Source organism: Nicotiana tabacum, chromosome 23 (assembly GCF_000715075.1).
Source record: "Nicotiana tabacum cultivar K326 chromosome 23, ASM71507v2, whole genome shotgun sequence".
NCBI classification, from domain to species: domain Eukaryota; kingdom Viridiplantae; phylum Streptophyta; class Magnoliopsida; order Solanales; family Solanaceae; genus Nicotiana; species Nicotiana tabacum.
This window is the reverse complement of record NC_134102.1, coordinates 50415234-50559412: the sequence shown is the minus strand read 5'-3', so window position 1 is coordinate 50559412 and position 144179 is coordinate 50415234. Positions and strand designations below refer to the sequence as shown.

The 144179-nt window shown below is 40.6% G+C and overlaps 4 protein-coding genes and 1 long non-coding RNA gene across 6 annotated transcripts; 4 read left to right on the top strand and 1 right to left on the bottom strand.

Moving 5' to 3' along the window:
• Nucleotides 1-8754: 8754 nt before the first annotated feature.
• LOC107803932 (uncharacterized) lies at nt 8755-12300 on the bottom strand. Its single transcript, XR_001652128.2, has 3 exons — nt 11869-12300; nt 10090-10157; nt 8755-9026 (listed from the first exon to the last, which is right to left on the bottom strand). It is a non-coding gene; the product is annotated as an uncharacterized LOC107803932 (long non-coding RNA).
• A 43774-nt stretch (nt 12301-56074) lies between these two features.
• On the top strand, nt 56075-56440 carry LOC142177162 (uncharacterized). The gene has a single exon (XM_075245630.1). The coding sequence runs from the start codon at nt 56075-56077 to the stop codon at nt 56438-56440; it is 366 nt and encodes a 121-aa protein (XP_075101731.1).
• Nucleotides 56441-59035: 2595 nt separating this feature from the next.
• LOC142177161 (uncharacterized) lies at nt 59036-59746 on the top strand. Its single transcript, XM_075245629.1, has one exon. The coding sequence runs from the start codon at nt 59036-59038 to the stop codon at nt 59744-59746; it is 711 nt and encodes a 236-aa protein (XP_075101730.1).
• A 19049-nt stretch (nt 59747-78795) lies between these two features.
• LOC107803921 (uncharacterized) lies at nt 78796-98553 on the top strand. Of its 2 annotated transcripts, none has more exons than XM_016627713.2 (7): nt 78796-79407; nt 80290-80553; nt 85292-85808; nt 85878-86077; nt 86161-86273; nt 86356-86496; nt 86628-87065. In XM_016627713.2, exons 1-7 carry the CDS (start codon nt 78901-78903, stop codon nt 86770-86772), a joined length of 1887 nt encoding a protein of 628 aa, XP_016483199.2. In that variant the 5' UTR covers nt 78796-78900; the 3' UTR covers nt 86773-87065. The 2 variants fall into 2 exon arrangements, with proteins under 2 accessions (XP_016483199.2, XP_016483208.2); XM_016627722.2 differs by lacking the exon at nt 86628-87065 and adding an exon at nt 98213-98553 and having other exon boundaries at nt 78798-79407.
• Nucleotides 98554-113095: 14542 nt separating this feature from the next.
• Nucleotides 113096-114291, top strand: LOC142177160 (uncharacterized). Its single transcript, XM_075245628.1, has 3 exons — nt 113096-113299; nt 113401-113505; nt 113779-114291. Exons 1-3 carry the CDS (start codon nt 113096-113098, stop codon nt 114289-114291), a joined length of 822 nt encoding a protein of 273 aa, XP_075101729.1.
• The last annotated feature ends 29888 nt before the right edge of the window (nt 114292-144179 follow it).

Here is a 144179-nt window from a genome sequence, read left to right as displayed (position 1 = left end):
TATTTTTCACTCGTGGGGTAGTTTCTAAAGCCTATTTTGAATTATTTGAACTATATTTGGCTAGATTTGATTGGTTTGGAGGATAATTCTAAAGAAAAAGTCATGGTTGAGCATTGATTTGATTGCAGAGTGAGGTAAGTGTTGTGTCTAACCTTCATTTGAGGGAATTAGGACTTGTTGAATTATTTTTTATGTGTATTAAGTGGGGAAGCAGCGTATATGTGAGGTGACGATTGTATATGTGCCGTCACGGGATTTAGCATGCGAGGTTGGAGTATTTACTTTCATGTTTTCATTTGTTCCATGTTATTTCGTGTTATATCCTTTAACTGTTACATGTTTTTGTTGTACCCTATTTTGACAAGTCAAAACAAAATACAGCTTATACTACTCTACATGGTTATTTAAAGCTTAGAGTCGCCACCTAGTATTTAAGGTATACTAGGACACCTACACTATACTACTCAATGTACGCTAAATTATGGTCTGTGAAACTATTGAGATTCTAGGTAAGGGTTCAAGTTATCTCGAGGGGAAGGTGTTAGGCATCCCTCAAGATCCACAAAATATGGTTCCGATGGACTCAATCAAATAGAAGAGGGATTAAGTGAAAATGATTAATTTTGATATGTACAAAGAACGGTAAAGTAGTTTGAATGAAAAATGATTGAACATGAATGCCAAGATAATAGTTTATATACAAAGGGTGTGAAATACGTATGTGAAAAAATATATATTTTGATGACTTGGTAAAAGGTAAAGAAAATGTGTAGTAACAAGTAGAGTATTAATAAATTAACTAAACAAATTGTAGTTAAAGAATGTACTTGAAAGAATGTAATTTATGTCCAAAGTAACTATTTTGAGTGAGAGGCTAATGTAAAAGAAAAGGAAAACATATTTTAACATGGTTGGCCAAAAGCGGGAAAGAATTACATTTTTGAAAATCGGTGCACAAGACATAAAGAGAATGTCACGACCCAAATTTTCCACCTTAGGATGTCATGATGGCACCTAGTCTCTAAGACTAGGTAAGCCTAACATGCATAGAGAAATAGCGGAAATAATACTAAACCTCAAATTAAACCATTACACTATTATAATAAAACTCAACAGTACAGTAGCCAACACTTCCCCAAAACCTGGTGGAACAGAGTCATAAGCTTTACAAGAAAGTACTAATAATATGATACTATTTTGGGACAAGAAATAAACAGTAGAAAGTCTAAAAAATAGAAGATGACTCCAAGGCCTGCGGGCACCGGGCAGGTATACCTTGAATTCTCCGGAAGACAGCTAACAAGTCAATCATTAACGTCCAACACCGGCAGATGGACCTGGATCTGTACAAAAGATGTGTAGAAGCGTAGTATGAGTACACCATAACGGTACCCAGTAAGTATCAATCCTAACCTAGGTAGAGTAGTGACGAGGATAAGTCAAGACACCTACTAGGACATAATAAATAGAACAAAAATATAATAACGAGAAGTAATGAAAACGGAGAAATGAATGATAACAAAGCAATCTGGTAACGTAAACTAATGACAGAATTGTAAGCAGAAAGACAACAAGAAGGGCACAATTAATGAGAACCTCAAATAATCAAATGCGGACAAACTATTATGACAAGGAAACATAAAAACAACAAGAACGCTTCAACCAATAACTCTTTTCGATGTGAAGTGCAAAACAAGAATCACATCCGAGGTACTGTCTCGTGTTCATGTTTCACAATTTTAATCACTATCTTTCCTTATATCATTGCGGGAGCCTCACATTTAGTTTTGAAAATCATTATTCCCGAAATAGCTACCCGCATTTTAGCCCACCTAATCACACTGCGTGGCTTCAAGTAGTTCCCCTACTAGCAACACGCGTATCAAGCCCACCTTATCTCAGTGCATGCGTATCAACCCCTAGCCTTATACCACCGCATGCGTATCAATATCACAACTCGCACCACAAGTGCCCATATGCCACAAACTTGCCAAAAGAATCAACAATATCAATGTTTTCACAAGAAATAGCCCATGGCTCAACCACAATGTGCACAAGAATCTCAATAATAACAAAATGAAAGTGAATTTCTCAACAAGAAAGATATCTCAACAATTAACAACCTCACCTTAATATGATAACGACTTTCTCAACTTTAACACCAATAAATCAACAATAAGATATTTCACGAAATAACAACTTCAATTACAAGTAATTCAATAATTTAAAGAAGTAACAAGGCAATAACTTCAACTAAGCATATGAGAGAAAAATGACAAGTAAGAGGTAGAACAAGTGTTAACAATGTCATATAAAGCATGTAAGGGTAGATTAATACATGTAAGAGTTAATTAACAATGAGGGATGTAACATGTTATGGCAATTCAATTAAAGGCATGAAAAGAGTCTAAATAACCTAAACCGGTCAAATACCACATATAATCCGTGTACGCACTCATCACCTTGCATACACGGCTTTCACATAACATAAATATAATAATAAATCCCAAATCCTAAGGGGTAGTTCCCCCACACAAAGTTAGGTAAGATACTTACCTCAACTAGGCCAACTCAACCCTCGAAAATAGCTTTTCCCCTAAAATTCGCTTCCACATGGCTCAAATCCAACCAAAATTGACTTAATATCATCAACCAATGCAAGGGAAACAATTAAAATAGATAAAGCTATGATCTTTACACTTTTTTCAAAAAGTCAACAAAAGTCAACCCTAGGCTCGTACGATCAAAACCTGGGTCCAATGGTAGATTCCGATCACCCATAACCCACGAGTCCATATATGTGATTAGTTTCAATATCCGAGTCCAAATAGACTCTCAAATTCTCATTTTTCAAAAACTTGGCAAACTTTCCCAATTTTTTCTCTTTGATTCACATAAATTTGATGTTAAATATAAGACATATTCATGAAATATATTTGGAAATTGATTAGAATCACTTACCCAATATTTGTAGATTAACCCCCCCTCTCCAGATCGCCTCCTACCGAGTCTAGGGTTCTAAAATATGAGAAATGAGACTAAATCCTGACTTTCCAGCCCTTATGTTCAGCTGCAGATGTCACATTTGCGACAATGTGAACCCTCACAATTGTTGACCAGGGATCACATATGCTAACCCTGATAGCCTCAACAAACATCACAATTGCGACAAAGGCTTCGCAATTGCGAAGCTGGATAGCTTTGCAAAAGCGACCAAGTGGTCCAGAATGCGACTCATGCCCCAGGCCTACTAACTTCACAAATGCGAAGGGGTAAGTCACAATTGCGACATCAAACCACCCCCGATCACCTTCGCAATTGCGACAACAAAGCACTAGCACACCAGCACACCAACAATTCTTTTTTCCATTCAAACCATTCTGAATCACGTCCGAAACTCATCCAAGCCCTCGGGGCTCCAAACTAAACATCCACACAAGTCTAATAACATCATACGAACTCGCTCGCATGATCAAAATACAAGATCACATCTAGTAAACTTCAAGAACATCTAGAATTGCAACCAAGCGTCTGAATCCTACCAAATCAACTCCAATTGATACCAAATTTTGCAGACAAGTTCTAAATAGCATAACAGACCTATTCCACGTCCAAAAATCCAATTCTAAACCTGATAGCCAAAAGTCAACCTACATTCAAACTTCTAAACCCGAGGGCCACTGATTAGCATCGCCAGATAACTCATCAATAATTGTAACTATCTCCTTTGGAGTCTTCTTCATCAATGGGCCTCCAGATGCATTGCTCAATGTTCTACATGAGGCCGATGTCAATCCATCTCAAAAGTCCTGTAGTTGCATCCAAAGTTCAATTCCATTATGTTGACACTTTCTAACTATCTCCTTAAACCTCTACCATGCTTTGATAATAGTCTCGGTCTCTTTCTGGCAGAAGTTATGGATTTCTCTTCTAAACTTGCCCATTTTAGCTCAGGAGAAATATTTATCAAGAAATTTTCTGGTCATCTCCTCCCATGTTCTAATTGACACCGTGGGTAAGCTTCGAAGCCACTGCTTTGCATCATCTTTGAGTGTGAAGGGGAATGCCCTTAAGTATACTGCGTCTTGTGACACACCATTGTATTGAAAGGTGTTCATAATCTCCTTGAAGTCTATTAGATATGTATTTGGATCTTTTTTCATCTTCCCTTTGAAAACATAGCAATTCTGAAGGGTTTGAAGCAACCCTTGCTTCAATTCGAAATTGTTAGCTGCACTTGGAGGTGCTCTCACACTTGATAAGCCTTGATTGTAGATCGGTCTAGAATGATGCCCAGTGATCTCCCAGGCATGGGAGCTATATTTCCGAACTGGTCTGCAGCCAAGGGTTGATTTTGAGCAATTCTCTCACCCCTCTCTCCTTCATAGATAATTTATGCTTCTCTGATAGCTGCTTCCTCAGCATCCCGTGCAGCTTTTTCTCATTGTTAGGCTGCCTCTCTTGCAGCCAAATCTACATTATCATCACCGTTTCCCGTCATAATTTCCTTGGTTGAGGATTGCCCAACCCTTTCTAATGTCTCGGTGAGATTTATTGCCTTCCTCAGCTATAACGATTATTTTTCTATCTCTGGCTTGTATGGTATCACTTCTTTCGCATAAGCTCGAGTCATGCACCAACCTTAACCTATAACCTGCGCACAACCAAAGAACACTAAATGTAAAAAGAGAAAATAGAAATAAAAAGAAAAAAAGTCGTGAATTTGCACTACAATCTATTTCAAACAATATTGATTGCCAATCCCCGGCAACGGTGCCAAAATTTGACGAGTGCAAAACACACCCTTAAATTCTTCTCGCTAATCAAATATAGTATAGTATAATATTGTATCTACAGGGATTGGATTTAAATAGTATTCTCGTAGTTTCTAGCTTGGTTGCTATCCAAGATGATCAAAAATTGAGATTTATAAGATGTCTAACTAAAATTAACTAAGAATCTAAACCTATTGACTAATGACAATCGAAACAAGGAATAAGCAAATAAAGTTATCAATGGGAGAAGATAGGGTTTTGATAGAATAGATGCAAGATAATTGTTTGGGATCTAACTCTAGATAATTCATTTCTAATGTTCAAGTGACTCTCTCGAATTCACTCAATTAGTAGATCAAACGTTAGGAAAAACTCCTCTCTCGATTAAGTCTTAACCTCAAAAGATGAACCAATTTAAGCACGCGAAGATATGCAAGAATACGTAATGGATTGGTCTTTAGGAGAACCTCTTTCGATTATTCGCCTAACTAGGTTTAATAAATGATTCAACTAGCCTCTTTCAATTACTTAGAAGAATCTATGAACTCAACCAATAATATAATGCAAAGATATCACAAATTATGCCTCTCTCGATTACATGAATAAGTGATTATAGATGCAATAATTAATTCATCCAAAAAATGATTCAATACATAAACTAGAGTTATAATCCACAAACAATCATCAATATACCAAATCCATCAAACCCTAAAAAGAACTACTCCATAGATATGGAGGAATTCATCACAGATAAAATTAAATTATAGAAAACATAAATTCAATCCATACACGGGTCTTGAGTGAGGAAGGAATGATGAAATCCTTATGCTTGTGTTCTTCCAACTCCGACTTAGCCTTCTCAGGTCCAAAGTATGTCGAAAGTCCCAAACATAACATTTTTTCCATGTATTTATACTAAGTAGGGTTGGGCCCAAATGAAACCACCTTCTCCTAGCCGAAATAGGATATTGGCTCTGTAAAAAATACACAGGTGTGTCGCATGGGGCGACGCGCCATGCGGGGCATTAGTGGGGAAATCTAGAGAGCTCAACAATTGACAGGCAGTAGGAAATAGGCAGTTGCAGCGCCCCACATGCCACGACAGTGGGGTTTTCTCAGAGTACGACTTAAACTTCGATTTTTGATGTCTAGACTTGGTTCTCGACCCCCGAACACAATCCCAGCTTAATCCCTTGGGCTTTTACTCTGACTTCAAAGCTCCAAATTGCTCGAATTCATTCTATAATATCTACATAGCTCGGGATCACTCCTATAAGGAATAGAAAACACAGTTTGTGCAAAACACTATTAATTAAAGCTCAAACACAAGTAAAGTGCAGTGAATTAGAGTGCAATAAACAACTAAACACGAGATTATAGTCTACCATCAACATCCGCATGGTACCATCCTTCTTCTTGACAAACAAAACTGGTGCACCCCAAGGAGACACACTAGGCTTAATGAACCCCTTATCAAGAAGTTCCTGAAGATGCACATTCAATTCCTTCAAGTCTGGTGATGTCATACGATAATGAGGAATAGAAATGGGCTGAGTACCCGACACCAAGTCAACAACAAAATCAAAGTCCCTATAGGGAGGCATGCCCGACAGGTCTATAGGAAACACATTCGAAAAGTCTCGCACTACCGGAACAAAATCAATGGTAGGAGTATCAACACAACATCCCTAACAAAAGCTAAATATGACAAACACCCCTTCCCAACCATCCATTGGGCCTTCAGATATGAAATCACCCTACTGGAAACATAATATAAAGAACCTCTCCACTCGATCCTAGGTAACCCCAACATCGTTAATGTCACGGTCTTAGTGTGACAATCCAGAATATAATGACAAGGGGACAACCAATCCATGCCCAAAATCACGTCAAAATCAACCATACTAAGAAATAAGAGATCAACTCTAGTATCCAATCCCTCAACGGTAACCACACATGACCGATACACTCGGTCCAAAATAATAGAATCGCCCGCCGACGTAGATACATGAACATGCGAAACTAAGGACTCACGGGGCATATCCAAATATTAGCAAAATACAATGATCATATGAATAAGTGGCACCAGGGTCAAATAATATCGAAGCATCCCTGTAGCATACTGAGACAATATCTATGATCATTGCGTCTGAAGCAATAGTCTCTGGCCTAGTAGGGAAAGCATAGCATCGAGCCTGACCGCCACCAGACCAGCCTTCCCCTTTAGGGCAACCAGTAGCTGCCTGAGCCCCACCTCGAGCTAGCTGAGCGAGTGGTGAAGTAACTAGTGCGAAAGTCATAACCTGACCCCTCTGCTGAACTGGACCTCCAAAATGATAGGGACACTAACTCCACACATGTCCAAACTCCCTGCACTCGAAGTAGCTCTGATCCGCCAATGGTGGTGGAGACTGAATCGAACCATGAGAACCAGTATAGCTACCAGAAGAATCCGGTACAGATGACCCTTGAACTGATGGAGCACGGGATGAACTCAGAGCTGGGAGGGAACTAAGAGATGACTGACCCGGACGAGCACTCTATGAACCATGGCTAGCCGATGCACCACGATGAACCGGACGAGCCATTTGAGCGGGCCTATAAGGATGACCCCTATTGTGGTGGAACTTCCCCCCAGAAGAAACACCGCTGAAACCACCCGAACCACGAGGCCTCTTGGCCTCCCTCTCCTCATGCTCCTGACTATGGACCTACTTTAGTCGCCTAACAATATCAACTACCTCATCAAACCTAACACCTGATGCAATCTCTCGAGTCATGATGAAGCGCAGTCGATAGTTGAGGCCATCAATGAACCTCCTAATCCTCTCCCTCTCTATGGGAACCAACTCGATCGTGTGATGAGCCAACTATGAAAATCTCATCTCATACTAGGTCACGGATATACCCTCTTGGCGTAGCTTCTTAAACTGCCTATGTAACTCCTATATGCGGGTCTGTGGAACAAACTTCTTTAAGAAGAGAACTAAGAAATCATGCCACGTAAGTGGTGTAGTGCTGGCTGTCCTGCTCAACTCATAGGCCTCCCACCATCTGAAGGCTACCCCCGATAGCTGAAAAGTAGTAACTGAGACTCCACTAGTCTCCAGAATACCCGCTGTGTGAAGGATCCACTGGCACCTGTCTAAGAAATCTTGAGCATCCTCTGACTCAGCCCCACTGAATGTTGGAAGCCTGAGCCTCCCAAACTGCTCTAGCCTCTTTTGCTCCCCGTCACTCATAGGTGGACCCACCTGGGCCTGAGAAACTATAACCGGCTGGGCTGGTAGTACCCCTGATGTCTGAAGTCCCTAAACCACCTGCTCTAGAGTACGGGCGAAGGGAGTATGAGCACCTCCCCCGGCCTGAGAAGTGGCTAGTACAGCCTAAACTGAAACCGCCTGAGCAAGGCTAATGCATAAAGTCAATATCTGGGCCAAAGTTTCCCGATGGCCTGGAATCACAATGGGCACAGCTGGTACTTGAGCATGTCTCACCGGCTCAACTACAGATGGTATCTACTCCTAAGCTGGAGCAACTGGTGGCTCCACAGGTGCTGCTCTAGCTGCTGTATGAGCGGCACCTCAGCCTCTACCATGACCCCAGTCTCTCGTGGCCCTAGCTGATGGTATTGGTGGCCATTTGCCTGATCCGGTAGCGCGTTTCCGCACCATATGTGAGAGAATAGAGTAATAGAAGTTTAGTTTCCGAAATCAACAAATCCGCAAGGCAAGAATACACGAGTGAAGTTTCCTAATGATTCGGTAGCCTCTCGAAGATAATTACAGACGTTCCTATACCGATCCGCAAGACTCTACTAAACCTGCTCATGACTCATGAGACCTATGTAACCTAGGCTCTGTTACCAACTTTTCATGACCCAAATCTCAACATGTCGTGATGACGCCTATCACAGTACTAGGCAGGCCAAGAATCACAAAATAACTACTCATTTTGAATTAAAATCATGATGTAATAAGTTTAATTGTAAAAATCTCATAAATAACCGATAGGAACAACCGCGACTCAACTACAAAATCCCCAAAATATGGGTATCACCGAGTACATGAGCTATTAAATGTCAACATAGTCAAAAACTTCTAATATAATTGTCTGGAAAGATAGAACAGTGCTAAATAAACTGAAAAGAAGGAGAGTTGAGGTCTACGGATCCCATAGCAGCTACCTCACTAGTCTCCAAGCAGGTAATGCTCCAAGTCTTGCAACCACCGGGTCCAGATGCACCTGTATCTGCACACAGAGTGTAATATGAGTACAACCGACCCAGTGTACTCAATAAGTAATAGGACTAACCTTGGGCTGAAAGCAGTGACGAGCTAAAAAAGGTACAATCCAAATACAGATAACAAAAATACAGATATAACATGAAAATGACAGTAATGACTCAGAGAAATTTCATAATCAGTTTATACATAGTACAAAAATATAGACATGCTTTCAAGTTCAACAGTTTAGGCTCAATACTGATAAAATATGCCAAGTATAACTAGCAAAAGGAATGTTACATCTCTATGTCTACATGTCAAATATGCATGTCAACTGTAATGCAACATAGTGATAAATTCATATACTCATACTCTCGGAGTATTCAACCTCACTCAGCACGCTCAATCACTCAGTACTCCCAATCACTCAACACTCTCAATCACTCAGCACTCGCACTCGGCACTCGAACGGTACCTGTGCTCACTGCTGGTATGTCAGAATCAGGAGGGACGAATCCTGCCAAAGCGCTAATATAAGCCAACATGGCATGCTACGGCGTGTAACCCAATCCCATCATGAATCAATAAAGTCTGCTACGGCGTGCAGTCCGATCCCATAAATATCACTCACACTCAGGCCCTCGGCCTCAACTCAGGCATCAATCTCTCCACTCTCTCGAGCTCACAAATCTCGTGCAAATCAGCCCAAATAATGATACATGATGTAACAATAAATGAAAACAGAAACTGAGATATGATATTCAAATGTTGAATGTGTCTGCGTACATAATTACAATTTAAACAAATAACTCAAAATCATAAAAGACCTCGATGGGTCCCAACAGTATCAGCATATAGCCCAAACACGATTTCTAGCATGGATCACAGCTCAATTTCTCTAACACATGGAGGTTTCATGAATAACAACAAGATTTGATAATTACACAGTACCACAAAATCAACCGAATCACAATTACCAAGGTGCCCGCACGCCCATCACCTAGCATGTGCATCACCTCAACACCAATCACATAACACGTAGTTCACAAATTCATACCCTCAGTACAAAGTTTAGAAGTATTACTTACCTCAAACCGTGCAAATAATAACTCCAACAAGCCATTGCCTCGTGATTCAGCCCCCGAACGACTCGAATCTGGCCACAAACAACTTAATATAATCAATGCAAGCTATAGGATTTGATTCCATACGATAAAGCTAAGTTCTTTAACCAAAGTCAACAAGTCAACCCAAAAAGTCAACCACAATCCCATGTCTCGGAATCCAACTAAATTTATAAAATCCGAACACTCATTTAATAATGAGTCCAACCATACTAAAATCATCCAATTCTGACCTCAAATCGCCTTTCAAATCCTCAAAATATAGTTTATGATGTTTCAACAATTTTTCCCAATTTTTCCAACCCAAAATGCTAATTAAATGGTAAAAACAATGATAGATTCATGTATATTAACCAAATCCGAGTTAGAATCACTTACCCTAATCAATTCCTTGAAAATCCCTTCAAGAACCGCCTCAATCCGAGCTCCCGAAGTCTAAATGTGAAATAATACTCTAACCCTCATTTTTAAAATTAAATATCTGCTGCCCAGACGTCCTTCTTCGTGAACGCGGAAAGTGCCTCGCGTTCGCGAAGCAAAAAATCCTCAACTGCCCAAAATCCTCTTATGTGAATGCGAGACCTCCCTCACGATCACGATGACCAATGATCCCTTGACTATGCGAACGCGAACCAACTCCCGCAAACACGACAAGCCTGGTGCCCAACCTGCCTCATCCTTCTACGCGAACGCGAGTCCTCTCTCGCGATCAAGATGCACAAACCCCTTATACCTTCGCGAACGTGAAGCACAAACTTCCCTAGTCAACCAGATACAATTCACGAATGCGAACAAGGAAACCAAACACCAGAAATTCTACATCTCAAAAAGGCCAAACTCAATCCGCAATCAATCCGAAACTCACCCGAGACCCCTGGGACCCCATCCAAAAATAACAACAAGTCCTAAAACACGATACGAACTTAATCGAGGCCTTAAATCACATCAAATAACATCAAAAATATGAATCGCACACCAATTCAAGCCTAATGGAACTAATGGATTTCCAATGTCTACACTCGATGCAGAAACCTATCAAACCAACTCCGATTGACCTCAAATTTTGCACACAAGTCATAAATTATACAACGGACCTATTCTAATTTTTGGAACCAAAATTCGAGCTCAGTAACCACAAAGTCAACTCTCGGTCAAACTTCTCAACTCTCCAAACTTCAACTTTTCCAACTTTCGCCATTTCAAGCCAAAATCACCAACGGACCTCCAAATCAATATCCAGACACACTCCTAAGTCCAAAATCACCATACAGGGCTATCAGAACCATCAAAACTCCATTCTGGAGTCATTTACACGTAAGTCAATATCCGGTCTAACTCTTCCAACTTAGACTTCCACCCTTGGGACTAAGTATCCCAATTCATTCCGAAACATCTCCGAAACCAATCCAACCACCCCGGCAAGTCATATAATAACAAACGAATATAAAATAAGCGATAAATGGGAAAATTAGGCTAAAATACTCAAAATAAGCGGCGAGCTCATTACATCAACAGATTTTTAACAAAGATTAGAATAACAAAAATTTCATCACGAAAACTATGACAGTAGCAAAATGAGCGGGAAGGACTTCCCCTGAAAACTATATAGGTTGCCAGAAAATTATAGGCACAAGATTTATTGTCAAAAAAATGATAGTAAACATTCAGGAATCCGACAATAATGATCGACAACAGTGGACTATTGGCGTTACTTTGATGAGGAATTCCGGAACAACACCTAACCTCAAAAATACGTCGCTGGCATTTATTTTTTTCCGGCCAAAGCTCGAAGGCAGCAAGGAGCGAGATATGGTCGCTAGTGAAGGTCATTTTTTCCAACCAGATCTATATATTTTTAGTTAGATCTGAGTGAACCATAACAGTCACCGGAAAAGCTATAAGCAAATGGAGATGAAGATGGTCAGTGATGTAGAGGGAGGTCACCGGCCCGGGGGTCAAATCCGACGGTGGAGTTACAACATCGTGGGGAAGGGGGGCTGGGCGTGTTTTCTCAAAGTTGAGAGAAATCAGATGGAAGATAAAAGGGGGAGGCCTCTGAAAATGGAGCTAATGAGGGGAATGGACAGCCTCAGGCAAAAATGAGGGAGAGAGATTATTTGTTTTGGTGGTAAACAAATCTGATGTGTTCCTTAAAATATATGAGTGTGTAAAAAAATCGCATATGGTGAATGTGTAGAAAAGATATGTGGCTATTATTGTAAGTAAAAAATAAAGACAATGTAAAAATAAACATGTGGCCTAAAATGAAACCACTAACTATGAAAACTATGGGCAAAGTACCGTGTACCCTTTATTTTTCTGTGTATGCACATGTATATCGGTGCAATTTATTTGACTTACAAAAGAAGACAAACCGATGATCTTTACCTGTTGGGTAGAAGGTATACGCATTGGACAAAATACAGTCATGTCACATCCTATGACGTGTCACATCAAGTATAATGTCATACAAGTCACATCACTTGTCAAGTCGCGCCAGGATGTCTTGTTACATCGAGTGTTGATGCAACATTGGATTTGATTGGGTTTGATCCGTATTTTTGAATAAATTCTACCGGCTTCCATATAATCACTAGACTGTTCTATAGATTAAAAGATCTCATAGTATTTAGTTAAAATTGTAACTACTACGATGACGTAGTAAATTCTTGTTTATTTTTTGAAGGACAATAAATTGATAAAATATCATAATATTTGAAAAATAAGACAATTATCAATAAATTGTTTGATATTTAGAAAAATGCACAAAAATAGTAGTATTTAACCAATTGTAATAAAATGATAAAAATTCCTATATTTTATAAAAATGGGAATAATTATCAATAACTTTCATTACAGTTAAAAAATGTGCAAGATACTACATTTTATCATTTTTTGATTAGGAAGCCTGTAGAAGTTAATTTTTAAATACGGAGGGTCAAAATCGAGTGTCAACTACTGTCCCTCTTTGACCGGAGATGATATAAGAGTCTTCGGGCAAAATAATTGATATCATACTCAATTTTGACCCGACATGACAGAGTGGGGGGGATGATGAGGTTTTGAAGATTGTGATTGAACTCTGGTATTTGTGTCACCTACATATCTCGGGTTGCACGAGAATCAAGTCGCATGTAGTTTCGGAATGCAACTGAGTGCTACTTTTGGATTGTAGCCTCATGGGGTGGAAGACAAATGTTCAAGGACGAAAGGATTCGTGTGATCTTGACATTGCTTTCAAAATTGCCCCAGTGTCGGGTTGTGGTAACACTGGGACGTGGTGTTGAATGGACGGATATATTGATTGAATGGATTTTGATGTGGATTCGGCCAGGCTCTGTGTTGAGTTTTCCTACATATCTCGGATGTAACGAGAATCAGGACGATTGTAGTTCGAGAAGGGGATGGGATGATTTTTAATTTTTAGATTTTGAAAGTTGTGCCAGCTTCAAGCTGTGATGATACTGGGTTTATTATGACTATGACTTGGATTACCTACACATCCCATGTTAATAGAACGTAAGAACGATACTTAGGACATGCCGTCTATTGTTGTTGGAAAGCTCGACATCCATCCTCAAAATCTGCCACAGTTTATTTGCTAGAAAATAATTCCACGTTGTGGCAGGTCTTTAATCAATGGAGTTGATGATGTGTGGACTATGCTTCTGTTTGATTTGAGGAAGATGGATTGTAGTGGCTTGAGCGCTGATTGTATGTGACGATGATTTTTTTGAATGAAATAGGGTCCCAGGTTGAAGTCTAATTCGAAAGAGGTTCGGGCTAAATACCGGTCTGAAGTGATCGGAGCACTTTGGATTTTTAAAAGAAATCCGGGTAGGCTACCGGTCTGAAGCGATATGGGAGCACTTTGAATTATTGAAGAAAATCCGGGTTGTGTACCAGTCCGAAGTGATCGGAGCACTTTATTTGAAGAAACCTGGGTTGTGTACCGGTCCAAATCATATCAGAGCACTTTGGATTATTAAAGGAAATCTGGGTTGTGTACCAGTCCGAAGCAATATCAGAGCATTTGAATGAAAAATGGAAATTCGGGCTGAGTACCGGTCCGAGGCGATATCAGAGAACTTGAATGTAAAACCAGCTGGTAGTTATGGTTCCGAAGTGATATCGAATCATTTGAATCTAAGATACCCGTATTGGAAGGTGGGCGCCTGTAAAATTGAACTTGAAATAAAATGCCCATTGTTCAGGAGGGCGCCTGAAAAAGCAAGAAGTTATTTTTTTCTATGTAGGAAAATTAATGAAAAGGGTTCTGTTATTAATGACTTAGTAAGGCAATAGATGCAAAAGGCTAGAATTTGGAAATGATATGGCCGGGTCTGACTCAGACTGCATATGTATCCAAATGGAATCAGGCCAAAAGGTTGTTCTATTATGATAGATGATTGAATCTGATGTGGATTTCCTACGTATTCCTACCAAAGGAAATCAAGTCGCGACGTAGTTCTGAATGTATAGAAATGATATTTTAGTTTTCTATTAAGAGAGTGGGATCAGACCCTACGTGGGTTGCCTACGTATCCTCCCGTGGGAAGTCAGGTTGGGCGTAGTTCTGCTACAACAAAACCTAACGTTATTGTCAACAAAACATGACTCTTTTGTTTTTTTTGTGTTTTTTTGCTGTTTTGTAGCTTTTGTAGAGAATATTTGAAAATTGAGAAGTAATGAAAGACTGTGATTTATTGACTGGTCATCATTTTTAACTTGACTTTGGTTGGTACCAACAATTAGTTTTATACATAAGAATTTCCACCATATACTTTCCGACAAACCGAGATCAGCTTATGGGTAATTCCTATAACCTCGAGTGGTACCTCAGATATACCCAGATTCGACAAGATTTGTTTGTCTTGCATCAATCATAGGTTTTGAATTCTGCCTAACTCATGTTTCAAGTGCCTCACTACAAAGAAAGTCCTAATTTTCTCACATATTTGAAGTATTTTGTATTTTGACTTTAGGACGTTTTGCGAAGCACACTCACTCGGAAAGAAGATGTTCAATGCATGCGATTGAGATACCATATGCTTGACCTTTATGTAAGTATCCACTAATGTGAGAACACTCGAAATAGTATCATGTAGGGTTTTGCTATTAGCTTATAATGTAGGCTTGGGGATGGGTTAGATTATTATTTTGGGATAAACTGACTGATCCTCCTTGAGTGTTGCAATGTGTCTGTGCCTTCGGTATTCAAACCATACTTCGACGCTTGATCTTGTTCGGCTCGATGTCTCTTTCTTTTGTTTTGACTTCTTTTTTAACTTGTCGGAGGTTCTTCTTCCTCGAAACTTTTTCCTTTTTTTTCTTTCTTTTGAGATTTAACCTGCTTTGCAAGAGTTTTTCCTTCTTTTGTTGGAATTCCTCCTCTTTGAGTTTGTAGAGTTTTCTCCTTTTTGTTGGATTTTCCCTTGAATTTGCGGAAGTTTTCTCCTCCTTTTTGGATCCTCCATTTGAATATGCAAAGTTTTCTCTTTCTTTTCTTGAATTCATATCTTTATTGCCTTGGACTTTGCATCTATCGCTTTTCATGCTTGTCGCCTCCACTTTGGTCTTCATCCGAAGTTACACGTTTTCAGTGCGCGCAAGGAGGTTGGGCCAAGAGAGGGGTAGTGCATTTAAGAACAAGAAAGGGAATAGGCTAAGATGTGGTTTTCTAAGGAAAAGGCTTAAGGCTCAAAGGGAAATTACTAGGGATTGATGTCATTCGGTGGGCTCGAAAGGATCAAACGGGTCAAAGAAGGCCTACGATCCTTTCCTAAACCAAGCATCACTCAGGATTTCTCCCCAACAAATATTCGGGCTAAGTTCTAGATCAGCAATGCAATGTCATGAATTTTAATCTAAGGCTCGCCACACAATGCACATGAAATGATGAGGTCGACTTTGTTCTTACCCTAACAGTAAGCACGAGATTTTTCAAGTGTCACTACTGCGTAATTGAGAGGTACCACAGGAATCTATGGTTTACCCAAAGCTGATCTTCTCTATCATACTACTTTTAACACTCTTTCTTTCCCATGCACACTCCTAACTATATTGGTACTAACCAAGTCAATTTTTGATTTTTTTTCTAATTTTGACTTAATATATATATATATATATATATATATATATATATATATTGAATTTTTTGACTTAATCAGTGTTTTTAGTTTTTTGAAAAATGAGACCGAACCCGAAGGTTGCCTACGTATCTCGTTAAAAGAGAATCAGGTCAAGCATAATTCAGGAGATTAGAAAAAAAATATTTTTGATTTTCATCTCATTTCATTTTTTTGAAATTTTGAATTAATCATTTTATTTTATGATTTTTTATAAAAAGAATTAAATGTAAAATGAGCTTTGTAGTTACCATTCCGAAGCGATATCAAAACATTGATTGTTAGACGGGCTTTGTGGTTACTGTTCCAAAGTGATACTGGAGCATGGAATGTTAGACGGGCTTTGTAGTTACCGTTCCGAAGCGATATCGGAGCGATGAAAGAACTGTAAATCTCCACATGATGGAGTATTCGACGGGTTGTGTATTGTTCCGATGCGATATCAGAGCATTGGCATGAATGTAAATTTCCGCAAGATGGGAGTGACGGGAAAGATAATTCGAATCTCCATGCAATAGGAGTATTCGACAAGCTATGTACCATTCCGGAGTGATATCAGAGCATTGACAGAAATGTAAATCTCCGCGCGATGTGAGTGACAGGAAAGATAATGCGAATCTCCACGTGATGGGAGTATTTGATGGGCTGTGTACAGTTCTGAAGCGATATCGGAGCATTGACAGAACAGTAAATCTCCACGTGATGGGAGAGATAAGAATTGAAAAACTCCGCACGATGGGAGTGGCTGAAATGTAATACCTTCACGCGATGGGAGAGACAAGAATTGAAAAATCTCCGCACGATTAGAGTATTTTTTGATTTTTTGAAAGATGAGATCAAACCCGATAAGGGTCCTTGATTGATTTTTTTTATTTTTTAAAAAGGAAAATCGGACCCATGAAAGGTTGCCTACATATCTTGACACAAGGTCAAGAATCAGGTACGCGTAGTTCGTGAAGGTTGGAGAGTATGAGATGTATGGGTTTCAACACTTCTTTTACTCTCCTACTTTGAAGGAATTACAACTAACAACATTAATTGCATCAAAGACATGTAGGAAGTGCAAGAGTATAGACAAACTCAGAGAAATGCGTCGTTGTACCTTGATTGGGTGCGGTATCTCTGATGGTTCCAGAAATAATTTTGTCCCTCCTATGTCCAAAGAAAAAATTTCAATTCATGGGAGGAAAATTGATTAATGTTGACTTGAGGCTATGCTTGTTCATCCTTGTCTGTCCGAGTTGCACGAGCATGACACTTCTCGAATGCTGACTAACAACCTGCCTCTACAACAAAGTGGGTTGACTTGTATCGAATCTTTGAATTTTTAGAGTGGGAGTGAACACCATGACTCCATAGCCAGATGTTTGAAGAAAGGACTTACATCCCGTATGTTGTCATTTAAGTAAAATGAGGGTCAGAGTAAGGTTGGCATGGTGTTTTGATGTTGGGATTTTGGATGAAATTTGGTTGACGCTCTCGGAGATTTTTCGGGATTGAGAGCATCATTGCATTGTTCCAAAAGAACTGCCTCAGTTTTCAATACTGAGGAAATTTATTCGAAAAAGTAGGGAGACCGAACCCTTATTGTAAGGCCCCGTAAAAAATGATTTCTAATGATTAAGACTTTATAAAGCACAAACGATAATTGGGAATAATATTTTTTTGAGTAATAAAGGAGATCTATTAGATATAACCACATCATTTTGACATGAAAATACAAATGGAAAGTGTTTTGGAACATATTAAGGAGGTTTGTAAGTGGAAGAAGTTGTTTGGAATGAGTTGGAAATATTAAGTGGAAAATGTATCTTAATTTGCACAATACCTGCCTTTGAACGAGTATAACTCTCATAATATAAAGATATTTTCCATGAATTTTGCCCCTAAAGCGTATCCCTCCGAGTCTATTTTCAAAAGCATCAACCCGTTTGTCATTTGGACATTCCTACTAAAAGTTATGATCAAATTACTAAAGTAAGACCACCCAGTTATTTTGGCGGACAGCGAAGCAAGGCTTGCTTCACCAGATCGGGCGCGGATCATGTATTCCCTTGCATGCAGTGGATAGCGAAGTGAGGCTTACTTTGCCAGACTGGGCACGCCCCAGCTTAAGGTCCTTTTAAGTCATTTTGGGGGTTCATTTCCTCCATTTCACATGGATGAATTTTGGAGCTTTCCTCCACTCTCTCAAGACCCCCAACTCCTCCCATCTTCAAGTTAAGAAATACCCATTGTCTTGGTGTGAATCCTATCATTTACACACTAGAAGTAACTCAATCCACCATGAAATCGTTAGATTTTCAAGAAATTTCTTCAAGAACGCAAGGGATGGTTTTGAAAGATTTCTTCCAAAAGGTAATCCTACACCCTTAGACTTACATGCATGTATTATTATGGGAATATGAGTATGAATTAAGTATTGGAACTCATGGGATGGTGATTGGAAGCCATAAGTTCCCAATTTAAATACATAACCATTGTAGAGATCGAAAGGTGATTATTTGATGGAATTTTGTTGGTTGGGTGTGGATGGATGGTCATACATGTGATGTTGGAAGTTATAAATTGTTTAATAATGATGGTGGGATAAATTGTTGGTAAATGGTAGTAGTTGGATTAACTAATTCTATGGTTAAGAAATGTAGAGATTTATGCCTACTAGGTGTTTAATAAAATGCCTAAATTATGGAATTTGTTACTAATATTAGTCCCATTGGATGTTGTTATTGTAGATTGAAGTTTCTTAGTGTAGTGGATCATTGTAGTGTCATTAAGGGGGCGAATTTGAGGTATGTTGGCTAAACGTCTCTCTTAGAATTGAATCCCATGATGTTCTCATAAGTCTCAAGTATGATGGGCCAATTTCTTATTTCTCATGTGCCGAGTTATTCATTATAAATTTGACTATTCCAAATAAGCTTTGTGTCGAAAGATGTAAGTTCAAAATGTGTTCCAATGCTCTTGTTATATTATGTTATCATTTGAGAATATGTTCAAAGTATGTGTGGTGTATTAAAATGTTATGACTTCAAGTCGTGTTCCAAATGAAAGTTATTATGCCAAAATTGTGGAAGAAAACTCCATGTGCTTAAGGCTCTTAATTGTTCATATGTGTACTTAAAGTCTTGATTTGATATGCCTTGTTGTTGATAATCCATGATGGTGCTTGAAAGTGAAAGAGGTGAGCATGAAATATGAAATACGGTCAACGTGCCAAGAATGATATTACATTTGTGGTCACTAGTGCCAATGAAATTGAAAGGCATGTGAAAAATATACATTTTGTGAGTATCGTTAGTCACCGAGGAAGGGTAGGTCAAAATTACACGTGCCGGTGTAGGAGTGATTGAGGGGCAAATCCCCGAACTGATATGTTATGAATATTCCCCTTAAATGGGATGAGATTGATGTGTTGAGATTATTCCCCTTAATTGGGATAAGATGATTGCTAGCGGAGGGTGATGTCAATCCACACAGCATTGTGGTGAGACGGCCTAGCCGATCGGGTCAAGATCGGACACCATGCCGGGCGTGGTGGTGATTGTGATTGTGATTGGATGTCTTTGGGTGAGACGGCCTAGCCGATTGGGCCGTGATCGGACTCCGTGCTAAAGTCATGGTGGTATATCGGTACTAAAGATCTCCCAACCTAAAATAATGAAATTTACTTGAAAACTTAACTTGCTCCTAACTTGATGCTTTGGTATTGTTTGAGGCTTCCATTCATTCTATGATTTGTTTCTCCTTGTATGGTTATTCATTCTACTGAGAGGGTGTTTAGTCTTACATACTAGTACTATTTCATATGTACTAATATCCCTTTTTCTGGAGGCGCTGCATCTTTAATGGATGCAGATGGTTCCACAGCAGGCAGCATTGATCAGTAGTAGCGGTACACCCTCTTCCCAGCTAACTTGGTGAGCCCTACTTCATTTCGGGGTCATGTATCTTTTGTTTCTCATGAATTGTGTTTTGAGGTATAGCCGGGGCCTTGTTGCCGGCACAATCATAGTACTCTTTTGTATTCATTAGAGGATACGTAGACATATTGTGGGTTGTACCTTGGTTTTGGGAAAGTCAAGCTAAAGATGTTGTAATTGTATCACCTGTTTCCACTTTTAAACTATGAATGTGTAATGTAATATTTTGGAGACTTATAAATAACGTAACTAATGATAATAAATTGGTGTTGTTCACATGATCTTCTCATTGTCCAATCAACAAAATTTATCTTCTCTTTATTCATGGGTATGTTCGGGTAGAAGGTATCGTGCAAGCTTGCTTGACTGGGGTATCTCGGTTGAGCGCTGGTCGCGCTCCCCGAGGTCGGGGCGTGACAAACTTGGTATCAGAGCCTAAGGTTTTAAAGTGTCCTAGGATGTCTTGGAGTCGTGTCTAGTAAAGTCCTTCTTATCGGTGTGTTGTCGACCACATCTATAATTAGGAGGCTATTTGGGCATTTAGGAATGTTACCCTTCTTCAACTCTCTAGATCGTGCGATAGAGCTTGTCTATAAGATTGTCTTCTAACTCGTGCGTTAAGGTTCAGGGTAAGTCTAAACGCTCTTCTGTCTATTCCAAGTAATATTGTCATATGGCATGACAAATGGGAAAAGGCATGAATATTAAGAAGATGGCACATGCATCATGTTGAATGAATGGTATGGACATATAAGATAAGTATATAGTAACCGGAGCATACTTTATACGAGAAAAGTGTTAGAAGTGATTACATACCTCCAAAGAGACATTGGCATGGTAACTGAGATCTAGGCTTAACTAGTACATGTAGATAGTGTGGGAACTATGTATATGACCTAAGATGTTAAAGAAAATTTGTTACATAGGCATGTGATATATGAAAGGCATAACTTTGAGGGTAATGACGATAGTGTAGGTCTCTCACAGGAGACAAGAAGTTATGAAAGAGATAATGATGAGTTCTTTATGCCCATATGTGACTTGTTTGGCAATGATAAGTCTAAGGAGAAAAAAAAGGAACATCAAACTATATGTAATAAGATGACTCTTAGTGTATAAAGAGAGTCAACTGAACTCACAATGAGAAGACCCTTGCACCATGAATGTTATAAGTGTCCCAGAAATGTACGGAGATGTGTTACACTCCTAAAAGATATTGACATGAGGATTTTGGGTCCCAAGCTTGTGTGGTTGAATCAGAGTTGATCACTTATGAGGTTAATACCATGGTGACTTAAACCTCCCTAATAGTCGATAATATACAAGAGGACTAGAGATATGAAAAATATGTCCCTCAAGTTGCTAAGTTCAAGACTTGTGTCGAAATCTGGAACATTCTCCCAAGTGGGGAAGGAAGGGCCATAGTGAGGCTACTTAAGCTCAATAAAACAAGAGTGAACCATGTAGCTATGATGTTTGAATATTTTATTGAACACATGTGTAGTCTAGAAAAGTGGTAAAGGTTAATGTTATGCTCTGAAAAGATACGTTAATGATAGACCACTAGTACACCCAAGAATGTGGAAGGTTAAGAAAGGTAAATTCTCCATACATGACAATGTACATGACATGGTCAATGATCCTAGGAACTAAGGGAGAGAAAAAGTGATAAGTGTAAGGTTTGCAAGAGTGTTTTATACTAGTCAGAGAGTCAAAGACAATGGAACCCAAGGAAGTACTATAGATCAAATGTGAAAGGCTTGTGATGCTCAGGGTGAGTTAATCAAGGATTTTCGATTTAGCTAAAGTTCCAAGACTCTAAGAAAGACGGAACGAGTGTGAGAAATAAATTTGATGCTCTAATAACCCAAGAGTGCATTTGGACTCTATGGAGAGCCTCTTAAGAATCTTGCAAGCAAGGAAGTGTTAAGTGATACATGGAGGAACACACTTTCTCAGGGGTATCCCAACAATTATCGAGAGGCTAGCATGATGAATTCACAACTAAGGGAAAGGACCACGTAACATATGGAAGAGTGAATAACTATTCACTAACTAGGAAGAATGAGGCAAGAAGGATTAGAAGAAAATCTGTAAATTGAGGTGGTCATAGTTATCGTACAACAGGAAGAGTAGGTCAAAATAACCTAACCTCGAAACTACGCGTGCCGGTGTAGGAGTGATTGAGGGGAAAATCCCCGAAGTGATGTGTTGAGAATATTTCTCTTAAATGGGATGAGATTGATGTGCTGAGATTATTCCACTTAATTGAGATGAGATGATTGCTAGCGAAGGGTGCTGTCGATCCACACGGCATTGTGGTGAGACAGCCTAGCCGATCGGGTCGAGATCGGACGCTATGCCGCACGTGGTGGTGATTGTGATTGTGATTGGATGTCTTTGGGTAAGACGGCCTAGCTAATCGGGCCATGATCGGACTCCGTGCTAAAGTCACGGTGGCATATCGGTACTAAAGATCTCCCAACCTAAAATAATGAAATTTACTTGAAAACTTAAGTTGCTCCTAACTTGATGCTTTGGTATTGTTTCACGCTTCCATTCATTCTATGATTTGTTTCTCCTTATATGGTTATTCGTTATACTGAGAGGGTGTTTAGTATTACATACTAGTACTATTCCATATGTACTAACGTCCCTTTTGCCAGGGGCGCTGCATCTTTAATGGATGCAGGTGATTCCACAACAGGCGGCATTGATCAGTGATAGCGGTGCACCCTCTTCCCAGCTAACTTGGTGAGCCCCACTTCATTTCGGGGTCTTGTATCTTTTGTTTCTCATGTATTGTGTTTTGAGGTATGGTCGGGGCCTTATCGCTGGCACAATCATAATACTCTTTTGTATCCGTTAGAGGCTCAGTAGACATAGTGTGGGTTGTACCTTGGTTATGGGAAAGTCAAACTAAAGATGTTGTAATTGTATCACTTGTTTCCACTTGTAAACTATGAATGTGTAATGTAATATTTTGGAGACTTATAAATGACGAAACTAATGATAATAAATTGGTGTTGTTCACATGATCTTCTCATTTTCCAATCAACGAAATTTATCTTCTCTATATTCATAGGTAAGTTCGGGTAGAAGACATCGTACATGCTTGCTTGATTGGGGTATCTCGGTTAAGCGTCAGTCGTGCTCCCCGAGGTCGGGGCGTGATATTATGTAAGGTTACCTACGTATCTTGTTAAAGCAAGAATCAGGTCGAAACGTAGTTCGGACCAATTACTGGAATTATGAGATCCGTAAAGTTGTGATGAATACATGATTGTTCCTTGAGAAGGAATGTGATTATGAATGAGAATCCTTGGATGGGTGTCACAACCCAAAATCACAACCTATCGTGATGGCACCTAACATACTTGCTAGGCAAACCGACAATCACATAACAACTAACCAATTGAATGGAACATGCTTTAATAAACTCGACAGTGGAAAGAATCTTATAAATATAGGATAAGAGTAACTGAAACTCTACTACAACCATCCCAAAACCTGTTGTCATCGAATACATGAGCACTACAACATTTCAACATAAGCAAACTCTAGTACAACTGTCTGAATAATAGAATAGTACAGAAAAGCATGAAAGGAAGAAGGGTCAGGGTCTGCGGACGTCATAGCAACTAGCTTAAAGTCTCCAAGCAAGCACCGACAATGATCTAGCAATCACCGCATCCAGATGTACTTGAATCTGCACACGAAGTATAGAGTGTAGTATGAGTACAACCGACCCAATGTACTCAATAAGTAACAGAACTAACCTTGGGCTGAAAGCAGTGACGAGCTTAAAAGGATACAGTCAGAACCAATGTATTGACAAAACATATATAGTAATGAGAATGACGGTAATAACTTGGGGAAACTTCCATATTCAGGTCGTTCATGGTACAAAAATTTAGACATGCTTGCAAGTTCACCATTAAAGGCTAACACGGATAAGAACATGTCAAGTATAGCTAGCATGAGGAATGATACATCTCTATGCCTACATGCCAAATATGAATGTAAAAAGTACGGTATCACAGTGATATTCCCAGGTGCTCACACTCTTAGTGTGCTCAATCTGTCTATCTCATATTCCCACTCACCACACATAACCACTCAGCAGTGTACGGGTGCCTCGTATCATTGCCCATCACCAAAGCACGTGTATATAAATCACTATGCCTGCGCTCACTGCTGGTATGTCAGACTCCGGAGGGACGGACCCTGCCCAAGCTCTAATATAAAGCCTATAAGGCCTGCTGTGCCGTGCAGACCGATCCACAATAATAAATAAGCCAATAAGTCTTGTTGCGGCGTGCATCCTGATCCACATTAACACTCTTAACTCGGCTCTCAGGCCCAACTCAGTCATCAATCTCTCAAGTCTCAAGGGATCACAATCCCATACTACTCATCCCAAGCAATAAGAACATGTAATGCAACGGTAAATGATAACGGAGACTAAGATATGATATGCAAGTAAAGGATTATGAATGAGCACACAATTGCAGTTAAAGTAGATAACTCAAAACAACAGAAATAACCTCACTAGGCCTCAACCGAATAAACACATATCCTTAACATGTTTTCTAACATGAATTACAGTCCAATTACTCTAACAAGTAAGGATTTCATGGATAGAACAAGACTTGATAACAAAACAGTCCAAAAGAAACAACCGAATCAAAATTACCACGGTGAACGCCCACACTCCCGTCACCTAGCATGTGCGTCACCTCCAACACAACCATATAACACGTATTCCAGGGATTCATACCCTCAGTACCAAGTTTAGAAGTGTTACTTATCTCAAAGTATGCAACTCAATGCTCCAACAAACCCTTGCCTCGCAAATCGGCCTCCGAATGACTCGAATCTAGTCACAAACAATTTAACAGAATCAATACAAGATATAGGAATCAATTCCATAGAATAAAGCTAAGTTATTTAACCAAATTCAAAAAGTCAACCCAAAAAGTCAACCTCGGGCGGGCCCATGCCTCAGAACCCGACAAAATTCACAAATTCCGAACACTTATTTAATAACGAGTCCAACTATACCAAAATCATCCAATTCCAATCACAAATTGAACCTCAAATCTCCAAATCTTACTCTCCAATACATAGACCAAAAATCCTCCAAATTGCACCTCAAACACACATAATCTAGGTATAATAATCAATGGGTATTCAACATTAATAAACAAAAGTGATCAAAAGTTGCTTACCCCTTGAATTATAGTGAGATCCCTCTCAAATATCGCCACTAGCCGAGCTTCAAAGGTCCAAAAAAGAAGAAAATGGCTAAAACCCTCGACTATATCATTCTGCCTAGCGATTCTCGCTTCTGCGGGCTCATCAGCCGCACCTGCAGCTCCACTTTTGTGGAAAATACTTCGCTTCGGGTAAAATTCATTAAAATTCCCGACCAACCGCTTCTGCGGCCAAATCTCGCTTCTGCGAGTCCGCTTCTGCTGTCCAAGACCTGCACCTGCGGGACCGTATTTGCATATCACCTCCGCTTCTACGACCCCAGCTTCCCCTGCCCAATATCCACATCTATGGCAGCTTCTTCGCACCTGCGGGCTCGCAGATGCGGAAACTACCTCGCACCTGCGGCCACTGCCAAACCTAGCCAAACCCCACATCTACGCCTTCCTGGCCGCTTCTACGGCTCCGCACCTGCGGCCAATTCCTCGCAGGTGTGGTTACACCAGAACTGAACCCAACAGATTTTCTCCAAGTCCAAAGTCCAAACTTCATTCCGATTTCAATCCAAATCACACCCGAGGCCCCCCAGGCCCTATCCAAAAATACCAACACGTCCTAAAATATGATACGAACTTAGTCGAAGCCTAAAATCACATTTAACAACATCAAAAACACAAATCACACCCAATTCAAGCCTATTGAAACTAATTGATTTCCAACTTCTAAAACCAAACCCGATCAAACCAACTCCGATTGACCTCAAATTTTGCACACAAGTAAATGACACAACGGACCTACTCCAACTTCCGAAACAAAAATCCGAGCCCGGTATCAACAAAGTCAACTCTCGATCAAACTTCTCAACCCTCCAAACCTTCAACTTTCCAACTTTTGTCAATTCAAGCCAAAATGACCTACAGACCTCCAAATCAATATCCGGACATACTCCTAAGTCCAAAATCACCATAAGAAGCTATTGGGACCATTAAAATTCTATTCCGGAGTCGTTTACCCATAAGTCAACATCCGGTCAACTCTTTCAATTTATGCTTCCAACCTTAGGACTATGTATCCCAATATATTCTGAAACATCCCCGGAACCAAACCAAACACCCCAGCAAGTCACATAACCATAAATGAACATAGAATAAGCAATAAATGGGGGAACAGGGCTACAATACTCAAAACAACCGGACGGGTCATTACATTCTCCCTCTTTTAAACAAATATTCGTCCTCGAACGGGTCTAGAATCATACCTAGAATCTCAAATAGGTATGGATATCTGCTCTGCATCTCCCTCTCGATCTCCCAATTAGCCTCCTCGACTAGATGGCCTCTCCACTGAACCTTCACTGAAGCTATATTCTTTGATCTCAACCTTCGAACCTGCCGATCCAAATTGGCCAGCGGCTCCACATCATAAGCCAAATCTCCATCTAACTGAACTGTGTTGAAGTCCAAAACAAGAGATGGATTACCAAAATACTTCCGGAGCATGAAAATATGAAACACTGGGTGAACACCCGATAGACTAGGTGGCAATGCAAGCTTGTAGGCCATTTCTCCAATCCTCTGAAGCACCTCAAAAGGGCCAATATACCGATGGCTCAACTTATTCTTCTCCCCGAACCTCATCACACCCTTCATGGGCGATACCCTGAGAAATACCTTCTCTCCCAACATATATGCAACATCGCGAACCTTCTGATCGGTATAACTCTTTTGTCTAGACTGTGTCGTGCGAAGACGATCCTAAATCAACTTGACCTTTTCCAAGGCATCCTGAACCAGATCCATGCCCAACAACCTAGCTTCTCCCGGCTCAAACCAACCAACTGAAGAACGACACCGCCTCCTATATAAGGCCTCATAAAGAGCCATCTGAATACTCGATTGGTAGTTGTTGTTGTAGGCAAACTCTGCAAGTGGTAGAAACTGATCCCAAGAACCCCCGAAATCCATAACACAAGCGTATATCATATCGTCCAAAATCTAAATGGTGCGCTCGGACTGTCCGTCCGTCTGGGGTGAAATGTTGTGCTAAACTCAACCCGTGTGCCCAACTCTCGCTGTATTGCTCTCCAAAACTGCGATGTGACATGTGTGCCCCGATTAGAAATAATGAACACCATCACACGGTGTAGGCGAACAATCTCACGGATATAAATATCAGCCAGCCGCTCTAAAAAATAGGTAGTCACAACCGGAATGAAATGTGCGGACTTAGTCAACCGGTCTAACCACCCAAATAGCATCGAATTTCTTCAAAGTCTGTGGGAGCCCAAATATGAAATCCATGGTAACACGCTCCAATTTTCACTCCGAAATCTCAAGTTTCTGAAGCAAACCGACCGGCCTCTGATGCTTGTACTTCACCTGCTAATAGTTCAAGCACCGAGCCACATACTCCACTATATCTTTCTTCATTCTTCTCCACCAATAGTATTGCCTCAAGTCCTGATACATCTTCGCGGGATGCCGGTGAATGGAATACCGCGAACTGCAGGTCTTCTCAAGAATCAACTCACGTAACTCATCTATATTGGGCACACAAATCGACCCTGCATCCGTAACACCCCATCATCTCCAATAGAAACCTCATTCGCATCACCATGTTGTATCGTGTCCTTAAGGAAAAAGAAATGGGGGTCATCATACTGACACTCTCTGATTCGCTCATATAAGGAAGACCAAGAAACCATGCAAGCTAGAACCCGACTAAGCTCCGAAACATCTAACCTCATGAACTAATTGGCCAAAGCCCGAATATCTGATGCTAGCAGTCTCTCGCCAACAGGAATATATGCAAGGCTACCCATACTCATAGCCTTTTTATCAAGGCTTCGGCCACCACATTGGCCTTCTCGAGATGATACAAAATGGTGATATCATAGTCTTTTAACAGCTCCAACCATCTCCGCTGCCTCAAATTTAGATCCTTTTGCTTGAACAAGTGTTGTAGACTCTGATGATTTGTAAATACCTCACAAGACACACCGTAGAGATAATTCCTCCAAATCTTCAACGCATGAACAATGGCTGCCAACTCTAAATAATGACGGGGTAGTTCTTCTCATGGGGCTTCAACTGGCGTGAATCATAAGAAATCACCCTACCCTCCTACATCAAGACACACCCAATATAATCTGAGAAGCATCACAATATACTGTATATGAACCTGATGTTGAAGGTAAAACTAGAATTGGAGTTGTGGTCAAGGCAGTCTTGAGCTTTTGAAAGCTCTCATCACACTCATCAAACCACTTGAATGGGGCACCCTTATGGATCAATCTAGTCAAAGGTGCAGCGATGGATGAGAAACCCTCCACAAAACGGCGATAATGATCGGCCAAGTCAAGAAAACTCTGAATCTCAGTAGCTGAAGACGGTCTGACCTAACTCTGAACTACCTCAATCTTGTTCGGATCTACCTTGATCCCCTCACTGGATGCCACGTGCCCCAAGAATGCCACAGAATCAAGCTAGAACTCACACTTGGAGAATTTAGCATAAAGCTTCTTCTCCCTCAATGTCTGTAGTACAATCCTCAGATGTTGTGCATGCTCCTCCTGCCTGCGTGAGCACACTAGTATATCATCAATAAATACTATGACAAAAGAATCAAGATATGGCTAGAATACACTGTTCATCGGATACATAAATGATGTTGGGACATTGGTCAGCCCAAAAGACATCACAAGGAACTCGTAGTGGCCATAGCGGTCCTGAATGTCATCTTCAGAATATCAGAATCTTGAATCTTTAACTAGTGATACCCAGACCTCAAATCAATCTTAAAGAACACTCTCGCACCCTGAAGCTGGTCAAATAAGTCATCAATGTGCGGCAGTGGGTACTTGTTCTTAATTGTAACTTTGTTCAACTGCCTATAATCAATGCACATCCGCATAATATCATCCTTCTTCTTCACACATAGAACTGGTGCACCCTAAGGCGATACACAAGGCCTAATGAATCCCTTATCAAGTAGCTCCTAAAGCCAGTCTTTCAATTCTTTCAACTATGTTGGTGCCATATGATACAGAGGACTAGAGATGGGCTGAGTGCCCGACACCAAGTTAATACCAAAATCAATGTCCCTGTCGGGGGGTATGCCCTGCAGGTCTGTTGGAAACACATCCGGAAACTCTTACACCACCGAAACAAACTCAATGGTAGGAATATCAACACCAACATCCCTCACAAAGGCCAAATATGCCAAACATCCCTTCCCAACCATCCGTTGGGCCTTCAGATATGAAATCACTTTATTAGGAACATAGTCCAGAGAACCTCTCCACTCAATCCTAGGCAATCTCGGCATCGCCAACATCACGATCTAGGCGTGACAATCTAGAATAGCATGACATGGTGACAACCAATCCATGCCTAAAATCACATCAAAACCGACCATACTAAGCAGTAAAAGATCAAATCTTGTCTCCAATCCCCCAATAGTCACCATACATGACCGATACACACGGTCCACAATAATAGAATCAACCACCATCATAGATGCATGAACATGCATAACTAAAGAATCATGGGGCATATCCAAATAACGAGCAAAGTATGATGATACATATGATTAAGTGGAACCAGGGTCAAATAATATGGAAGCTTCTCTGTGGCACACTAAAACAATACATATGATCACTGCGTCTCAAGCAACGGCCTCTGGCCTGGCGGGAAAAGCATAGCATCGAGCCTGACCACCACCTGCTCAACCTCCTCCTCTAGGGCGACCTCGAACTGCCAGAGTCCCACCTTGAGCTAGCTAAGCGGATGGTGAAGTAACTCGTGCAGAACTCATAGCTTGACCTCTCTGCTGAACTAGGCCTCCCATAAGACGGGGACAATACCTCCTCACATGCCCCAACTCTCCACACTCAAAGCAACCTTGATCCGACAATGGCGGCGGAGATTGAATCGGACCCCGAGAATGAGAATAACGACTAGAAGAACCTGGTACAGATGAACCCTGAACCGATGGAGCATGGGGTAAACTCTAATCTAGAAGGGCACTGAACGATGACTGACCTGGACAAGCACTGTATGAACCATGGCTAACTGATGCACTACGATGAACCGGACAAGCCATCTGAGCGGGCCTATAAAGATGACCCTTGCTGTGATGGGACTGCCCTCCAAATGAGGCACTGCTAAAACCACCTGAACTACGAGGCCTATTGGCCTCCCTCTCCTCACGCTCCTAACTATGAGCCACCTCTAGGTGTCTAGAAATATCAACCACCTCATCAAACCTCGCACCCGTCACAATCTCTTGAGTCATGATGAAACGTAGTCCATAGTTGAGGCCATCAATGAACCTCTTAATCCTATCCCTCTCAGTGGGAACCAACCATACCGCGTGATTAGCCAACTCTAAAAATCTCATCTCATACTGAGTCATTGATCACCCTCCTAGTGTAGCTGCTCAAACTGCCTACGTAACTCCTCTTTGTGAGTCTGTGGAACAAACTTCTCTAAGAAGAAAACTGAGAACTCATGCCACGTAAGTGGTGCAGCGCCGGCTGGCCTGCTCAACTCATAGGCCTCCCACCATCTGTAGGCTACCCCTGTCAACTGAAAATTAGTGAATGAAACTCCACTGGTCTCCAAAATACTTGTCGTGCGAAGGATCCGCTGGCACCTATCTAAAAAAATTTACATCCTCTGACTCGGCCCCACTGAACTCTGAAGGCTTGAGCCTCCCAAACCGCTCGTCTCTTCTGCTCCTCATCACTCATAGGTGGGCCAACCTAGGCTCGAGTAGCCGCAACCGGCTGGGAGTGTAGTACCCCTGGTGTATGGAGTCCCTGAGCCACTTGCTCTGGAGTACGGCGGCGGGAGTCTAAGCACCTCCCCTGGCCTGAGAATTGGCTGGTGCAGCCAGGATTGAAACCGCCTGAGCAAGGCTCGTGTATACAGTCCAAATCTGGGCAAATGCCTCCTCAAGGCCCAGGATCATAATGGGCACAGCTGGTGCCTGAGTTGGTCCCACCAGCTCAGTAACATCTGGTATCTGCTCCTCAGCCGGAGCAACTGGTGGCTCCACAAGTGCTTCTCTAGCTGTAGTACGAGCCACACCTCAGCCTCTACCGTGGCCCCGACCTCTCGCGGCCTTAGCTGGTGGTATTGGTGGTCGTCCTCCTGACTCGGTCACACGTGTCCTCACCATCTGTGACATAATAGAAGAATAGTAATTCAAATTCCGGATTTAACAAATTTGCACGACAAGAATACAAGAAAGTGAAGTTTCCTAACGGTTCTGTAGCCTTTCGAAGATAAGTATAGACGTCTTTGTACCGTTCTGCAAGACTCTATTGAACATGCTCATGACTTGTAAGACCTAAGTAACCTAGTGCTCTGATACCAACTTTTCACGACCCAAAATCCCAACCTGTCATTTTTTCACCTAACACACTTGCTAGGCATGCCGACAATCGCATAACAGCTAAACAATTGAATGGAACAGGCTTTAATAAACTCGACAGCGAAAAGAATCTTATAAATATATGATAATAGTAACTAAAACTCTAATACAACCATCTGTCATCGAGTACATGAGCACTACAATATTTCAACATAAACAAAACTTAGTACAACTGTCTGAATAATAGAATAGTACATGAAAGCATGAAAGGAAAGAGTATCAAGATCTGCGGATGTCATAGCAGCTACCTAGAAGTCTCCAAGCAAGCACTAACAATGATCTAGCAATTACCACATCCAGATATACCTGGATCTGCACATGAAGTGCAGAGTGTAGTATGAGTGCAACCGACCCAATGTACTCAATAAGTAACAGAACTAACATTGGGCTGAAAGCAGTGACAAGCTTAAAAGGATACAGTCAGAACCAATGTATTGACAACACAGATATAGTAATGAGAATGATAGTAATAACTCGGGGAAACATCCATATTCAGCTCGTTCATAGTACAAAAATTTAGACATGCTTGCAAGTTCATAATTAAAGGCCAACACGGATAAGAACATGTCAAGTATAGCTAGCATGAGGAATGATACATCTCTATGCCTACATGTCAAATATGCATGTCAAAAGTACGGTATCACACTGATATTCCCAGGTTCTCACACTCTTAGAGTGCTCAATCTGTCTATCTCATATTCCCACTCATCACACACAATCACTCAACACTGTATGGGTGCCTGGTATCAATGCCCCTTACCAAAGCACATGTATATAAATCACTGTGCCTACGCTCACTGCTAGTATGTCAGACTCCGGAGGGACGGATCCTTCCCAAGTGCTAATATAAAGCCTATAAGGCCTGCTGTGGTGTGCAGCCCGATCCACAATAACACTCTTAGCTCGGCTCTCAGGCCCAACTTAGTCATCAATCTCTCAAGTCTCAAGGGATCATAATCTCATACTACTCAGCCCAAACAATAAGAACATGTAATGCAACAGTAAATGATAATGCAGACTGAGATATGATATGCATGTAAAGGATCATGATTGAGCACACAATTGCAATTAAAGCAGATAACTCAAAAAAACAGAAATAATCTCACTAGGCCTCAACCAAATAAACACATAGCCTAAACATATTTTTTAACATGAATTACAGCTCAATTATTCAAACGAGTAAGGATTTCACGAATAGAACAAGACTTGATGACAACACAGTCCAACAGAAACAACCCAATCATGATTTACCTGGTGCACGTCCACATTCCCGTCACCTAGCATGTGCGTCACTCCAACATAACTATATAACATGTATTCCAGAGATTCATACCCTCAGTACCAAGTTTAGAAGTGTTACTTACCTCAAAGTGCGTAACTCAATGCTCCAACAAACCTTTGCCTCGCAAATTGGCCTCCGAATGATTGGAATCTAGTCACAAACAACTTAACATAATCAATACAAGCTATAAGAATCGATTCCATATGATAAAGCTACTTTCTTTAACAAAATTCAAAAAGTCAACCCCGAGCCCACGCCTCGGAACCAGACAAAATTCACAAATTCTGAATAAACATTCAATAACGAGCTTCTACGAGCTCACCAGTCGTACTTGTGGCTCTACTTTTGCGGAAAATCCTTCGCTTCTACGAAAATTCATTAAAATTCCTGACCTGACGCTTCTACGGCCAAATCCCGCTTCTGCGGGTCCGCTTCTACGGTCCAAGACCCGCACCTGCAGGACCGCAGCTACGTATCGCCTCCGCTTCTGCGACCCCAGCTTCCCCTGCCCAATATCCGCATCTGCGGCAGCTTCTTTGCACCCGCGGGCTCGTAGATGCGGAAACTACCTCGCACCTACGGCCATTGCCCAGCCTATTCAAACCCCGCATTTGCACCTTCCTGGCCACTTTTGCGGCTCCACACCTACGACCAGTTCATCGCAGGTGCGATTACACCAAAATTGAACCCAGCAGATTTTCTCCAAGTCCAAACTTCATTCCGATTTCAATCTGAATCACACTCGAGGCCCCCGGGACCCCATCAACACATACCAACACGTCCTAAAACATGATACAAACTTAGTCGAAGCCTCAAATCACATCAAACAACATCAAAAATACGAATTGCACCCCAATATTAGCCTATTGAAACTAATGGATTTCCAACTTCTAAAACCAATGCCGAAACCTATCAAACCAACTCCGATTTATCTCAATTTTTGCACACAGGTTATAAATGACACAGCGAACGTACTCCAACTCCCAAAACAAAAATCTGAACCCGGTATCAACAAAGTCAACTCTGAGTTAAACTTCTCAACCTTCCAAACCTTTAACTTTCCAACTTTCGCCAATTCAAGCCAAAACAACCTACGGACCTCCAAATCAATATCCGGACATATTTCTAAGTCCAAAATTACCATACGAAGCTACCGGGACCATTAAAACTATATTTTGGAGTTGTTTACTCATAAGTCAAAATCTGGTCTACTCTTTCAACTTAAGCTTCCAACCTTGGGACTAAGTGTCCCAATTTATTCTGAAACATCCTCGAAACCAAACCAACCACCCCGGCAAGTCATATAACCACAAATAAACATAGAATACGCAATAAATGGGGGAACATGGCTACAATACTCAAAACAACTGGCCAGGTCGTTACAGTGGGTGGGTGAAGACTGGTAAGTTTTGAATAACAGATAAACGATAGCATAGCGCATGAATCTGTCTCAAATAACAGAAGTCGGTAAAAGTGTGAAGTATGATTGGGAAGAATACGTCAAATCAGTGGAGGATGTATCAAGCTAGATTGACGTATCTTTGAAAAGGATAGTAGACTCCAGATGATGGTATGATTATGGAGATGGTCATGAAGACTGGAATAGGCATGTGTATTTGAAAAATTCAAGGTTCAACATAGTTCAACCAAAGTTTAGTCAGACAAAGAAAACCTAATAGTGGATAACAAATAGAATATACATGTAATATATAAATTATACATAACAATTGTAGGCAAAGAATATATAACAAATATACAAAGGATATGTAGGAAGTAAAGGATATGCAAGGATTAATTCAGTTAAAGCAAGGTGCAAGATTGTGTGTATAGTGACCTTGGAATTCTAAGAGTAGATTTACCTAGATTTGAGCATGAGTTTAGGACAAATGCGAGATGGTATGTATTTAACTCGTATGCCGATCTCTGAAACTAGAGATTTTTGAAAGAATGTTCGGAGGGGTGAAAAGACAACCCTCGCGTGACTTGTGTGTGATTGTGCACGACCATGAGTCGATAGAAAAGTGTTGACAATTTAATAAGGCAGTACCAGAGATATGTATGGAAGAATATACAACACAGTCATATGTAACAGAATATACAACATAGACATTGTCTATGTGGAAAGCATATACAACATGAGCATGACAGAGAATACACTGCTTGAAGCGTGACAAAGAATATACCGCTTGAAGTATATAACAAGAATATACTGCTTGAAGCGCATGACAAAGAATAGACTACTTGAAGCATGCGATGAATAATATACGATTTGAAGCAAAATAATATGCAACTTAAAGCAATGAATATACAGCTTGAAACAAAGAGTATACAACTTGAAGCAGAGAATATATGACTTGAAGCATGTGATAGAAAGAATAGAAGTTAGAGTATCAGAGAACCTGTAATTTCTCAAGTAATTGATCAAGTCTGCTTTGGTTAGAACCTAAAGTATCCCCAGTAGAGTCGCCATATTGTTGTACCCTATTTGTACAAATCAAAAGAAACTACAACTTATACTACTCTACAAGGTTATTTAAAGTTTAGAGTCACCACCTAGTATTTAAGATATAGTAGGACACCTATACTTTACTACACAATGTACACTACATTATGGTCTGCGAAACTATTGAGATTCTAGGTAAGAGTTCAAGTTATTTCGAGGGAAAGGTGTTAGGCATCCCTCAAGATCCACAAAATATAGTTCCGATGGACTCAATCAAATAGAAGAGGGATTAAGTGAAAATAATTAATTTTGATATATACAAAGAACAGTAAAGTAGTATAAATGAAAAGTAATTGAACATGAATGCCAAGATAATAGTTTATATACAAAGTGTGTGAAATACGTATGTGAAAAAATACTTGGTAAAAGGTAAAGAAAATGTATAGTAACAAGTAGAGTATTTATAAATTAACTAAATAAATTGTAATTAAAGAATGTACTTGAAAGAATTTAATTTATGTCCAAAGTAACTATTTTGAGTGAGTGGCTAATGTAAAAGAAAAGGAAAACTTACTTTAAAGTGGTTGGCCAAAAGCGGAAAATAATTATATTTTTGAAAATTGGTGCACAAGACATAAAGAGAAGAACTTGGCATTTTGAAGAGTAAGTTAAGTGAAAAGTGAACAATGTATGTATTTGACTAAAGTACAAAATGTAATAAAGAATAATAAACAATAAACAAGACAAGGTTAAATGATAGACAAGCATTATGTCTTACACTTTAATTTAATAAATAAAGTATGAAAGAATTTCGTTTTTAAATGAATGAACCTGTATAAGAAGTTGGTTAAAGAAATAAAAACATAAGAGAATATGTAATGATAAGTGGAATATTTATAAATTGACTAAATAAATATTAATTAAAGAACATACTTGGAAAGAATTTGGTTGATGTGCAAAGATTAACCATTTAAGTGAGAATCTAAATTATTAAAAAAAAAAATTACCTTAAATGATTGACAAAAGTGGAAAAACAATAATCTTTAAACAACTTTAGCATATAATGAATAAAGTAAAAGAATTAATTTGATGAATAAAGAATGAATGTGGTATAAGAAAATGTTTAAAAATGTTTATGACATAGAAAATGATCCCATCAATACAAAAACATATTTGCGGTAAAAATGAGTTATCATTCAATGAATAACTAAAGACCATCTCTAGAGCCATGGTCTTGAAACACAAATTATGTGAGCCAAGCTCAAATGACTACAAGGCTCAAGTCTCTCAAAGAATGGTATAATAATTTAGTTACAACTTTACAAATTATGTATCAATTAAAGAACAGTTTACATATAAAGTGGTTTGAAAAGGTCCTCATATAATTTTAAGACAAAAACAAAATTATTTATTCTATTTCTTGGAGGAAGATGACATGTTTTATTTTAATGTAAATGACTAATTTAATTAGTTAGGTATACACCGATTCTAAATTAATTAACCATGTTACAAAATATATTCAACATCCCATACAAACATCAAAAATTACTTAACACACAATTAATCCGATTATTAACTAGATACAATTTTCTAAGTGTTTAGCAAATAACTAATATCAAAGTAAACAAACAATACGACATAAATCTATGTTTTTACTATACTTGCAATTTTGAATACATCCTAAAATAGGAAGTGCGAAGCGGAAAGCTTGATGGGGAATTTTTTACTATACTTTAATTTTGAATACATCTTCCGAAAGTAACTCCATGTAATAGTACCTCACAAGATAAAAAAAATAAAATTGTTAGTAAAATAACGTAAGGTAAAATAAATTAAACGATATATTTTTAAAATAGTTATTGTTTTTAAAATGTTTTTAGAAAATATTTTTGAAAATAATTTTATTATGTTTTTGAAAAATAGTTTTGAAAATAGTTTTAAAAAGTATTATAGGAGGCTCGGATGTATTTTTTTTTTCCTTTTAGACATGAGAACGGAACCACTTTAATTGCGACTACGGTAGCTAATCGTGACCTTTAATTGCGACTACGGTAACTAATCGTAACCCTTCCAAAGATTATTGGTTCATCGCATTCTCATCTTTTCTTTTCCGATAAGTTATCATCATCGTATCGTCATTTAGGCCTGGTTCACAGGGTCAATTCCGGAGGGTCGTGGCCTCAATAACACGATATTATCTCAATAACACGATATTATCTTCATCGGCCTTTAGTATAATAATATAATATCTGCCAAAGTCGGTAAGTATCCACAGTAAAATAACGTCGCGAGCTTCAAAATTGCTTTTATTATCACAGGCAACGTATCATAGTCAAACTTAGCGATGCACAGCACTGCAATTCCAACGAGTAAGCAGTGAAGGCCAAACTCCAAAAATACTAAAGAATAGCAAGAAGAGAATACTCCAAGTTAAAGATTTCACGTAACGTCAAAAATTAGCCAAGTTCGGGCAGTACTAGTGAAGCCAAAGCCATGTCCCTAATCACAAAAATGCACATAGTCATAAAATTACTAGGACATCATCAAATCCCAGGTCAACAAATTTATAACAAAGATTAAAAGAATGAAAATTTCATCACGAAAACAGTGACAGTAACAAAACGAGCGGGAAGGAGTTCGCCAGAAAACTATATAGGTTGCTGGAAAATTAGAGGCACAAGACTAATTGCCAACAAAACAACAGTAAACAGTCAGGAATCCGACAATAATGAACAACAGCAGTGGACTATTGGCGTTACTTCGACGACGTTTATTCTTTTCTGGCCTAAGCTCGAAGGTAGCGAGGAGCGAGATATGGTCGCCGGTGAAGGTCATTTTTTCCGACCAGATCTACATATATTCGGTCAGATCTGAGTGAACCATAACAGTCGCTGGAAAAGCTATAAGCAGACGGAGATGAAGATGGTCGGTCAGTGATGTAGAGGGAGGTCGCCGGCCAGCCGGTGGTCAAATCCGGCGGCGGTGGAGTTACAGCAGCGTGGGGAAGGGGGGGCTGGGCGTGTTCTCTCAAAGTTGAGAGAAATCATATGGAAGATAAAAGGGGAGGCGGCTGAAAATAGAGCAAATGTTGGGAACGGCCAGCCTAGGGCAAAATTGAGGGAGAGATACTATTTTATATTAGGGTTTTGGTTGTCAAAAATCCGATGTGTTCCCTCCAAAATGCGTGTGTAAAAATATCTCATAGGGTGAGTGTAGAAAAAATATGTGGCTATTATTTTAAGTGAAAAATAAAGACAATGTAAAAATAAATACGTGGTCCAAAATAAAATCACTAACTATGAAAATCATGTGCAAAGTAGCGTGTAAGAGAGTCATGTCACATCCCATGATATATGACATCAAGTATCATGTCATGCCAATTCACATCACTTCTCAAGTCGCGTTATGATGTCTTGTTACATCGAGTGTTGATGCGACATTGGATTTAACTCGATTCGATCCGTATTTTTTGCATAAATACTATCGGTTTCCATGTAATTACTAGATCGTGCTATAGATTAAAAAATCTTGTGCTATTTATTTAAAATTATAACTACTATGATGACATAGTAAATTATTATTTATTTATTGAAGGACAATAAATTGGTAGAATATCCTAATATTTGAAAAATAAGACAATTATCAATAAATTGTTTGAAATTTAGAAAAATGCACAAAAATGGTAGTATTTAACCAATTGCAATAAAATGATAAAAATTCTCGTTTTTTGTAAAAAAAATGGGAATAATTATTAATAAATTGCATTACAGTTAAAAAATGTGCAAAATATTATATTTTATTATTTTTTGATTAGGAAGCCTGCAAAAGTTAATTTTTAAATATGGAGGGTCAAAATTGAGTGTCAACAGTTTTTACTTGACATTTATGTAATATTTGTTACTTGTTATTTAACTGCTACTTGCCTTGATTTGTTCATTTCATATGCGATTTCTGCTTATTTGCTACGTGTTTCAATTTGCTTTAATTTTATATTTTAACTGTCACCTTTTTTTACCTGTTTTCATTGTTTGAGATTCCGAGAGGTTGGACACTCCCCGTTTATACTTTGGTTCTTTATTGTTTGTACATTTCACCCCTATGTGTTGTTATTTTGCAAGTACTGTTGTTGAGTTATTTGAGTTAATGGTTTGAAATTGTTTGGGGATTGGGTTGCACACAACAACGGTATTGAACAATATTGATATGATAAGAAGGAATAAGGTCGGATTATGATATGAATAGATGATATTATGGTGGGATCGGGTTGCGCGCTGCAACAGATTTGATATGTTGTATTATACTTGTTTGAGATTGTAGAATCATTCTTGGTATTGTAATATAAGGCTTGAAGCTTTGTTATTCTAGGCTCTCTGGTAGTTGGTTTTCGATTCCGTTTCATGAGTTTATTGCTTTATTCTACTCCTTTTTCTCTTGTTATTATTATTTCGCACAGGTTATTTGTGAGTGACCTGCCATAGCCTCGTCACTACTTTGTCGAGTTAAGATTCGACACTTACAGGGTACATGAGATCGGTTGTACTCATACTATACTTTTACACTTCTTATACAGATACTGGAGTTGATCTCAGCGGCGCGTAGTGAGACTGCTCAGATTCAGCTACTTGTGGAGACTTGAGGTATAACTGCATGGCATCCGCAGTCTTGAAATCCCCTTCCATTCTATCATTACTGTTTATTTAGCTTCAAAACAGTTGTATTTTGTTCAGACTTTATTTGTAGCACTCTAGATTCTCATGTATACGTGACTCCAGATTCTGGGATATGTTTAGATTATGTTATTCAGTATTCTATCACTCTATTTCAGACTATTACAGATATTATTGTTAACGTTTTGATTCGAATTGTTAAAACTTGTTAAGTAATTTAGCTAACTGTCACGACCCTAATTTTCCTCTGTAGGATGTCGTGATGGCACCTAGTCTCTAAGACTAGGTAAGACTAACATACATGAAGAATATAACTAAAACAACAATAAAACTCTCAAATACTCAACAACTATCATAAAGGAAACTTTGCAACTCAGCATAAACATCTTCCCAAAATCTGGTGATAACAAGTCACAAACTCTACGAGTAAGTACGGATCATCCCTATACAACAGTGTCTATAAAAGAGACAGAGAATGAAGTAGACTAGATAGAGGGTGACTCCGAGGCATGCGGGTGCCGGCAGCTATACCTTGAAGTCTCCGAAGTTAAGCCCGTCTCACTGGTGCCTGGACTGGAAGGAGGTACCTGGATCTGCACAAAAAGATGTGCAGAAGTAGCATGAGTATACCACAACGGTACCCAGTAAGTGCCAAGCCTAACCTTGGTAGAGTAGTGACGAGGTCAGGTCTAGGCCCTACTGGAATAAATAAGAAGCTAAACATGTATATAATAGTGTAATAATGGTAACAATGCAAATGAAACAATAAGGAAATATACCAAGATTAGCTACACTGAAGTCAGGCAAATAATGCATCACGGAAGAAAACAAGGAATAATATGGCAAGGAAACAAAGCAACCAAACACCAGTGAAGTAACAAAAAGTATCAACAAGAATCACTACCGAGGTACCGCCTCGTAGTCTCATATCACAAAATAATTCACAATATTTTCTTATATCATCGCGGGAGCCTTGCATTTAGTTTTGAAAATTATTTTTCCCGAAATAGCTTCTTGCATTTTAGCCCGCCTTATCACATCGTGTGGTTTCAAGTAGTTCCCCTACTAGCAACATGTGTATCGAGCCCACCTTATCTCACTGTATGCGTTTCAACCCCAAACCTTATACCACTGCATGCGTATCAATATCACAACGTATCACAAATCGTACCTCAAGTACCCAATATCACAACTTGCCAAAGAAGTCAACAATAATTCTATTTTCACAATAAATAGCCCATGGCCCAACCACAATATGCACAAGAGTCTTAACAATAACAACCGAAAGTGAATAACTCAACAAAAATAGTATTTCACAACTTAACAACCTTGCCTCAATGTGAATTACGACCTTTATAACTCAATACCAATTTCAATAACAAGATATTCCAAGAATAACAATTCAATTAAGGAACTCAACGGTTAAATAAAGAATAAGGAGTATAGGAAATAATAATTTCAACTAGGCATATAAGGGCAAACAACAAGTAAGAGGTAAAATAGGTATAGCATGTGAAGATAGACTAAAGATGATGAATATAACATATTATGGTAACTCAATTAAAGGCATGATAAGAATCTACATAGCTAGAACCGGTCAATTACTATATTTAGCCCGTGTACATACTCGTTACCTAGCGTACACGGCTTTCACACATCATAATTCACACAAAATAACACCAATCCTAAGGGGTAATTCCCCCACACAAAGTTAGGCAAGACACTTACCTTAAAACACGCTAACTCAATCCACTAGTAAGCCTTTCCCTCGATTATCCAACTCTGAACGGCTCGAATATAGCCAAAACAACTTCATACCATAAATATAAACTATAGGAAACTATTCCGAACAATAAAATTACGATCTTTAAAAATAAATAAAAACTCAACTCAAAAGTCAATCATGGGTCCGCGTCTCGGAACCCGGCCAAAATTATAAAATCCGAACACCCATTCGATAACGATTCCAACCATACAAGAATTACTCAAATCCGACCTCAAATTGCCTTTCAAATCCCCAAAATTTAGTTAAGAAGTTTTCACAAATTTTCCCAATTTTCCAACTCAAATCACTAATTAAATGATGAAAATAACAATGGATTCACTTAATATAGCCCAAATCGAGTTAGAATATCTTACCCCGATGATTTTCTTGAAAATCCCTCGAATAATCGCCACAAACCAAGCTCTATAGGTCCAAAATATGAAAATGAATTCAAACCCTTGAAGACCCCTTTTTTACCCAGCGATCCACGCTTCTGCGGGCATGGGGTCGCAAATGCGATGCCACACCTGCGGAAAATCCATCACAGGTACGGTTCCAACTTAGGCTCTGAAGGTTCGCACCTGCGGAACCCATAAGTGCATCTGCGTAACCGCTTCCGCGGAAAGCCAGTCGTGTTTGCGCCTTCGCTTCTGCGCATCATTGACCGCATATGCAGTCCCAGCTTGGCAAGACCAAATTCACTTCTGCGGTGCCCTACCTGCGGCCCAAAATGCACAGGTGCGATTGCACCAGACACAATAGAGGTTCAGCGATGCATCAAGTCCAAAATTATTCCGGATTCAATATGAATCACACCCGGGGCCCCTAGGACCCCGTCCGAATATACTAACACGTTCCAAAACACATAACGGACCTACTCGAGGCCAGAAATCACATCAAACAATATCGATTCTACGAATTTCAAACCAATTCAAGCCTATGGAAACTATGAACATCCGAATTCCAAAAGTAATGCCGATTCATACCAAAACACCTCCTATTGACTTCAAATTTTGCACACAAGTCATAAATGACATGACGGACCCATTCAACCTTCCGGAATCAAAATCCAACCCCGATATCAATAAAGTCAATACCCGGTCAAACTTCTCAACCGTCCAAACCTTCAACTTTCTAACTTTAGCCAATTCAAGTCGAAACGACCTACGGAGCTCCAAATCAACATCCGGACACGCTCCCAAGTCCAAAATCACCATACGGAGCTATTGGAACCGTCAAATCTCCATTCCCGAGTCGTCTATACAAAAGTCAAACTACGGTCAACTCTTTCAACTTAAGCCTCCAACTTAGGGACTACGTGTCCCATTTCACTTTGAAACTCACCCGAATCCAAAACCAAACACCCCCGGCAAGTTACATAACCATGATACAACATAGAGGAGGCAATAAATAGGAGATCATGGCTAAAATACTCAAAACAACCGGCCGGGTCCTCCCCCTCTTAAAACAAACGTTCGTCCTCGAACGAGTATAGAGACATACCTGAAGTAGTGAAAAGATGAGGATAATGGCTACGTATACCATGCTCGATCTCCCAAGTTGCCTCTTCGACTAGCTGACCCCTCCACTGAACCTTCACTGAAGAAATGCTCTTCGACCTTAACTTTCGAACTTGCCTATCCAAAATGGCCACCGGCTCCTCAACATAAGACAAATCCTTGTCCAACTGGACTGAGATGAAATCCAACACATGAGATGGATCATCGTGATACTTCCGGAGCATAGAAACATGGAATACTGGATGAACTACAGCTAGACTAGGTGGCAGTGCAAGCTTGTAGTCCACCTCACCAATCCTCTCTTGAATCTCAAAAGGTTTGATATACCTAGGGCTCAACTTGCCTTTCTTCCCAAACCTCATAACACCCTTCATGGGCAAAACCCGGAGTAAGACCCGCTCCCCAACCGTGAATACAACATCACGAACCTTTCGATCCACACAACTCTTTTGTCTCGATTGGGTTGTATGAAGATGATCTTGAATCAATTTAACCTTTTCCAAAGAATCATGAACCAAATCACTACCCAATAGCCTTGCCTCACCCTGCTCAAACCAACACACCGGAGATGTACTGCCTCCCATACAAGGCCTCATACGGAGCCATCTGATTGCTTGATTGGTAGTTGTTATTGTAGGCAAACTCCGCAAGTGGCAAGAACTGATCCCAAGAACCCCCGAACTCTATAACACATGCACGAAGCATATCCTCCAATATATGAATAGTGCGCTCGGTCTTTCCATCTGTCTGAGGGTGAAATATTATACTCAACTCAACCCGTGTGCCTAACTCATGTTGTGCGACCTTCCAGAATTGCGATGTAAATTGCATACCCCGGTCAGAGATAATGAAGTCAGACAATCTCGCGAATATAGACCTAAGCCAACTGCTGTGAAGAATAAGTAGTCACCACTGGAATGAAATGAGCCGACTTGGTCAACCTATTCACAATCACCCATACTGCATCAAACTTTTTCTGAGTCCGTGGGAGCCCAACAACGAAATCCATGGTAACTCACTCCCATTTCCATTCGAGAATCTCAAGCCTCTGAAGTAACCCACCTGGCCACTGATGCTCATTATTCACCTACTGACAATTTAGGCACCAAGCTATATATTTCACTATGTCTTTCTTTATTTTCCTCCACTAATAGTGCTGCCTCAACTCCTGATACATCTTGGCGGTGTCTGGATGAATAGAGTACCGCAAACTGTGGGCCTCTCAAGAATCAAATCACGCAAACTATCTACATTGGGCACACATAGACGGCTCTACATTCGTAACACACCGTCATCCCCAATAGTAACCTCCTTGGCATCTCTGTGCTGAACCATGTCCTTGAGGACAAGCAAATGGGGGTCATCATATTGATGCTCCCTCATGCGATCATATAGAGAAGACCGAGAAACCACGCAAGCCAAAACTCGATCGGCTCTGAAACATCCAATCCAACAAACTGGTTAGCCAAGGGCTGAACATCCAATGCTAAAGGCCTCTTTGCTGCTGGTAGATATGCTAAACTGCCCAAGCTATCCGCCTTACGACTCAAGGAATCGGCCACCACATTGGCCTTCCCGAGATGATACAGAATGGTGATATCATAGTCCTTAAGCAACTCTAACCATCTCCGCTGCCGCAAGTTAAGATCCTTCTATTTGAACAGATGTTGTTGATTCCGGTGGTCGATATATACATCTTTCAAGGGATGCCGTACAAATAGTGCCGCCAAATCTTCAAGGCATGAACAATAGCTGCTAACTCAAGGTCGTGGATAGGATAATTCGTCTCATATACCTTCAACTGTCTAGACGTGTAGGCAATCACCCTACCGTCTTGCATAAACACCACGCTGAGGCCAACACACGACGCATCATAGCACACTATGTAAGACCCCAAACCCGTAGGCAACACCAATGTTGGGGATGTTGTCAAAGAAGTCTTGAGCTTTTGAAAACTCTCCTCACATTCCTAGGTCCACCTGAACGGAGCACCCTTCTTGATCAATCTGGTCATAGATGCAGCAATAGATGAGAAAACCTCTATGAAACGACGGTAATACCCTGCCAAACCATGAAAAATCCAGATCTTAGTAGCTGAAGACGGTCTTGTCCAACTCTGCACTGCTTCAATCTTCTTCTGATCTACCTTGATCCCCTCACTCAATACCACATGCCCCAAAAATGACACCGAGTCAAGCCATAATTCACACTTTAAAGATTTTGCATGCAACTTCTTTTCTCTCAAGGTCTGAACCACAATCCTCAAGTGTTGCTCATGATCCTACCGGCTTCGGGAGTACACCAAGATGTCGTCAATAAACACAATGATGAATGAGTCAAGATAGGGCTGGAATACACTGTTCATCAAGTGCATAAATGTTGTTGGGGCATTGGTCAATCCAAATGACAACACAAGGAACTTGTAATGGCCATATCGAGTCCTGAAGGTAGTCTTCGGAATATCCGGATCCCGAATCTTCAACTGATAATAGCCTGACGGCAAATCAATCTATGAGAACACTCTGGCACCATGTAGCAGATCAAATAAGTCATCAATGCATGGCAATGGATACTTGTTCTTATTGTGACCTTGTTCAACTGCCGCTAATCAATACACATGCGCATAGAACCATCCTTCTTATTAATAAAAAAAACCGGAGCACCCCAAGGTGAAACACTAGGCCGAATGTAGCCCTTATCAAGCAACTCTTGCAATCGCTCATTTAACTCCTTCAACTCTGCTGGGACCATACGATATGGTGGAATAGAAATGGGCTGAGTGCCCGACAATAAATCAATACCAAAATCAATATCCCTATCGGGCAACATGTTCGGAAGATCCGCCGAAAATACATCTAGATAATCCCTCACTACCAGAACTGGCTCAACGGTAGGAGTATCAACACTGACATCCCTCACAAAGGCTAGATATGCATAACACCTCTTCCCAACCATCCGTTGTACCTTAAGGAAAAACACCACCCTGCTAGGAACATAATCCAAAGTACCCCTCCACTCCAACCACGACAAACGTGGCACAACCAATGTCACCATCTTGGCGTGACAATAAAGAATAGCATGATAGAGTGACAACCAGTCCATGCCCAAAATAACATCAAAATCTACCATACTGAGCAACAATAGATCAACTTTGGTCTCAAAACCACCAAGAACAACTAAACATGACCGATACACACGATCAACAATAATGGAATCTCCCACTGGCATGGACACATAGATAGGAGAACTCAAGGAATCATAGGATATACCCAAATATGGAGCAAAGTAAGATGATACATAGGAATAAGTGGAGCATGGATCAAATAAGACTGATGCATCTCTACGACAAATTGGAACAATACATGTGATGACTAAGTCTGATGTAACCGCCTCCATCCTAGTTGGAAGAATATAATATCTGGCCTGGCCTCCCCCTTTAAGGCGACCCCTACCCGCCCGACCTCCACCCCTAGCTGGCTAAACTGGTGGAGTGGCAACTGGTGCGGTAACCACGACCTGAGAAGCTTGAGGACCCTGTGGAATACGTGGAGCCTGAGTAGTCTGGGGCAATGTCTCACCATATTACGAGTATCACCACACTCAAAACAAGCTCTCGTAGGACGTGGCGGCTGAAACTGGCTTGGGCCTGGTCGGCTGGACTGACCACTAAAAGCACCCCGTGCAAGAGGTGCACTAGACAATGGCAGTGCATAATGGGCAACCTGAGACCTGGGAGTAGCCGGAATACCACTGGAAGCTGGAAGTGTTGAATGAATGGGACGAATCACATAGCCTCTACCATGACAGGCTGCAACTGGGTCCCAGGCACCACTATATGTGCCAGAATCTCAAGGCCTCTTGGCCTCTCTGTCCTCTCTCTCCCGGCCCCACATACCCTTCAATCTCTGAGCGATCTCCACCATCTGCTGGTATGGGGTATCAGTCTCTAACTCTCGAGCCATGCTAAATGTAATACTATGGTTGAGCCCCTCGATAAATCGACGGACTCGCGCCCTGACTGTGGAAACTAAGGGTGGTACATGTCTAGACAACTCGTTGAACCTGACAGCATACTCTGACACGGTCATAACATCCTGGCGCAACAGCTCAAACTACATATGCCATGAATCCCAAAGGCTCTAAGGAACAAACTCTCTCATGAACATGTCTGAAAACTGAGCCATTGTGAGTGAAGCTGCCCCGACGGGGCTGTCTAACTCGTACGCTCGCCACCACTCATAAGTCGCTCCCTTAAGCTGGAACGTAGTGAAAACAACCCCATTCGACTCCATAATACCCATATTACGGAGGATACGGTGGCACTCCTCAAGAAAATCATGTGCATCTTCTGAAGCTAAGCCGCTGAAAGGAGGGGGTGGTACTTTTGGTACCTCTCGAGCCAGAGCTGCTCCCCCTCAGATGTTGTTGCCCTAACCTCGGGCTGAACTGGGACAATCGACTACACTGGTATAACCTCTAGGACCTAGTTAACATGGACCCATTACTTTAGGGTACGGGCTGCCGGAGTCTATGCTCCTTCCCTAGACTGGGACGTGGCCGGTGCAAGTGGGATCAACCTTCCTAAGCTAGAGTACCAAACATGCTCAAGAACTGGGCGACAATCTCCTAAAGTGCGGGGGTAGCAACAAGCGCATCTAGTGCCTGTCTTTCAACTGAGGCTACTTATGGCTCCTCTGTAGCAGCTCGGGCAAGTGCTCTAGCTGTACCACGTGCCCGTCCTCTTCCTTTCCCCCTAGCCCAGCCTCTCGTGGCTCTAGCAGGGGACACGAGTGTCTGATCATCAGATCCAGCTGTGCGTGTCCTCACAATCTGTGAGAGAAAAGAAAGACAAAGATTTAGAATTTCGAAGTCAACAAATTCGCACGAGAAGGAATCAAAGAGGTGAAGCTTTTCCTAACAGTTCCATAGTCTCCCGAAGATAAGTACAGACGTCTCTGTACCAATCCGCGAGACTCTACTAAACCTGCTTGTGACTCATAATACCTATGGACCTAGAGCTTTGATATCAACTTGTCACGATCCCAATTTCCCTCCATATGATGTCATGATGACACCTAGTTTCTCAGACTAGTTAAGCCTAACATACATGTAGAATTTAACTGAAACAATGATAAAACTCTCAAATACTCAACAACTATCATAAAGGAAACTTTGCAGCTCAGAATAAACATCTTCCAAAAATCTGGCGATAACAAGTCACAAGCTCGACGAGTAAGTACAAATCATCCCTATAGCTTCCCGCATTTTAGCCCACCTTATCACACAGTGTGGCTTCAAGTAGTTCCCCTACTAGCAACACGCGTATCAAGCCCACCTTATCTTACCGCCTGCGTTTCAACCCCAAATATTATACCACCGCATGCATTTCAATATCACAACGTATAATCGCACCTCAAGTGACCAATATCACAACTTACCAAAGAAGTCAACAATAATGGTGTTTCTACAATAAATAGCCCATGGCTCAACCACAATATGCACAAGAGTCTCAACAATAACAACCGGAAGTGAATAACTCAACAAGAATAGTATTTCACAACTTAACAACCTTGCCTCAATGTGAATCACGACCTTTATAACTCAATACCAATTTCAACAACAAGATATTCCAAGAATAACAATTCAAGTAAGGAGCTCAATGGTTAAATAAATAATAAGGAATATAGGAAACAATAATTTCAACTAGGAATATAAGGGCAAACAAAAAGTAAGAGGTAAAATAGGTAAAGCATGTGAAGATAGACTAAAGATGATGAATATAACATATTATGGTAACCCAATTAAAGTCATGATCAGAACCTACATAGCTAGAACCGGTCAATTACCCAATTTAGCCCATGTACACACTTGTCACCTTGCGTACACAACTTCCACACATCACAATTCACACAAAACAACACCAATCCTAAGGGGTAATTCCTCCACACAAAGTTAGGCAAGACACTTACTATAAAACACGCTAAGTCAATCCACTAGTAAGCCTTTCCCTCGATTATCCAACTCTGAACGGCTCGAATCTAGCCAAAATAACTTCATACTATAAATATAAACTATAGGAAACTATTCTGAACAATAAAGTTACGATCTTTAAATAGAAATAAAACGTCAACTCAATAGTGAACCCCGGGCCCGTGTCTCAGAGCCCGACCAAAATTACAAAATCCGAACAGACGGTATCTCCCCATGGCCTTTCGGCTCTGAAAGCGTCCTTCTTTCTCAATGCTCGGGCATCCATCCAATGCATTCTTTTCAATTTTGTACCCTATGTAGGCTTGCAAAGCATAGGTGTCACAAGCGGTACACTGAACACTAACCCAACCTCGACGAAAAAAAGGAAAATCAAGTACATCCTTAACCCATTCGATAAAGAGTTCAACCATACAAGAATTACTCAAATCCGACCTCAAATCGCCTTTCAAATCCCCAAAATTTAGTCTAAGAAGTTTTCACAATTTTTCCCAAATTTTCAACTCAAATCACTAATTAAATAATGAAAATAACAATGGATTCAATTAATATAGCCAAAAACGAGTTAGAATCTCTTACCCAGATGATTTCCTTGAAAATCCCTCGAATGATCACCACAAGCCGAGCTCTCTAGGTCCAAAATATGAAAATGAATTCAAACCCTCGAAGACCCCTTTTATGCCCAGCGATCCACTCTTCTGCAGGCATGGGGTCGCATATGTGACACTGCACCTATGGAAAATCCACCGCAGGTGCGATTCCAAGTTAGGCTCTAAAGGTTCGCACCTGCGAAACCCATTAGTGCATCTTCGCAATTGCTTCTATGGAAAGCCAGTCGCATTTGCGCATTCGCTTCTGCGCGCCATTGACCGCATCTCCGGTCCCAGCTGGGCAAGACCAAATTTGCTTCTGCAGATCGAGGGCTGCTTCTGCGGTGCCGCACCTGCGGCCTAAATTGTCCAGGTGCGATTGCACCAGACACAACAAAGGTTTAGCGATGCATCAACTCCAAAATTGTTCTGGATTCAATCCGAATCACACCTGGGGCCCCCAGGACCCTGTCTGAATATACCAATAAGTTCAAAAACACATAACGAATCTACTCAAAGCCAAAAATCACATCAAACAACATTGATTCTATGAATCGCAACCCAATTCAAGCCTATTGAAACTATGAAGATCCGAATTCCAAAACTAATGCAGATTCATACCAAAATAACTCCAATTGACTTCAAATTTTGCACACAAGTCATAAATGACATGTCGGACTTATTCCAACTTCCGGAATTGAAATCGAACCCCGATATCAATAAAGTCAACTCCAGGTCAAACTTTTCAACCTTCCAAACTTTCAACTTTCTAACTTTCACCAATTCAAGTCGAAACAACCTACAGACCTCCAAATCAACATCCGGATATGCTTTCGAAGTCGTGCGATAATTCCATATATTTTTGACGTTATTTACCCTACTTTCTTGTTGTTTGGATGCTAATTTGTACGACAATTACGTTTAATAGAGCTTATTTCACGTGTAGGAATGCTTGGACATGAATTGGAGAAAGATGGCACGAAATGGTATCTCAGAGCTACAAAATGGAGAAAAAAAAGAAGACGTGCAAGGCAATGAAAAGTCATGGCCATAGACAGTGCAAGGCATTATCCAGGGTACTGTCATTGGCGCTCCAAACAGTGCCTTGTGTAGAAATAATGGTGCCATAGACAGTGCCTCACACAGAAATATTGGTGCCCCAGACAGTGCCTCGCGCCGACGATGCCATCCAAGCAAATTTTAATTCCTCACTAGTTTTGGATATGTAGACTTCGGCCCCTACCCTATAAATACGTCTTAAAGTTAGTTTTTGAAAGGTTAGACATCATTAGAAAGGCAAGAGGCTACGGAATACTTTGGAAGCACGAATCACTCGAGTTTTTCTCCCTGCTTTCCTTTTATTTCTAGTTTAATGCTCTTAGATATTACTATGATTATCTACACAATTATGAGTAGCTAAACCCGCCATCTAGGGTTGATGGAACCAATTATTGGATAAAGTCTTGATTGCATTTTGATATAATAGACCCGTCATCTAGTTATCTTGTGATGCTTAAGAAAGAACACTTGATTAGATTATTGTTGAACAACGCCACTTTCGAGTAAGCTAAGATATTAATTATTCAAATTTATAAGCGGGATTAGAGATAACGAAGCTTTGGCGCGATATTTATGAGTTGTATGAATTGTCAACTAGAGTAGTTCAAGAGAATACTTCTAGTAAATTATCATAATTGAGCGAGAGATAATTGCGGTAAATAAGAACTCATCATCTTTAGAGAGTGTTACGACGAGATTATAGCCAGCGTGTCAGGAATTAATCCGACAATTGGAGAAATCATAAACCCTAGATCCTTTTATCCATGAATTCAACCTCATTCTTTCTAATTGATAGTTTTTATTGTCATTTTTCCTTAGTTAAGTAATTTCTGTTAATTCACAAATCAAATCTTGAACTCTGAAAGTTGTCTGAGCTTATTATTAGTGATACTGGAAAGTTGTAGCAAATAGGTTAGTTATCTGCGGGATTCCACTCCGGACTCTTGAACCAGATTATTTTTGTAGTGACTGCTTAGTCCTTTTTATAAGGCATAGTTGGGCATGATCAAATTTTAGCGCTGTTGCCAGGGGATTAAAGATGTTATTCATTACAACTTGAAAGAATTGCTAGGATTGTTAGTTTAGATCTATTTTCCGTGGTGCTAAAATTATTTCCATTGAAATTCTCACGTTTGAATTCTTCTGAGCCTCAGGTGCCTGCCTATAAGCTCCTTGAGAACTGGTGAACTATTTAAAGGTCTCTCAAATCCCGAGAAAGCATTCAGGACATTGAATCGGGCTAATAAGAAGGGCAAACAGCAAAAACAGAATGAACAAATCAAAATTGAAATGGGTGATGTCGAGAACGTCAACGGGAACAATAAAAATAATCAAGTTGACCCAAACATCGGAATGGTAGCACCTCTTGTGCTAGAAGCTTCTCTATATGATTAGGTGCAACCAACCGCTGACAATCCGGCAACTGCAATTGCAGTCCCTTCGATACAAGCGGAGACTTTTCAAATTACAAACAATATGTTGCACTTGCTGCAGAATAAAGTGTTGTTCTCCGGGTCGTACATCGAAGACCCACAACAACATCTGAAGAATTTTCTATCAATTTGTGTCAATCAAAGACAGCCAAATGTGACACCCGAAGCAATTAGATTGTTACTATTTCCATTCTCAGTGACTGGGGAGGCTCAAACTTGGCTGCATTCGCTCCCAATAAACTCCATTCCTACTTGGGAAGAACTAGTCAAGCAGTTCTTAAACAAGTTCTATCCATCCAACAAGACTGCAAGGCAAATTGATGAGATATTACAGTTCAGGCAGAAACCAACTGAAACTTTGCAAGAAACCTGGAAGAGGTTTAAGGGTATGCTGGTGAAGTGTCCATACCATGGCATCCCGGATCAGATGCTAGGACAGAGATTCTATATGGGTTTGGCTGACAGTCTGAAGGCCAATGTAGATGCTTCAGCCGGGAGTGCATTCTTGAGCAAATCATTCATAGAGTGTAAGATTCTTCTTGACAAGATGGCTCAAAATTCAGGCTGGATGACGAGGGATACAACTCTCACTCCAATATAGCATTCTATTGCTCTTGACCCAAAAAATACAAATGCAGAAAACATAGTCACTCTCATGACCTAGATGAGCTTGTTGACAAAGAAAATTGATGAGATGGGCACGGAACAGGTTCATATTGTTGACACAACAAATGGAGGCCTATGCACTTCATGCATAAATTAGTCGTATGTTTGCTCGTGGAGTGGAGAGAATGATAACCAAGGCTTCAAAGAAGACATGAATTACGTAAATAATTTTGGGGGTCAGAGGCAAGGTGGACATCAATGGGGACCTCAAAATCAACAGTACATACCAACCCAGTAACAATACAATACCAATCCTGAGGGAGCACGACCACAAGGCCAAGTTGTGGCCTATCAAAGACAGTTGGGTTACAATCAGCATCACTTACAACAGTTGGCTTACCAACAACCTCATCAACAACAGGTGACCAGACAGGATGACAGGAATATGATAGAAATCAAGGGCATGATGCAACAAATCATTGGGACAAATGGAAGGATGCGAGAAAAGTTAGTCGTACAATCGCCCACAAGGAAGTCAACTATTAAAGGTATTGAAACTCAGTTAGGCCAGCTGTCCATGTCTTTGAACAATCACCCACAAGGAATGTTTCCTGCAGACACAAACTGTCACGACCCCAAACCGATGGGCCGCAATGGGTGCCCGAGTCCTACCTGTCGAACACCCTTAAACATGCGTTTAAGATATAAACATGTATAACATATGCGAGGGAAACCTGTCCGAAAGACATATGTACATATACATGCGGAATACAGTGGGCGAGCCGGCAAGGCTGCTATAGAAAACTATATACCCAAAACTGGAAGCCGACAAGGCGACATACTACCCTAGCTATACATAACTGTCTACAGACCTCTAATAGAAATACAATTGTACAAAGATGGGACTGAACCACGTCATACCCATATATGTATACACGCATATCGTACCAAAATCAAAAGCAGCTCCGGATTAAGTGGAGCACGCCAACTCTCGCTGATCAAGGATCCTAAGAAGGGGGACCGTCAGCTTGCCTACCTGCACCTGCGGGCATGAAACGCAGGCCCTGAGAAATATGGCATCGGTACGAATAATGTACTGAGTATGTAAGGCATGAAAATCAATACATAAAAGACATAGATGAAACATGGAATAAAGAATTCTGACTGTAAGTTTGAATCACTTTGTAAATCCTGAAACATTTAAAATATCATGCACATGCGTATAAATGTCGTGTCATGCATAGGTATAGGTGTACATAATATCATCAAGCCTCTGAGGGCATCCCATCATATCATCTCGGCCACTGTGGGCAAAACCATCAACATATACCAACTGATCAGGTGGTGGTGCGTATATAACGCCGTATATATATATATATATAACGACATCTAGTCATGAGTCAATGTACATGTATAAATGAATGACATGCATGAAAATATGCTAATAATCTCAATATTCTGTTCGGATAAATTTTATCAACTGTGTATTATTCTGAGACCCATGAACAGAAGATATAATAATATGTCACATGGGGAATCAAGAACACAGAGACCCCAAGTATTTCTATGAATAGAGTCGTTAATGGAAATTGTGTGTTTGCTCGTTTCTTCTATATAATTTGGATCATGCCAAAAAGAATGAAGGGATAGCCTTAACATACCTGGAGTAGGGAAAAATCTGTATGATATTCTTGGAAAAGGTTGCACTGTACTCCCTTAGAATCACAAAATCCAACGTTGCTACTGTGCTAAGAAATCTGGTTGGTTGAAGAAATCACGTTGTAATGTTAGAAATGAATCATGTGAAATCACGTTGTAGTGTTAGAAATGAAGAAATCACGTCTGATTGTTAGAAATGAAAAGGTTAGAAATGAAATGTCTTGTATTCTTAACTATGAAAAGAGTTAGGAAAGTCTTGGTGAAGTTTGAAGAGATTATGACTATGCTTAACAGAAACGTTAAGAGAAGTGAGTTACTGAAGTTATGGAAAGTTTTTATTAAAAGTCTTAGAATTAAAGTGTTGTTAGAAAATGAAAACATTAGGCATGAGATGTCTTGTAACTAACATACTAGATTGCCACATAATCCAAAGTGACTATGAGTCATTTATTTGGAAAGTGGCTTGATGCCACGTTTTGGGGGGGGGGGAGGGGTTAATCTTATTCCATAACTAATTAATTAATTAGGTAATATTCTGTTACCCGGTAATTAACCAATTACCCGCATAATTAAGAATTGTCTTGAATTACTTAAAATTTTACTCATTTTTAATACACCTTATATATCATACTATCATGGTCAATGGTACCTTGTATGTTACTAGTTCATAAATATCGGGTATTATAGCTCGGACCGTATTTTATCCCAAATTGACAACCTTCAACGAAACTCATTTTCTTTAATTCGTGTACCCTTTATCCTTCACGGCACTTACTTATCGTTTGTTATAAATAGCATAAATATGTTAACCTCAAAATAATCTCATCCCCGCATCTACGTCGATTAACTGAAGACGAAACTTTAACGTATGAAAATGCGAGATGTAACACAAACATCAATCCAAAAGAGCAGAACCCGAATCAGTTAATGGCAGTGAGTCTCATGAATGGAAGGGATTTGGATAGAGAGCATGAAGTTGTCCAATATATTAGAGACGTAGGGCCACTTACTCCCGTGCCATTCGAGATTGATGAGTCGACAGAGCTCAAAGAGGTTGTAATTGAACAAGCATAAGTTGACACATGCAAAGAGAAGGAAATTGAACAACTCCCAGAACAGGTAGTAGAAAAGACTTTTAATCAGGAAAAGACATAGAGCAATGGGCAGAAGCTAATTCTAGCACCATTCCCTCAAAGGTTGGTGTTCGGTAGTGGTAAGACCTATGGCTAAAAAAATGTCTGATCCCGATAGTTTCACTATCCCATGCACAATTGGAAGTTATGCTTTTGCTAAAGCATTGTACGACTTGGGAGCCAGTATTAACTTGATGCCCTTGGTAATCTACACAAAGTTGGGCATTGGCAGAGCTAGACCAACCTCAATGTTGCTGCCACCGACTGATCGCACAGTGAAAAGGCCAATAGGAATCCTGGATGATGTGCTCGTCCAAGTGGGGAAGTTTGTATTTCTTGCTAATTTTGTGATTCTTGACTGTCAGGTGGACGAAGAAATACCCATAATTTTGGGAAGGCCATTTTTAGCCACTGGGACAACATTGATTGACTGTGAGACTGGAGAGTTGAAAAATGAAGTTGAATAATGAAGAAATAATATTCAATGTTTAATAGTCATAATATTCAATGTTTAATAGTCTATGAGGAGGCCCAGCGAATTTGCAAATTGTTCGCTAGTGGAGGCCGTTGATGTGATACTACAAGAGGAGGATGAGACTCTTAATGTCAGAGACCTATTAGAAGCTTGTTTGATGAATTTGAACGAAGTGGATGGTGAAGAGTTGGCAGAGTGGGTTATGTCTCTCGAAGGTCAAGGGTTCTGTAAAAGGGAACCTCAGTTTGAGCCACTACACTTAGAAGAAAGAGAAACACCACTTGCGAAGCCGTCAATAGAGGAACCACCACAGTTAGACCTGAAACCGCTTCTAGCTCACCTTAGTATGCTTTCTTAGGGCCTAATTCTACTTTACCTATTATTATCGCCTCCACTTTGTTAGCTGTGCAGGTAGAACAATTCCTACAGGTGTTATAGGAATGTAAGACTGATATTGGTTGGATCATGGAAGACATTAAGAGTATCAGCCCAGCCTTTTATATGCACAAGATTCTCTTGGAAGAGGGGCACAAACCTTCCAGGGAACATCAAAGAAGGATGAACCTGAATATGAAGGAAGTGGTGAAGAAGGAAGTGATTAAGTAGTTGGATGCGTGCATCATCTTCCCGATTTCGGATATCGTCCGGGTAATCCCAGTCCAATGTGTTCCGAAGAAAGGTGGCATGACTGTTGTACAGAATGAGAATAATGCGTTAATCTCTACTCATACAGTCACGAGTTGGCGAATTTGCATGGATTACTGAAAATTGAACACGGCCACCCGGAAAGACCATTTTCCACTGCCATTCATTGACCAAATGTTGGATAGGTTGGCAGGGAGGTCTCACTTTTGCTTTTTGGATGGATATTCGGGGTACAATCAGATCATAATAGCCCCTGAGGATAGAGAGAAAATGTCATTTACTTGTCCGTATGGCATCTTTGCCTTTCGGAGAATGCAATTTGGCCTATGCAATGCACCGACCACTTTCCAGAGGTGTATGTTAGCCATTTTCACTGATATGGTTGAAGATATTATGGAAGTCTTTATGGATGATTTCTAAGTAGTGAGGAATTCATTCGAAGATTGTCTTCACAATTTGAGAAGAGTGTTGAAATGGTGTGTAGAGACAAACCTAGTGCTGAATTGGGAGAAATGTCATTTTATGGTACAAGAAGGTATAGTTTTGGGGCATCGAGTGTCAAGTAAGGGTATTGAGGTCGACCATGCTAAGGTTGACGTGATTGAGAAGTTTCCACCGACCACTTCGGTCAAGGCAGTAAGAGGTTTCCTTGGGCATGCTGGTTTCTACAGGCGATTTATAAAGGATTTCTCTAAAATTGCTAATACCTTATGTAAACTGCTTGAAAAGGATCACCCCTTTGTGTTTTCTGATGATTACAGATTAGCATTTGAGGAGCTGAATAAGAGACTGGTGACTGCACCTATCATCGTTGCACCCGACTGGGAGCAACCATTTGAGCTCATGTGTGATGCGAGTGACTATGCTATAGAAGCAGCTTTGGGGCAGCGAAAGGACCAAATGATGCACCCAATTTACTATGCAAGCAGAACGCTAAGCGGTGCACAACTCAATTATACCGTGACTGAGAAAGAGATGTTGGCTGTGGTGTTTGCATTCGACAAATTCAGGTCTTATTTGATAGGTTCAAAAGTGATTGCTTATACTAACCATGCAGCGCTTAGGTACTTGATAGCAAAGAAGGTGTCAAAGCCACGTTTGATCCGTTGGGTTCTTTTGCTACAAGAATTCAATTTGGAGATCCGCAATAGGAAAGGAACGGAGAACCAAGTGGCAGACAATCTTTCAAGGTTAGAGGGAGTTGAAAAGAAAGTAGAGGTTGAAGATATAACATAGACATTCCCGGATGAACAATCACTAGCAGTTGCAATGGAGGAGATGCCTTAGTATGCTGATATTGCTAACTTTTTGGCTAGCGGTAATGTACCTTATGAACTCTCTTCGATTCAAAAGAAAAAGTTCTTTAGTGATTGTCAGTCTTATTACCGGGATGAACCTTTACTTTTTAAAATATGTGTGGATAACATGATCCAGAGGTGTATCCCCGAGAAAGATTAATCTTCTATTTTGCAGGCTTTCCACGCTTCACTATATGGTGGGCACTTTGGAATTAGGTTTGTATTGGCTGACGCTATTCAAGGATGCCCATGCCTGGGTGAAAAGTTGTGATGAGTCCCAAATAACCGGTAACATATATCGTCGTCATGAGATGCCAATGACTACAATTCAAGAGGTGGAACTGTTTGACGTATGGGGGATTGATTTTATGGGACCATTTGTCAGCTCATATGGTAGCAAGTACATATTGGTAGCAGTTGACTATGTCTCCAAATGGGTTGAAGCGGTGGCTCTTCCAATAAATGATGCTAAGGGAGTGATAGGATTTCTAAGAAAAAATATTTTCACATAGTTTGGCACTCTGAGAGCTATAATCAGTGATGGTGGAACTCATTTCTGCAATAGAGCATTCGCAAGGCTGTTAGAAAAGTATGGAGTTCGCCATAAGGTTGCCACACCTTACCACCCGCAAACGAGCGGGCAAATGGAAGTGTCCAACAGGGAAATCAAAAGTGTCCTGACCAAGACAGTGAATGTGACTCGGACTGATTGGGAAAGTAAGTTGGATGATGCGTTATGGGCTTACCGCACAACATTTAAAACCCCAATTGGTATGTCTCCGTACAAGTTGGTGTTTGGAGAAGCATTCTATCTTCCGGTGGAGCTTGAGCATAAAGCCTTATGGGCACTGCGGCAGTTGAATTTCGATATGGAAACCGTAGGCATAAGTAGAGTTATAGAGTTACATGAACTCAAGGAGTTCTGGTTCCAGGAATTCGAGAGTATGAGATTGTATAAAGAAAGGATGAAGATGATGCATGTTAAGCACATTCTAGATAGGAACTTCAAACCCGGAGATCTAGTGTTGTTATACAACTCGAGATTGATTTTATTTCCGGGTAAGCTGAAATCTAGATGGTCGGGACCATTTAGAGTTGTGCAAGTGTTCCCAAGTAGAGCGGTAGAAATTGAGTCTGAAGATGGAACGAATAGGTTTAAAGTGAATAGGCAAAGGTTGAAACACTACCTTGGAATGATTGAAGAAAAATGGGAGAAAGATGTGATGTACTTGAAAGAGCCCCAATATGTGAGCAAATATCCTGAAAGCATGCGTTGTGCCGTGATGTTAAATCAGGCGCTTCCTGGGAGGCAACCCATGGTCGTGTTGAATTTGTCATGCCATGACGTTAACTAAGGTGCTTATTGGGAGGCAACCCAATTCATAGCGTAGAGTTAGTTTAGTTTTAGTTTTAGTTTTTGTGTGATAATGAGGTGGACTAACAAGTGCGTTTTGTGTGAATTTGACGTGTTTTGATAGGTTGTGGAGCTATGTGGAAGGAAGATGTGCTCGGGTGTCCTAAACAAGCTAAAAGGTTGCAAAAAGAACAAGAAAACATCGAGCCATCGCGAGGCGAAGTACAAATGGTGAGTTTTGCACAACTCATGTTGCCTAGCGAGGAAATGTCCAGACGCCGCCCCAGACCCCTCCCCGCGCTAAATTTTCAGTGCCTCTCACGCCACCTTGTGCAGTCCAACGCGCTAAGGCTAGCGCCCCTGATGGCGCCTCGTGTGATATTATCGTTGCTGCCCACACCGCCTCGCGCCAAGGCCCAGGTAAGTCTTTAAAATAAAATAATAATCCAGCATTAACATCAATTAAAATAATCCAGCATTAACATCAAACACACACACTCATAACATAACCCCTTAATACCTAAATTCTCTCTTCCCCACCCCACTGTAGTGTCCCCTCCAACAACACACACACGCACTACCACCATCTCAACCCACTGCCTCGCCACTCTCTCAACCACCAGGTATAGTTCTCTCTCTCTCCTCTTTTCTATCTTTTTCTATGTAAATTTTAGTGTTGGGTAATATGCTCTACAAGGTACAACAATGGTGCAGTTGTGCTAAAAATTATCCAACCCCGAATATCCTATAAGATATCTTGTGATTGTTGTAACGAGTGTTTCACACTCGATTCCCAAGTTGATTTGGGAGGGTGGAGCAATCCTTCAGCCACAAAGAAACTCACACACAAATAATGCCTACAAGGTGCTCGATAAATTTCCTCATTGGCGATTTTAGTCCCATTTGGAGCCTGAGTCTTTGGAATAGATTGTTTTGTGTTAGGAGAGCATGATTGATATGAAAACCTAAGTGTGGGGTGACTCTACAAAGTTGGTGTGGATTGATAAAGTGTGTTTGCAATGACATACGAGCTATGTGTAGTGCCGAAATTTAGATGCTAATACACTTACTTGATGAAGGCGAAGTCTGAGAAGCCTATGGTTTAAAGTAATTAGCATATCTTATAGCTTTAAGTGTGGGGTCACTCCGACCTTATTTTTGTGATAGTTGTTTCCTTCCATTAACAATTGGCATGGTTGATAGGTACGTGCAATATGGGTCGTCCAACAGCTAGTTCTAAGGCACCGGCTAAGGCCAAGGCACCACCAAAGGCAAAGGCTACCTCGTCAGGCACATCGCCAAAGAAAAGGACCAAAGTTGAGGCTACGTCTGGTAGTCACAGTGGTAAAGGAAAGCAAGGGGCTTCTGCTTCTACCGGGGCACAACCTCAAGAGAGAGCGACTCGTGAGTATGGCATCAAGAGTGTGCCCCCATATGGGAGAGCATTTTACAGGAAGTGTCGCCCAAACTCATATCTCCCTAATTTTACAGTTGATGAGCAAAAATTGAAGTCATGTTACCCTTAGTATTGGGAAATAATACATGAACTAGGATTGGGTTTTGTGTTTAAAAATCCGGGAGAGGCAAACTTTAGCTTAGTACGCGAGTTCTATGCCGGGTGGAACCTTGAAGATAAGGAGCAATTGGTACCTATTCGTGGGAGGCTGATTGATATTTCGGCAAGTGCATTATGTAGATTTTTGGATGCACCTGATGTCCCATGTAGTCCGTTGTGTGACTTTATTGACCGGCCTTCTTACAAAGATATAGGCACACACTGTGTGGTGTTAATTCGAATGCGGTGTAAACACGAGACAAAAAATACAACACCCGTACTTCTCTGCCTAAAGTGAAGTTTACAAAAATTGCTAAAGTATGGTTGCGCTTGGTGAACACGAGACTACTTCCATGTGATCATGATTCTGCTGTTGTCCGCGAGAGAGTATGTCTAGTGTATTTCTTGATGAAAGGGTGGACGGCGAATATGGGCCAGTTGATACGTAGTCAGATGGAACAATCTCGAAAGGGCACGCTTACTAGGATATGCTTTGTGAATATGCTTACGCAATACTTGCTTAAAGAGCAGGTGGATGAGGAGCCAAGGTTTTACTTGTTGATTCCATCCACATCTCGAGCTACCGATATTGTTGTTATTCGTGGGCTATATGAGGAAGATGGTACGGCATTGACTACAGCGGAGCATTAGGCTCGCGATGAGAGCGTTCTGGTTCATTTGTATAGGATGATGGATTTTCAGTTAAGGATTGGGGGTAGGCCTGCTACTTCAGAGGAGAGGACTCACCTGACTGAGCAGTTCCCGCTCACCTCACCGGCACAACGATTGGTTGGTTTAGCTGCGGGTCAGGGGTGCTACCAGAAGAAGATATCAACACTCTAGAGCATTCAGTACAGGGTGACGGGGAGTAGGTTGATCCAACAGTTGAGCCAACGGTTGATGCCACTGGTGAGGATCTGGGTTATGATGTTGATGAGGCTGACCGGGCCTTCTTCGATGAGGGCCATCGTCTCGAGGATTGATCGGGGAGTTTTTTATTCACCCTTTCTACTTTAATTATGCATTGGGGACACTGCATGTTTTAAGTGTGGGGTGGGTAACTCTCATTGTGCATAGTAGGAATAGATTAGTAACCTTATTAGCTTCTTATATTTTTAATTTTAGCTTCTTATATTTTTAATTTCTAGCTTCTTATATTTTTAATTTCTAGCTTCTTATTTTCTTTATTGTTAGCTTCTTGTTTTATTATTTTAGGATACTCTAAAATAGTATTAAGTAGTGTAGTAGTTTTTATTTTTTGGTTTTTTTATTTTCGAAAAAAAAAGAAAAAAATGGACTTTTCTCGACGATGGATCTCCTAGACAGTTTTCTTGAGGGATTAAAGTCTAAACAAAAAATACAAAAAAATTAGAAAATAGAAAATACAAAAATATGTCTATTTTTTATTTTTCTTAGGTAGTAATAATCCCTCGTGGTTTTTCTTTGTACCTCAGTTCTTTTTCATGGGATGTAACTTGAACCGGGTAGTAGATTTATTTTTTTATTTTTACTTTTAGAATAGTATGTAGGAAATAAAGGAGAAGAATTGATGTGATTTGTACCCTTTGACTTGTTTGATGGTTGCATACTTAGGTTTTGGCATGCGTTTCACCTTCCCTTAGCTTTAAATATATGACGATGCCTTGGTAAAAATGAATAGCATGTGGTATAACTCCTATGTCTCGGTTGCTTTACTTGTGTTCACTTTGTGCTTTATGCTTAATATATCTCTTGGCCTTGTGAATACTTGTTTGAGTGAGAGTCCGAATGAAACTGTCATTAGTGAGTCATGTGCCATGTGTGAAGTGAGTTCTTTGTATAGTCCATGTTATTGCATTTGAGTCTAGAACTTGCCCGGAATATGAAGTAACGCGAAATCCTAGGTGTTGCTCGATTTGAAAAGTGAATTAAAGTGAAATCCTCGTGAGATAATTCCATATATTTTTATGTTATTTACCCTACTTGCTTGTTGTTTGGATGCTAATTTGTGCGACAATTGCGCTTAATAGAGCTTATTTACGTGTAGGAATGCTTGAACATGAATTGGAGAAAAGTGGCACGATATGGTACCTCGGAGCTACAAAATGGAGCAATAAAAGAAGACGTGCAAGGAAATGAAAAGTCATGGCCATAGACAGTGCAAGGTATTGTCTAGGGCATTATCATTGGCTCCCCAAACAATGCCTCACGCAGAAACAATGGCGCCATAGATAGTGCCTCGCGCAGAAATATTGGTGCCCCAGACAGTGCCTCGTGCCGATGATGGCATCCGAGCAAATTTTAATTCCTCACTAGTTTTGGACATGTAGACTTCGGCCCCTACCCTATAAATACCTCTTAAAGTTAGTTTTTGAAGGGTTAGACATCATTAGAGAGGCAAGAGGCTATGGAATACTTTGGAAGCACGAATCACTCGAGTTTTTCTCCCCGCTTTCCTTTTATTTCTAGTTTAATGCTCTTAGATATTACTATGATTATCTACATAATTATGAGTAGCTAAACCCGTCATCTACGGTTGATGGAACCAATTGTTGGATGAAGTCTTGATTGCATTTTGATATAATGGAGCCGTTTTTACTCTTTAATTGTTCGACTATGTATTTCTTGTGGTTAATTGAAGGCCCCTTGATTAATCGTGTCTAGTTATCTTGTGTTTCTTGAGAAAGAACACTTTGATTAGATTGTATGTTGAACAACGCCACTTTCGAGTAAGCTAAGATATTAATTATTCGAATTTAAAAGCAGGATTAGAGATAACGAAGTTTTGGCGAAAATACTTCTAGTAAATTATCGTAATTGATCAAGATATAATTGCGGTAAACAAGAACTCATTATCTTTAGAGAGTGTTATGGCGAGATTATAGCTAGCGTGTCTGGAATTAATCCGACAATTGGGGAAATCGTAAACCCTAGATCCTTTTATCCTTGAATTCAACCTCATTCTTGCTAATTGATAGTTTTTATTGTCATTTTTCCTTAGTTAAGTAATTTTTGTTAATTCAAAAATCAAATCTTGAACTCTGAAAGTTGTCTAAGCTTATTATTAGTGATACTGGAAAGTTGTAGCAAATAGGTTAGTTCCCTGTGGGATTCGACTCCGGACTCTTGAATCAGATATTTTTACAGCGATCGCTTAGTCCTTTTTATAAGGCATAGTTGGGCGTGATCAGCTCTCTAAGTCCAAAATCACCATACGGAGCTATTGGAACCGTCAAAACTCCATTCCGGAGTCGTCTACACAAAAGTCAAACTGTAGTTAACTGTTTTTATTTAAGCCTCCAACTTAGGGACTATGTGTCCCATTTCACTCTAAAACGCACCCGAAACCAAAACCAAACATCCCTGGCAAGTCACATAACCATGATACAACATACAAGAGGCAATAAATAGGGGACCGGGGCTAAAATACTCAAAATAACCGGCTGGGTTGTTACACTATTGTTGGCTTGCCTAGCAAGTGAAATGTTAGGCGCCATCATGGTCTCGAGGGTGGGATTCTAAGTCGTGATAAGTTGGTGTCAGAGCACTAGGTTTCCTAGGTCTGACGAGTCATGAGCAAACTTAGTATAGTCTAGAGGATCGGTACGGAGGCGTCCGTACTTATCTTCCAGAGGCTATAAGGCTTTAGGTAAATTTCACTTCTTTCTTTCTTTATCGTACGATTTTATTCTATCATTGATGTTTGAATCATTCCATTCTTGTTCTCTCATAGATGATGAGAACATGCACAACATCTATAGCTGGGCAGGAGCCGGATCCCCTTGTTGTAGCCACTATTAGGGGTAGGGGTAGGGGCCGAGGCAGAGGCAGAGCTCAGCCTAGAGCACGTGCAACATCACCATTGTGGAGACTTAAATTGATAATGAGGAGGAGATCCAAGTTCAAACAATGGCCGTAGATATTGTTAGATGGATCGAGATGATTTGTAGTCAGGATAGAGAGGCGGTATTTGAGAAGAGGCCTCGTCACTTTGGTGGTTTAAGTGGGGCCTCGTCTAGAGGCAGGGGTTCATTTGGTAGAGGCCATCTTCCTAGGCTGATTCAGTCAGCGCTTCAGGCATCTCATTGTGCTTCGGGTAGTCGTGGTTCTTATGGGTCTCATCCTGAGCAGCTAGGGTCTCGTCCTTAGCAACAAACATTCAGTGCACCACCGCTACAGAGTTACTACAGTGGTTATCCGGTCTGTTAGGGTTAGTCTCATCTTTAGCAGCCAAAACAGTCGAGGGAGTGCTTTGTGTGTGGAGGTACAGGTTACATCAAGAGGAACTATCCTAGATTGATGGGCATCAGACCTCAATAGGGTTCTCGTGCCATTATGCCGGCACTGGTTGCTTTACCGCCCGCACAACCAGCTACATGCAGGGGTCAGCCAGCTAGAGCTGGAGGTTAGGCCATTAGAAGTGGAGGCCGGCTAGCTAGAGGCCATCTGAGAGGTGTAGGTTAGAGTAGTGGGGCCCAACCCTATTTTTATGTATTTCTAGCCAGGCTTGAGGCAGAGTCATCTGACGCCGTCATCACAGGTATTGTTTCGGTTTTCCATAGGGATGCCTCAGTCTTATTTGATCCAGGCTCTACCTATTTATACGTGTCACCCTATTTTGATTTATATCTGGTTAATTTTTCGTGATTCTTTGAGTGCTCCTGTCTATGTGTCCACGCTTGTGGGAGATTCTATTGTAGTAGATCATGTTTATCGTTCGTGTGTGGTTTCTATCGGGATCCTTGAGAATAGTGTAGATATTCTACTTCTTGATATGGTGGACTTTGATATTATTTTGGGCATGGATTGTTGTCACCTTATCACGCTATTTTGGACTGTCAAGCCAAGATGGTGACTTTAGCCATGCCGGAGTTGCCTCAATTTGAGTTGAGAGGGACTCTTGGCCATTTTACTAGCAGGGCTATTTCTTATGTAAAGGCTCGACATATGGTCAAGAAGGGATGTCTAGCATATTTGGCCTATATCCGTGATCCTAGTGCGGAGGTTCCTTCCATGGATTCAGTACCAGTTGTGCGCGAGTTTCCAGAGGTGTTTCCTGTAGATTTGTTGGGGATGCCACCCGATAGAGATATTGACTTATGTATTGACTTGGCTCCGGCACTCAACCCATTTCTATTCCACCATACTGTATGACCCCAACTGAGTTGAAGGAACTGAAGGAGCAATTGCAGGATGTGCTTGAAAAGGATTCATTAGACCTAGTGTCTCTCCCTGGGGTGCATCAGTGTTGTTTGTAAAGAAGAAGGATGGTTCGATGAGGAAGTGTATAGATTATCGGCAGTTAAACAAAGTCACTATCAAGAACAAGTATTCGTTGCATAGGATTGATGATTATTTGATCAGCTTCAGGGTGCCAAAGTGTTTTCAAAGAATGATTTGAGATATGACTACCATCAGTTGAAGATTAGGGCATCGGATGTCCCTAAGACAGCGTTTCAGACTCGGTATGGTCATTATGAGTTCCTAGTGATGTCATTTGGCTTGACAAATGCCCAACAACATTTATGGATTTGATGAACTAGGTATTCTAGCCTTACTTGGATTCTTTTGTGATCGTCTTCATTGATGATATTTTGGTTCACTCCCGTAGTTGAGAGGAGCATGAGCAGCATCTGTGGATCGTACTTCAAACTCAGAGAGATAGTAAGTTATATGCCAAGTTTTTGCAGTTGAGTTTTGGTTGGATTCGGTTGCCTTTATGGGCAATGTTGTATCTTCCGAGGTCATTAAAGTGGATCCTAAGAAGATTGAAGCAGCTCAGAACTAGCCTAGACTTATTTCAGCTATAGAGATTCGGATCTTCTTGGGTTTGGCAGGTTATTATCGCCGATTCGTGGAGGGGTTTTCATCTATCTCAACCCCATTGACCAAGTTGATCCAGAAGGGTGCTCTTTTTAGATGGTCCGATGAGTGTGAGTTGAGTTTTCAGAATCTCAAGACTGCTTTGACCACAACTCCAATTCTAGTTTTGCCGTTAGCATCAGATTCATATGTAGTTTATTATGATGCTTCACGGATTGGCATCAGATGTGTCTTGATGCAGGAGGGTAGGCTGATCGCTTATGCTTTGCGTCAGCTAAAGGTTCACGAGAAGAACTACCCCGTTCATAATCTAGAGTTGACAGTTATTGTTCATGCATTGAAGATTTGGAGGCACTACCTTTACGGCATGCCGTGTGAGGTATTCATGTATCATTAGAGTCTACAACACTTCTTTAAGCAAAATGATCTAAACTTGAGGAAGCGGAGGTGGTTAGACCTATTAAAAGACTATGATATTACTATTTTGTACCATCGCGGGAAGACCAATGTGGTGGTCAATGCCTTAAGCAGAAAGGCTGAGAGTATGTGTAGCCTTGCGTGGTTTCTCGGTCTTCTTTGTATGAGCGCATCAGAGAGCGTCATTATGACGACCCCATTTTCTTATCCATAAGGACACAATGCAACACGGCGATACCAAGGAGGTTTCTATTGGATATTATGGGGTGTTGCGGATGCAGGGTCGGATTTGTTTGCCCAATATGGATGGGCTTCGTGAGTTGATTCTTGAGGAGGCCCACAGTTCGTGATATTCCATTCATCCGGGTGCCGCCAAGATGTATCAGGATTTGAGACAGCATTATTGGTGGAGAAAAATGAAGAAAAATATAGTAGAGTATGTGGCTCGATGTTTGAATTGTCAACAGATAAAATACGAGTATCAGAGGCCGGGCGGTTTGCTTTAGAGTCTTGAGATTCCAATGATTTGGTTTGAGCCGGGAGAGGCTAGGTTGTTGGGTACTGATTTGGTTCGGAATGCCTGGAAGAAAATCAAGTTGATTTAGGATCAACTTCATACAGCCAAGTCTAGGCAGAAGAGTTATGCTGATCGGAGGGCTCGTGATGTAGCATTCATGCTGGGAGAGAGGATTTTGTTATGGGTTTCACTCATGAAGGATGTGATGAGGTTCGGGAAGAAGGGAAAGTTGAGCCCTAGGTATATTGGTCCTTTTGTAATCCTTGAGAGAGTTGGTGAGGTGGCCTACAAACTTGCATTATCACCCAACTTATCGGCAGTTCACCCGGTGTTCCATGTTTTCATGCTTCGGAAGTATCACGGTGATCTGTCCCATATATTAAATTTGAGCTATGTCCAATTGGACAAGGATTTGACTTATGAGGAGGAGTCGGTGGCAATTCTAGCCCGGTAGGTTCGGAAGTTGAGGTCTAAGAGTTATCCTTCTGTGAGAGTGCAGAGTAGAGGTCAGCCGATCGAGGAAGCTACGTGGGAGTCCGAGTTTGATATGCAGAGTAGATACCCATACATTTTCATCAGTTCAAGTACTTTTCTATGTCCGTTCGAGGACAAACGTTTCTTTTAGAGGTGGAGAATGTGATGACCCGATAGGTCATTTTGAGTACTAGCCCTTATTTTTGTGTTCCGAGACCTCTATTAGCTCCATTTGATGTTCCTCGAGTTGCATGCATAGTCTGTGTCTTTTTTCCGAAAAGTTTTTTACGTAAAAAATTGAAGCAAATATGATTTTTTAGCTTTAAAACAACTTGAATTGACTACGATCAATATTTTTTGAAAATGACCCAGGATCGGTATTTTGACGATTTTGATAGGTCTGTATTGTGATTTTGGACTTAGGCGTATGCCTGAAATTGAAATCAGAGGTCCCTAGGGTGATTTGACTCATTTTGCCAAAAGCTTGTAAATTGAAGGTTTGGAAATTTCCTAGGTTCGACCGAAGGTTGACTTTATGATTATCGGGTTCGGATTTTGGTTACGGGACTTGGTATATGTCTGTTTTGCTATTTGAAACTTGTCTGCAAAATTTGGTGCAAATCGGAGGTTGTTTGATTTGATGCGGACGCTTGGTTGTGATTTTAGAAGTTCTTGAGTGTTCTTTGAAATTTCATGCATTTTGACGTCTGATTCGTGGTTCTAGGAGTTATGTTGGTGTTTTGATTATGCGAGCGAGTTCGTATGGTGTTATTGCACTTGTTTGCTTTGTAAGGCCCCGTACAGTTTTGCCAAGAAATTTAAGGTTTCGTGGTGTCGAGGTAGGCTAATGGGTTTGAGGATTGTAGAAAACGAGCCATGGTATGTACTTTTTGGGTTGAAGAATACACTAAAGTGTTGATGGGAATTTTTGGCAGAAGAAGGCGATTCTGCGGTCAATTTCGCGATCGCAGAACGGTTCCGCGGACCGCATAGGCATCGCAAAGTGGAGCAGAGAATGGGCAAATTTTGAAAAACAGTTCTGTTGGCCGCATAATCATTTTGCTGGTTGCAGAAAAATTCTGCTGCCTACATAACCATTCTACTATCCACATAATCGATTCTTCTGCCCACAAAATGATTTTGCTGCTCACATAACGATTTTGCTGCCCATATAACGATTCTGCTACCACATAATTGACTCCGGGGATCATTTTGGAAAATTTCTTATCCGACCCTTTTGATATAAGACCTTAGGGGGTCATTTTACAAGGTAAAATCTGATTTTTTTGAGAGAGGAGAGAACTATTTTAGAGAGAGAAGGCGAAGACCTAGCATGCTAATCATTTCTTCTTGCCCCAATCTTCAAGAATCAAGGAATCCAATCACAAGATCTTCATCTAAGAGGTAAGGTTCTACTCCCTAGCCCAAAATTTTAGGATTTGGACTAAAAGTAGGTCATGAGAAGTATGATTCTTAGATTTGGGAGGTACTCTTTATGGATGAATGTACCTATAAGGGTGGTAGGGAGGTTGTCGAACTAAATTGGGTGAATGATTTGTTGTGGTATGAAAGGATTCCACCATAGAAACCTTGTAGTGTAATTTGCACACCTAGTGCTTGATGAAATGCCTAAGTGAGCTGAAACCATGGATCTCTCCTTAATTATGGTTCAATTTTGTTATATCTCTAGTTGATTGGAATTGCTAGAAGTGTTGGGATGTTGTGGTAATCTAAGGGAAGCTCAAGCAAGGTATGTTGGCTAAACTTCTCTCTTAAAATTGAATCCCACGATGTTCTTGTAAGTCCCGAGTTGTTCATTATAAATTGACTATTCCGAATAAGCTTTGTGCCGAAAGAGATATGTTCAATATGTGTTCCGAATGCTCTTATCATGTAATGTTATCTTTCGGGAATGCGTTCAAAGTATGGGTTGTGTATTAAAATGTTATGGTTTTGAGTCGTTTTTCAAATGAAAGTTATGATGCCAAATTGTGTGAGAAAAACTCGATGTGCTTAAGACTCTTAATTGGTCATATGTGTATCTAAGGTCTAGATTAGAAATGCCTTGTTGTTGATAACCCATAAAGATGATGAAAAGTGAAAGAAGTGGGTTGGAGATGTAAAGTGTGGCTACCGTGCCAATAATAAAAGTTATATTTGTGGCCAATGGTGCCAATGAAATGAAATTATGCGAGAACGGTTATGAAATGAGCCTTGATTCAACTGCTCCAAATTGACTTCGAAAATAGATTTGCCTAAAAGCTTATGTGCTCAAGTCATGCCCAAAGGTGGTTGTTTTAACTAATTCTATGCTTTGTAAGTATTTCCAATGTGGTTTGAGCTCTTACATAATCATGAGTTGAAACTGTGTATTGCCCTTTTGGGGAAAAGTATTTCAAGAATAAATGGTGTGTTACTCGTTTATGATTTTAACTTGCACTTTGATTGCCAATCATTTTACTTCACTTCTTGGAAAGAAATCTATTGTGTTTAAAGCCTTCATTACTAATGAACCTAAAGTTGTGATTTTCGGAATATTCTATATGTTGATATTTATGATGACGATCCATGAAAGGAAAGATATGAAAGTGTGGAATATAAAATATGGCCATTGTGCCATGAAAGAAGAATCATATGTAAGGCCAAGAGAGCCAATGAAATAATGATGTTGTAAGTGGTTGAAAGTACGAATGAAGTGATATATGGTGTGGAAGGTTATGAGATGAACGTATTTGTACTTTTGTTTCCAATGTGTTATAAGCTCCTACATTCTCATGAGTAAAGGCTATGGTGTTCCTAAATGTTTTAAATGCTCTTAATGTTCTATGATCACCCATGGCAAGTACAAGTAAGTGATAGTATGAACATAAAATGTGACCGCTTGCCAAGATGAGAATTATGAGGCATTGTATGTTTCAATGGTTTCAATCATTGTATGTATGCTTCTAAAATAATAAATGCAAATGACTTCGATGTTAAGTACCCAAGAATTATGAACCTAGCTAATGACCTCAAGATGACAAGTGAGTGAATAACGAGATGAAAGGGAGATGTCCTATGCTAAATGATGATGAACCTTAAAAAAGGAAATTGGGCTCATGTGCCATTGAAATCGACTTATTGATTCACCATGCATGTGCTAATGTAATGAGTTATGTTTATCCATGATGAGCATGAACATGAAGTATTCCAATGATACGGGAAATTACGACCTTAAATGTAATGTTAATCATGTCGCTTTGAGTTTATATATGGTTATGTGCATAATGATGTGTTATGAACCCTATGGACGGTCTATGAAATGCATAGGTGTATTGTATATGTGATCCTATGGACGGTCTATGAAACGCATAGGTGTATTGTATATGTGATCCTATGGACGGTCTATGAAATGCATAGGTGTATTATGTATGGAATCCTATGGACGGTCTATGAAACGCATAGGTGTATTGTGTATGAAATCCTATGGACAGTCTATGAAACGCATAGGTGTATTGTATATGGAATCCTATGGACGGTCTATGAAACGCATAGGTGTATTGTGTATGGAATCCTATGGACGGTCTATGAAACGCATAGGTGTATTGTGTATGGAATCCTATGGACGGTCTATGAAACGCATAGGTGTATTGTGTATGGAATTATATGGACGGTCTATGAAATGCATAGGTGTATTGTGTATGAGATGCATAGGTGTATAATATGATATGTGAACACTAAGGACGGTCTATGAAATGTATAGGTGTAAAATAAGAGAGGGATATGGACGGTCTAGTGAGACGCATTGTTAACGCAGACAATAGGTGCCACTTTCATTGCCCTTGTTTGTACATGTTGTTATATTTACATTATATTTTGTATCCCACACATAATTCATTTGGCTCAATTGATCCCAAAAGAAGTTCAGAATGGTGTAAGTATAATAAGACTTGAAATGTGATTCTATGGGACGTTTCATAGTTTCTTGATGTACTTTATTTGCCTCTTATTTGAGTTACCAGATTTTCATATGTTGTTCTGTCTGCTTTACATGCGAGTAATATTCCACATGTACTCACATCCCTTTTGTCGGGGGCTCTGCATCTTTTAATGGATACAGGTATACTTCTATTGGATGATATGGATCTTTGATGGGGATATGCTTCACTACTCAGCTTATGGTGAGCCCGCTACAGTTCTAGTGGGTGTTTGAGTCTAGTTTGTTTTATGTACTTAGGTATCTATTGTCATAGAAGCTTCATGTACACTGTGGGTCATGTACTTAAAGTTTTGAGTTTTGTCATGTATTTATGTTCACAGTATTTACAGTTATTTATAAAGTTATGTATCCATCATGAGGAGAATTTTAGGCCATTGAGCCAAATGTATTCAATTTGAAAGTCACGATCTAATTATGTTATGGTAAATCATGCATGAGTAATGATGGGAGGTTGATGTAAATTAGACTTGCTCGACTGGGTTTACTCGGTTGAGCACCGGTCGCGCTCCCCGAGGTCGGGGCGTGATATGCATGTTTGGTTAGGAGCCCAGAGGTTCATGTTTGGTTACCTGACCTCGTCACTACTCTACCGAGGTTAGGCTTGGCACTTACTGGGTACCGCTGTGGTGTACTCATACTACGCTTTTGCACATCTTTTTGTGCAGATCCAGGTACTCCTTACCAGCCCCGACATCAGTGAGTTACCTGTACATGGAGACTTCGAGGTATATCTGCCAGCGTCCGCAGACTCTGGAGTCCCCTTCTATCATTATTGTGTTGCTTCCTTATTTTCTTTAGACCTTGATATATATAGAGACATTGAGGATAAATTCTTAGAAGCTTGTGACTTATTTCTACCAGGTTTTGGGAGTTTTAAATTATGTAAAGTTTCAGATTTCTAATTTTTATTCCGCATTGATAGGCCTACCTAGTCTAAGAGACTAGGTGCCATCACGCCATCCTACAGAGGGAATTTGGGGTCGTGACAGGAGGGGGGCTTACCTTTCGCAAACGCGGCCGGCTTTCCGCGAGCGCGAAGCTTTGTGGGAACCTGGGGGAGGCTGGACTGTTACTCTACTCGAACACGGGTTATGGCTCGCGAACACGAAGGCAAGGGGGAGCCAAGCCTTCGTGAACGCGAAGGTAACATCGCGAATGCGTAGGATTTCTGGCTGCTATTCTTCTTGAATGCGCCATGTGCTTCGCAAAAATGAAGAGCAACTGATGCCTAGTTATTAAAATAGCTGAAAGTCAGGAGTTTCTTCATTTATTACCATTTTCAAGTTTGAGCTCGGCCTAGAGGCCATTTTGAAGAGGTTTTTCATCCCCACTTCATTCGTTAGTAAATTTTAACTTGTTTCATTACATTTCCATAAACACCCTTTGATTTTAACCTTTAATCTAGGATTTTTCATGGTAGAAATTAGGGATTTGGGCGGAAATTGGGAATTTTGTAAAATTGAGATTTAGACCTCAAATTGAGGTCGAATTTCGAAACTAATCACATAACCGAGCTCATGGGTGAATGGGTAATTGGATTTTGGTCCGAATCTCGGGTTTTGACCAAGCAAGCATGGGGTTGACTTTTATTGACTTTTTCCAAAATCATTAAAGATTGAATCTTTTTCATTCGTGGGTAGTTTCTAAAGGCTATTTTGAATTATTTGAACTATATTTGGCTAGATTTGATTGGTTTGGAGGCTAAGTCTAAAGGAAAAGCCACGGTTGGGCATTGATTTGGTTGCGGAGTGAGGTAAGTATTGTGTCTAACATTGACTTGAGGGAATTAGGACTTGTTAAAGTATTTGTTATGTGTATTATGGGGGGAAGTGGCATATATGTGAGGTGACGAGTGTATATGCACCATCACGGGATTTAGCATGCGGGATTGGAGTATTTACTTCCATGTTTTCATTTGTTCCATGTTATTTTGTGTTATATGCTTTAATTGTAACACATTTTTACTTGACATCTATGTAATATTTGTTACTTGTTATTTAACTGCTACTTGCCTTGATTTGTTCATTTCCCGTGCAATTTCTGCTTATATGCTACTTGTTTCAATTTGCTTTAATTGTATATTTTAATTGTTACCTATTTTTCCTATTTCCATTGTTTGAGATTTTGAGAGGTTGGACATTCCCGTTTATATTGCATTTTTTTATTGTTTATACATTTCACCCCTCTGTGTTGTTACTTTGCAAGTATCTTTGTTGAGTTATATGAGTTAATTGTTTGACATTGTTTGGGGTACAGTTGCACGCTGCAATGGTACTGAACAATATTGAAAGATAAGAAGGAATAAGGCCAGATTATGATATGAACAAATGATGATATGGTCGGATCGGGTTGCATGCCGCAACGGATTTGATATGTTGTATTATACTTGTTTGAGATTGTAGAATCATTTTTAGTATTGTAATATGAGGCTTGAGGCTTTGTTATTCAGGGCTCTCTGGTAGTTGGTATTCAGATCCGTTTCATGAGTTTATTGCTCTATTCTATTCCTTTTTCTCCTGTTATTATTATTTTTCACATGTTATTTGTGAGTGACCTACCATAGCATCGTCACTACTTCGTTGAGGTTAGGCTTGGCACTTACAGGGTATATGGGGTAGATTGTACTCATACTATACTTCTGCACTTCTTGTGCAGATACCAGAGTTGATCCTAGCGGTGCGTAGTGAGACTGCTCGAATTCAGCTACTTGTGGAGACTTGAGGTATAGCTGCATGGTGTCCTCAGTCCTGAAGTCCCCTTCCATTCTATCATTACTGTTTATTTAGCTTTAAAATAATTATATTTTGTTCAGACTTTATCTTTAGCACTCTAGATGCTCATGTATTTGTGACTCCAGAATCTGGGATATGTTTAGATTATGTTATTCAGTATTATATCACTCTATTTCAGACTATTACAAATATTATTGTTAATGTTTTGATTCGAATCGTTAAAACTAGTTAAGTAAATTTAGCTAACTTTGGCTTGCCTAGTATCCTACAACTCAGCCCACTTGGCTTTCAATTCCTCAAATTCTACCTACAACTGAGTGGCCTTTGGTTGTGAACCATCTTTTCTTGCTCTGATTGCTCTAATCGGGCTTTAAGCTCGTCCATCTGAGCAAGTCTTGCCTCTAAAGTCGGGAGACGCTCAGCGAGTTGATCTCGTTCAACAGCAATTTAATCCCGCTCGGGAGCAAGTTCTTCTTTGGCTTGGATCATCTTGTGCAATTCCTCGGAGGCAAGAAGGTTAGCCTGAAAAGTCAAACATTAAAGTTATTGAGGATAATTTTTAGCGAAGGAAAGGGAAAAAAAGAAGAGCAAGATGATACATGAGTAGCAAAGTGGTTGCTATTGATCAGACACTCCGCAGAAAGAGCTCCCATCTTTTGTTAGTTTTTGTTCGAAGCCAAAGGCTTCAAGTAGTTGGCAACTCCCACCGGATTTGAGAGTAAGTGTCACTCATTCGAAACCAAAAGAGTGACATTACGTTTACTATCGGGGTTTCAGATAGGTGCCGGGAAAATATTCTCAATGCTCCCGTGATCGGGTGGCCGAGGGGAGCGAACATATTCCATTTGTTCAGTTGGGGCCGGCGAAGATGCATGAGCTGACAGTGCTGCAGCTGGTTGTTGAAATTGGAGGTGGAGGAATGTCAGAGGTAGAACTCCTCTGGCCGGAAGCGACAATTGGGTCTCAAAAATGGGACTTTGTGTTTTCAACCATTTACATTTCTGTAAAGAGTCCTCGAATGACTTCCAATTGAGCGTCCGGTTGAGTAGGGGGAGTTTTTCTTCTTCTTTGAAGAGAAACTACCTCATCATCATCCTCGGTGTTTCTTCATCAATGGCCACTGTGATCGGTCCCACTGGGGTTTCTATTGTAGAAGGCTTCTCCTGAATTTCAGCCTTGGAGGTACGTCTTCTTTTTTTATTTTTTTCCTTAGACTAGGGACTCAGGGAAGATGAGCCACCATTGGGTCATGGGAAACCTCAACAACATGACAGACGGAAAACCCCTTTGGAAGGCCTGTGTATTATGAAAGGGAGTCAACAAATTTATACTAAGTCATGTTGGAAATTGAAAAGAAAAAAGAGAAGTTATACTTACCATAGTTCTCGGCCTTCCAGTTGAATTTGAGTGAAATTTCTTTCCACTTACTAAAATCCATCATGGAAATATCTAAAATCTTCTGTACCCATTGGGTCAGGTTCAGAACCGATGGAGGAACCCAACGGGTAGCTGAAATAATAGAAATAAAAGTTAGCAAAAAAGGGGATTTTCTTTAACATAGTAGAAAAATGATATTTAAAAAACTTACAAGTAAGGTTCCAAGATTCAAGGAAAGAAGGTGTTGTCGCTGGAAGAATGTCCCTAGTATCAATGACAAAGAACCTTTCCATCCAACCGCGATCGTTATCATCATCAACACTGGTGATGATGGCATGATTACCGCATTTGCTGAGTTTGATCATGCCTCTTCAGAAAATCTTTGGGGAATAGAGGTTGATCAGATGAGCAAGAGTGAGGGTTTCACTGGCTCGGGAGCATAGTACCCGAATAAAAGCTACCGTTCGCCATATTGACGGACCTACCTGAGCGAAGCAAATTTGGTAGTTATTGCAAAACTCAAAAATAATGGGATGGATTTTTCGGCTCATTCTTAAAGTAAAAGGGTACGTGTAAATGTACATGAATCTTGGCTTGCTGAAAGTGACCCTTTCCATTTCATTAGGGGCTAAAAGTTCAATGTATTTCCAGTCACAATCTTCTTTCACAATAGGGATACTAGCCAGACGAATGGAAGAAGGGTATCTACTAACGAACCAATTTTTGTCATTTTTAGGGTTGAAAGGTTCCTTTTGTAGTTGAAGATCCGTCTCAAAATTTAGTTGAGAGGGAATGATTGTGTTGGCAGTTGGAGGACCATCATCGGCTTCCTTGATTTTTTGCTTTTTAGAAGGGCCACCACCGATGTAAATGCCTAAGTTACCAGGGAGGTAGTAGAAGACATGATGATGGAAAATCTGAGTAAGAAAATTTTACTAAGAAAGGAAGGTTTGCAGAAAATCTTAAAGGTAATTCGAAGAACAAGAGTTTGTAAATGTGAAAGATAAAAATTGTGAGAAGTGGAGAAGCTTATAGGTGGCAGAGTTCATGGTCATCATTACCTAGAAAACTGGTGAAATTATTTGCCGAATCACGGGATAACATATGTTCGGCTCATTAAATGCAAGGAAACGTGCGTCCTTTCAAGTGTCAGAAATCGTTCAAGATTTTTCCCGCCAAGAATAGAGGTCTTATCTACTTCCCCGTAACATAGAAGTTAGTCACCGGAAAGTAGGGGGATATCTGTATGGGTAAAATTAATAAATGACAGGTGGATGTTCGTCAAGTTGACACGTGATAGTGAAGACAAATAAGATAGGAGTCAACAAATAGCTGACATCAGTTACGAACATGTGAGCGGTGCTGAATGAGTTTCGAAGACACTGGAACCAGGAGCAAAAGTTTGAAAGGAAGATATCGGTTGGAAAGGGCAGCATTCAATGAGAAGCCATTACAAAGAATCATTGTATTTATACTCAACCGTTATGCAGCCATCAAGAGGGGTTTTATTCATATTAAAGAAGAGCTTGATTTGGGGATCTTGTCTCCTTAAATTGAGCTATAAATAGAAGAATCTATATTCATTGTAGACGACTAAATATCCATACGCAAAAAAGCTAAAATTGCTCGTATTCTATTAACAAAATTCTCTATTTTGTTGTTCTACATATTGTCTTTATTCTTGCTTCTAGAGAGGCTCGTCTCACAGTCAGGCTTGTATTTTCTTCAAGTTTCTTAATTCAATTTATTTATGTTGTTAATTATTTTATATTCTTGGATCAAATTAATTGAAGTGTCTATAAACCACATTACAAATTCAACTGTACCGTTTGACGGGTAAACATTTTGTATAACATGTCTATTGGTAAATTTTCTATTCGAATACCAAGGAATTAATTTCCAAATTGACAAAATTATATAGGTTAACCCTTGTTTTTCGAATCACATCATTATTTTTGAATAGAGGGAGTATTTCTTAGGGAGTGGTTTGAATTGGGCTATGCAGTAATCTGGTCTTTGCGTTTTTCTCAGTCCTGATATTTTCTCTTTTGTTATTGTGTAGTAGGAAAAAATCCTTGTTCTACTTGAGTAAATATTTCAAAAGGCACATGCTCTTCCTGAACCAGAGGATATGCCTTGAATAAAACAAGAAAAATATCAGTCATTATTTTGAAGTTTGTAGAAAGATATTTTCCCTTGGATGGAAACACAAGTGTAGGCTAATAGTTCATTGAGTCAATTCTTATCTCTCCAAGCTTCTTATTTTTGGTCCAAAAGATAGAGCGCCAAGTTGTGCATAGCAATGGCTTCCACTCCTAACCCATCACATTCTATTCAAACCATTAATGCTTCAAGAACCAACTTCCCTTCTCTACCAATGAATAAACCAATTCACAAGAAGTTACATATTTCCTTGAATAAATCTTCTCTTAGAGTAGAGTCTTGTAGCACTGCAAAGTATAATGACGTTGAAGAAATGGATAAGATTAAAAGGCTACAAAACGGATCCGACGTTCGTGGGGTTGCTTTGCAAGGTGAAAAAGGTCGAAGTGTGGATCTTACACCGCCTGCTGTTGAGGCAATAGCAGAAAGTTTTGGTGAATGGGTGATTAATGGATTGGAGAAGGAGAAAGGTGTTAGGGTTTCTCTCGGAAAAGACCCTCGAATTTCGGGTAATATGTTGAGTGTGGCTGTATTTGCAGGGCTTTCTAGGGCTGGGTGCATGGTGTTTGACATGGGACTTGCAACAACACCAGCTTGCTTCATGAGCACTATTCTTCCTCCATTTCAATATGATGCCTCAATAATGGTATAATATTGATGGATTGCATTAGTGTTAATTTTTTATTAATATAATATATATACACTAACGCTACAAAAAATTTACAAGATGCATCTTAACTGATTGATTTTCTATGAAACCAAATTAAGATTGCTATAAACTGTTTCATGTTGTTAGTAGTCATATTAATACGGAATTTAACCTCTTTAAGAAGTACTTGTACAGCTTTATGACAAACTTTCTTATTCTCACATGTCTTAATTTGGAAAATTTTGATACCATAACTTTGTTCCAAAAGAAAGAAAACTGTAATATACATTCCAAAGCAGAAATTACCACTTATTCTAAGCATAATTATTGCAAATTAAGCTAAAGTATCCCGATTTATATGCATCTCGATCGTCATGTCGTATAAACACAGCCATAGTATTCATTATAAGAAAATTGATCTGCTAATTAGCTAATATATTAGTTACATATTTTGTATTGTTTGTATGATTTGTTGTATCTTATTTTGGATTTTCCGCCGGGTGTCCGGTACCCGCATTGGGGTCCGACCAAGCCGGATTCACACCAGAAAGTCTCACGTTGGGGGTGGGGGAGGGGTTTAAAGTGCTCCCTAACAAAGGCGACTGCTTCATACTCAGGGCTCGAACCCGAAAGCTCTGGTTAATGATGAAGGAAAACTTACCATTCCACCACAACGTACCATTGTTGGTTGATTTGTTGTATCAAATCATATTAACGTGGTTAAATTGTGATGAGTTACTTCAGTTATTATTTGAAATATTTTTTATCAATTTCAGCCTTTGACTGATAACTTCAGTTATGTTATCTTAAACTTAAAATTAGATTAGATTCTTCCAAAATGGAAACAATAAAAGCTAAAGTATTGTGTTTTGCATGCAGATGACTGCATCCCACTTACCCTACACTCGAAACGGTCTTAAATTCTTCACGAAAAAGGGAGGTTTAACGTCACCAGAAGTGGAGGAAATATGCGACAAAGCAGCTCGAAAATACGCAAACAGGCTTGCTAAAGTATCAACGAGACTGCCAATAACGCCGACAATGGTGGATTTTATGAGCGCTTACGCGAAGCATCTACGAGAAATTATAAAGGAAAGAGTGAACCATCCTTCCCATTATGACACTCCTCTCAAAGGATTTCAGGTTCTTCTCTTCTTCTTCCTCAACTCTTTCAAACTTCATTATAGGCTGTTTTGGTCTTTGTCAACATTTGTTGGAGTACTTAAGTTTGTTTTGTTTTCTTGCCTGTGTGAGAGTCAGCCATGCATGCATAGCCACAGCAACCTTATCTAAGTACAGGGCAATATTGACCATAAAAGCTAAGGATCCGTTTTCATTAATTAAAAGCTGGACATATATTTGGGCCTAGCTTTATCCCTTTTTGGGTTTTCTGCGGACCGTCACTCTAAGGCCCGTTCCAACCATCAAATACTATTGAGACAAAAAATCATGTGGCCACCCGCCGCAAACTTATTACATCCGGTAAACATAAGATTTCATATACATTTAGTAGCCTAAAAAGACATTAGAATTGTCAGTACAGTGCAACTCTTAAAATGCAGTAACTCCAAAAATACGGTAACACCACCTCATCCCCCTGATAGGCTCACATGCAGGGGCGGATCTATGTAGAAGGTTCGGGGTGGTATGCCACCCGGACGCTCGGGTAAAATTTTGAGCGTGTATATATATATTTTGGTATTTTACAAACATGTCATTATATATTATATGGATGGCACCCGGACTTGTTATGTTGGCTCTAGGTACTCGTGGACCAGCCTCATCCACCCTAAAATTTTATCATCAATCCAAAATAATTAAGATCTAAAAGAGGAAAAAAATAAAGCAACAGTCAGAATGAATACAAAATAAACTGTCACAAAAAAAAAAATAGCACAGCTACCGAAACCCCCTTCAGCAAGTAAAAGAAAAAATATTAATTGAACTCAAAGAATACGATCTAGAAGAGAAAAGGAAAGAAAGAATGAGAGTGTTTGTCGGAGATAGATCATGTACTTTACATACACATGACATATTAATTATACATTTTATGTATATATTATAAGTTCTATATGCGCTGCTTATAAGTTATATAGTATATATACACTTCATATACATAATATATATAAAATTATATGTACACTGAATGCGCATAAATAATGTGTATGCATTATATCAGTGTAGATACACCTTTCATACAAATACGCAAGCATAATATATACATGTTATATATACTTTTCTCAATACCCATCGTAGTAACTATAATCCTTTATTCATGCCTATTTTTCTATATAATATGTGTATAATAAATATATAATTAGTGTATAATATATATTCAAAATCCGCCTAGTCGTGATGGCACTTAACCCAATCCGCTAGATAAGCCAACTAACAATCAACACAATTCTAATAACAATGATAAGAGTCAACAAGTGAAATAACTGAATTTTATACAATAATCCAAGGATTGGTAGTACAAGTCACGATCCACTAAGACTTAGATTTATAAAGCTGGTATGAAATAATACAATATCTATTTGGAATGTACATAAATAGAATACAATCTCTAAAACTACCTAGGACATGTGGTAGCTATATCCGGAAAGCAGGTACACCTTTAATACTAGCTCCCACCATACACAGCAGCATCAACTCCAAGATCTGAACGCACGGTGCAGAAGTGTAGTATGAGTATATCCGACCACATGTACTCAATAAGTAACAAACCTAACCTCAAGTTGAAAGTAGTGACGCGCTCGGAAGACGGTCAGAGTCCAACACCAATAGCCAATAACAATTTATAATAATATAATGGAGACAGTAAAAATAAATAACTTAAGATATATTATGTTCAGCTCGTTCACAGTTACGAAAAAATAGACATGCTTTTCAAGTATAACCGTCCAAGTCCAAACCTTACCACTGAAATAAATTAAACATGAGTTAATCTAAAGAACTGTATTTTTCCAATTTCCAACATCAAATAAGACTTACGTCTACCAATTAGCAAGAGAAAAGTACATCTCTATACCTACATGTTAATACACATGTCAAGTCATTAAATGATTTTATATACTGTCTAGCATGAGGAAGATACATCTCTATGCCTACATATTAAATATACATGTCAAATTATCTAATGTCATACTACCGTCTAGTATGAGGAAAATACATCTCTATATCTATATGTCAAATATACATGTCAAGTTAATAATTTCATAGTGATATCATCAAGTACACTCACTCTCAGCACACTCAAGGTGCCTAGCTCGAATGCCCCACTACATCGCACACACAATCACTCAGCGCTATACAAGTGCCTGGCTCAATAGCCCCTCACCAAAGCACGTGTATATATACTGTGCCTGTGCCCACTGCTGGCATGTCAGACTTCGGAGGGGCGGATCATGTCCAAGCGCTAATCATAATCACATAGCCCAATCGTGGGGCCTCGTGCACGCATAGCCTCGAAATCAGTGCCACTTAGCCTAATGTGGGGCCTGGCATATGCGCCACCTCAATATCAATATAACTGTTACGGCGTGCAACTCGATCCAACATAACTCACAATATGGCTCTACGGCCTACATCTGTCATCAATCCTCTCAAGTCTCAATGGTTCACATCTCACGGATACATAATCAAATTATATAACACAGAATATCACAATATACCTCAAATACAGCTTAATCTCGTGTCACGTACAAGGACACCAATAACATGTAAGACAACATATCAAAAGTGCACAGAGACAGAGATATAACATGCGGATGTAACTATCATGACTGTACAGTATGACTACGGTAAAGGCAAATAGCTCAACATGACGAAAATAGCCCTAACATATCTCAAACAACTAAGCAAGTGGACTAGACATGATTTTTAAGCATGAATAATATCTCACGCAGTAATATAGATGGAGAAAACATGATATCAAATAAGCATGATAGCAAAACAAGGCACATAATAGCCTAAGAACTATCTGGATCATGAATACCTCGGTGCATGCACACGTCCGTCACCTAGCACGCGCGCATCACCCCAACCTATCACAAATATCATAGTTCTCAGGGATAATAACCCTCAAATCTAAGTTTAGATATGTTACTTACCTCGAACAAGCCAAATCAAATATCGAGCAAGTCAAACAATACTCTAGAAATGCCATCCGGCGCGAATCCACCTCTGAGCGGCTCGAAACTAGAAAAAAGCAACTCAAAAATATCAAATAGTGCCATAGGAAACAAACCCAAGCGATAAAAGTCGAATCTTTAATCAATTACTCAAAGTCAACCAAAAAGTCAACCTCGAGCCCACGCCTCAGAATCCAACAAAACTCATGAATTCCGAAAACTCATTCGAACACGAGTCCAACCATACTAATTTCACTCAAATCCGACTACGAATCGATGTTCAAAACTCAATAATTCTCTTTAGGATAGTTTAGACAAAAACCCTCAATTTCCCTTTTAGAATTATCAATCAAATGCCAAAATTGAAGATGGAATATAATTAAAATCGAGTAAAAAAAATACTTACCCCAATCCATGTGGTCTCCAAAATCACACAAAACTGAGCTCCAAATCTCCAAATGTGATAAAATAAACAAACTCTCGAATTAAATATAATCTGCCCAGGCATTTCCTCATTTGCAGACCAACTCGCGCACCTGCGCTCTCGCATTTTGCGAAACAAAGATCGCATCTGCGACTTCAACTTGCCAGACTAAGAACCGCACCCGCGCAATTGCTACCGCATCTACGACATCGCAGAAGCGCAAATACTACCGCAGAAGCGGACACTCAACTCATGCCTCATTCTTGCATCTGCGATCCATATACCGCAGATGCGACCACCACACCTGCGATCCTTCATCCGTATAAGCGAAACACCTGAACATGCCAAAATCTCGCAGAAACGACTCAAACCTCGCAGAAGCAGTACCCGCATCTGCACTCCATTATGCACATATGCGAAACACCAGAACCAGATTTATCCAAAAACATGAAAATGATCCGAGACTCATCCGAAACTCACCCTTGAGCCCCGTAGAACCCCGTACGATCATACTAACAAGTCCCACAATACAACACGAACCTACTCGTGGACTCAAATCATACATAATAATATTAAAATCACGAATCGTACCTCAAATCAAACTTATTGAACTTTCAACTTCCAAAACTCCTACCGAACCACATCAAATCAACTCGGAATGACCTCAAATTTTGCACACAAGTTCAAATGACATAACGAACATAGTCTAACTTCCGAAACAACAATCCGAACCTGATCACATCGAAGTCAACTCCTGGTCAAACTTATGAACATTCCAAACCTTCAAATTGCCAACTTTCGCCAAATAGTGCCAATACCTTCTAGAAACATCCAAATGCAAATCCGGGCATACGCCTAAGTTCTAAATCACCATCCGGACCTACTAGAATCATCGAAACTCTGATCTAAGGTCAAATACACAAAGGTTAAACTTGGTCAACACTTACAACTTAAAGTTTCTAAAATGAGAATCATTCTCCCAAATCAATTTCGAACAACTCGAAGACCACAACCGACCATACGCGTAAGTCATAATGCATCATATGAAGCTATTCGAGACCTCAAACCACCGAACGGAACATCAATGCTCAAAACGACCGGCCGGGTCATTATAGAAATGAAGTGTTAATCCTTACCAATTTGATCTTATTGCTCCTGGCAACAAACATGCATGAACCAAGTATGTGTCCGGATAGTCCAAAGTCTCGATTAGCTCTCAGCCTTCCGGTCAAAAAACAACATCGATGAAGGCGTGTAGAGGAAGTAGGTTATTTTAGCTAAATTTTTTATTTTTTATAAAGTGACGAAAGGTGGCAAAATGCAGATTATTGTTAATGCGGGAAATGGATCAGGAGGGTTCTTTACCTGGGATGTGTTAGACAAGCTTGGTGCAGACACATTTGGCTCTCTCCACCTAAATCCAGATGGAATGTTCCCTAATCACATTCCTAACCCGGAGGACAAGACAGCCATGGCTTTAACCAGAGCCGGGGTGCTAAAAAACAAGGCTGATCTCGGCATTGTTTTCGACACAGACGTCGACCGGAGCGGCGTTGTGGACAGTGAAGGAAATACCATTAATGGTGACCGGCTCATTGCACTTATGTCAGCAATTGTTCTCAAGGAACACCCTAGTACAACCATTGTAACTGATGCTCGCACGAGTATGGCCTTAACTAAATTTATTAGGAATAAAGGAGGTCAACATTGCTTGTATAGAGTTGGTTATAGGAATGTGATTGACAAGGGTGTCAATCTTAACAAGGATGGCATTGAAACACATCTCATGATGGAAACGAGTGGCCATGGTGCTTTGAAAGAAAATCACTTTCTTGATGATGGTAAGTCTATTCTTGCATGCATGGTTAATTCCATTTTATGCCTTAATTCTTTTAAAACATTGCATGCAGGTGCATACATGGTAGTGAAAATTATAATTGAAATGGTAAGAATGAAGCTTGAGGGATCAGAAGGCGACATTGGAAGTCTTATAGAGGATCTTGAAGAGCCATTGGAGTCGGCAGAAGTCAGAATGATTGTTCTTTCTGAGCCTAGAAATGCTAAAGCAAAAGCAGTTGAAGCCATCGAAGCATTCAGAACCCATATTGAGGTACATCATATCTCTTTGTTAGTTCAAAGTTTCTATCGAAAAAGAAATGAATATTAAAGAAATGTGTGTTCGTTCACCTGTAGCAAGGAAGCTTACCAGGATGGGAACTTGACGCCTGTGGAGACTGCTGGGTAAGTGATGGTTGTCTTGTGGACACTAATGATGATCCTGCTGCAATTGATGCTTTTATGTACAGGTATATTTATACAAGATTGTAATTTTAAGAAAGATTAACACTATACTTTGTCGGAAATTTGAAAATGTTGATTACAATTCAGGGCCAAAGTTTCAGATGAACAAAATGGGGAACATGGATGGGTTCACCTTCGACAAAGTATCCACAATCCAAATATTGCTGTTAATCTACAATCCACCATTCCTGGTGGATGCCAATCCATGGCAAAAGTTCTAATAGATCGGTATGCTCTTTTGCCCTGTTTTATAAAGAGTTTAACTTACGTGCACAAATAGTTTATTACTTCCTCCATTTCTTCTTTTTTTTTTGGGACCGTATTTGATTCATGAAATTTAAGAAATAAAAAAATAATAGCGGTATACGGGTGAAACCGGGGCTAACATACACCCCGATTTCTCGGTGGGTCAAACGAAGCAAGGATATGAATACATGGGATCGAAATCGAAGCCGGGAACGTCTTGTACCAAAGCCCGAACGGAGTGCTCGCCAGTGGACTTGATAAAACAACGCGCCCCGGACCTGAAATGAGTTCTGAGACTTCCGGAAGCGCATGAACGGTTGCAAGCGAGAGACAGAGGGCCGTGATATCCGGAACCAACCGGATATCATGGCGCGGATCTCGCTCGATGGCGGTTACAGATAAGTAATTAACGTGAAAGGAGGATTTTTATCTTTTTAGACTTATACTAGGGGTGAAACTCTCCTACTATATAAATGAGAAGTTTTTGTTTGATAACAAATATTGTAACACGCATATCAAGACAATACAAACTTATTTCTCTGCTTTTTAGCTATTGAAAAGTTCTTATTTTAATTGTTGTTCTTCATATACATCTAGCTTCGAACCAAGGGTACGGCTAAGGGCAAAACTACTGTTCAGCTTAACTTCGAGCCCGACCCTTAACGTCACAACTAGTTTTGTTATTTATTTTATCTTTAATTCGTTTATCTAACATTCTTGATTACTCATGTTGAATCAATCCACATATCCTTAAAACCGCGTATAAATTTAATTGTTATCCGTTTTAAGGGTAAATAGTTTGGCGCCCATCGTGCGGCTAAGGATAATAGTGGTTATTTGATACAAATCTACATAACACACTCCATTTGATGCTAGTTCTTTAAAGTCTTAATTTCAGGTCAGTTTAGAAAATGTCAAATTCTCAGTCCGCCCACCTGAACGTTGACGCCGAGTATGGCAATCATGGCGAAAACAACAATCTGGTGCCTAGCAACGAGGTATCTCCTGCCGATCCTAATGGAGTCCAGTTACTGACCAAGTCGATACTAACTCACAAGTGGCCATCGATGTCAACCTGCCAATTGATCCCGAAAACAGCATCCGTGGAGGACCCCGACCAACAGCTCGAGAAGCGCCCGAAGACGAAGGTGATGGGGTTAGCCTACGGTTCTTCTTCGAAATGTTACAGGCTTGACAGGCGGCGATAGCGCAGCTGCAAAATCAAAGCCACACCTCCAGCAGAGTTGAGCCCGAACCGTCCCGGGAGAACATCCAAAGAAATGAGCAGATCACCGAGAGACCGGGTGAAGCTGGGTCCGGGATCAGTCCCGAAGTTATGAGAATGCTTGAAGCATTAACGAAGTCGGTGGATCAGGTGAAAAGAAAATTGAGGCCAATAACAAGAAGGTGGAAACATATAATTCCAGGGTCGACCAAATGCTGGGAGCACTCCCGATATTGAAAGGACCAGATTCCAAGAAATTTATCCAAAAGCCATTCCCTCCGAGCGCGGCACTAAAGCCAATCCCGAAGAAGTTTCGTATGCCCGATATTCCAAAATATAATGGAACCACGGATTCAAATGAGCACGTGACCTCCTATACATGTGCCATCAAAGGCAATGACTTAGGCGACGATGAAATCGAGTCGGTGTTACTAAAGAAGTTCGGAGAAACTCTGTCAAATGGAGCAACGTAATGGTACCAAAACTTAGCCCCAAATTCTATTGGCTCATTCACTATGCTCACAGATGCTTTTGTGAAGGCTCATGCCGGGGCCATCAACATCGAGACCAAAAAATCGGATCTTTTCAAGGTTAAGCAAAGAGACAACGAGATGCTCAAGGAGTTCGTGTTAAGGCTTCAAATGGAGCGGATGGACTTGTCTCAGGTTGCGGATGATTGGGCCGTTCAGGCATTCACTCAAGGACTTAACCCCCGAAGCTCTTTGGCTTCGCAACGGCTAAAATAAAATTTGGTAAAGTACCTGGCGGTAACTTGGGACGACGTCCACAACAAGTACTAGTCAAAAATCAGAGTCGAGGACGACCAACTCGAAGCCCTTTCCAGGTCCGTTTATCCCATCAGAACTGACGACAGGTCTAAGAGAGTCGTCGATCATGAATCAAGGCCGGTCCGAGATCGGTATCAACCATACAACGCAGATTGAAGGGAAAACGGCTCCGGGCGCAACCCCACCAGGAACGAAAAGGGAAGCGATTGAGGGTCCAATAGCCGAGGTCTGATGAGCAAAAATAGATTCGACAGGCTGTTCGGGGTAAGGGAAGCACCAAGATTATAAGAGTATAACTTCAACGTTGATGCAACAAGCATCGTATCAGCCATTGGGCGCATCAAGGAATCCAAGTGGCCTCGACCATTGCAGTCCAACCCTACCTAGAGAGATCCCAACATGATGTGTAAGTATCATAGCACTCATGGCCACAGGACCGAGGACTGTCGACAATTGAGAGAAGAAGTTGCCCGGATGTTAAATAATGGGCACCTTCGAGAATTTATGAGTAATCGAGCCAAAAACTACTTCAGGAACAGGGACTCCAATAAACAGACCGAATAAGAAGAACCTCAGAACGTCATCAACATGATCATTGGAGGAGTCGATGTCCTCCAAGGGCCAATGATAAAGTGCACTAAAGTATCCATCACGAGGGAAAATCGCACCCGAGATTACGTCCCGGAGGGAACTATTTAGTTACACAATGGTAATATCTGTACTTATCATAAAATCTCGAGTTAAACATGTGTTGATTGATCCAGGTAGCTCGGCCAACATCATCAGATCGAGGGTAGTAGAGCAGTTGGGGTTACAAGACCAAATAGTGCTGGCGGTTCGGGTGTTGAATGAATTTAACATGGCATGAGAAACTATTAAAGAAGAAATAACCCTCAGTGAACATCACCAGGATGATCCAAGAGACATAATTATACATGATCGAAAGGGACACGAGGTACACCGACCTATTCGAAAGGCCATGGGTTCATAACATGAGGGCGGTACCCTCAACCTTACACTAGGCACGGAAGTTCCCTACGCCGGGAGGAATCAAGACGGTCTACGAAGAGTAGGCAGCTATAAAGGAAATATTTGCAGTCGACGAGGTAATCCCAGTGCCTAGGGTCTCGACATCGAAGAACACGGAGCCGAACAGGAAGGAAGAAATTAAATAGCAATCACCGATACCTGTCCCGACCGAACCGGAAGAGCGAGGAGTATGATTACGGAGTTCCTAGATCATTCATAGCTTCTGATGATACCGATGCCACCAAATCGATGGTCGAGGAGTTGGAGCAAGTCATATTGATCGATCACTTTCCAGATTGGAAAATATACCTGGGCACGGGGTTAACTCTCAAGCTTAGGAAAAAACTCATTGAATTTCTCATAGCTAACATAGATTGTTTCGCTTGGTCCCATATTGACATGACAGGGATCCCGCCAGAGGTAACCACTCATAAGCTGATCTTGGACCCAAAATTCCATCCGGTTAAGCAGAAGAGGAGACCGCAATTTGAGGTTAAGCATACATTCATCAAGGACGGGGTATCTAAGCTCCTTAAAATAGGGTCCACTCGGGATGGACCTAGGCATGAGATACTCAGTTTTCTCGATGCCTATTCAGGGTACAACCAAATTCAGATAGACCTGGGCGATCAAGAAAAGATGCTCTTTATCACTAAATTCGGCACCGATTGTTATAACGTAATGCCATTCGGATTAAAGAACGTTAGTGTCGCCTTTCAACGCCTAGTAAACCGAATATTCGAAGAACATATAGGAAAATCAATGAAAGTTTATATTGACGACATGTTAGTCAAGTCCCTGCAAGAAGAGGACCACTTGAAACATTTGCACAAAAACTTCGACATATTGAAGAAATACAATATGAAGCGGAACCCAGAAAAGTGCCCATTTGGGGTCGGATCCGAAATATTCCTCGATTTCATGGTATCCAATCGAGGAATTGAGATCAATTCTGACAAAATCAAAGCACCGTGGTGGACAACGTCAAGTCCATTCAGAGGCTGACTGGGCGTATAGCTGCCCTAGGCAGTTTATATCGAGGTCCTCAGACAAAAGCCATCGGTTCTTCTCACTGTTGAAGAAGAAGAAGAATAACTTTTCTTGGACTACAAAATGCCAACAAGCTTTGGAAGAACTCAAACGGTACCTATCGAGTCCACCCCTGCTCCACACTCCGAAGGCGGACGAACAACTATACCTTTACTTGGCAATTTTCGAGGCGGCGGTAAGTGGAGTCTTAGTCCAGGAAGAGGAAGGTACGCAATTTCCTATTTACTCTGTCAGTAGAACTCTAGGAGAAGCCGAAACAAGGAATCCTCACCTGGAAAAATTTGCACTTTCTTTGCTAAGAGCCTCCAGAAAGTTAAAACCGTACTTTCAATGCCATACCATATGTGTCGTAACCTCTTACCCACTGAGGAATATCATGCACAAACCCGAGCTCTCGGGCTGGTTGCCCAAATGGGCCGTCGAAATCAGCGGGTACTATATCGAGTATCGACCCCGAACTGCCATAAAATCTCAAATTTTGGCTGACTTCGTGGCCAACTATACGCCGGCCTTAATACCCGAAGTCGAAAGGGAATTATTATTAACCTCGGGGACTGCCTTGGGAATTTGGACCCTTTTTATGGACGATGCCTCGAGCACAAAAGGGTCTGAGCTTGGCATCGTGCTGAAACCACCTACGGAGAATGTAGTTAGGAAGTCTATTAGAACCGTGAAATTGACTAACAATGAGGCTGAGTATGAGGCCATGATTGCAGGTCTCGAATTGGATAAGAACTTTGGGGCCGAGGTGATCGAAGCTAAGTGCGACTCCCTCCTCGTGGTGAATCAAGTCAATGGAACATTTGAAGTGAAAGAGGAACGAATGCGAAGGTATTTAGACTAATTATATGTAACGTTGCATCAATTCAAGGAATGGACGCCAAAGTAAACTCAACGAGTTTAACCTAGGATTGGAGGAAGAAGTACATAGACTATTTGAAGACTGGGAAATTGCCCTTGGATTCCAAGGAATCGAGAGCCCTGCATACCAAGGCTGCCAGATTTAGCCTGGTCGAAGGGACACTATTCAGAAGAACTTCGATGGCCCGCTAGCCAGATGATTGGGACCGGGAGATACCGAATACTCCTTAAGAAAAGTTCATGAAGGTACTTGCGAGAATCATTCGGGGGTAGAATCTTTGGTCAGGAAATTAATTAGGGCTAGCTATTATTGAACCGAAATAGAGAAAGATGAGAAGGACTTCGTACAAAAATGCGATGACTACTAGAGACACGCACCGATAATCTATCAACCAGGAGAGCTACTCCACTCGATCCTATCCTCGTGGCCATTTATGAAGTGGGGGATGGACATCGTCAGTCCCCTGCCATGGGCACCCGGTAAGGCTCAGTTTATACTATTCATGACCGATTATTTTTTCAAATGGGTCGAAGCTCAAGCGTTCGAAAAGGTCCGAGAGAAAAAAGTCATTGACTTCATCTGGGACCACATAATATGTCGATTCGGGATAACAATCGAGGTCATTTGCGATAATGGGAAACAATTCATCGGCAGCAAGGTAAATAAAGTTTTAAAAGATCACAAGATTAATAAGATACTATCAACATCTTACCATCCTAGTGGGAACGAACAAATGGAATCAATAGACAAGACCATACTTTAAAACCTAAAAAAGAGGTTGACCGATGCCAAAGGGAAATGGAAGGAAATCCTGCCTGAAGTCCTGTGGGCATACCGTACGACCTTGAAGTCTAGTACCGGGGCCACCCCATTTTCATTTGTCTACCGAGCCGAAGCCTTAATACCAGGTGAAGTGGGAGAACTGAGCCTCAGGTTCCAATATGTGACCGAAGAGTCAAATGGCGAGGCCATGATCACGAGCCTGAAACTATTGGATGAAAGGCGTGAGGCTGCCCTAGTCCGGTTGGCCGCCCAGAAACAGCGGATAGAAAGATACTACAACCAAAGAACCAACCTCCGACACTTCAAGATCGGGGACTTGGTGTTGAGGAATGTAACATTACACACCTGGAACCCCAACGAGGGGAAGCTGGGACCGAATTGGGAAGGACCATATCGAGTCGTCGGAATTATTGACAAAGGCTCATACAAACTCGAAGCAGGAAATGATGTGCAACTACCAAACAACTGGAACGTGACACACCTAAAGTGGTACTACTGCTAAGGTATGATATCAATTACTCTTTAACTATGTTATGAATCGGACTAACATTTGCAGGCAACGACCAAGGATGGATTTAGCTATTAGGTCTGAAAGCACGAGTTACACACTTTTTCCCTTGAACCGTTCTTGTCCCAAAATGGGTTTTTCGACAAGGTTTTTAACGAGGCAACAGTAAAACGTGCTAACTTAGATTCGAAGACCGGTCTCAAATCGGAGTCAATGATCGTTCACTTCATGTCAATAGTATCCGAGCCCTATCAAGCTCGACCTCAAAGCTAAGGCTTGGTGCTTAGGATTCATTGTAAGGTCCAAACGGTCGTATGAACCGTGCTCACATAGTTCACTCTAGACATAATACAAGTTTTTATGCACTTTCAATCATGTACTTTACACACTAAGAAAAGAAACAAAGCCCCGCCTTGGTATTACGCATTTTCTTGCTTCTCCAATCCCGAGTCATAAGTGCCCACGGGCTATCCCTGCTCGGGGACTATCAAGCTCATGAGCTACCCATGCTCGGGGACTATTGAACCCATGAGCTACCCCTACTCGCGGACTATCGAGCCCAAGGGCTACCTCTACTCGGGGACTGTCGCCCGAAGAAAGTTTGGGAAACCCGGGTTACCAAATCCTGAAGGCACAAAACCTATTAGGCGGTGCCCGAATACAAAAGGCTACGACCACCCTAAAAGCGGCTCAGAGGCATCTGAAGCTCATAATCAGAAAGTAAGGCCTTTATAAGAATTCAAAACCTTCTAAAAGGTTACCCTCGACAAAAGCATCGTCTAAAATGATTTAAGTATCTTGAAAACCTCCGGTCACAACGAGGTTTCCAAGCCTCGAGCAAACAAATTTTTATCGAGGTCATGCTCCATTTGGACCTCCGAAAAATGAATGCCCCATAACTACACTCGATTCTATGTTAAGGCATGAAAAACACTACATCAATAGAAATTATAAAAAGATACTGAAAAAGTAAAGACACGATATTGCCAGAAAGGGAAAATTTCATATATATTCCGAAGTATATTTACAAAGGTCCAATAAAAAACGGCCTCAAAATAAACACACAAAAAAAAAATACATGAGGGAAAAACAAAAACTAAAAAAGTACTAAGGCATTTACGCCTGGTCTTCACCGGGACCTGACTCGTCACCGGAACCGTCGGAGCCCTCGGATCCCTTGGAGCCCTCGGAACCCTTGGAGCCTTCGACACCTTTAGGCTCATAGAGCTACTTTGCCTCGGCCTCGAGCCTTTTGGCTTCCTCGACCTCAGCCGACAGGTTGAAACCTCGGGCGTGTATCTCTTCGAGGGTCTCTCTCTGGGACAACCACTTCACATACTCAGCCTTGGTCTTTAGGCGGGTCTCGACAGCCTCCACATCAGCCTTGTACTAGGCCACCATTTCCTCGACATCAGCAGAGGTCGTGTCCAATTTGGACTTTAGCGCCTCATATACTTTTCCAAGGACATCCCGTTCTGGACCGCCGAGCTCAGCTGAGCTCGGAGATCATTATTCCGCTAAGACCACTTGTCAGCTTTGTCCTTCGCCACCTGCAGTTGGTTCTCAACAGAAGCCAACTCTGCCTTAACAGTTTCCTTCTCTGAAGCCAACATGTCCATCCCACCCTTCCACACTTCAGCCATGGCCTTTACCTCAATCATCTCGGCTCTGAGCTGGTCGATCAGGTCAATCTTCTATTGGACCTGCGAGGTTGTGTTGTTAGTCACCATGAATAGTTCCTCGTTTTTAACATCAAAGACCTATACCTTTTCAACCAAGTCAACATGTTCCCTATTTAGGATTGAGGCCTCCTTCTGAACTTTGTCCAGCTCGGCCCGGAGGTCTTTAAGGTCCTCATCCTGTTGCTCAATAAGAAGCCGGCACATGTCCTTCTTTCGGACCTATTATTTGAGCTGGAACTCGAGCTGGCTGGTTTCCAAGTGGTACCGGAGGAAGCTTTCATGATGAGGCACTCAAGCATGTAAAATATTGGAACTAGTAATGGACATCAAGGGAAAACTTAAGTGGGATTCATGAAGGGAGTATGAAAGTGTTAGAATCTTACTCGGTTTAGCGCCTGCTGCACCTTATTAAAAAGACTCGACGTGCCTACCTCATTCATCTTTGCATGGTCCTCCTCGGTCACCAGGCATAGAAGGTAGCTAGCTACCCCTACCAGAGTAGAAAGGATTCGGGCATCCTTCGGGACTGTGAGAACAACCGTCCTCTTGCGCTCGGGGTCCACGCTCGATGCAGGGAATTGCTTCACTAATCTTGGGCTCGTACTCGGCCCATCAGCTCCCAAAGGCATGTCCTTCTTCGGTATCTCCAAGTGACCCAGCCCGGAGAAATCTTCTAATGTGGACATATCCATGCCATCGAAGAAGGAGTGGGGAGGATCCTCTGCACCCTGAGCTCCTTCACTTGATTTTTCCTTGCCTGCTTGGGCCTCTTAAATCATGGACTCGGTATGTGAGGGCGTCTCGATGATGTCTATCACACTGGTCGCCTCCTTCGGAATAGAAATGGCTTCTCGGGAGGTCACAAACCCCGTCTCCACTTCGGCCTCTTGAGTCGAAAGGGGATCGGCCTCGTGGCTCCTTTCCTCGGTCGCCGCCTGATCCACAGCAGGGGTTGATCCGTAGCCGACAAAGATATCATCTTTTTCAGGATCATCCCTGAGCCGATGAAGCAAGTCAGAGTCCGGTACCTGGGACTTAGGAATCTTCTTTTGTTTGCGAGTCCGAGTGGCCACCCTCTTTTTTATCTTCACCCTAGGATCTGGGGAACCTGAGGAATTTCTTTTCCTCTTCTTCTCCTCCGTGTCAGCCCGGGGCTGTGCCGAAATGGAGGGTTCGATGGGTAACGACGTATCCTCATCACCATCTAGCGGCCTAAGTTTGGTTGTCTTTGGCAAACCTACGAGGGAAAAGAGAAGGTCAGCATCATGTAAGCATGGGGCGTAGTAATAACTATTCAGGGGAGAGCCTTACCATGAGAATGGACCTCCCATTTGCCCTTCGAAAGTGTGCGCCACATGCGCTCGTAGTATGAAATCTGCTGACAGATCCCTTCAATCCACTCCTTGAACCGGGGGATCGCTTTAGGAACCCGAGGAACAACTGCACGACCATAAATACTGGCTATGAGAGAAGAAATAAAGGGAAATCGACACTTAATGAAAGACTACATTTACGAGATGCGTTCCACTTCTCGGGGAATGGCAAGAACTCGGGAGGGATCAGGTCTTTAGTCTTTACCCGAAAAAATGCCTTTGCCAACCTCGATCTCGATCCTCGTTGATGCTCGAAAAAGGGGCCTTGCTGGCTTGACAAACAAGCTTGATTAATCCCCCTCGGAAAATTCGAGGTCTGTACAGACGGAGTAGGTGGTCGAGGGTGAACCGAGGGGATTCAGTGTTGTTTATGAAGTAGCATAGGAGGATCATGATCCTCTAGAGGGACGGGTGGATTTTCCCGAGGCATACCTCGTACCTCTTGCAAAAGGCCAGTATTACTGGGCCCAGGGTGGAAGGGTAAGTGTAAACACTTAAAATACCCCTCCACGTGGGTAGTGATGTCATCCTTAGGCCCGGGGATAACCACGTCCTTGCCTTCCCATTTACAGTCCTCTCGGACTATGGGAATGGTATATTTAGTGACGGAGCATATGTATCTCCATGCTCCTTCGCCTCGGTCTTTTTTGATGGAGGCCTTCTCGACCTTGAAATTGTCCCCGATAGAACAACCCCTGGGTATGAATCTTTTCATAGGAGGCTCTGGAAGCACCTCGGGGATGTCCACCTCGACATCTGCGGCTGGGTGGGATGATTAATGGGTCATTTGCTATGGTACAGATGTGGAAGTTTTGGCCATCATAAATCTGGAAATATATATGAAGATTTGAAGAAGGCACATGAAGATTTGAAGGTTAGAAGTGAAGATATGAAGTTCTGGGTTGAAAATCCAAGACAAAACGTGAAGGTTTGAAGGTTAAAGATGAAGATGTGAAGGTTCAAGAAGCGAGGTATGAAGATTTGAGAAAATTGAAAGCCTTTATAAAGTCGAATGTAAGAGATAGGATCAGAAAGTGAAAGAAGTGAAGGGGGTCGAATCTTTTATAGGGGGAAATGTAATTAATACGCGACGTTTCACATTCGAAGGCAACCAGTGATGATTGAAACGTGTCCGAAGTCAGAACGACGCGACTGATGTGACGTTTAGACTTCTCCGTGATCTCGGTTGTAACGTGCGAAGGAAGGAATCAGGGTTCATCTACCGTTTTTCATCATTTCGGAAAACCTACTCTCTTGGAAATGATGAGACTATCTGTATACGGGTGAAACCGGGGCTAACATTCATCTCGATTTCCCGGTGGGTCAAACGAAGCAAGGATATGAATACATGGGATCGAAATCGAAGCCGGGAACTTCTTGTACCTAAGCCCGAACGGAGTGCTCGCCAGTGAACTTGATAAAACAACGCGCCCCGGACCCAAAACGAGTTCTGCGACTTCGGGAAGCGCATGAACGGTTGCGGGCGACTGATATAGGGCCGTGATATCCAGAACCAACCAGATATCATGACGCAGATCTCGCTCGATGGCAGTTACAGATTAGTAATTAATGAGGGAGGAGGATTTTTACCCTTTTTAGACTTATACTATGGGTGAAACTCTCCTACTATATAAATGAGAAGTTTTTCTTTGATAACATACATTATAACACGCATATCGAGATAATATAAACTTATTTCTCTGCTTTTCAGCTATTGAAAAGTTCTTATTTTAATTGTTGTTCTTCATATACATTTGGCTTCGAATCGAGGGTCCGGCTGAGGGCAAAACTATTGTTCAGCTTAAATTCGAGCCCGTCCTTAACATCACAACTGGTTTGGTTATTCATTTTATCTCTAATTCGTTTATCTAACATTCTTGATTACTTGTGTTGAATCAATCCACTATCCTTAAAACCGCGTACAAATTTAATTGTTATCCGTTTTAATGGTAAACAATAACAAAGCATGAACTTTTGTGTCTATAAATTATTCCAATAAAAGTAAAATGGAAAGTTTAAAGTTAAATTACTTCTAAATATAAAAATGCACTATTTTTTAGACAGACTAAAAAGAAAAGTGTGTCAAATAATACGAGACAAAGTAAATAGTTTTTTACATAATTGACTTACAACAACATATTTATTCATAATAAACCTGATATGATAACCAGAAATTATGATGATTGACCTGTTATAATCGGTTAAATTCGCAATATGTGTAAATAATTTACACTATAAATTAAATTCTTTCTTCTCCCAATTGAAAAAAATAGTTAAATTCTTTCGTATATACATGATCTTTTCAATTTTGCTACCTTTTTCTTCTTTTGTTTCCTTTTGGCATTGGTTGCTAATTTAACAGTTTGGCTGATTATGTATTTCTTATCTGTTATTTTAGGTTTCTCTTGCCTAGCGGGATGGACAAAATACTCGATGTCAGTCAAATCGATAAGTATGCTAGAACTGGAAATCTAAGCTAAGATGCTTAGATTAAGATTTGAGTTATGTCAGTAATGTACAATACAAGATTTTAGCTACACCGTATTCAGTGGACCAAAAACGAAAAGAAAACGACAGAAGAAGAAGAAGAAAAAAGGCGTGATAGTGTATTTTTCCGCAATGGACTAAGGCTATTCCATTAATTTACCGCTTATACTTCTTAAATCTCATATTCTTCCATGCTTGAACTTTTAAGTGTTTTTTTTGTGATCTAATAACAAAATTTGGGAATTCTAAGGTCTTCGAAGAATATTGGATGGACAAAAAAAAGTGGGAATATGAGAATTATGTTTTCCTAATTGGAAATTTTCAGCTTGGTTACATCGCATGTCATTTTCCTCTTACTTTCCTTATTCTAAATTGGGAAGCCAATCGAAAATAAAATATAAAAGGAGAAAGAGAAATTCTCCTACCATCAGGGGTTCACACATACAAATAAAAGAGTACTCTGTTTGTTTTATTGTATGACGCTTTTATCTTTTTTAATCTTTTCTGAAAAGATTGATAACATTTTTTTAATATTTGAAGACTGTTTAGGTTTAAATATTTAATTTTTCTCTTAATAAAAAGATGGCATAATTACAAAAATTTCATAATGTCACAACCCAAATCTCATATGTCGTGATGATGCCTATCACAATACTAGGCAAGCCGACTTTCACAATAAAACCACGCATTTTTAACTTTGGAAAACATAATAAGATAAATTCAAGAGAAAATCTCATAAATACTGATAAGAAAACACTTCAACTTAATACAGAATTTCCCAAAATCCGGGTGTCACTGAGTACATGAGTATCTATATAATAACACGGTCTAACAACTGAAACACTGCCTAGGAAGGTAGGACAATATAAACAAAACTAAAAGATAAAGGAGGACAGTCAAGGTCTGCGGACGCCATGACAGCTACCTAGATAGTCTCAGAACTGATAAGCTCCGACACTAGCAACCTCCGAGCCCGGAAGTACCTGGATCTGCACACGAAGTGCAGAGTGTAGCATGAATACAACCAACTCAATAAGTAACAAGTCTAACCTTTGGGCTGAAAGCAATGACGAGCTCAACCATTACATTCCAAATACCGAATTTAACAGTATAGAAATGACAGGAAATAGGCAAATGATATCTGAGAGAAAACTCGTGATCTGTTTGTACACAGTACATGAAATGTAGACATGCTTTCAGGTTTAGCAATTAAGCTCAATACAGATAAAATATGCCAAGTCTGACTGATATGAGGAATATGACATCTCTATATCTATATGCCAATATGCATATCGTATGTGATGCAACACAATGAAAGCCTCACGTTCTCAAACTCTCATTGTACTCAACCTGACTATCTCAATTCTCACTCATCGCACTCAGTCACTCAGCACTGTACGGTACCCACTGCGACGTGCAACCCGATCCCATCGTGAATCAATACAACCTGCGCTCATTGCTGGTATGTCAGACTTCGGAGGGGCGGATCCTGCCCAAGCACTAATAAAACCTGCTGCGGCGCGTAGCTCGATCCCATCATGAATCATTAGTACCTGCTGTGGCGCATAGCCCGATCCCATCAATATCACTCACAAACAGGCCCTCGGCCTCCCTCAATCATCAATCTCTCCAGTCTCTCGTGCACACAACACTCATGCCAAGCAACCCAAATCAATGATACATGATGTGATAATAAATGATAACAGAGACTGAGATATGATATGCAATGATGAATGCGAATGAGTACAAAACTGTAAATTAGCAAATAACTCAACAGCAAAAGAACGACCGTTGTGGGTCCCAATAGTAGCAGCACATAGCCTAAATATGATTTCTAACATAAATTATAGCTAAAGTACTCTAACACATAGAGTACAATAATAATAATCAGATAAGATGACTACATAGTCTCACGAAATCGACTAAGTCATAATTACTACGGTGTATGCCCACACGTCCGTCACCTGTCATGTGCGTCACCTCAACACCGACCACATAACACAAAATTCAAGGACTCATACCCTCAGAATCAAGTTTAGAAGTGTTACTTACCTCAAACCTTGCAAATATCTACTCCAATAAGCCCTTGCCTCGTGAATCGGCCTCTGAATGCCTCGAATCTAGCCACAAATAACTCGATACAGTCAGCACAAGCTATGAGAATCAATTCCATATGAATAAGCTAAGTTCTTAATCAAAAGTCAAAAAATCAACTCTATGCCCACGTCTAGGAATCCAACAAAAATTACAAAATCCAAACACTCATTCAACCACGAGTCCAACCATACCAAATTTATCAAATTCCGACACCAAATTGTCACTCAAATCCCCAAATTCTACTCTCCAATCCCTAGCTCAAAACTCCTAAAATTCCACCTTATAAATACACAAGCTAGGTGAAAAAATCAATGGGTAATCAATACTATTGAATAAAAATGATCTAGAGTGGCTTACCTCAAGAAATCACATTAAACCCCTCTCAAAATTCGCCTCCAACCGAGCTTCTAAAGTCCAAAATGACAAAAATCCCGGAAACCCTTCGAATATAATCTACCCAGGGCCTTTCGCACCTGCGCTCCACTTAACCGCATATGTGGTCCCGTTTTTGTGGATTCTCCATCGCTTCTACGATCCAGAACCTCCAGTCCACATCCGCATATGCGATCGCTCATGTGCAGATGTGCATCAGCATCTGCGGATATACTTCCGCACCTGCACCCCAGGCTCCCTTTCCAGACCTCGCGCCTGCGACTCCTCTCCGCATCTGCAACCTCGCAGGTGTGGACAAACCCTCGCACCTGCGACCACTTCCCAACTTTGCCCAAACCGCGCCTGCGACCATTTCTTCGCTTCTGCGGTCACACAACTGCGACCAAAACTCTGCAGGTGCGATGGCACCAGAGATTAGTGGCCCAGAAATTTCTCCCAAGTCCAAATTTCAATACGATTCCCATACGAATAATTCCCGAGGCCCCCGGGACCCCGTCCAAATATACCAACAAGTCCTAAAACATGATACGAACTTAATTGATGCCACAAATCATATCAAACAACATCAAATACACGAATCACACCCCAATTCAAGCCTAATGAAAACTAGTGAATTCCAACTTCCACAATTGATGCCGAAACCTATCAAATAAACTACGATTGACCTCAAATTTTCCACACAAGTCATAAATGATACAATAGACCTATTCTAACTTCTAGAACCAAAATCCGAGCCCGATAACCAGAAAGTCAACTCTCGGTCAAACATCTCAACTCTTCAAACTTCTATTTTCCAACTTTCGCCATTTCAAGCCAAAATAACATGCGGACCTCCAAATCACTATCCAGACACACTCCTAAGTCCACAATCACCCTACGGAGCTATTAGAGCCATTAAAACTCCAATCCGGAGCAATATACGCATAAGTCAACGTCCGATCAACTGTTTCAACATAGGCTTCCAACCCTGGGGATTTGACTAAACATCCCCGGAACCAAACCGACCACCCCGGCAAGTCACATAACAACAATTAAGCATAGAATAAGCAGTAAATAGGAGAACTGGGCTACAACACTCAAAATGACTGGCCGAGTCGTTACGTCCGCCCCCTCTTAAATAAACTTTCATCCTCGAACGGGTCTAGAATCATACCCGGAGTCTCAAATAGGCGTGGATATCTACTCTGCATCTCCCGCTCGGTCTCCTAAGTAGCCTTCTCGATTGGCTGACCTCTCCACTGCACCTTCACTAAAGCTATATTCTTTGACCTCAACTTTCGAACCTGCCGATCCAAATTGGCCACCGACTCCATATCATAAATCAAATCACCACCCAACTGAATCGTGATGAAATCCAAAACATGATACGGATCGCCGAAATACTTCTGGAGCATAGAAACATAAAACACTGGATGAACACTCGATAGACTAGGCGACAAGGCAAGCTCTTAAGCCACATCCCCAATCCTCTTAAGCACCTCAAAAGGCCCAATATCCCGAGGGCTCAGCTTGACCTTTTTCCCGAACCTCATAACACCCTTCATAGCTGAGACTCTGAGTAGTACCTTCTCCCCCACCATACAAGCAACATCACAAACCTTCCGATCGACGTAGTTCTTCTGTCTAGACTGCGCCGTGCGAAGTCGATCCTGAATCAACTTAACCTTGTCCAAAGCATCCTGAACCAAGCCAGTACCCAATAGCCTAGCCTCACCCGGCTCAAACTAACCTAGCGGAGACCGACACCGTCTCCCATACAAAGCCTCATACGGAGCCATCTGAATGCTCGATTGGTTGCTGTTGTTGTAGGAAAACTCTGCAAGTGGTAGAAATTGATCCCAAGAACCCCTAAATTCTATCACACATGAGCGTAGCATATCCTCCAATATCTGAATAGTGCGCTCGGACAGTCTGTCTGTCTAAGGGTGGAATGCTGTACTCAACTCGACCCGTGCGTCTAACTTTCGCTGCACTGCACTCCAAACCTGTAATGTAAACTGCGTGCCCCGATCTGAAATGATGGATACTGGTGCACCGTGAAGGCGAACAATCTCGTGGATGTAGATCTTAGCCAACTGCTCTGAATAATAAGTAGTCCCAACAGGAATGAATGCGCGAACTTGGTCAACCGATCCACAATCACCCAAATAGCATCAAACATCCTTGAAGTTCGTGGGATCCCAACTACTAAGTCCACGGTGCTCCCATTTCCACTCTGGAATCTCAAGCCTCTAAAGCAATCTGCTCGGTCTATGATGCTCATACTTCAGTTGCTGACAATTTAGGCACCGAGCTACAAACCCCACTATGTCTTTCTTCATCCTCCTCCACCAATAGTGCAACCTCAAGTCTTGATACATCTTTGCGGCACCCAGATGAATGGAATACCGCGAGCTGTGGGCCTCCTCAAGAATCAACTCACGTAGACCATATACATTGGGCACACAAATTTGACCCTGCATCCGCAACACCCCATCATCCCCAATAGTAACCTCCCTGGTTTCACCATGCTGAACCGTGTCCTTGAGGACAAACAAATAGGGATCATCATACTGACACTATCTGATGCGATCATATAAAGAAGACCGAGAAACCACACAAGCTAGAAGCCGACTGGGCTCCGAAATATCTAATCTCATGAACTGATTGGCCAAGGCCTGAACATCTGATGCAAACGGTCTCTCACTTACCGGAATAAATGCAAGGCTACCCATACTCACCGCCTTCCTACTCAAGGCATCAACCACCATATTAGCCTTCCCGCAATGATACAAAATGGTAATATCATAGTCCTTTAGCAGCTCCAACCATCTCTGCTACCTCAAATTTAAATCCTTATATTTGAACAAGTGTTGGAGACTCCGATGATCCGTAAACACCTCACAAGGCACACCATAGAGATAATGCCTCCAAATCTTCAATGCATGAACGATGGCGGCCAACTCCAAATCATAAACAGGGTAGTTCCTCTCATGGGGCTTCAACTGGCGAGAAGCATAAGAAATCACTCTACCCTTATGCATCAAGACACACCCGATACCAATCTGAGAAGCATCATAATACACTGTATAAGAGCCTGATGCTGAAAGCAAAACTAGCACTGGAAATGTGGTCAAGACAGTCTTGATCTTCTAAAAGCTCTCCTCACACTCATCCGACCACCTGAATGGAGCACTCTTCTGGGTCAACCTGGTCAAAGGCGCTGCAATGGACGGGAAACCCTCCACAAAGTGATGATAATATCTAGCCAAGCCGAGGAAACTTCGAATCTCAGTAGCTGAAGACGATCTGAGCCAACTCTAAACCGCCTCTATCTTCTTTGGATCTACCTTAATCCCCTCATTGGACACCACGTGCCCCAAGAACTCCACCAGACTGAGCCAAAACTCACACTTGGAGAACATGGCATAAAGCTTCTTATCCCTCGACCTCTATAGTACAATCCTCAAATGTTGGGCATGCTCCTCCTAGCTGCATGAGTACACCAGGATATCATCAATGAATACTATGACAAACGAATCAAGATATGGCTGAAATACATTGTTCATCAGATGCATGAATGTTGCCGGGGTGTTGGTCATCCCAAATGAGATCGCAAGGAACTCATATTGACTATAGCAGGTCTTGAATGCCGTCTTCAGAATATCCGAGTCCCGAATCTTCAACTGGTGATACCCAGACCTCAAATCAATCTTAGAGAACACCCTCGCTCCCTAAAGCTGGTCAAATAGATCATCAATACGTGGCAAATGATACTTGTTCTTGATTGTAACTTTGTTCAACTGCCTATAATCAATGCAAATCTGCATAGTACCATTATTTTTCTTTACAAAAAGAGACAGTGCACCCCAAGGCGACGCACTAGGCCTAATAAACCCCTTATCAAGAAGCTCCTGAAGCTGCTATTTCAATTTTTTCAACCTTGCTGCTGCCATACGATACAGAGGAATAGAAATGGGCGGGGTGCCCGGTACCAAGTTGATACCAAAATCAATAACCCTATAGGTGGCATGCCCAGCAGGTCTGCAGGAAACACATCCGGAAAGTCTCGCACTACTGGAACATAATCAATAGTAGGAGTATCAGTACCAACATCCCTCACAAAGGCCAAATATGATAGACACCCCTTCCCAACCATCTGTTGGGCCTTCAGATAAGAAATAACCCTGCTGGGAAAATAATCTAGAGAACCCCTCCACTCGAACCCTGGCAACCCCGGCATTTCCAACGCCACGGTCTTTGTGTGACAATCCAGAATAGCATGACATGTAGACAACCAATCCATACCCAAAATCACGTCAAAATCAACCATACTAAGTAGTAGGAGATCAACTCTAGTCTCCAATACCCTAATAGTCACCACACATGACCGATACACACGGTCCACAATAATAGTATCACCCACCGACGTAGATACATGAATAGGTGAAACTAAGGAATCAGGGGGCATATCCAAATAACGAGCAAAATGTGATGATACATACGAATAAGTAAAAACAGGGTCAAATAATATAGAAGCATCCATGTGGCATACTTACACAATACATGTGATCACTGTGTCTAAAGCAACGGCCTCTGGCCTGGTAGGAATAGCACATAATCGAGCCTGAATGCCACCTGTTCGGTCTCCCCCTCTAGGGAGACCTCTAGTTGCCTGAGTCCCAACCCGAGCTGGCTGAGCAGGTGGTGAAGTAACTGGTGCGAAAGTCGCAGCTTGACTCCTCTGCTGAACTAGACCTTCCAAAAGGCGGGGACAATGCCTCTTCACATGACCAAGCTCTCCACACTCGAAGCAACCCCGCTCTGACAATGGCGGCAAGTACTGAAGCAGACCCCGAGAACCAAAATAACTACTAGAGGGGCTTGACACAGATGAACCCAGAACTAATAGAGCATGAGATGAACTCTGGGCTGGGAGAGCACCGAGAGTTGACTGACCCAGGCGAGCATTGTATGAACCATGACTAGCTGATGTGCCACGATGAACCAGACGAGCCATCTGAGTGGGCCTATAAGGACGACTCCTGCTATGGTGGGATTGACCCTAGAAGAAACACCGGTGAAACCCCCCGAACCATGAGGCCTCTTGGCCTCCCTCTCCTCATGCTCCTGACTACAAACCAGCTGTAGCCGCCGAATGAAAGGGCACATGCGACTCGTACACCGCTGGTCTAACAGTAGGTGGAGTCTGCATATATTGCGCATGCTGAGTGGTGGCATCATGCTCCATCATCAAATCTGGTTGCTCATTAGCACTCTTATCTGTAAAATGTGGTTCCTCATCATTGCTCTTATCAAAGAAAGATGCTTCATCACCTGTATCATCAACGTTGTTGTTATAAGACTATCATCTTCCTCACTCTGTGCATTTGCCATATCCCAATTCAAAATATCGTCATCGTCCAATTGAGTTATGACAAGACCGTCATGTTGCTCATTTTTCCTGCACAACTAATCGAATACTTAATATTTTGTACATCTCAACATAATATATTAACTTTAAAGCTTAAATATACCATTCATAATTTGTAGATAGCCATGATGCATATTATCAAATTGCTGATGACTCGAGGATGGACCAGCATGATCCATCCCTCTAAAAATAGGTAGATTCCCACTATTGGTTGGTTCATAACTTGTAAAATTCATATATGGTTGGTAACCCCTATGAAAGAAATAAAATTTACTACTATCATTATAGATAAAACAAATAGTTATTGTCACGATCCAAACTCCCACCGGAGCCGCGATGGTGCCTAACACTACTTGCTAGGAAAGCCAACAGTTGCACAATAATAATGAATTAAATAAAATAAAACTCAATAATCTCAATAGCGGAAATATCATGAAATATCTAAGAAAACAATGATAATACTACTATAACCATCCCAAAGATCTGGTGTCAACGAGTACATGAGCACAATATAATCTCAAAATATATCGCTAAATCCTTAAGTAATAAATAGAAATAATTGAAAGAGAACTTCAAGGACTGCGGGCGATATAACAGCTACCTCGTAGTCTCCCAAAATCTAGCAGCAACTCAACCCTGGAAATCACCACGTCCGAAAGTACCTAGATCTGCACATGAAGTACAGAGTGTAGTATGAGTACAACCGACCCCATGTACTCAATAAGTAACAAACCTAACCTTGGGGCAAAAGCAGTGACGAGCTCGGAAGTAAAATTAGTATCCGGAGTCTCCCTCTATCCCCCTGTGTTCATTTATTTTCCTCTTTCTGTAGAAATAATGTATAGAACAGTCAAGACTTCTTAAGAGCTTGTGACTTGCGGGTTTTCGGGTTTTGGGAAAAGTTTTTCATACTTTTTTAGAGGTGATAATTGTATATGTCGAGTGGCATTCAGTTGCTTATTAGATAATTATTACTGTTAGTAGTTAATGTTCATTCTTTTGTTTCATTTCCGCAAAGTGTTAGGCTTACCTCGTCGTAGAGACTAAGTGCCATCATGACAGTTCACGGAGGGAGAAATTGGGTCCTGACAATATCATCATGATGAAACCATCAAGTACAACAACAATCTCAGCACACTCACAGTGCCTGGCACAAATGCCCCTTACCAACACTCACACGACCACACTCAACATTATACGGGTGCTTGGAACAATTTCCCCTCACCAAAGCACATATATAGCTCTGTTCCTGTACTCACTGTGTATACCAGACTCTACAGGTTTGGATCCTTGCTCAAGCTCTAATCAATGTAACATAGCCCAATCGTGGGGCCTAGTGCACGTGTCGCCCCTAATTAGTACCATTTAGCCCAATATGAGCCTAGCGTACATGGCACCTCAAAGTCAATACCAAATTGAGTCTAAGGCCCAAGCTTAGTCATCAACCGCTCAAGTCTCAGTTAACCACATCTCATAGTACTCAGTTCAACAGTGTTACGCATATAAGGCATCAACAACATGTGAGAAATCATAATAAGAATGCACTGAGACAAAGATATCATACAAGGTTATAGCATCATGACTGAGAGTATGTTAAATAGCAAGGACCGCCCTATCATGTCACAAAACAACAAGCACATATTCTAGACATGATTTCTAACAAGAATCATAGCTCAAATAATCATACAAGTAGAGAAAACACGGATATAACAAGCCATGATAGCAAACAATTCTCATAGTAGTCTTAAATCCTTCCGGATCAGGAAAAATTACCCTCAAATCCAAGTTTAGATATTTTACTTACCTCAAAACGTGCGAATTAATATTCCAAAAAGCCCTTCCCACGTGAATCGGCCTACGAACTACTTGAATATAGTCACAAACAACTTAATATCATCAAATAATGTCGTAGGAAACAACCCTAAACAATAAAGCTTCGATCTTTATCAAAATCAAAAAGTCAACCCGGGCTTGCACTACTAACACCAATTCCTGTTCTTCCTAGGTTTGGTCCTTCACTTTTTTTCTTCTCTAACTCCGTATTCTTATCACTTAAGGGTTGTGACTAGTAAGGTTTATTAATAAACCTAAATAAGGGCAGTCAAGAACCCACCTTCGTTGACCACCACCGGATTCTCCTTGCCTTTTCCCTATTCCCCACCGCTTTTCTCTTTCTTTTCCCATGTTTCTCTCTTCCCAAGGCACTACTGTCAGCATCATATCTAGTAGCCCCTCCTGGCCTTCCTATTACCTTCACTACTGGTGCATAAATATGGCGACGTACCTAATAGGGAGGCGTTACAGCAGGCTTCAGTAGTGGTCCCCACTGAAACAAAGTTCAGTGTGGGCGGAGGCAGCGACTAGACATCTTCAATACTTCCAGGTTCTATCTTTCTTTGTCTTTACATATTTTGATTTGTTCTGTATCTTTTTGTCATCATATATTTTGATTTTATTATGTACTTTTCTTTTTCTTTATATAATTTGATTTATTCTGTATCTTTGTGTCATCATATATTTTGATTTTTAATGTATCTTCTCTCTTTATATAATTTGATTTATTTTGTATTGTTTCTTTGCCTTTGTTATTTACAACGCATTCACTTGCATCAATTACTTGTTTTTCTATAATTTCTTTACTAGTGCCTTAAGTTGAAGACTATATTCTTTTAGTTATCTTGTTGTGTGTTGTAGTAGTACTAGAGCTTAGTATCTCTTAGATTATTGTGGCTGAGGCAAGTGATGGTAGAGTGAGGTCATGTCTTTTGGTGGGGCAGGGGGTGGGGTGCTGTCACGATCCAAACCTATGGGCCGCAACGAGCACCCGGTACCTTACTTAACCGAGTACCAACATAACATATCTTTCTTATCGTACTTTCATTGGCAAATGGGCCAAACGAGCCGTCATGGGCTAACCAGAATAAACATAGGGGAATACTGAATATGGGATGACCCAACCTGATAAAAAAAACTTATACATGTGATATACGGGCCTTTAAGGCCAACATGATCATTTGTAAACTCAAAACATAGGCCGGCAAGGCCATACAAGCATTCATATACATGACATCTGTCTACAAGCCTATAAGGGTACACACTTAACATAAAGGTCGGGACAGGTCCCCGCCATACCAAATAATACGCGTCTAAATCATACTGACCAAACAAGCAGCTGCGGAGCAAATGGAGCACACCAACATCTTCCGCTGAGCTGATAGCCTACTTGGAGGACTCTCGAACTGTCTATCGGGACCTGCGGGCATGAAACGTAGTGTCCCCAGACAAAAGGGATGTCAGTACGAATAATGTACCGAGTATGTAAGGCACGTAAATAAGTACATAAAAGACATGGAAGAAATATAGAGTAAATGACTCAACCTATAAGTCTGGATAACTCTGTAAATTATGAAATACTTAAAATGTCATGCATATGCGTATGAATGTCATGTCGTGCATAGGTACATGTTTGATAACATCATCAGGCCTCTGAGGGCATCCCATCATATCATCTCGGCCACTGTGGGCAAAATCATCATCAACGTATGCCAGCTGATCAGGTGGTGGTGCATATATAATGCCAAAATCATCAATGTATACCAGCTGATGAGATGGTGGTGCGTATATAATGCCAGAACCTTTCCCATATCTCATATACATATATATACGCGTATATAACACCATCTGGTCATGGGTCAATGTGCATGTATAAATGCATGAAATACATATGAAATACGTTAATAAAATCTCTCAGTACGTCATAAGACCATTATGCCTCTGATTAATATCATGAAATGAACTTTACCAACTTGCGTATTTTTGAGACCCATGAACAGATGATAGAATAATATGACACATGGGAAATCAAGAACATAAGCATCTCTAGTATTTCTATGAATAGAGATATTTATGGAATTTGTGCATTTGCTCGTTTCGTTCGTATCGTATAGATCATGCCAAAAAGAAAGAAGGGATAGCCTTAACATACCTGGACTAGGGAAAAATTCGTGTGATAGTTTTGAGAAGGTTTACACCGTACTCCCTTTAAATTGCAAAATCTCTGTTCAATCTATTAAAGATCCGTACCCTTCTGTGTTAGCTTCAATTTGCTTTTACGTTGGCTTCAAGTTACGTTTTTGTTAGCTTCAGATAGTCTCATGGAGAGTTCTTTTCTATTCCCTCAAATGTTAGATATACGAATCCTTTAATTTGCTAAAGGTTATGTAGCCTTTCTTGAGTAAATGGATATGTTCCTACTTTCTTAAAACTTGCCCACTTCCACATTTCTACTTTTGCCACATAATGTAATGACTTAAAGAGTCATTCATGGGATTTAAGGGGTGCTTCCACGTGAGTGCCCCCTCACCTATCCAATTATCCACCTTTTTTCTTAATCAATCCATAAAATCCCCCACTAGTCTAATAATTAACCAATTACCCACATAATTAAGAATTATCTCAATTTACTTAAAATACTACTCACTTTTAACATACCTTATACACCTCACTATCATGGTCATGGGGTACCTTGTATGACACTAGTCCATAAATATCGGGTATTATAGCTCGCCCCGTATTTTACCCCAAATCGACAACCTTTAACGAAACTCATTTTCTTCTATTTGCTTACCTTCTCTCCTTCGCGAATTTACTCATAACTTGTTTGAAATAGCATAATGCTTATAATCTCAAAATAATCTCATTCTCGAACTTAAGTCGATTAGCTTACGACGAAATTTTAACATATGAAAATGCGGGATGTACCATCTTATTTCCGAGCTTCTATCAATTTACTTATGGCATATTGAGAGATTTTTTAACGTATTTCATATGCATTTCATGCATTTATACATGCACATTGCCCATGACCAGATGGCATTATATACGCGTATATATATGTATATATATGTATATGGGATATGGGAACGGTTATGGCATTATATACGCACCACCACCTGATCAGCTGGTATACGTTGATGATTTTGCCCACAGTGGCCGAGATGATATAATGGGATGCCCTTAGAGGCCTGATGATGTTATGAAACATGTACCTATGCACGACATGACATTCATACGCATATGCATGACATTATAAATATTTTTATAGAGTTATCCACACTTACAGGTTGAGTCATTTACTCTTTTTTTTTCCATGTCTTTTATGTACTTATTTACGTGCCTTACATACTCGGTACATTATTCGTACTGACGCCCCTTTTGCCTGGGGACACTGTGTTTCATGTTCGCAGGTCCCGATAGACAGTTCGAGAGTCCTCCAAGTAGGCTATCAGCTCAGCGGGAGATGTTGGTGCACTCCATTTGCTCCGGAGCTACTTGTTTGGTCAGTATGATTTAGATGCATATTGTTTGGTATGGCTGGGCCCTATCCCGACCTTTATGTTAAGTGTGTACCCTTAGAGGCTTGTAGACAGATGTCATATATACGAATGCTTGTATGGCCTTGCCGGCCTATGTTTTGAGTTTACAAATGATCATGTTGGCCTTAAAGGCTTGTATATCACATGTATAAGTTTTTTTATCAGGTTGGGTCATCCTATATTGAGTATTCTCCTATTTTTATTCTTGTTAGCCCATGACGGCCCGTTTGGCCCATTTGCCAATGAAAGTACGATAATAAAGATATGTTATGTTGGTACTCAGTTAAGTAAGGTATCAGGTGCTCGTTGCGGCCCATAGGTCTGGGTCGTGACAAAAGTGGTATCAGATTTGTCTGTATCCTCTTGTCTAGCCATAAGTAGGCTCTTCCTAAATCAACTGCTAACTATTCGTTAGCCCATTCTCATATCAACAGATCGTGCTAGATAAATATAGTGAATTCAGCCTCGCAGTTATGACATTGTAATACTTGAGAAATATTCAGATAGGAGTTGGTGTAGTTTAAGGTACCGTATGAGTGTTACGGAAATAAAAGAGAGTTCCACTGGGAATATAGTCAAAATATCAGTTCAGAAGCAAGCACGGTGAGCAGAGTTAAGCTTAAAGGACTAAGTGTGCCAGTTACACTAAGTGTCACCCTTGTGAATAAGGAATTTTGTTATCCTTGGTACAGCAGGATTACTGCAAGGCGAGTAAGGGTCATCGATGATGTGAAAAGACGCCAAAGATGGAGAGGTAAAACATCTATAGGTAGATCATCGCAGCTCTAAATTTGGGTACTCCCCTAAAGGGGGGAATATGGAGTGATGTGGCATTAAGTCAGAATTAAGTGGTTCTAGTAACTATGGAATGGTAAAGGAAGAATGCGATAAAAATGAAAAAGGAGTGAGCTTGCACTTACCAAAATCCTATAGATATGCTCCAATTCCAGAACATTATGCAAACACGACATCAAGGAGAGGAAGTAAAGGTTTCTGCCCGAGATGTTATTGATAAATAAGGAGCCAGTGCAAGACGTAAGTTAATGCAAAGGAAATAACCCAAGAAAGATTACACAGAATGTTGAGTATTTCCTCATGTTTTATTCTGCTTATCTCACGACAGCCTCTCCAGCTCATTTACCTATGATAGTATGATATGAAAGATATGTTACGTTGGTACTCGGTTGAGTAAGGTACCGGGTGCCCATCACGGCCCATTGGTTTGGGTCGTGACAGGTGCAGGGGTGGTAAGAGAACCGCTAGGATGAGGATTGGGTCCTAGAATATAGGGACATTCACGGGGAAGTCTTTAGAGTTAGGAAAGATTCTCTAGAATAGGAGGCTTAATATAGCGTGTATCCAGAAGACTAGATGGTTGGGTACTAGGGTACGAAAAGTTAGCGGGTTTAAATTGTGGTATTTAGGAGGTGTTAGGGGCAAGGACAGAGTAGGTATTTTACTTGATAGGGATTTGAGGGAGCTAGTGGTAGATGTTAGGAGAGTGAACAATAGGCTGATGACTATTAAGCTAGTGGTTGATGGGTTCACTTTAAACGTGATTAGTGCATACGTGCCTCAAGCGGGCCTGAACGAGGAGGTCAAGAGGCACTTCTGGGAGAATTTGGATGAGGTGGTTCGTGGTGTCCCGCTTACCGAGAAGCTTTTCATAGGAGCTAATTTTAATGGCCATATTGGGGAGTCTGCTAGGGGCTATAACGATGTGCATGGCGGGTTCGGCTTTGGAGGTTGGAACGAGGCAGGAATTTTGTTGTTTGAGTTTGCTAAAATTTTGATTTGGTGATAGCTAACACGTGTTTTTAGAAGAGGGAAGACCACTTGGTCACTTTCTGGAGTACGGTGACCAAGACTAAGATTGATTACCTTATCTGCAGGAAGTATGATAGAGGCATGTGCACTGATTGCAAGGTTATCCTGAGTGAGTGTCTATCGATACAACATAGGCTCTTAGTAATGGACCTGGAGATTAAGAGAAAGAGGAAGAAGAGAACGGCGTATGGTCACCCAAGATCAAGTGGGGAGCCTTGAATAAGGACAAAGCTCATGAGTTTGGGGAGAAGTTGGTGGCTATGGGGGCCTGGATGAGTAGTGGAAACACGAGTAGTATGCGGACCATGACAACAAATTGTATTAGGGAAGCTGCTCGAGAGGTGTTAGGGGTCACGAATGGATACGTGGTAGGCCACAAAGGGGACATGTGGTGGAATAAAGAAGTCCAAGAAAGAAGCATATCTGAAGTTTGTGGAGAGCATAGTCGAGGATGAGAGGAGGACGAATAGGGAGTGCTATAAGAAGGCTAAGAAAAAGGAAAAATTAGCGGTCACAACGGCTAAGACTGCAGCATTTGGGCACTTATATGAGGATCTGGGGAGTAAAGGCGGTGATAAGAGACTGTATAGGTTAGCTAAGGTTAGAGAGAGGAAGGCTCGGGACCTGGATCAAGTGAGATTTATTAAAGACGAGGATGGTAAGGTTTTGGTGAATGAGGCGTCTATTTGGCTTAGGTGGCAGACATATTTTCATAAACTCTTGAACGAGGATGGGGACAGGAACATCGTGCTTGGAGAGTTGGAGAACTTAGAGAACCAACGAGATTTTGGTTTTTGTATGCGCTTTAAGGTGGAGGAGGTTGAGGGGGTGATACGAATATTGAGTAGGGGTAAAGTGACTGGGCCGGACGAGATTCAGGTATAATTTTGGAAGAATGCGGGTCGGGCAGGCTCAGAGTGGCTTATTGGATTGTTTATGTTATTTTTAGGATGCGTAAGATGCCTGATGAATAGAGGTGGAGCTTGATGGTCCCGGTGTACAAGAATAAAGGGGATGTCCAGAATTGCAACAACTATAAGGGTATCAAGCTGTTGAGTCACACTATGGAAGGTTGGGAGCGGGTGGTGGAGAGGAGGGTGAGGAAAAGTGTGTCTATTTCAGAGAACCGATTTAGATTCATGCCAGGGCGGTCGACTACAGAAGACATTCATCATGTGAGGAGACTGGTGGAGAAGTATAGGGAGAGGAAGAAATACTTGCATATGGTGTTCATTGACCTAGAGAAAGCCTACGACGACAAAGTTCCGAGGGAGGTTCTATGGAGATGTTTGGAGGTTAGCGGCATCCCAGTAGCGTACACTAGGGTGATTCGGGATATGTATGATGGTGCTAAAACTTGGGTAAGGACTGTGGGAGGAGACTCGGAACACTTTCCAGTGATGATAGGGTTACATCAGGGATCAGTTATTAGCCCATTTTTATTTGCTCTAGTGATGGATGTGTTGACACGACCCATCCAAGGGGAGGTGCCATGGTATATATTATTTGTAGATGATATAGTGCTGATTGATGATACACGTTGTGGGGTTAATGCTAGGCTGGAGGTTTAGAGACAGACCCCAGAGTTTAAGGGTTTCAAGTTGAGTAAGACGAAAACAGAATACTTGGAGTGCAAGTTCAGTAAGGGGACGCATGAAGAAGAAGTGGACGTGAAGCTTGTTACACAAGTCATTCCCAAGAGAGATAGTTTCAAGCACCTTAGGTCTGTTATCCAAGGCAACAAGGAGATTGACGAGAATGTCACACATCGTATTGGGGCGGGATGGATGAAACGAAAGATTTCTTCCGGTATTTTGTGTGATAAGAATATGCCACCAAGACTTAAGGGCAAGTTCTACAGAGTGGTAGTTAGAGCGACTATGTTGTATGGTGCTGAGTGTTTGCCAATCAAGAAATCCCATGTCTAGAAGATGAGAGTAGCAGAAATGAGGATATTGAGATGGATGTATGGGCATACCAGGAAAGATAAGATTAGGAATGAAGTTATTAGGGTAAAGGTAGGAGTGGCCCCTGTGGAAGACAAATTGCTGGAATCGAGGCTGAGATGGTTCAGGCTGATAAGGAGAGACATCTATGCCCCGGTTAGGAGGTGTGAGAGGTTGACCATGGCGGGTCTGAGGAAGGTTAGAGGTAGGCCAAAGAAGTATTGGGGAGAGGTTATTAGGCAAGACATGGTATTGCTTCAGCTTACCGAGGACATGAACCTTGATAGGAAGGTGTGGAGGTCGAGAATTAGGATTGTAGGTTGATAGGTAGTTGAGAGTTTCTCCTAATCGTACCAGTAGTATTAGTACCATTCTTATATTTTCGTGCTCCTAGATCTTTGTTATCCCATATTGTGTCATTCTTACTAGTTTTGTTAGTAGTATTCTTGTACTTCTTACTTTTAGATCTTTGTTATTACACATAATGTCTTTATTTATTCATGTGTTATTATTGTTGGTTGCTTTCTCTTTGTGTTTCTTAGGCTGAGGGTCTATCATAAATAACCTCTCTACCCTCACAAGGTAAGGGTAATGTCATGCCCTGAGCTCGGGGAGCGCAACCGGTGCTCAACCGAGTGAACCCGGTCAAGCAAGCCTGTTAGATACTTTCTACTCAAACTCACTTATGAATAAAGAAAATATATATTTTTATTAATTAGACAATAAGGAGATCATGTATACAATACCAATTCATTACCATTAGTTACTTCATTTATAAGTCTCCCAAATGTTACATTACACATCCATAGTTTAGAAGTGGAACATGTGATACAATTACAACATCATTAGTTTGACCTTCCCAATACCAACGTACAACCCACACCATGTCTACGGAGCCTCTAATAGGTACAAAAGAGTACTAGGATAGTGCCGACAACAAGGCCCCGACTATACCTTGAAACACAATACATGAGAAGCAAAAGATACATAACCCCGATATGAAGTGGGGCTCACCAAGTCAGCTGAGAGGAGGATGTACTGCTATCACTAATCGATGTCGCTTGCTATGGAACCACCTGCATCCATTAAAGAATGCAGCGCCCCTGGCAAAAGGTACGTGAGTACATGTGGAATAGTGCTCGTATGTAAGGCAGACAGAACAACATATGGAAATACGGTAACTCAAATAAAAGGCAAAATAAATTTCGTCAAGAGACTACAAAGTGACCTATAGCATCACATGTCAAGTCTTATTATACTTACATCATTCTGAACTTCTTTTAAGATCAACTGAGCCATATGAGCTATACGTGGAATACATAATATAATGTAATTGAAACAACATGTACAAAAAAGGCCAATGAAAGTGGCACCTATTTTTCATGTTGCCTATGCGTCTCACCAGACCGTCCATAGGGTTCACATATGATATTATGCACCTATGCGTCTCATAGACCGTCTATAGTTTTTATTCATACCGTACACCTATACATTTCATACACAATACACCTATGAGTTTCATAGACCGTCCCTAGTATTTATTCATACCGTACACTTATAGATTCAATACACAATACACCTATGCATTTCATAGACCGTCCATAGGATTCCATACACAATATACCTATGTGTTTCATAGACCGTCCATAGGATTCCATCATACACAATACACCTATGCGTTTCATAGACCGTCCATAGGATTCCATACACAATACACCTATGCATTTCATAGACCGTCCATAGGATTCCTTACACAATAAACCTATGCGTTTCATAGACCGTCCATAGGATTACATATACAATACACCAATGCGTTTCATAAACCGTCCATAGGGTTCATAACACATCTTTATGCACATAACCATATATAAACTCAAGCGACATGAATAACGCTACTTTTAAAGTCGTAAGTTCCCGGATCATTGGAACACTTCATGTTCATGCTCATCATGGAGAAACATAGCTCATTAAATTAACACATGCATGGCAAATCACTAAGTAGGTTTCAATGGTACATAGACCTAATTTTGTTTCTTAAGGTTCATCATCATTTAACATAGAACGTCTCTTTTCCCCCTCATTATATACCTCTTTGTCATCTTAAGGTCACTAGATAAGTTCATGATTCTCATTGACTTAACATCAAAGTCATTTACATTCATTATTTCCCAAGCATACAACTATAGTTGAAACCGTTGGAACATACAATGCCTCATGATTCTCATTTTGGCAAACGACCACAATTCATGTTCATACTATCACTTACTTGTACTAGCCACGGGTGATCATAGGACATTAATGACATTATTATATAAAGGAGTTAAAACTCATCTCATAATGTTCACACATTCTTTCATTTCATTGGCACTGTTGGCTACAAATGTAATTCTCATTCTTGGCACGTTGGCCACATTTCTACATCTCACACTTTCTTCTTTCACTTTCAAACATCATAATGGATCATCAAAAACAAAGCATTTCTATTCAAGACTTTAAATCCACATGTGAGAAAATACGAATGTTAAGCACATTGAGATTTCTTACACAAGTTGACATAATAGCTTTGATTTGGGCCACGACTTGATGTTATAACAATTAGACATGCAACCCATGCTTCGAGCACATTTTCAAATAGCACATAACATAATAGGAACATTTGGAATACATATTGAGTATATATCTTTTGGACACAAGGCTTATTCGGAATAATTCAATTTATAACGAGCATCACGGGACTTACAAGGACATCATGGGAATTCAATACTAAGAGAAGAGTTTAGCAATCATACCTCACTTTGAGCTTTATTAAATTACTACAATATTCCAGAAATCTCAGCAACTTCAATATATTTAGAAACATAACAAAAATTGAACCATAATTAGGAAGAAGTTCATGGCCCAGCTTATTTGAGCAATTTATCAAACACTATTATGTGCAAATTAATTACAAGGTCCTTCAACAAGATTTCCTTCACCCCACAACTAACTCAACACCAAGAGTTCACCCATACTATTTCAATGATCTTTCCACAACCCTTGATAGTACATGCATACATAAATAACACTCCCACACAAAAGATTCATACTTTCCACTAACCATCTCCCCCCCCAAATTTGAAATTAAAAACTAGGGTATGGAACCTTACCTCTTAGATGAAGACCTTGTGAGTTGTTCTTGTGAAATCTTCAAGCCTTGAGCAAGAATTGATGAATAAAATAGCTAGGTCTTCTCTTTCTCTCTCTAAAATACTCTCACATCTCTCTAGAACTATCAGATGAAACTCTTAAAAATGACCCCCAAAGCCTTTTTATAAAAATGGGATCGGGTAAAATTTCCAAAACTTAATCTTGCCGAAACCGGGTCTGCGGTCGCAGACCGTACCACATAATCGATATGCGGCCCGCAAAATGGGCCGCGAAAATGATGCCCAAAAATTGGACTTGTCTGAACTAATATGCGACAGTTTTGCGATCCACAGACCTGTTCTGCGACCGCACTAGACTGCAAAATTATATTTCAGATTTTCTCATGCCAAGTCTGCGACTGCAATGCGGTCCGCGAAGTGAATATGCGATCGTATAATGGACCGCAGAAATGACCTTCAAATTCAACAATCTTTCTGCTCAACTATGCGATGGATATGCGGCCGACAAACCTGTTCTGCAGTCGCAAACTTGACCGCATAATCACCTTCTCTTTCCAAAAATTTCCATCAACTCCCAGTGCATTCTTCAATCTTCAAACATGTAAGCCTACCTTGGCACCATGAAACCTTAAATTCTTTTACGAAATTTTACGGGGCCTTACAGGTAAGGCCTGCATACATACTACCCTCCCCAGACCCCACTTGTGGGATTACACTGAGTTTGTTGTTGTTGTTATTGTTGTTGTATTAAAGACCAATGGTTGCTTTGAGTAGAAAAAGGCAAGAGAGGTGAGAGCATTAGAGGGAAAATACAAATTTGAGAGATATATATTGCTTTAAATTATTTGTTTAAGATGTCTCATACATGTAGTGATGATGAACGAATGGCTCTTCAAGAAGCCGAAATCAAAGAAAGGAATGATTTCACCTTGCAAGCTATGCACCAACAATTCGAAAGGTGGAATTTGTAATTCGAATAGATAAGAGACAATGTTGCAGAGAAAAATGATATAATAGTTGAACTTAGGAGAGGGAACAATAATAGATCCAAGCTAGGGGAAATGTACCCCTTACTCTCATTGTAAATCAAGAAAACTCTCTAGGTTATTTTAATGATGATATTGATTTTGATAGGGTAGGAAGATATAGAAGGGGACAAGGAGGTAGATTAGAATATGATAATATAAGTAGTATAAAGATGAAGATGCCATCTTTGAAGAGAACAAGGGATCCAAACTTGTACCTTGATTGGGAGAGAAGGGTTGAAGCCATCTTTGACTGCTACAACTATTCTGAGGTTAAGAAGGTTAAACTTGATGTTGTATAGTTTTCTGACTATGCTGCTGTTTGGTGGAAAAAGCTTACTAGGAACAGGTTGCAAGAAGGACAATCACCAATTGCTACTAGGGCTGCGATGAAAAGGATGATGAGGAAGATATTTGTGCAATCACACATTCAGAGAGAGCTACAACAATGCTTTCAAACTATGAAGGAAGGGTCCATTTCTGTGGATGAATATTTCAAGGATTTGGATATGGTTATGATCCAAGATAATTGTATGGAGGTAGAGGAGGCTACAATAGCAAGGTTTTTGAATGTTTTAAATAAGGAAATAGCTTATGCAGTAGAATTACAACAATATATAAATTTTGATGTGTTGGTTGAATTAGCTGTAAAGGTAGAAAGCCAAACAAAAAAAGACAACAATCTAGCTCATGGAGAAGCTAAAAAGGACAGACTGTGTTGAGTGAAGAGAGTGAGATGCCAAGTGAGGAAAAGAGTGATCTTGAGAGAAAAGAAAAGAGAGAAGACTATGAGATAGAAAAAGTCTGTGAGGTAGAGAGATAAAAACTAGAGGGTTTGAGTGAAGGAAAAGAAAACAAATCTAGTGAAAGTAAAGAGGCCAAACGTGAGGTAAAAGTTAGTCTTATGATAAAAACGAAAGAGAGTGTAAGAAAGAAAATTTTTTCTTTACTTCCTAACCATTAACTCTTTCTGGTTTTAGTTCTTATGGTGTTGTGCAGCCAAGTGTTGAAATAGCTTTTTAAAGGGGTAGTGAGGCACATGAGATGGTGGAAAAGGATATAATTTGATTCCAAGATGAATTTGGCAAAATTAATTCTTGTTTGATGGTGAAAGATAAAAGCTTGGTTAATTTATTTGTTATTGAACCTATTTGACTATTTTGATCCTTATTTACATGTTTATGACATGGAGTTCCCTAAAGGCATTTCTAAGTTGGAGCCATTGCATAAAAGAATACAATATGTTGATGTTCCATTGGTAAATAAGTTCAAGTATGGTATGTATAATTGATTTAGTCCAATTCTTGGGCTATCTAGAACACCTAAGGTATTTTTGGAGGTAATAAACTATACTCTTATTTCTTATGTTGGTAACTTTATTATTTTGTTGGATGATGATATTTTGATGCATATTAAGTCATTAACGGTAATATCTATGTTCAAGTTCAAGAGTAATTTGCTTCCATTTTAAATTGAGTATGAAATAGATGATTATGTATTACAACTTGGTGGAAAGAAATATGAAATTTATGAGAAGAGGCTTGTGAATGAGTTAAATATTCTTTCTTTTCTTATTCAAGTGTCTAATGAGTTTTCAAGTGATAAATTACTAGAATGTGATTTTTTGTTGTGTGATGGGGAGTGAATCTTTAAGTCATGTTAATTGTGAGCTTGTAAAAGTGTTTGATACTAATAAAAAGGAAATGCATGAGTATTGTGACGTTAGTGATCAAATACTCTTTCATGTGCTTATTCGTGACTCTTTCTATGACAGTTTGAGTAATTGTTTAGAATCCATTTATATTGGGAATATTATTGGGGAAAGTTATAATCATGAGCTTGAATGCATTAAAATTTTTATTTTGGGATTTATGGGTTCTTCTAACCTTCTTGAGAATTTATGTGCGTCTTTGAATAGCTTACATGTAGATGAATCCAAGAGATTTGTAATTGATGATACTTGGCTATATCATATAAGTGTTTTATTTGATACTTGTGGTAGATATACCTGTGTTAAATGGATGTGTGGTCAACCTTTTGTAATTTCTTTGTCATGCACACGTTTGGACTACCTTATTGACAAGATTGTATTGCAAGTTTCATTGCATAGTGCATCTAAAAGGACTTTTTATTGTACTAATCTGAGTAGGTATAAACTTTATTCCGATGATGTAGTCCATGTGCTTTATAAGGGAGTATGTATACCTATTAGGTTTAATTGGGTAAAGTGGACACATAGTCACTATCTTATTTTGTTACTACAAATTTAGATTCTAAGTAGTTTATGCCATTTCCTAATGATTGTCTTCTTTATTTGGTGAGGTTTAAATTCGAGGATGAATTTTCTTCAAGAAGAGGGGAATGATAGCATCATAGGAATCTCAACTCTATTTAAGGACAAGGATGAAGCTTTGGAATCTCAAAGATGACCGCCAATAATATTTCAAGCTAAAGAGTTGCAAAATAAGATCATTAGACTTCAAGTGCAAATAAAAAACTTCTTAATTGGGAGTAACAACTCTAGGATAAAGGATATGAATATGCTAAGTTTTATTATTTTATGGCCCAAATTCATCTCCAAGAAGAGGTGGATTGGAACCCAAAGGACATCCTTTGAAGAAGGTCCAAATTAGTCCACTTTTGGATTAATTTGTCACCTAAAATGTGTCCAAACTTACAGCTCAAGAAGTCCTACATGAAGCCACGTTTTGATAACTTAAAAGGGACTTACCTGCTGAACAATAAGGGTGCAATAGGCATGCTAGAAGTTGAGTACAAGTTGGTGCCAAGTTGCTTGTAAGTTTTCTTCAAGATTTCCAATATTTTAAAGATCCTATTCAAGATTGGTTTGGGACTTTTAAGATCCTATCCTAGATTATTTTTAACTTATTTCCATATATTTTGGTACTAGATTTGTTTCTTTCCTAGGTAGTTAGGGTTATGTCTTCCTTTTCCAAAGATTTTTGGAGTTACATTCCAAGATTGACTTAGTTTTGTTTCTTATTATTTCTTCTTTTCCTAAGGTAGTTGGTCTTGTTTTACAAAGTAGTTTAGGAATTTATTTCTTTATTTTTTAGCCTTAATTTTGTGAACCCCCTTTTTAGCCTCTGTAACGACCCCCGATCGTTTTGTGTATTTGAGCCCAGTTTCCTTTTTGAAGCTTCCCGTAAATTTATTTGTTATTTTATGACTTGCGTGGATGGTTAGTTTTATTTTAGAGAAGTATTGGAATGATTTTTATTCCTTAGTTCTTGGTTTAGAAGCTTAAGTTGGAAATGTTGACCGATATTTAACTTTGGTGAAAACGACCCCGGAATGGTGTTTTGATGGCTCCGATAGGTTCATAATATGATTTTAGACTTAGGCGTATGTGAGGAATTGAATTCGGAGGTCCCTAGGTTGATTTGACTTGTTTTATCAAACGTTGGGAAATTGAATATTTAGAAATTCCTTAGGTTTGACCGTAGATTGAATTTACGGCTATCAAGTTTGGATTATGGTTATGGGAATTGGAATAGGTCCGTTTTACTATTTGGAACTTGTCTGCAAAATTTGGTGTCATTCCGAGTTGGTTTGATAGTAATCAGATGCTTGGTTGTTATTCTAGTGATTCTTGAGTTCATTGCAATTTCATGCATTTTGATGTCTTATTTGTGGTTCCGGATGTTAATTTGGTATTTTATTATACGGACGAGTTCGTATGATGTTTTTAGACTTATGTGGATATTTGGTGTGGAGCCTTGAGAGCTCGGGTGAGTTTCAGATTAGTTTGAACTCATTCCAAGTTGTTGGTGTGCTGGTGCTTCAGTTATTGCAATTGCGAGCACTAACATCACAATTGCGAAGTTGGCAGGGGGTCTCAGGTATCGCATTTGCAACACCTTGATCGCAATTTTAAGGGGTGGCCTTTGGCTGGGTATCTCGCATTTGCGACCATCTGTCCGTATTTGTGAAGGGGACTGACTTCGCATTCAGTATCACATTTGCGACATTCCCTTGGGTTGTCAGGTGCCGTATTTTCCAGGTAGTGTCCGCATTTGCGGCTTCCGTACCTACAAAAATGGCTCAAAAATAGGACTTATCTTCATTTATCATATTTTAGAACCTAGACTCGGTAAGAGGAGATTTTGAGGAGGAATTTTCATATAGAGCAATTGGGTAAGTGATTTTGATCAATTTTTAATTATATTACATGCTTATTTATGAGACTTAACCTCTAATCTATAATTTGAATAGAATTTTTAGAAAATTTTGTCTATGTTTTCAAAAATGAAACTTTGAGATTTGAGAGTAGAATTGGACGCGAATTTGAAAATAAAATACATATATTGACTTGTGGGGTTATGGGTAGTCGAGATCTATCCTTGGACTCGTGTTTTGACCGGGCGAGCCCAGGGTTGACTTTTGTTGGCTTTTGGGAAATTGCTTAAAGATCTTAGCTTTATTAATCAAAATTGGTTTCTCTTGCATTGTTTGATGATATTAAATTATTTTTGGTTAGATTTGAGCCGTGTGGAGGCGAATCTTAAGGCAAAAGCCATTTTTGAGTGTTAATTTGGCCAAGTTGAGATAAGTATCTTGCCTGACCTTGTGTATGAGAACTACCCCGTAAGGTTAAGCTTAATTGCACTGTTTGAATTATATGAAAGACGTGTACATGAGGCAACGAGTGTGTACACATGCTTATATGTGAAAATTGACCGGTTTAGACTCTTAGGTTACTTATAAGAATTTAATTGAAGTTGTTATTATTTGTTCTATCTTTTGTTGTCATGTCTATTCTTATATGCTTTAATTTAAGTTGTTATTACTTGTTCTATCTTTCATTGTCCCGTTTACTCTTATATGCTTTAATTGAAGTTGTTATTACATGTTCTATCTTTCATTGTCGAGCTTACTTTTATATGTGTTTAATTGAGATTGTTATTACATGTCATGTCTTTCATTGCTGAATTTATTCTTATGCATTTAATTGAAGTTGTAGTTATTGAGAGCTATTAACATGTTTTAATTTAAGTTGTTGTTTTATAGAGTATCTTTCATTGTTGAGTTATTTCTTGTTTCATTTTGTTGTTAGTGAGATTATGTACACATTGTGGTTGAGCCGTGGGCTATGTGTTGTGGTGATATTGGTATTGTTGTTTTGGCAATGCTGTGTCATATGGGTACGTGTGGTGCAAGTTGATTATTGTGTTGTAATGATATGTGCATGCAGTGGTATAAGGGTGGTGATATTGATGCGCATGCGGCGAGATATGGGGGATTTATGCGCGTATTAATATTAAGGGAAATTACTTCATTTGAAACACACGCGGAGAGATAAGGGGTCTAAAACGCGTGAAGTTATTTCGGGAAAAATATTTTTAAAATAAATGCAAGGCTCACGCGGAGATATAAGGAAGATTGTGATTGTGACTTATGAAATGTAAATATGATGTGTGGTACCTCGGTGTGATTCTTGTTGTACATTCTATGTTGGAACGACTTGTTGATTTGAATGGTTATTGTTTTTTTCCTTAATTCATTTCACTTGTATTTTGACTATATTTGATCATTTGTTATTTTTATCATATGTTGACTCTCTGCTGTCATTTATTGCTTTTACTTCCATTGTTAGCCTTATATTATAATCCTTCTTTGTTGTCATTTATTTATTTTACTTCTCGTTCTTAGATTACATTAATATTCTGCACAGTTTTCTATGTCTAGTAAGCGTCTTTACCTAACCTCATCACTACTCTACTAAGGTTAGTCTTGATACTTAATGGGTATTATTGTGGTGTACTCATACTATATTTGTGCACATTTTGTACAGATCCAGGTACCTCTGCCCGTGTCGGACATTAGTGGGTTGCTTCAGAATTCGTAGAGACTTCAAGGTATACCTGCTTGACGCTCGCAGGCCTCACAGTCACCTTTTAGAGATCATATGCTACTATTTCTTTTGTTTCCGATCAGTATTGTATTAGAGATTCCTAGTGCATTTTAGTAGAGCTTATGACTATGTACCACTAGTTTTGGGATTATATGACTGTGGTTTTGTTTCTTTTATTATGTTATTTATTAGTGTAAATTAATAGCTTAGTCATTAATTCTGCTAAATTCTCAAAGTGTGTTTGGCTTACCTAGTTTTAGAGACTTGGTTCTATGACGATTCCTAAGGTGGGATTTCGGGGTCGTAACAAGTTGGTATCAGAACTCTAGGTTCATAGGTGATGCGAGTCATAAGCAAGTTTAGTAGAGTCTTGTGGATCGGCATGGAGACGTCTGTACTTATCTTCGAGAGGCTACAGATCTATTAGGAAATTTCACTTCTTTGATTCCTCATCGTTCAGGTTTGTTGATTTTGAAATCTAAGCTTTTGTCTTTCTATTCTCTCACAGATAGTGAGGACAAGCACTGCTGAATCAAATGAGCAAACACTCGTGCCGCTACTAGAGCCGTGAGAGGCCGGGGCCGAGGTAGAGACCGAGGAGCTGCACGTGCCACAACTAGAGCATGTGCTATAGTAGCGACTGAGGAGCCACTAGTAGCTCCGTTGGCAAGTAGGCACCTGCGGCACCTGTTGCTACTCCTGGACTCCAGGATCCCTTAGCACATTTCCTGAGCATGTTTGGTACTTTGGCGCAGGCGGGTTTGATCCAGTTCCACCAGCTACATCTCATGCTAGGGGAGGAGCTCAGACTCCTGCGGCTTGTACTATTGAGCAGCGGGTCCATGTTGATCAGGTTCTGGGAAATATGCTAGAACAGCCCATTATCTCGGTTTAGCCTGAGGTCAGGCTAGAGGTATCTCAGGAAGAACGGAAGATACTTGAGAGGTTCAAGAAGTATGATTCTCCTACTTTTTGTGGTGTAGTTACTGAGGATGTGCATAGTTTTCTAGATCAGTGCCACTGTATTCTCCGCACCATGGGCATTGTGGAGTTGAGCGGAGTCGCCTTTACTACATTTCAGTTGACATGGGCGGCATATAGGTGGTCGTAGGCTTATGAGGAGGGAAGGCCAGTTGATGCAGCGGCACTCACTTAGGCTTAGTTTTCAGTTCTATTTTTGAGGGAGTTTTTTCCCCAGACACTCTAGATACATGGCGCATAGAGTTCGAGCAGCTCCATCAGGGGACTATGACGGTGTCAGAGTATGCCAATCAGGTTCAGTGAGTTGTCCCATCATGCACCTGCATTGGTTTCTGTAGTCAAAGATCGAGTCCGCAGATTTATCGAGGGGCTTAGTTATGGTCCGGTAGTTAGAGACAAATAATCCATTTAAATAAGTTTTGGAGATCGCTCAACGGATGGAGAGTATGCGTGGCCAAGATAGGCAGGATAGGGAGGCCAAGAGTCCTCGAGATTCTAGAGGATTTAGTGGTTCTCGTGCTACAATTTCAGCTCATCATGGAAGAGGTTATATGAGTCAACCTGTTCATTTAGCACTTCCATCTACTCGTAGTGCTCCAGCAATTTCGAGGTCTTAGGTCGCCTATTGGGCACAATCACTTTCCAGTGCACCTCTTTCACGACGTGTCTTTAGCGGTCAGTCTAGCTGACTAGGCCAGATATAGTTTCAGCAGCCACACCCGTAGAGAGGCTATTTTGAGTGTTGTGATACCAGGCATATGGTGAGGGACTATCCCAAACTTAGGAGGGGTGCACCTCCACAGGCTCTAGTTGCTGCTCCACCTGCACTGCCAGCTAGGGGTGGAGGCCAGGCAGGTAGAGGTCATCCTATAGGGGGAGGCTAGGCCCATGGCTATGCTTTTTCGGGTAGGACCGAGGCTGTTGCATCAGATGATATCATCACAGGTATTGTTTCGGTCTGTTATAGGGATGCATAAGTTTTATTTGATCCGGATAACACTTATTCATATGTGTTATCTTACTTTGCTCGATAGTTAGATATATCTCGTGATTCTTTGAGTGCCCATGTATGTGTGTCTATGCTTGTGGAGATTCTATTGTGGTAGACTATGTTTGGTCACTATCGGGGGTTATGATACTAGAGTTGACTTTTTTCCACTCAGTATGGTGGACTTTGACATGATATTGGGCATGGATTGGTTGTCACCCTATCACGCTATTTTGGATTGTCACGCCAAAACTGTGATATCGGCTATGCCACAGTTGCTGCGGTTGGAGTGGAGAGGTACATGAGATTATGTTTCTAGCAGGGTGGTGTCCTTTCTCAAGGCACACGGGACGGTTGAGAAGGGGTGCTTAGCATATCTAGCCTTTGTGAGGGATGTCAGTGCTGATACTCCTAGTGTTGAGTCTGTTTGGTAGTGAGAGATTTTGCTTATGTGTTTTCAGCAAACCTACCGGGTATGCCGCCTGATAGGGATATCGATTTTAGTATTTACCTGGTGCTAGGCACTCAGCCCATTTCTATTCCACCATATCGTATGGCACCAGTGAAGTTGAACGAATTAAAGGAATAACTTAATGACTTGCTTGATAAGGGTTTCATCTGACCAAGTGTCTCGCCTTGGGGTGCTCCAGTTCTATTTGTGAAGAAGAAAGACATCTCTATGAGGATGTGTATTGATTACAGGCAGCGAAACAAGGTTACAGTCAATAACAAGTACCCACTACCACATATTGATGATTTTTTCGACCAACTTTAGGGTTCTCGGGTATTCTCAAACATTGACTTGAGGTCAAGGTAATATTAGCTGAAGATCCGGGATTCAGACATTCCAAAGACGACTTTCAAGACTCGCTATGGTCACTATGAGTTTTTGGTGATGTCATTTGGGTTGACTAATGCCCCAGCAGCCTTTATGAACTTGATGAACAACCTGTTCCAACCATATATTGATTCTTTCATCATCGTGTTCGTTGATAACATATTGGTGTATTCACGCATCTGGAAGGACCATGAGCAACACTTGAGGATCGTGGTCCAGACCTTGAGGGAGATGCACCTATATGCAAAATTCTCCAAGTGTGAGTTTTGGCTTGATTCTGTGCCATTTTTGGGCCATGTGGTGCCTAGTGAGGGGATTAAGGTGGATCCAAAGAAGGTGGACGCATTTCAAAGTTGGCCTAAACCGTCATCTGCTACTGAGATCCGGTGTTTTCTAGGCTTGGCCGGGTATTGTCGCTATTTCGTGGAGGGGTTTTCATCCATCGCAGCTCCTTTGACCAGATTGACACAAAAGGGTGCCCCATTCAGGTGGTCAGATGAGTGTGAGGAGAGCTTTTAGAAGCTCAAGACTGCCTTGACCACAACCCCAGTTCTGGTCTTACCTTCGGCATCGGGTTCTTATATAGTTTATTGTGATACTTTGTGGATTGACATTGGATATGTATTGATGCTGGATGGTAGAGTGATTGCTTATGCTTCGCTTCAGATGAAGCCCCATTAGAAGAACTACCCACTACATGATTTAGAGTTGGCAGCCATTGTTCATGCGTTGAAGATTTGGAGGCAGTATATCTATGGCATTTCTTATGAGGTATTCACAGATCACAGGAGTCCACAACACTTGTTTAAGCAAAAGGATCTAAAATTGAGGCAACATAGGTGGTTAGAGCTATTAAAGGACCATGATATCACCATTCTTTATCATCCCGGGAAGGCTAATGTGGTGGCCGATGCTTTGAGTAGGAAGGTGAGAGCATGGAGTGTCTTGCTTATATTCTAGTTGGAGAGAGACCGTTTAGCATTGGATGTTCAGGCGTTGGCCAACAAGTTCGTGAGATTTGATGTTTTGGAGCTAAGTCGGGTTCTTGCTTGTGTGGTTTCTTGTTCTTCTTTGTTTGAGTTGTAACGACCCGATTGGTTATTTTGAGGATTAGCGTCCCATTTGGTGGCTTAAGGTCTGGATTAGCTTCGTATTATGTATAATGACTTGCGTGTGTGGCCGAGTTTTATTTTCAGATGATTCACGATCAATTTGGAAGAAGGACTCTTGTTTTAAAACCTTAAGTTGTAAGAGTGACCAGAGTTTTACTTTTATGTAGACGACTCTGGAATGGTGGTTTGATGATTCCAATAGCTTTGTATGGTGATTTTGGACTTAGGCGTATGACCGGATTTGGATTTGGAGATCCGTAGGTTGATTTGATGCATTTTGGCAAAAATTGGAAAGTTGAAGGCTTGGAAGGTTAAATGGTTTGACTGGGAGTTGACTTTGTTGATATCGGGATCGGATTTTGATTCTGGAAGTTGGTATAGCTCCGTTGTGTAATTTGGAACTTGTATGCAAAATTTGACGTAATTCCTGATTGATTTGATATGATTCGGTGTGAGTTGTAGAAGTTGAAAGTTCATAAGTTCATTAAGTTCGATTTGAGGCATAATTCCTGGTTTTGATGTTGTTTGATGTGATTTGAGGTCTCGAGCATGTCCGCGTTATGTAATGGAACTTTTTGATATGTTCTGACGGGGTCCTGGAGTCCCAAGGTGTGTTTTGGATGGGCTTCAGGCCATTTCGTCATGCTTTAGAGTTGCTGGTTTTCTAATGCTTCAGGTACTCTAAGAGATCGCGGGTATGCTGTCGCGATCGCGATGTGTTGTGGGAGCTGGGCGTGGTTCTCCTTCATGTTCGCATAGCTGTTTCAGCATTCGCGATGCTTGAGTTGTTTGTAAGTCGCGTTCCCGTCATGAAGATCGCAATCGTGTAGTGCTGTGGAAGGAGGCAGGCTCGTTGGCTTGTGCGTTCGCGCTTATTTGGCTCGCTGGACTTCGTGATCGCACTGTTGTTTACGCAATCGTGTAGTGTCGTTTTTTGGGCAGTTGTTGTTTCTTCTTCTCGATTGCCTGTGTAATTCCGCGATCGCAATGTGCAAATGTCTAGGCAGAATATAAGAACTATATTTCGAGGGTTTGGCCATTTTTATCATATCTTGAGTTGTAGACCTCAGTTTTGGGCTCTTTTGGAGGGGTTCTTCACAGTTTGTATTAGAGTAAGTGTTCTTTATCTGCAATTGATTATATTTCATGATTCCATCTTTGTTTTTAACATTAAATTAGTGCGTTGAGTTGGAGAAAAATAAATTTTTTGTGAAAACTTTCAAAAATGTAAAATGATGATATCAAGGATGAATTGATGTTGGAATTAGATAAATTTGGTATGGTTGGACTCGTATCGTAATGGGTGTTCGAATTTTATGAATTTTATCGGGTTCCCAGGTTCGGGCCCGGGGTTGAATTTTTGGGTTGACTTTTTAGTTTTCATTAAAGATCGAAGTTGTATTATCCGGAATTGTTTCCTAAGGTTTTATTTATGATATTACGTTATTTTGTCTAGACTCTTAGGCTTCTTTCATGTATTTATTTAGAATTGTTAGCACATGTTATATATTTTATTCGCCATGTCTACTATCACGTGCTTTATTTGAAGTTGTCGTTACATGTCACATCCTTTACTTGTAGAGTTTGCTCTTATATGCTTTATTTGAAGTTGTTACCACTTTTATCATTATGCGATCTCTTTTATTGTGGAGTTCATCTTAGTTCAAATTGTTGTACATGATATCCTTTTTGTTGCCGGGTTAATCTCATGCATTTAGCCGTAATACTAGTTCATGCCATCTCTCTTTCATTATTAACCTAATTCATACACTAGAAGCCGAAGTTTGCCACTTCATGTAAATACTTTCACTGTCGAGTTTATCCATATACAATTAATTGGAGTTGAGCTTATCGAAAGCCATTAATTTATTTTAATTGAAGTCTTGTTTAAAGGGGGTGTTGTTCCTTGTTGAGTTACTTTCCCGTTCATTTGTTGTTGTTGAGATTTTATACACATCGTGTTTGAGTTGTGGGCTATTTGTCGTGGACATGATGATATTGTTGGACATTTGGAGAGGTTGTGGCCTATGGGCACTTGTGGTACGAGTTGACATGTTGTGTTGTCGTGATGTTAGCATTTGTGAATTATTGTGTGGTTTGGTTGTTGTAGTGTAGAGTATAAGGGTGGCATTTCACCGTTGTTGTTATGCGGGGCATAAGGGTGGCATCTCATTGTTGTTGAATGTACGGAGTGATAAGGGTGGCTATTGTGTTATTGTCCGGGCGGAGTGATAAGGGTAGCTATTATACGGAGTGATACGGGTGTCAGGGCGGAGTGATATGGGTGGCTAATGATATTGTCAGGGCGGAGTGATACGGGTGGCTATCAGAGAGATTAGGGTAGCAATGTCAGGGATGATATGTGATGGCTTGGGGACATTTTGTTGGTGATTTTCGTGTGATGGTATGCTTTTTCCTTGTTTATGTCATACACCTTACATGACTTGTTTTGTTGCTTTGATGAGCTACTCGATGTCTTTGATATTACATGTTGACTTGGCCTGCAGTAGTACACTTGCACAAGCATACACCGTAGCATGTCACTTATACTAGCTCAGGAGTATGAGACTCGACTTTTATTGATCATGACCATGTGTTCTTGTATTATCTATTTTCACCACTCTGGGTGGATTATGATATTGAGCCTGTGACCACGCCGGGTGGATTGTGATTGTGAGCATGTGACCACGCCGAGCGTGTCACGCCCCGAACCTGGGAAGGAGGATGGCGAGACCGGAACCCGGTGCCTCACTTAACCTAGCGTACCAACTTGCGACTGAGGGACTCTGAACATACAATGTCATACTTTGGCTATGGTGCCACATTGCAAGATAGTTTGCAAAACAAAATATAAAATTGAACGGAATTAGGTCTGACTAAACATTAATATAAAGCTGGGCCGATAAGGTCGTCATAACTACTACAGCTGACAAACCAACAAAATATACATACAAGGCCTACAAGCCCAACATACTGCACTAACTAACAGGATATGTCTGCAAGCCTCTACTGATGGATGTACTGTGATCGGAATAGGGCCCCGAACTACCCATAATATATATACATATATACACAATATGTACTCAAAACCCAAGACACGGCAACTTCGAAGGACGTGGAGCTTACCGATCAAGCTGATCACGGACAGCACCTACGGAGGAGGTCTACCAGGCTGTCCATCCGAACCTGCATGAATGATATGCAGCGTCCCCAGGAATGGGACGTCAGTACAAAATACTGTACCGAGTATGTAAGGCAATAGTATAACTAAAAGTTGAAACTAAACTGATAATATAATAACTAAAAGTAACTGGGAGTCAAAGATGATCTGGAGATATACTTACCTACTTATACTGGCTCAACTCTCTCAATATAGTAAGTAAAATAGTTGTCCGGCCCTATAAGACTCAGAACGTGTAACTGCTTTGCCGTAGTACGCTCGCTCATAGTCTCTCGGCTATACTAGGCTCTATATCTCGGCCATTCTAGGCTCGCTCATAGGCGCTCGGTCATAGTAGGCTCGGTATATAACTTACCATCTGATCAGAGGTTGCCCAATAGGGGCCTGCCCATCAATTATAGCTCGATGGTGGTGAAAGTATTGTCATACTGTATATATATATAGACCCTCGTGTTGGGGAAGTCAAACTAGTAATGTTGTATTTGTATCACACGTTCCACACAATAATTAACTGAATATAAAGTCCCGATAAGGGAGAATACTGTAACTTATGAGACTAGGATAATGCACAAAAGTTCAGGAATACGAACTTCTCTTTATGTCTCGTTATCAAACACATGTAGTTACAGGATCATGCCAAAATGAAGGAAAGGTTTAGCCTTAACATACCTTATCACAATATTTCTAATCACCAAGTTGAACTCGCCTCTTCGCACCTTAATCTACAACAACAATAATAATACTATAATTAAGTTACGACAGGTACAACTATCGCACAATGAACGATAAGCTTATTTTGTATTAAAACGGGCAACATCTCCCCTAATTCTACTCCCTCAAAATTCAAGATAACACCAACAACACAAGAACACAACAATAACAACATATATACATTATTTTTCAACCTTATATACACAACAAAATACTACAAAACATCCCAAAACACCCCAATCTCTTCATACACAAAACGACCACCGTAGTAGTATCAAACATCCCGAAAATGTTATGACGAACGACCAGCCCACCACCCTGAATTTATGTGGTGTTTCTCCACACCCTTTATCCTCCAAAACTCCATAAAATAGTAGCAAAACATGCAGTCCAACAGCAAGACAAAACAGTCCATAAAACAGTCCGCTACAAGTGAATAACTAAAACTCATGGCTTCCGATCACCGTCCCGCGAGTTCTTACAATTATAGAACAATTTTACATACATCTCCAGCAGAAAAAATTGATGAAAGAGAGCAGTAAACTTACCTTATTTGTTGAATAACTCAGCTCCTATCTTGGTTCTTCAAACTCTAGGTTTTACCTCCAACTAGAACTTGAAAAGGAGAGAAAATCAATTAGGCTTTGTGTGCAATTTTTGGGAGAATATTTGCAGGGATTTATGTCTGCTTAATATGCCCTAGTATCAGTGTAATATATGAAGAAAATAGGCTCTTAAAAGGTCTCTTTGGACGACCCGAACTGGCCCATTTTCGGACATATATAATCCTCTCATTTAAGCAAGTAGGTGACACACCTACTTGTCACCTAGCAGTCCGCGTAGTATCGTACAAATGTATATATCTCTCCACTCCAATGATTGACAAACGGTTTAATGAGATAGAAAATAGATGCATAGATAATCAATTTGATAGGTGGAACACCCCGTAACTCTAAGTATATTGGGAGAAAATCGCAATTATATTTGACCCAAATTTCAGTAAAACTTATGAACGTAACTTGTGATGACTTTCATCGACTTTTGTTCCTTAACTTGCCTGACTTCAAAACATAACACATGAGTACCAAACAACTAACATAACTCATAACATTACCTTCTTATCATGTTAAGAACCTTAGTCTCACCCCAAAGGTACGGGTTATAACATTCTTAACTTGTCGACTTTCGACGAAACATTATTTTCTTCAATTCCTTAGCTTCTGAACCTTACAACCCTCTTTATACTTGTTGTTCATGATCTTCAATATTTGTAACCTCCGAGTTAACATGATAACTTACTTTATATACTTCCAAAGATGATCTCATTTTTTGTCTTACATTAGTTTGCTTCTGACATACTTTTACATACGAAAATATGGGGTGTAACATCATTCCCCCCTTAGGAACATTCGTCCTCAAATGTCTACTCTTAGAGACTTGGGAAAATTTTGCGAGAGTCTTCTCCGTACTCTAGACTAAAACCAACCTGCACGCAGCCAGAAAACATACTATACATGCAACACATGGCCAATGTCTATAAATAACAATACTTGGCCTCACACAACCGTCAATTATAAATATTGAAAGTCAAAAATAAGAGCTTACCTGATGACCTACTGGCCTGAATAGAGCTATGCTGAAGTATCCCATGTCGAGCCATATCTTCAGTTTGAAATAGGTGGGGATATTTAGACTTCATTTCATCCTCCGCTTCCCACGCCATCTCTTCGACGTTCTTGCTTCTCTATAAAACTTTCGCGGAGGCAACCTTCTTATTTCATAGTTTGCGGATTTGTCGGTCTAGGATGGCAACCGAAAATTCCTCGTACGATAAGTCCTCTGTGATCTGTACATCATCAGTGGGCACCACTCGAGTAGGATCCCCAATGCACTTCCGTAACATAGATACGTGAAAAATCGAATGGATAGACTCCAATTTCGAGGGCAAATCTAATTCATAAGCTACTCGCCCCTCTATTCGAATAATCCTATAAGGCCCAATATACTGTGGGTTAAGTTTTCCTTTCTTGCCAAACCTCATCACACCCTTCATAGGTGACACCTTTATGAATACCCAGTCATCAACCCCGAACTCTAAGTCTCGTTGCCGTACGTCAGAATATGACTTCTGACAACTCTGAGATGTCAACAGTCACTCCTGGATAAGCTTTACTTTCTCTACAGCCTGCTGAACTAGGTCTGGCCCATGTAACCCAGATTCTCCAACATCAAACCACCCTATAGAGATCTGCACTTACGCCCATACAAAGCCTCGTACAGAGCCATTTGGATATTGGAGTGGTAACTGTTATTATATGCAAACTCGATAAGAGGTAGATGTTGATTACAACTTCTTTTAAATTCCAACACACATGCTCGTAACATATCCTCGAGTGTCTGAATTGTGCACTCGGCTTGTCCATCAGTCTGTGGTTGAAAAGCTGTGCTGAGATTTACCTGAGTCCCTAGACCTCTCTGAAATGACGTCCAAAAATGTGCTGTAAACTGGGCCCTACGGTCTGATATAATAGATACTGGTACCCCGTGTAGCCACACTATCTCCTTAATATATAACTTTGCATATTCTTCGATTGTATATGTAGATCTGTCTGGTAGAAAATGGGCTGATTTTGTGAACCTATCGACTATCACCCATATAGAATTGAACTTACGATGAGAACGAGGCAAACCCGTGACAAAGTCTATGTTTATCGCCTCCCATTTCCATGCTGGGATCTCTATAGTCTGCATTAGCCCTCCGGGCTTCTGGTGCTCTACCTTCACCTGCTGGTAACTAGGACACTGGGCGACAAATGCAACAATGTGCTTCTTCATATCGTTCCACCAGTACACATCCTTAATGTCATGATACATCTTTGCCGACCCAGGATGAATGGACTACCACGAATAATGTGCCTCTGACATAATCCTGTCTCATAGCCCTGCTACATCTGGGACACACAAACGACCCTTGTATCTAAGAACCCTATCTTCCTTGCGATCTAACAATGACTTCTTTCTGCTGCAAAACTCGCTCTCTCACCTCGACCAACTCTGGGTCCTCGTACTGCCTTTCCTTGACTTTAGATATGAGAGATGATTTTGCAGTGTTTTGGAGTATAACTCCACCATCATCAGAATCTACTAATCGAACCCCCAAACAAGCCAATTGATGAATATCTCTAGATAATTCTATTTTCTCAGCCTCTACATGTGCTAAGCTACCCATATATCGGTGACTTAAGGCATCTGCTACAACATTGGCTTTCCATGGATGGTAGAGAATGTTAACGTCGTAACCTTTCAATAACTCTAGCCACCGCCTTTGTCGCAAATTTAACTCTTTTTGCTTGAAGATATATTGTAGGCTTTTATGATTTGTAAATGCATCAACATGAACACCATATAAATAATGCTGCCATATCTTAAGTGCATGGACAACCGCAGATAACTCGAGGTCGTGGGTCGGATAATTCCTTTCGTTCTTCCTCTACTACCTTGAACCATACGCAATTACCTTCCCATGTTGCATCAGGACACATCCTAAACCGACACCCGAGGCATCACAATACACGGCATAACCCTCTGGACCCTGTGGAAGTGTTAGAACTGGCGCTGAGGTCAACATGTTCTTAAGCTCTTGGAAACTCTGCTCGCAAGCCTCCGTTCACTGAAACTTAGTTGCTTTCTGTGTCAACTTCGTCAATGGTGCCGAAAGGGAAAAAAAATCCTCTATGAACCTCCCGTAGTATCCTGCTAAGCCTAGAAAGCTACGAACTTCTGTCGGAGTGGTAGGTCTAGGCCAAGATTTCATGGCCTCAATCTTCCGAATGTCTACCTTTATACCTTTATCAGATATAATATGCCTCAAGAATGCTACAGACTTTAACCAGAATTCACATTTAGAAAACTTAGCATACAACTTACGATCACGGATGGTCTGGAGTATCGCTCGCAGGTGGTCCGCATGCTCCTCCTCTGAACGTGAATAAACTGGAATATCATCAATAAATACTATCACAAACAGATCTAAAAATGGACGGAATAGGCTATTCATCAAGTCCATAAATACGGCGGGTGCATTTGTCAACCCGAAGGACATGACAAGGAACACGAAGTGGCCATATCTGGTCCTAAAGGCTGTCTTCGGAATATCTTTCTCCCAAACTCTGACCTGGTGGTACCCCGACCTCAAATCTATCTTTGAAAAGCATCTAGCCCCCTACAACTGATCAAACAAGTCATCTATCCTTGGAAGTGGATACTTATTCTTAATAGTTACCTTGTTCAGTTGCCTATAATCGATATACATCCTCATCGAGCCATCTTTCTTCTGCACAAACAGTACTGGTGCACCCCAAGGTGAGGTACTGGTCCTGATGAAACCTTTATCCAGCAAATCTTTTAACTGCTCCTTCAACTACTTCAATTCAGCAGGTGCCATTCTATACGGAGGGATGGATATTGGCTGAGTTCCCGAAAGCAAATCAATGCTAAAATCAATCTCTCGCTCTGGAGGAATACCTGGAAGCTCATCTAGAAACACATCTGCGTACTCTCTGACTATTGGAATAGATTGAAGTGTAGGTATCTCAATATCTGCATCTCTAACTCGCACAATATGATAAATGCACCCTTTTGCGATCATTTTCCTTGCCTTCATATAGAAAATAAACCTACCTCTGGGTGTCACTGTATTACCTACCCAATCAAGGACTGGCTCACCTAGAAAATGAAATCTGGCTGCCTTTGCTCGGCAATCAACTGTGGCATAGCAAGCTGTCAACCAGTCCATGCCCATGATAGCATCAAAATCCATCATCTCTAGCTCAACTAGGTCGGCTGAGGTCTGACGACTACAAATTGTCACCGTACAACCTCGGTAAACCCGTCTAGCAATAATAGATTCTCTGACCGGTGTAGATACCGCAAAAGGATCACTTAGTATTTCAGGCACTATACCAAACGTCCCCGCGACAAATGGGGTAATATACGATAAAGTAGATCATGGATCTATTAAGGCATAAGCATCGTGAGAGCAAATGTTCAATATACCTGTCACAACATCTGATGAAGTCTCCTGGTCATGTTGACCAGCTAAAGCATAGATACGGTTCTGATTACCACCTGAACTGGAACCTCTACCTCTGCCTCGACCTCTACCAGCCGAAGACTGAGACTCGTGCCCTGAAGGATGCACGGACATAGATGATCCTACTATTGAACTTGTTGGTTGTGCCATGCCCCCAGAATCTTTATTTGGGCAATCTCGCATCATATGCCCCAGACGCCCATATGTATAACAAGCGTCGGAACCTGCTCGGCATTGGCCCAAGTGTTATCTACCACATATGTCACACTACGGCGGAAATGACCATATCTGTCCAGCACCTCACTGTCGTTGCAAACCCGATGCCTATGAGCTCTTACTTGGTCATGATTGAGTATAGCGGTCATACCTGTAGCCCTGTAACTGAGGCGGTGGAGGCCTAGGTGGCCGTCCGAAGTACTGGGGCCTATAACTACCCTGAGACTACTCTTGAGACCTGGCAAATCTTATCCTCTAGCGCTGCCCTTGCTCAGTCCTCTCCGTACCCTGCTATCGATGCCTATCCCTTTCTATATTCTGGGCAAATGCCTGAATCAGGGAAATATCCATACTATTATGCAATGCAGTAGTGGAACATGCCTCAGTCAAATCTGGGGCCAACCCTGCTATAAACCTATGGATCCTGTCCCGCATAGTAGCAACTATGGATGGAGCATATCTAGCCAATGAGTCAAAACGTAGACTATACTCTCGAACACTCATATTGCCCTGATTGAGGGCTAGAAACTAATCGACTCGAGCCTGTCAGATCTCCCGCGGTAAGTACTGCTCAAGGAAGGCAAAATAGCTGGTGGTGCATCACGTCCCCTGGACCTCTCCCATCCCTTGTACCAAAGGACGGCTATATATCGGAGTCGAAAAGCTGCCAGCTCAACTGCCTCTTTTTGTATTTTATGGATAACCCAAAAGATCCTGTGAACCTGATCTATGAAATCTTGCGGGTCCTCATTCTAATCTGTCCCCGTGAACCCTAGGGGACTCAAAGCAATAAACTCTCGGACCCTTGAACTCCTAGACCCCTCAAGAGATCCTGCACTAGCTGATGCCCTAACCTGTTGCTAGGTAGCTACCAACTGTGTCAACAAATGCATCGCACTCCTCAAGTCCTGACCTGATGGAAGTGGAGGGGGAACTGGAGGTGCGGTATCCCTAGGAATCTCCTACCCAAGTTTGTCACGCCCCAAAATCGAGGAGCGCGACCGGCACTCAACCGAGTAAACCCAGTCGAGCAAGCCTAATTTACATTAACCTCTCATCATTACTCATGCATGATTTACCATAACATAATAAAATCTTGACTTTCATATTTAATATACTTGGCTCAATGGCCCATATTTTCTTTCTCGTGGTGGTTACACAACTATATAAATAGCTGTAAATACTGTGAACATAAATACATGACAAAACTCAAATCTTTAATTACATGACCCACAGTGTACATGGAGCTTCTATGACAATGGATACCTATATACATAAAACGAACTAGACCCTTTACCCACTAGAATTGTAGCGGGCTCACCATAAGCTGAGTAGTGAAGAAGATCCCAGTCAAAGGTCCATATCATCCTGTAGAAGTATACCTGCATCCATTAAAAGATGCAACGCCCCCGGCAAAAAGGACGTTAGCACTATCGAATAACACTAGTATGTATAGCTAAAAATCCTCTTTCAAAATAAATGCCCATATAAAAAAAAGGCAACACATAGAAACAAATAGTCACAATCAACAATATCCAAATGTCTAGTTAAAAACATGATAATTTTCCAAAATACGAACTTCATATACGATTTTGTTTGGGAGATCATTAACACTGATATACTACTGTTCACAATATCACTATTCACAAATACCAATGTTCACAATACCAGTGTTCACAATACCGATTTTCACAATACTAGTGTTCACATATCATATTGTACACATATGCGTCTCATAGACCGTTCATAGTGTTCTCTTACACAATACACGTACACAAATTCAAAGTCTTAGAAATTCGACATGAATACGATGAATCATAGCAACAATAAATGGGCTTAGATAGCCGTCAACGTCAAAAAAAATTATTTAGACTTCCATTAACATTTATAGATACTCAGTCGGGGATCCTCTATAACCACCTTCACACAAAGCAGCAATGTCACCTCACCCCAATATAAATGGGTGGAGGTGTATCACGATACAACAATCTCTACACAAAGCGGTCATACCGCCTCACCCCAATACATGCAGGTGGAAGTGTATCACGATACCACAATCTCTACACAAAGCGGCCATACCTCCTCACCCTAATATATGCAGGTGGAAGTGTATCACAATACCACAATCCCAACACAAAGCGACTCTACCACCTCACCCTAATATAAGCGGGTGGAAGTATATCACAATACCAGAATCCCAACATAAAGCGTCCCTACCGTCTCACCCCAATATATGCGGGTGGAAGTATATCACAATACCAGAATCCCAACACAAAGCGGCCCTACCATCTCATCCCAATATATGCAGGTGGAAGTATATCACAATACTAGAATCCTAACATAAAGCGGCCCTACCACCTCACCCCAATATATGCGGGTGGAGGTGTATCATAATACCAGAATCCCAATACAAAGTGGCCCTACCGCCTCACCCCAATATATGCGGGTGGAGGTGTATCACAATACCAGAATCCCAACACAAAGCGTCCCTACCGCCTCACCCCAATATATGCAGGTGGAGGTGTATCACAATCCCAGAATCCCAACACAAAGCCGCCCTATCGCCTCACTCCAATATATGCGGGTGGAGGTGTATTCCACAATACCACAATCCCTATACAAAGCGGTCCTACCGCCTCACCCCAATACATGCGGGTGGAGGCGTATTCCACAATACCACAATCCCTACACAACGCAACATAGTTTGTCATTACATTTAACATCGTAATTAATCATATCATTGGAATATGGCATGTTCATGTTCATGCTCATCATGGAGAAACACAACTCATTACATTAGCGCATGCATGGTAAATCAATAAGTCGATTTCAATGGCACATGGGCCCAATTCCTTTTCTTAAGGTTCGTCGTCATTTATCAATGGACATCTCCCTTGCATCTTATTATTCACTCCCTTGACCTCTTGAGGTCATTATCTACGTTCATGACTCTTGGGGACTTAGCAATCAAAGTCATTTACATATATTATTTCATTGGCTCTCTTGGCCATACACAAGATTCTTCTTTCATGGCACAATGGCCGTATTGCATATTCCATACTTTCACCCCTTTCAATTTCAAAGATCACCATCAAATATCAACATGTAGAATATTTCGAAAATCATATACTTCAAATCCATTTGAAATGGAAACTTCAAACACACATGGTTTCTTCCTAAAGAATGAGGCATACCAACCAGCAATTGAAACACACATCAAAATCATAAACAATCAATACACCATTTATTCTTGCAATACTCTTCCCCAGAAATGACAATGTACAATTTCAACACATGAGTATATAGAACTCAAATCACCCTGAATATATTTATAAAGCAAAGCATTAGCTAAAGCAGCCACTTAGGGGCATGAATTTAGTACAAAAGCTTTTAGGAAATTCTATTTTCGAAGCCCCTTTTAAGCAATTGAGTCGAGTCTCATTTCATATTCTTTATCACATCCTCTCAAATCATTTGAACTACTAGCCACAATCATAACTTAAATTCTTGGCACGTTGGCCACACTCTATATCCCCAATTCACTTATTTCACTTTTAACCATCTTTATAGATTATCAACAATAAGACATTTACAAATCAATACTTCTGGTACACCTATGAGCAATTAAAAGCCTTAGGAATATTAAGATTTTCTCACACAATATGGCCTCATAACCTTCATTTGGAACATGACTCAAAGACATAGCATTTTAATACACATATCATTCTCGAACACATTCCCAAAGGGTAACATAATGTGATAGGAATATTCGGGAGAAGTTTTGATTACACAATTCTCATCACTTTGCTTATTCGGGACAATCGAATTTATTGGAAACAACTCGGAACATAGAATAAGGAACTTGAGACAAACATACTTGGAACTTACGGGAACATCATGTAATTTGATTCCAAGAGAGAAAGTTTAGCCAACATACCTTGCTTTGAGCTTTCCTTAAATTACTACAACGTTCTGGAAATTCTAGCAATCCCAATCTATTTTGAGACATAACAAAATTGAACCATTATTAGGAAGATATTCATGGTCTCAGCTCATTTGAGTATTTTATCTAACAATATATGTGCAAATTGGTTACAAGATTCTTCCACAAGATTTCTTTCACTTCACAACCCAATCTTTACCCCTTTGAGCTCAACAATCTCCCCATAAATACTTATTGGTACATGAATGTATAAATAATACTCTCACACCCAAGAATCATAGTCCAAATCAACCATCTTTTACCCAAATTCGAAATTGAAAACTAGGGTATAGAATCTTACCTCTTAGATGAAGAACTTGAGGGATTTCTTGTTGGGTTTCAAGGCTTGGACAAAATCTTGATGAACAAAGCACTTGAGCTTCTTCCTCTCTCTAGAACACTCTCACTTCTCTCTAACAATATCAGATTTTTGCTCCAAAATGAGCTTCAAAGCTTATTTATCGAAGTTGGGTCGGGTTATAACAATAAAAGAATGGATATTTCCGAAATTCCGGACAAGGCTATAGACCTGGCCTCGCTAGGCTAAAGCCTGGTTAAGCCTGGCTTTTGGCTGGCCTCGCCAGGCTAAAGCATGGTATTACCCCTGGCCTCGCCAGGCTAAAGCCTGGTCTTACACCAGCCCTGCGAGCTATAGGCCAGCCTTTGGGTATTTGATCATAACTTCTTGTAGGAATGTCCGAATGAGGAACAGTTTGAATCGTTAGAAACTAGACTCAAAGAGCTTTAATTTGATAGGTAGATCACTTCATAAGTCGTTATAGTTTTGTAGCAGAATATGTTTGAAGTAGGATATTGTGCGAATTGAGACATCCTTTCCACTTAATGTATCCTACTTGTTCCACACGAATTCTTTCCATTCACAAAACTCGTTAGTATGTTTCAACACACCTTAAACATATACTTTTCATTTCGAAATAATGTGGTTCTATCCCATGGTTCTCCTATAATACTCTAACACGCTATTCCCTAATACCGTTGGCGTACTTTAAAATATTAAATCATTAGAGAAATTTTTCAGGGGCCTTACATTCTCCCCTACGTAGGATCATTCGTCCTCGAATGAGGATTAGAGTCTGCTATAGATACCCAATGTGACTTAAATCCTTATCTACACACCAAAGGCTCCAAAATTTGGCCAACTCCCTAAACTTTCAGAAATTTTGCCAGAGTCTCCCCTGTAATTGGGGCCTATCCACCTGGAAGAGAATCTCAGAAATCAATCCTAAACAACATATAGATTATACCACATTGCACCATATACATGAAAACAACAACCATGATTCTCTAGACCAACTCTATGACCTTGCTTACCTTGGTCGTATCCTTGACCTTTCCTTCCTCCATTACGAGGACAATTGGGCACCTCACACATTATGCCTGTTATGCGCATCATTCCTTTAATCCTTAGGCCTTTCTCATTTCGTAGCACGATATGCAAACATTCCTTGATGTTAACAAGGGAACTCTAAGACTAACTCGGAACCTTAACGCAAAATCGATGATAGAAGAAGAGAAACATTTCCTAAATATCGTTGTAGCCTCCCTATTATAAGTGTGGCCGGCAACACACAAATAAGAGGGACTTTACTGACACAGCTCCATGACACCTTAGGACTCATAAACCATGCTCTGATACCAAGTTTGTCACGCCCCGAAATC

Excerpts from the sequence above, each read along its gene's own strand:
- LOC142177160 (XM_075245628.1), top strand. The coding sequence starts at position 113,096 with ATGACTATTAAGCTAGTGGTTGATGGGTTCACTTTAAACGTGATTAGT. Across the intron at positions 113,300-113,400 it reads CTGCTAGGGGCTATAACGAT|AAGAGGGAAGACCACTTGGT; the intron begins GTGCATGGCGGG and ends ACGTGTTTTTAG. Across the intron at positions 113,506-113,778 it reads GCATGTGCACTGATTGCAAG|GCCACAAAGGGGACATGTGG; the intron begins GTTATCCTGAGT and ends GATACGTGGTAG.
- LOC142177161 (XM_075245629.1), top strand. The coding sequence starts at position 59,036 with ATGGAAGTGTCCAACAGGGAAATCAAAAGTGTCCTGACCAAGACAGTG.
- LOC107803921 (XM_016627713.2), top strand. The coding sequence starts at position 78,901 with ATGGCTTCCACTCCTAACCCATCACATTCTATTCAAACCATTAATGCT. Across the intron at positions 80,554-85,291 it reads CTCCTCTCAAAGGATTTCAG|ATTATTGTTAATGCGGGAAA; the intron begins GTTCTTCTCTTC and ends GGCAAAATGCAG. Across the intron at positions 86,497-86,627 it reads GCAAAAGTTCTAATAGATCG|CGGTATACGGGTGAAACCGG; the intron begins GTATGCTCTTTT and ends AAAAAATAATAG.
- LOC142177162 (XM_075245630.1), top strand. The coding sequence starts at position 56,075 with ATGTCTGATCCCGATAGTTTCACTATCCCATGCACAATTGGAAGTTAT.